Source organism: Artemia sp. Qi Xiang Cuo, chromosome 5 (genome assembly GCF_049724085.1).
Source record: "Artemia sp. Qi Xiang Cuo chromosome 5, ASM4972408v1, whole genome shotgun sequence".
Classification (NCBI taxonomy): domain Eukaryota; kingdom Metazoa; phylum Arthropoda; class Branchiopoda; order Anostraca; family Artemiidae; genus Artemia; species Artemia sp. Qi Xiang Cuo.
This window is the reverse complement of record NC_142798.1, coordinates 76,250,369-76,394,547: the sequence shown is the minus strand read 5'-3', so window position 1 is coordinate 76,394,547 and position 144,179 is coordinate 76,250,369. Positions and strand designations below refer to the sequence as shown.

The window sequence follows — 144,179 nt, the reverse complement described above, 5'->3', positions numbered from 1 at the left end:
CATGCCAATCAATCATGACATCAGCTGTCATGTATGATCTAAACTTTGCCTCGGAAACATTCTCTTTGGAAATACATCAAAGACATTAATTAACTTGACGTCATCTGTCAGACACTAATTAACTTTGCCTGGAAACAATTTGATTAATGACTCAATAATCCATGAAAGTGAGAAAGTTCCTGTTTTTCCATTCTCACTGACAAAATCCATAAAAACAGACATAAATGTGAGAGAGTTCCTGTTTTTTTATTCTCACTGACAAAATCCATAAAAACAGACATAAATGTGGGAGAGTTCCTGTTTTTTCATTCTCACTGACAAAATCCATAAAACAGACATAAATGTAAGAAAATTCCTGTTTTTCAAGTGAGAAAAATACTGTTTTTTCATTCTCACTGGCAAAAACCATAAAACACGCATAACCATCCAAGAAAACAGACATAAATGTGACAAAGTTCCTGTTTTTTCATTCTCACTGACAACAAACAGACATAAATTATGTAAAAAAAGTTATAGGTGGCAGCAGGGGTGGGTGACACGAGCTCATGAGGCCTCTCTACTCTTCCCAATAACCAATAAATAATGCTGACAAGTCCGGCGCCCCCTTCATGGCAATTTCCCTTCCCCCATGAAAACTTCCTTCATGAACAGATCCTCCAACATAACCCCCAACCCACCCACCCCCCCCCACTACCAGAAAAAAAACCTCCTGAAAACTTCTGTATACTTCCCAATAACCAATGCTACATGTTAATATTGGGTAAAGTTCATGACTTTTGGCCCTCCCCTGGGGACTTTGGGGGATTAAATCATCCTAAAAGACATATTTATCACATTATCGACCATGCTGAACAAAATGGCTATCTCAAAATTTTGATCGGGTGACTTTGGGGAAACAATAAGCATGGGAGGGGGCCTAATTGCCCTCCATTTTTTTGGTCACTTAAAAAGGGCCCTAGAACTTTTAATTTCCGTTCCAATGAACCCTCCCACGATATTCTAGGACCACTGGGTCGATACGATCACCCCTGGGGAAAAAAATAAATAAATTAACACGCATCCGTGATATTTCTTCTGGCAAAAAATGCAAAATTCCACATTTTTGTAGATAGGAGCTTGGAATACCTACAGTAGGGTTCTCTGATACGCTGAATATGATGGTGTGATTTTCATTAAGGCTCTATAACATTTAGGGCGTATTTCTCCCTTTTTTTGAAAATCAGCCAAATTTTCTCAGGCACGTAACTTTTGATGGATAGCACTAAACTTGATAAAAGTCATATATTTGAAATCAGCATTGAAATCTGATTCTATTGATGTATCTATTGGTATCAAAAACTCGTTTTCTAGAGTTTCGGTTACCATTGAGCCGGGTCGCTCCTTACTTACAGTTCGTTACCACGAACTGTTTGAAAACTAAAGCATTAAAGTCAAATAATTAAAATTAAAATTTGATCGTGATCGAACATGTACATGTCATTGAAGTATCCATACTTTTGTATCTCTTTTTATTGTCTAATAAATAGACTTATCCCGATTAAAGTAATTTTTTATGACACCAATTTTTGGTTGGCAGCTTTAAACTCAGTTGTGTTTCAATATTAGAAATCACCACATACATTACATTCTTTCGATGGATGTATTGCTATCACTTATGCTATTGCTACATTATGCTAAATATAAGCATATATTGCTATCATTACTTGCTAGTCAATATCGTGGACAGTTTATTGTCAAAAATCCATTACTATTGGGCTTATTATACTATGAAAGCAAAGATCAGTGAAAAGGCATTACCCTAGAGAGGTATTGTTTTTTAATACTCCCCTTCCTCTTCCTAGTTAACACGCGACGATGTAAAAGAAAATTTATGCTCTCAAATATGTAATAACTGGAACAGCAATAGGGTTCATGCTCCATAATAACATCCTTTCTAAAATAGATTACCCCCCTCTCTTAAAAAAGTCCAGGATTAGGGCTAGCAAACCTTACTTTTCCGTCATTTTATCCAAAAGTGGACGATAGGGATAATTACTGATACTGATGGGTGTATCAAGAATTCTCTTTTGGGACAGAGGGTGCTTCTCTATTGTTTCTAAGTTGTTTTTGTCATGGAAAGGCAGTGTGGTCTTCATCGTTATTTATATGTGATTGCTGTTGTCAAGTTTTCGTTTTAATCAGTATCGAGGAAGTATGTCTCTCGAAAAAGGAATTCCCACCAGTCAATGAATTTCGTTTTTTTGACGAAGCACCTTAAACTAAGTATTCTTTTCTTAGACCACACTGCCGTTCTATGGCGAACCAGTAAATTTTCAAATGGGAATAAATCCATTTATTTAGACAGTGAAAAAAAACAGGTACAAAAGTCCAGATATTTCTATCACATCAGTAGTATTACTAAATTAATATAATTGAACTAGGATTTTATGCACAAAAAATAAATAACTTTTCGGGTCATTTACAAAATAATGAGCTTCCGGATTATTCACTAGGTTATTTTCAGAGAGAGTGATCCAAAAAGTTGAGAATGATCAGAAAAGTTATTTATTTTCTGTGTATAAAAATGATAGTTTCAATAACATAAATTTAATAATACTACTGATGACGGTTGCTGTATTTGTGATCGAAATATCTGAACTTTTGTAACTTTTTTTTCATTGTCTAAATAAATGGATTTATCCCAATTTGAAAATTTACTTGTTCATAATGACTTTCGTTCCTAATTTACAATAGTAACACCTTTTCCTTAGTTAATTATAATCCTTGGCTAGAACGTCCTTACATCTTAGATAAAATTTTCTCAGTAAATTTCTCCTAAAAAGGTTTTCTCAGTAAATTCCTCTAGATCTAGGAATCTTAAGCAGAATCTAGTTAGTGTTTTCAGGGACTTGATTTCACAACAATGTAGGGGGAGGGAGTATTTTTATAAATCTAGGGCAGAGGGTAATTTTTTTATTGATTTTTTCACTGAAAATACCAAAAAAAGGTATTTACAATACAATACAAAAAAAAATATATTTTTCAAAATCTAAGAGGGAAGGGTTCTGGAAGGGGGGGGGGGCAATTACCTCCTTTGGTCTGTCCTAATTCTCAACCCATAATTGACGTGCCTGGTTGTTTTTCTCATTTTTCTAATAATGTATCTATTGTTCTTTTTTCTAGTATATTCTGCTATACTTCCTTAATTGCTTGTGCTGAAAAGCTAAAGGCTTATAACTTAAACAATAGATCATAACAGCTTAATTCTATTATTTTTGCCTTGTTTCTGTGCGAAAATTGTTTTCTATATTTTTTTATTTTGCTATAGTTCCTGGTTATGGTATTTTTTTTTATTATTTTTAAAATCAGTGAAGCAAAAAATAATTTTTACAGAAAGAAACCAGAGGCACGTTTGCTCGAAAATTTCTAGGAAATTGAGGCATGACTAATTAGTATGCGTGTCATGGAATTAATCATTTTAATATTCTGGTGTATATAAAGCTAGATTATCAGAATAAATTGTACAGTTTACTTGTAGTCACAATGAAGGCAGTTTCCATTTATTGCATAGCTTCTGTTATTTTGAGTAAGTCTCTTTTCTAAACCCATTCATGATCTTGAGGTCTTACGTGTCTACTTTTACAGCTATCGAAGTTTATTTATAAGTTGCTTTTTGGGCATATCTAGGCTATTTTGTCTGCTAATATTAGCATGTTTAGGAAAATTCTTCCATTCAATAGAACCCCCCCCCCCCCAATGGCTCAAAGAAATCCCTTCTCTAAAGAACATTTCAGACATTTTGGAATGAGACACACGTTTCATCTATACATTTTTATTCCTCTATAGTAGAGAGGTGTCCTTAATAACATTTATCTTATTTTTTTGACGCTCGTCAATGAATCTGACGAAAAATTGACCTAATCTATAGTTTGAATTTTTTTATTCTGAAGTTTATATGTTACTTCTAAAGTAATGCTACGGTAAGCAGCGCTAAGATATGTTTATTTGCAACAGTAGCGCGGTTCCCAAAACAGCCTTAAAGTTTATTTCCATAATACGTTTTTTTCAAAGTATTTTTTCAAGGCCTTAAGTAACGAGTCTGATCAGAAAATACAGTGAAATTTCATGTTTGAATATTCAGACTGTAAATTTTAAACGCTTTTTTCAAAAAATATTTTTAAAAAATAAGGTTTCTGAAAATGTTTGAAAATAATTCCATATTGGCACTGACTTAATTTTAAAACAGTAAAATTACAGAAAGTGTTATATTCGGAAAATTAACTTAGATTTATATTTTTAATTAGTTAAATATAGGCCCAGTACCTAAGATTTATTTCTCTGACAATGTTTCTTTTCTTGTGCCAATAGTGATGAATCTGTTGAAAAAAGATTAAATTTACCGTTTAGAATGTCGGAGTCGGAATTTTAAACTTTTTTCCAAAAACAATATTAAGGTATCAAGGCAAAAGCTAATTTAGAAAAAAACTTATTCGTCTTGAAATGAAACGTTTGTCGTCACATTTTTCAGTTTTAAAACTTAATTAGTAGTAATAGGGAGTTACACTTTCATCATTTTGGAAGTGTTGTTACGAAGTCGGACCAATTTACTCTAAAGTGATGCTATTTTTGAAACCTATCTCAATCTAACTAGGTTTTTCATGTGACCATGTATGGCCTTATATTTAACGTGGCACTAATATTAACCCTAACTATAAGACAAAGACAAGTTTTCAAACAAATGTTAAAACATATATACAAATAAATTTAAGTACCAGGGCACTGAATTTTGTTCTGTAAAAAAACGACAGTTATACTCAAAAATGAAGATAAACAAATGTTTTATGCATTTTTTAAAGTTTTTTTTTTAATAGCCACACTTACTGTCGACTCTCGACAATTTGAAACTCAAAGGGCCAGAGGAAAAGTTCAAATTACCGAGATGTTCAAAATCACAACTGTTCAAATTATCAAGAAGGAACAATAGAAAAATATAAATAAACAAGTGATTTAGTGAAAATACATAACATAAATATGTACATAAATGCATATAAACTCTTTTATTTAACTTCTTAATCACATGTGTATATGGAGTATGTTAAAACCATGGGGGCGAAAACAAATTTGCAAAGTAATTTATAATTTTTCTTTGATGAAGCTAGTATTTTCTTCTTACATTGTCCAATTAACGTTCAATGGTGAAGAGAACTGTAAAGAAATTATCACTTGTTTCTGCTCCTGTGCTGAGTGCCAGTAACATCAGGTGCTGATGGATAATCTTGACTAGCTTAATATAACTAGAATAAGTGCTGCTCCCTTTTTATCCTCCTCCTTATTTTGAAAAGTCAACAATTTGACATCGGTTATTGTAAAATGAACATGAAGTCCACCCTCCATATGAAAAAAATCCTCAAAGGTAAACTCATATGCACAGGGGGACCAATCCCTTAAAATCTCGGGACTCTAATAACCGTGTGGGTTTTCTGTTTCCTGAGCAAATCCAATTTTGAAGCAGTTATGTAGCAGTTTTGGAAGCAGTTAAGTAGGGTGGTAGAACTAAAATTATTCCAGACCTTATCAATCATAATTAAAGGGTTAAAACTGTTATTTTCACAATCTCACTTTTATCAATAATATCCAGCTGAATTTAAATATCTTTATAGAGTATTACTAAGCAAGATACCCTCGTTGCAAATTCAAATTATCGAGGTGTTTCTTTTTCAATTTATCAAAATCTTTTTCATTGAACCGTGAAAAAAAGTTTTTGTTTTCGAGAAATTCAAATATCGTCAGATTATTTAGGGTCGACTATATTAGTCCTGAACTATAGGACGAATATAGTTAAAAAAAGCTATTAGACTTATAAAGTTCCAAAAAGCTCTTGGTTTTACTATAACAATAGCCCTCTTCCCTTAATATGCTAATCAATATACAGCCGAAAATTTATACATTCCATGTATTTTCTGTTTTTGATTTGGTCGAAATTGCTTCTTTGCTCTGAAATCTGTTTGAAGAAAATAATATGTATTGCTCTATATGTATTTGCACATTGGGAAGTTGGAGGGGGTTTAAGTAAAGTTAAACGCTTTCAGGATTAAAATAGGAGATGATTTTAAATGTTGGTTTACATAGAAAACAATTGTAATATAGCTACGACCAAAAACGTATTTACTCACTAAATTTACAGACAAATCATCACCTGACCGAGCTACATGACGTCAGTACAACTTCACAGTAAAATTTCCCTTGAATTCTTTTTTGTGACCACTTCTGACTCCACAATATTTCGCTACATATAAGCTAAACAGATGACTTAACTTTCTAACATTGCCTCCGTTATAGCAATAGATTAAATAACAAAAAAAAATTATTTTCCCCCTCCTCAACACCTCACTCTTTACGCTAAAGTTTTTTAGTACTTTTAAAAAAGCTTATTATTGTTCTAATGAAATGACACTTGTGTTTCATGAGTTGTGCTTAAAGGATTTGGGGCAATATTTAAACTTTAGCGGAAAGAGCGATTTGTTGAGAAGGGGGCAATCCCCTTCGTATGCGTAATAATTTCTGTTTGTTTTAAGTTTTAATATTGCTCCTTACTTTCAGCTGGAAAAAATTGTTTTTCTTATTTCATTTCTGATTGTTTTTTAAATAATGCTAGGAAATCTGGCCCCACCTCCGCGAAAAAATTCCTCTCCCCGTGGATGTATCCTTAGAAAATTCAATCCTGGTGAAAATTTACCCCTGATAATAACCCTTAACAACTCCACGCGTAAAATTGAGACGGAAAAGAGAAAGCAAGAAATAAAAAAGGAATTTTGCTTAGGAGTTCTGGTAAATTCCCCCAGTCTATAAATTCCCCTGATAAGTTCATTCCGTGGAAACCTACCTCTTTATGAAGAATTCTCCCGTGAATAAACCCAAGCAGAAAATTCATCCCCCTCCTCATGCGAAAATGTATACATGCTTCCAAATAACAAATACTATGCTTAAACAATGGGTAAATTTCATCGCTTAAAGACCTTTCCCTTGGGGCTGTGTGGGTGAGGAGGGGGGGGGGGTTAAGTTTTATAATAGGCATAGCTATTCTGCCTTTAAATCATGAAGAATAGAAGAGCTATCTCAAAACTTCGATCAGATAATTTTTGGGAAAAAGGGTGGAGAAGGGGGCCAAGTTGCCCTCCAATGTCTTTAGTCAGTTAAAAAGAGCACTAGAACTTATAATTTTCGTTTGAATTAACCATCTTACGATATTATAGGACTACTGGGTCGGCACGATAACCTTTGGCGAAAAAACAACAACAAGAACAAAAGAACAAATAAACACTTGATAATCTTTCTTCTGGCACAAAATGCAAAATTCCACATTATTGTAGACAGAGGCTTGAAACCTCTACCATAGGATTTTCTGATACGTTGAATCCGATGGTATGATTTTCTTTAAGATTCTATTACTTTTAAGGGGGGTTCCCCCTTCTTTTTCGAAAATCGGGCAAATATTTTAAGGTTCACTGCCTTAAATGGCTAAAATTAAACTTTATAAGACTTATACATTTGAAATCAGCATAATAAGTCAATTCTTTTGATATTAATAAAACTTTTTCCACAAAATAAGTTTTTCAAAGAAAATTAAAGAACTCCATTAAACAAAAAATGAGCAAAAATAAAATCAAATAATCTACCAAGCGTGAAACTACCACAAATCAGCATCGATAAATAAATAAAACCCAAAACGAACAGAAATTACAATAAATAACCGAGTCAAACTCAAAACGAGCCGAAATTAAAATAAGTTTGGCTCTAAACTCTTATGTCTTCCCAAGGCCAGAACATAATTTGCGCTTTACTGAAAAAATATAAATGTTTTTACTTTTATAACTTTAATAAATCAAACAATATTAACATTTTGATTACTAAATATCAGTATATGTATATTAAACTGACAATGCACATTCATTTGTATATTTTTCAGTAAAGTGCAAATTCCAGACAGAAAATATGGTTTTGAGGAGGACACTCCCCCACAGCCCTCAGGGCAAGGGTTTTAAGTTATGCCATGGGGGCATATGAGGTTTTAATAGAAGGCGCTGTCGTAGAAACTTCAAAACAGGCTCATTCGATTGGAAATTCGAAGGGCTAGTACCCTTTTTAATAGTCAAAAGTGAAAAGAGGGCAAGTAGCCCCCCCCCCAGCCCATCATTCCCCCAAACACATCCAATTAAAATTTTGAGATAGCCCTTTTGTTCAGCATAATTGATTTTCAGATAGAAAATATGTTTTTGAGGAGGAGGCTCCCCCACAACCCTCAGGGCAAGGGTTTTAAGTTATGCCCAGGGGCCTATAAGGTTTTTGGAAATTCAAATGGCTAGTGCCCTTTTTGATAGTCGGAAGTGATTGGAGGGAAACTAGCCCCCCCCCCCCAAGCCCATCATATCCCCAAATACATCCAATCAAAATTTTGAGATAGCCATTTTGTTCAGCGTAGTTGATTTCCAGATAAAAAATATTTTTTTGAGGAGGACCATCCCCCACAACCCTCGGGACACGGGTTGTAAGTTATGCCCTGGGGGCATATGAGGTTTTTATAGAAAGCGTTGTCGCAGAAACTTCAAAAAATGCTCATTCGATAGGAAATTCCGAGGGCTAGTGCCCTTTGTCATAGTCGAAAGTTATTGGAGGGCAACCAACCCCCCTCTCATGCCCACCTTTTCCCCAAACACATCCAATCAAAGTTTTGAGATAGCCATTTTATTCAACGTAGTTTTAAGTTTTGTAAATTAGCTCTTTGAGGATGACAACCCCCTCGCAGCCCTCAGGACAAGGGTTGTAAGTTATGCCCTGGGGGCATATAAAGTTTTTGTAGAAACTTCAAAAAGGGCTCATTCGATTAGAAATCGAAATGGCTAGTGCCCTTTTTAATATTCGAAAGTAATTGGAAGGCAACTAACACCCCTTCCGATTCCACCATTTCCCCAAACACATCCAATCAAAATTTTGAGATAGCCCTTTGTTTCACGCAGTTAAAGTTCAGGAAATTTTACCTTAGAGCAGGATATTCCCCCCACAGTCTTCAGGGCAAGGGTTATTAGTTAAGCCCTGGGGGCATATAAGTTTTTATTGAAATCTTTGTCGTAGAAACTTGAAAAAGGGCTCTGCTCATTCGATTGGAAATTCAAAGGTCTAATGCACTTTTTAATAGTTGAAAGTGATTTGAGGGCAACTAGCCCGCCTCTCTCGCCCACCTTTTCCTCAAACACATCCAATCAAAATTTTTAGATAGCCATTTTTTTCAGTGTTGTGGATTTCCAGATAGAAAATATGTTTTTGAGGAGGACACTCCCCCACAGCCCTCAGGGCAAGGGTTGTAACTTATGCCCTGGGGGCATATAAAGTTTTTATATAACGCGTCACCGTAGAAACTTCAAAAAGAGCTCATTCGATTGGAAATTGAAATGGCTAGTGCCCTTTTCAATAGTCGAAAGTGATTGGAAGGCAACTAACACCCCTTCCACGCCCACCATTTCCCCGAACATATCCAATCAAAATTTTTAGATAGCCATTTTGTTCCATGCAGCTTAATGCTCATATAATTATAACTTTGAGCAGAACACTCCCCCCACAGTCTTCAGGGCAAGGGTTTTAAGTTATGCCCTTGGGGGCATATGGGGTCCTTATTGAAATCTTTGTCGTAAAAAACTTGAAAAAGGGCTCATTCGATTGGAAGTTCAAAGGGCTAGTGGACTTGTTAATAGTCGAAAGTCATTTAAGGGTAACTATCCTCCCTCTCACACCCACCTTTCCCCCAAATACATCCCATCAAAATTTTTAGTCATTTATTCAACGTAGGTGAAAATTTTGGAAATTAGGTCTTTAAGAGTGACATCCCCCCCCACACACAAACCTCAGGGCAAGGGTGGTAAGTTTTTTCCCTGGGAGCATGTAAGGTTTTTATAGAAAGCGATGTTTTAAAAACATCAAAAAGGGCTCATTTAATTGAAAATTGAAAGGGCTAGTGCCCTTTTAATAGTCGAAAGTGATTGAAGGGCAAATAACCCCCCTCTCACCTCCACCATTTCCCCAAACACATCCAATCAAAATCTTTGAGATAACCATTTTGTTCAACGTAGTCAAAAGTTCTGGAAATTATGTCTTTTAGGATGAATACCCCATCAGAGCCCTCATTGCAAGGGTTGTAAGTTACGCCCTGGGGATATATAAGGCTTACATTGCAAGTTGTTTTTGCAATTTCGAAAAGGGCTCATTTGAGTGGAAATTGAAATTGCCCTTTTCAATAGTCGAAAGTGAGTGGAGAGTAATTAACCCCCCTCTCACGCCCACCATTTCCCCAAACATATTCAATCAAAGTTTAGAGATAGCCATTTTTGGAAATTATATATTTCAGGATGATGAACCCCCCTGAGTCCCCAGGACAAAGGTTGTAAGTTATGCGCTGGGGGCATATAAGGTTCTTAATGATAGAGTTGTCGTAAAAACTTCAAAAGGGGCTCATTTAATTGGAAATTGAGAGGGCTACTGCTTTTTTAATAGTCTAAAATGATTGGAGGGAAACAATCGCTTCTCTCACGCCCACTATTCCCCCAAACACATCCAATGAAAATTCTTCGATAACCATTTTGTTCAAGGTAGCAAAAAGTTCTGTAAATTAGATATGTGAGGATGGCAACCCCCTCACATCGCTCAGGACAAGGGGAGTTTCCTCCCGAAAAAGATATTTTCTGTATGGAAATCAACTACGCTGAACAAAATGGCTATCTCAAAATTTTTATTGGATGTGTTTGAGGAATGATGGGCGGGGGGGGGGGCTAGTTGCCCTCCAATCACTTTCGAATATTAAACAGGGCTCTAGCCACTCCCATTTCCAATCGAATGAGCTCTTTTTGAAGTTTCTACGACAACTCCTACAGTACGAAGTGCCTGGGTATGGAGAAGAAAAAAGAAAAAAAAATATTACATTTTGCCCACACCGTTCTTTACTTATGATATCTTTTAGTATCAAAATTGTGGTTTTTAGAGATTCGGTTAGTAATGAGCCTGGCCGCCCGTTTCTTCCACTTCGTAACCAGGAACAGTCTGAAAATTGGACTTGATCAAATCCTTTACAAAACAAATCCTTAGATAACATCATCTTTGATGCACCCAAGTTTCAATGACATATAGACCACATTTTACGAAGTATTTTGTAGTTACTTAAGTAGCGTAGCGTTGTCGATTAAATAATTCTAAAGCACCTTATAGAAAAACGGCTTAAAACAGGCAAATAAAATAAAATTTATCGAGAATTTTGGGCGTAAATAATAAAACTATGAAGATATCAGAGAGACATGGGGTAAGGGAGGGACCTCTGGTAAGTTTTCTATGATTCACTCAGAGTGAAGGCCCTCCTTAGTATAAGACAAATTAAAAAACTACACTAAAAGGTGCGCATAGTTATGCTACACTAAAGGGTTTAAAGTTATGCCCTGGCGGCATATAAGGTTTTTATAGAAGGCGTTGTCGTAGAAACTTCAAAACAGGCTCATTCGATTGGAAATTCGACGGGCTAGTGCTCTTTTTAATAGTCGAAAGTGATTGGAGGGCAACTAGCCCCCCCCCCTCCACACCCATCATTGCCCCAAACACACCCAATCAAAATTTTGAGATAGCCATTTTGTTCAGCATAATTGATTTTCATATAGAAAATCAATTATGCTGAACAAAATGTTTTTGTTCAGGAGGACACTATAAGGTTTTTGAGGAGGACACTCCCCCAGAGCCCTCAGGGCTAGGGTTTTAAGTTATGCCCTGGGGGCATATAAGGTTTTTAAAAAAGGTGTTGTCGTAGAAACTTCAAAAAAAGCTCATTCTATTGGAAATAGTCGAAGGTGATTGGAGGCTAACTATGCCCCCCCCCCAAGCCCACCGTTCCCCAAAACACATCCAATAAAAATTTTGAGATAGCCATTTTGTTCAGCGTAATATATTTTTGAGGAGTACACTCCCTCACAACCCTCATGGCAAGGATTATAAGTTATGCCCTGGAGGCATATAAGATTTTTTTATTGAAATCTTCGATTTGAAATTCAAAGAGCTCATTCGATTTGAAATTCAAAGGGCTAGTACCCTTTTTAATAGTCGAAAATGGTTTGAGAGCCACTAACCACCCTCTCACGCCCGCCTTGTCCCCAAACACATCAAATCAAAATTTTAGATCGCCATTTTTTTCAACATAGTTGAAAGTTTTGGAAATTAGGTCTTTAAGGATGACAACCCCTCCCCCTACAGCCCTCAGGGCAAGGGTTGTAAGTTATGCCCTGGGGGCATATAAAGTTTTTGATGAAAGACAACTAGCCCCGCCCCCACCCATCATTCCCCCAAACACATCCAATCAAAATTTTGAGATAGTAGTTTTGTTCAGCGTAGTTGATTTTCAGATAGAAAATATGTTTTTGAGGAGGAAACTCCACCACAACCCTCAGGGCAAGGGTTTTTAGTTATGCCCTGGGGGCATATAAGGTTTTCAAAGAAGGCGTTGGTATAAAAACTTCACAGGGGGCTCATTTGATTGAAAATTGAAAGGGCTAGTGCCCTTTTTAAAAGTCGAAAGTAATTGGAGGGCAACTAGCCCCCCCCCCTCCCGCGCCCATCATTCTCCCAAACACATCCAATCCAAATTTTGAGATAGCCATTTTGTTTAGCGTAGTTGATTTCCAGATAGAAAATATGTTTTTATGGAGGACACTCCCCCACAACCCTCAGAGCAAGGGTTTTAAGTTATGCTCTGGCGGCATATAAGGGTTTTACAGAAGGCGTTGTCGTAGAAACTTCAAAACAGGCTCATGCGACTGGAAATTCAAAGGACTAGTGACCTTTTTAATAGTCAAAAATGATTGGAGGGCACCTCCCCCCACGCCCATCATTCCCCCAGACACATCCAATCAAAATTTTGAGATAGCCATTTTGTTCAGCGTAGGCTAGTTGATTTCCAGATAGAAAATATGTTTTTGAGGAGGACACTCCCCCACAACCCTCAGGGCAGGGGTTTTAAGTCATGCCCTGGGGGCATATAAGGTTTTCATAGAAGGCATTGTCGTAAAAACTTCAAAAGGGGCTCATTCGATTGGAAATTCAAAGGGCTAGTGCCCTTTTTAATAGTCGAAAGTGATTGGAGGGCAACTAGCCCCCCTCCTCCGTGCCCATCATTCCCCCTAACACATTCAATCAAAATTTTGAGATAGCCATTTTGTTCAGTGTAGTTAATTTCCAGATAGAAAATATGTTTTTGAGGAGGACACTCCCCCACAACCCTCAGGGCAAGGGTTTTAAATTATGGCCTGGGGACATGTAAGGTTTTTATAGAAGGCGTTATCGTAGAAATTTCAAAAAGGCTCATTCGATTCGAAATTCAAAGGGCTAGTACCCTTTTTAACAGTCAAAAGTGATTGGAGGGCAACTATCCCCCCCACGCCCATCATTACCCCAAACAAAGCCAGTCAAAATTTTGAGATAGCCTTTTTGTTAAGCGTAGTTTATTTCCAGATAGAAAATATGTTTTTGAGGAAAACAATCCCCCACAACCCTCAAAGTAAGGGTTTTAAGTTATGCCCTGGGGGTATATAAGGTTTTTATAGAAGGCGTTGTCGTAAAAACTTTAAAAAAAGCTCATTCAATTGGAAATCTAAAGGGCTAGTGCCCTTTTTAATAGTCGAAAGTGATTGGAGGGCAACTAGCCCCCCCCCATGCCCATCATTCCCCCAAAAACATCCAATAAAATTTTGAGATAGCCATTTTGTTCAGCGTAGCTGATTTCCAGATAGAAAATATGTTTTTGAGGAGGATACTCCCCCACAGCCCTCAGGGCATGGGTTTTAAGTTATTCCCTGGGGGCATATAAGGTTTTTATAGAAGGCTTTGTCTTAGAAACTTCAAAAAAGGGCTCATTCGATTTGAAATTCAAAGGGATAGTGCCCTTTTTAATAGTCGAAAGTGATTAGTGATATTTTTTGTTGTTGTTGTCGTTTATACCAGGGTACTTTGCATCGAAGGAGTTGTCGTGGGAACTTCGAAAGGGGCTCATTCGATTGAAAATAGAAAGGGCTGATGCCCTTTTTAATTGTCGAAAGTGATTGGAGGGCAACTAATTAAAAAAAAACGTTTGCCTCAAAACAGGCTATTCAACTAATAGTAAAGAACTCCACCTAGCCAAATGATAGAAAGAATAAAGTAAAATAATCTAACAAGTCTAGAACAGCCACACGCCACCATCGATCAAAACATGGAATCAAAAACGAGCATAAATAACAATGAATAAGCGAGTCAAAATCAAAACGAGCAGAAATTAACATAAGTTAGCGCAAAACCCATGTGCCTTCCCAAGGCCAGAACTAAATTTGTACTTTACTGAAAAAACACAAATGAATCAGCATTGTCAGTTTAATATACATATACTGATATTTAGTAATCAAAATGTTAATATTATTTGATTTATTAAAGTTGTAAAAGTAAAAACATTTATATTTTTTTCTGTAAAGTTTAAATTTTGTTCTGGCCTGGGGAAGGCATAGGGGTTTTGCGCCCAACTTATGTTAATTTCTGCTCGTTTTGAGTTTGACTCGGTTATTTACTGTAATTTCTGTTCGTTTTAGGTTTCATTTATTTATCGATGCTGATTTGTGGATGTTTCACGCTTAGTAGATTATTTCATTTTATTTTTGCTCATTTTTTTTTAATGGAGTTCTTTACTTTTCTTTGAAAAACTTATTTTATGGAAAAAGTTTTTTTAATTAATTCATAGTTAAAACACATACGGCTAAAGGATTTAAAAAATGAAATTAAAAACAGGATAAGACTAAGCCTATTATGAGCAACTTGTCATACTTTTATAGCTTTCAACAGCCCCCAAAAATAGTATAATAGCCCTAAAATTTATCTTTTTGTTTTTAATTGTTTGTTATTCAATTGCAAAAAAATCAAGTCTCGGTTACTCTGCTCTTTATATCGTCAAAGCTTACACTATCCATACGAATAATGCAATCAGGAAAAGCTATTAACAGGGTCAATTTTCATCTTACTAAGCAGCCTCGTCATGCTCATCTCTTCTTGACTAGTCTTCATAATATGCTGAAATACAAAACTGACAATTCGTCAAACAAGAACATACTATATATCTGATATAATTTTCTCCAGTTCAATGATGTAAATGAACTGAAGAAATCGCTATAATAAATTAACGAATTCCAAGTGTAATGTAAAATAGATAATCTTGATTTTTTTTTGGAAAATAAATCAAAATAAATACAAGAAATTAATAATCAAATCCAAAATCTTCATTTTATTTAAATAAAATACACAAATGTCAATTCGGTTTAAAATAAACGTTTTGGATCAAATAATGAGGACTCGCAAATTTGTTATATGCCCAGTATTTATTGTGTAATACATTATAAAATAAGTGACGTTTTTACAATTGTTGAAGTATATGAATAACTTCTGTTCGACAGGGCTCAGTGTTCGCAATAAGTTCAGATAAGAGCTAAATAATTTCAGTGTTCGGAAACTTTCTACAAGGCCCTTAATGTTTAAGCTAGAGGCAAAAAACTTCAAGCGGAATCGAAAAATTTAACTGCAACAATTGTGGCTCATAATAAATTGAAAAACTTTTTTTTTCATTATTGGTCACAAGATAGCACTACATTAAAATACTTTTTTTTTACAGCTACAATAAGCTTAAGCTATGGATTACGTGTAAATGGAGTCCATTGGGAAGAATCCGAAGATTTTGGAAACTGTGATTACAATCCCGGGAAGTGGTCACTATGGTGTGGTCATGACGAGTCTTGCAAGAACCGCAAGTGTTATAAAAGAGCAAAATTACCAACAAATTTTCAACAAAGAGGAGCTGATATTGATCCAGTAACAGAGGGGGTAGGAGAGAGGGCGTACCACAAATTACCAACAGCGATGATTATAGATAAAGGTGTAGACTGGAATAGAGGTCGTTGGACAGCATTAGAAGATATATGTACTTACACTGAGGAATGTCCCCTTGGGAGGTTTTGCAAATATGGGATGTGTCTGGAGAGGGGAGAATTAGTCAAACACAATACCCCAGTATCAAGGAAAAATGCCTATATTGATCCAGAAAAACCTAAATAAGTAGAGGAGACACAAAGGAGCACGTACAAGGAAATGCCAGCACTGATGATTAAGGATAATGGCTGGAAAGGGGGCCAGAGAGAAGCAAGAGGGGAAGAGTGTACTTACACCGAAGAATGTCCACGTGGAAGGTTTTGCAACTATGGGATGTGTCTGGAAAGGGGAGAATTAGTCAAACACAATACCCCGGTATCTAGGGAAAATGCTTATATTGATCCAGAAAAACCTAAACAAGCAGAGGAGACACAAAGGAGCACGTACAAGGAAATGCCAGACCTGATAATTAAGGATAAAGACTGGAAAGGGAGCCAGAGGGAAGCAAGACAGGAAGAGTGCACTTACACTGAGGAATGTCCCCTTGGAATGTTTTGCAAATATGGAATGTGTCTGGAGAGGGGAGAACTAGTCAAACACAATACCCCCGTATCAAGGAAAAATGCCTATATTGATCCAGAAAAATCTAAACAAGCAAAGGAGAAACAAAGGAGCTCGTATAAGAAAATGCCAGCACTGATGATTAAGGATAAAGGCTGGAAAGGGGGCCAGAGAGAAGCAAGAGGGGAAGAGTGTACTTACACCGAAGAATGTCCACGCGGAATGTATTGCAAATATGGAATATGTTGGAGATGTGAATTTGGAAGGAAGTGTCAATATGGGAGGAGAGATGGAGATATGGGAGGAAAGTTTGTTGGACCAAATATTCCAGCATCAGGACTAAATACTTATACTGATGAATTAAATCCTGAAGGAGCAGAAGAGATGCAAGGGAGTCCGTATCAGCAATGGCCAACACCGAGGATTATGGATAAAGGTTTGACTAGACCTTATGAAACTTCGTATGTCCCGGATTCTGAACGAATGAAGAATAGTGACTTTGCAGCAGAGTCAAACGGTCCAAACGATATGACAGAAGCATAGAACTAATGCATTCATTTGATTGTACTCTATTTTTTTTCAGTTTTCACTCGGGGCAGTTTTTTTAGTAGTTTTGTTTTGTTGGATGTGATTGAATAAAGATAAAAAACAGATGAGCTGAGTTTTTTCTGTTTTTATTTATAATTAGTTACAATAGAACAAATTCAGATTCAGTACAACTGTTTTTCAGTTATTTTCATGCTTTAAAAATTTCATTGCGAAGTTGTTTATTAGGGAACATCATCTTTGTACATGGCTCAGGAAATTTAAGGAATTCGAGTCATGTCATTCATATATAAAGTAAAATAATAAAGTTCATATATATATATATATATATATACATATATATATATATATATATATATATATATATATATATATATATATATATATATATATATATATATATATATATATATATATATATATATATATATATATATATATATATATATATATATATATATATATATATATATATATATATATATATATATATATATATATATATATATATATATATATATATATATTTGTTGCCGCTTATTATTAAAATGAGAAAAAAACCAAGTACTAAATAAAGAAAAAGAAACCAAATATAGCTAACGCTAAAACTTAGTTCACATAATCGCATAAACACAATCATACAAATAATCGAGTCAGCGTTGAAACAGCCATAAATAGTTGATTCAGCGATCGAAACATGGGTGGTATCATCTTCTAGTCAAGTTAGATCTAAAGTTGCGACTAGCAGCAGGCTCTAGGAGAAAATCTCCATAAAGATTTGACACCTATCGCTTCGATGATCCTAATATACAACAAGCATACCGCTTAGAGATGTCTAATCACTTTGAAGCTCTCCAAGTGCAAGCGACCGCAGAACTGCAGAAGCAGTTCTGCGTGACTGCGAGTGAACGAGACTGCAGAAGATTTGATAGGATATCACAAAAGACTATCCAAACAATGGATGTCAACACGCACAATTCATCTGGCTGAGCACATGCAACAGATATCAGACAAAAAAATTGGAGTTTCAAGTGCCTGAGAATAGAATGCCACCAGTCGTCTAAGAATAATAAGAACCAGTACTGGTAAAAAATTGCTAAGGACATGGAAGCCGCTGCCTCCTAATACAACACCAGGGAGATGTACCGGCTCCTAAAATCAATCAGGAGTAAAACACATAAGCCTAGTAGCACGTCCGTCGAAGATGAAACAGCAAGTTACTAATAATTCCAAGCAAATAATTCCAAGATAAAAAAACAAAAAATCGCTGGAAAGAGCACTTTGAAAAACTACTTAACCAGCACCAAATCTCCACAGCAATAGATCATAATCATCTTTGTCATAATCGAAGTCGTAACCCTGATAACCTACAGGAATCAAACTTACCCAGCAGTATTTACAATGACGTGGATGTGGCTCCCCCCACGTTAAATGCAGTCCAACAAGTAATCAATTGCCTAAAAAGCAATAAAGCCCCTGGTCCTGATGTCATTCCTGCTAAACTTTACAAGTATGGAGGGACAACACTGGTAAGCAGGCTGCATAGACTAACCTATCGTATAGGGGAAAAAGAGATGGTTCTACAGGATTGGGGAGACTCTGTCATCCTTCCGGTCTTCAAAAAAGTGTTTAAGATGAAATGCAGCAATTATCGTGGGACCTTTTTCACCTCCATTGCTGCCAAATATTTGGCGTAATGCTACATAATCGTTTTTGCATCCAGCGCAACATGAAGACAAGGCCCAATCAAGCCGGATTTCGTGCAGGCAGGGGAACAATCGACCTGCAATTCGTCTTAGGACAAACCCTTGAGCACAGGGCAAATACCAGAAACCGACAGTGTCTTTATTCATAGATTTTATTAAAGTTTTTGATTCTTTTCAAAGGGATGGACTCTGGAAGGCCTTGAAAGAGGATGGAGTACCAGGCGAGATAGTTAGACTTATCCAAGCGTACTACCAGCATACATGAGCTCAAATTCAGATCGTCGGGGAGCTCTCATCGATATTCTAAATTGATTTTGGTGTCCGACAGGGATGTATATTGTCTCCCATCTTATTTAATTTCGTAATCGACAAGATTGTGACAAGAGCAATGACAAACTTTTCTGGCGTTGAAGTAAGTCCTAATTTTATGATCCCCGATCTGGACTACGCCAACGATATTTGCTTATTAGCTGAATCACGTACTGAAGCCCAATCCATGCTGTCGAAGGTAGCTAAGGAATTCTCTCTGGTCGGTCTGAAGACAAGCTCCTCGAAGGCAAAAGTCATGGTGTCTGGTATATCACCTCAAAACCCTCAATTTTACTAGAACAGTCGCCCATAGACGAGATACCTGAATTCAAGTACCTAGGCTCTCTGGTAGACCCAATCGGAGAATGCACATCAGATATTCAATCGAGAATTGATTCAGTAACTGGAGCCTTCGCCCAGCAGAATCACTCTTTATGTTCACCTGAAGACAGAAATAAGGATATATCAGGCCCTTGTTTGGTCTTTCTTACTATACAGCTGTGAGATATGGACTCTGAAAGCATCTGAAATTCAAGCCCTCAGTGTATTTGACCATTCATTTCTAAGAAGAATCATTGACATTGAACTCCATGATCAGGTCAGCAATGACGAACTCTACAAAATCTGCCATCAGCGTTTTGATTTGGCCACTAAAATTAAACGAAGAAGACTCTGATGGTTCAGCCATACACTTTGCCACCTAGGCTACATCTTTGTCAATAAAGACCTCAGATGTAAACCAATTCCAGGATGGACAAAGCGACATGGAGGACAGAAGAAAACATGGCTTGTCTGGATCAAGGCCAACCTAGACCCAATCGGTGGCTTCAAGAAGTATGTACGAAGATGGGAAAAGTTCTGGCTCGAATTGATAGAGCCAATCGTGAACGACTGAGACTCTTGGCCTATTGCAATGACGAAGCTACTGGATACCAGGGAGAGCTGAAATGCTTACATCCTTCTACAAGTACACGTAAAAGTAAGTTCACCATGTTGGTTGCACCACTTCCAATGTGAATCTGATTATGCTTTGACAGTTTAGAATCGAGGTAAAACGATTTTGTCCAAATTTTACAGGCATGTGACTTTTCTGCAGTATGCAGCTCATAATGGCTGTATAAGTCAGTGCGGTTATAAAAAGGTTTTGCATATATCTTGCAGATATATGTTTTTCTCCAGTATGACTCTTCATGCGCTTCAATAATGTATACACATGAGCAAACGGTTTCGCACATATTTTCAAGGTATGCAATTTTTCTTTTGCATGACGATTCTTGTGCTTCGATAAAATGGACAGATAAGGATATGGTTTCGTACATAAATTTCAGGTATACGATTTTTCTCCTGTGTAAACACTCAAATTGGTATCATAAGTCTTGACTTCGGGAAGTGAAAAGTGGTTGCTTCAAATTTCACATTTGAATAGCTTTCTGCCGGTGTGAAATCTTTAATGAGTAGATAAAGTGCAAGTCTATGAAAATGATTCCATGCAGATGTTGCACTGACAAGATTTTTTCTCAGGTATGAATTCTCGAATGTGTGTAAAAGCTATTCTCGTGATAAAATCTTTAATGTATAAGCTGCATTTGCATGGCTTTTCTTCACTATTGGCCATACCTGGTTTTACAAAAAAGGGAATAATATCGACAGTCATTTCATTTTCCCTATTGTTTTTGCATAGTCCTCAATGGAGTAATAGAGTCATGTAGCAACTCTTCAATTTTCTTATCTGGAACTTCTTCTGCTTGGGTGCAAATGTTGTCAGTCAGTTCCTTTGATAAAATAGTATGTGAAAAAGCATCATTTATTGTGTGTTTGGTCTCCATTGGATATAGTTTATCCGAAACTTATAGGTTGAATGTACATTATAAAGTTTGGAACGGAAAAAAATCCATATTTTTGTGACTTTTATATAATTCGGAGTGAAGGAGAGGCCTGGAAAGTGACCAATAGGGAGATTTCATTCTTTACTTTTCCTCATTTTTTGGGTTTTACCGTAGTGCGGTGTGTGAACTAACGTTTGATACGGTTTTAAAAATCTCAAGCAAGTGTGTGTACATAATAATGTTATCATAGCATTAAATGGCCTCAAAGATGAAAATCTGAAGTACGAAATAAGCAGCAATGGAGGCCGGATTGAAAATTTAGGTGTGCATTATCTTGAAGGTTGGAAACTAAATTTATTTTGAGTGTCCAAGAATTTACACCGCCAGAATGGTGGATATGCAAGAGCAACGCTTCCAGAGAGGCTTGTGCTCAAAAGAAAATTTAATAAAATGTAAAAAATAATGATTAAGATTTGTAAAAGAAAAAAAATATTGGTCATTAACATTGAAAAGGCTTTTGGCACATATAGCTCGGTTTAGGAGCGTAAGCAAAGCTGAGAACTGGTTAAACATCTGTTAGAGAACCTGTTCTGAAATTATATTATGAATCCTTTTGAAAAATATAGGCTGGTGTTGGGATTTGTCAAAAAGAAAGATTGTGAGTAAAAAAAATGCGTACTTCCACTTTAAAAAAAATGGGTTAAAAGGAATATAATTAAAAGAACCTGTTCTGAAACTATATTATAAAACCTTTTAAAAAGTATTGCTTGGAGTGGGGTATAGATAAACCCAAGAAAATGATAAAAGGTAAAACAAATATTAAAATAGAGAAAAAATCGAATAAAACCTTCAACATACGAAGCAAAAGGCTTAATTCAAAGAAAGCCGAACTTAAAAGTCTTTTGAAATTGAGTAACGGCGAATAGCTCACAAAAAAACATGAAATACCCTGTGTGAGACATGCATAAGCCCGAGAAAATAGTAAAAATATGAAAGAAAATTTTTTGTGAATAAAAACAAAACTTTTTTTATTCACATTTTCTGTTTTGTGAACACAGAAAAAACTTGTTAAAATCCTCAAAATACAAATATAAAAAGTTTAATTCAAAGAGAGTCAAACTTAAAAAGCCTTCTGAAATTGAGTGATAGCGAAGGGCTCTCGGTGAATTTCCGTGAAATACCATATGTGGAATATACATAAACCCAATAAAATAATAAAAATATGAGACAAATCTTCAAATACAGAAAAAACGATTAAAACCATCAAAATATTAAGCTATAAGGCTTAATTCAAAGAAAACCAAACTTAAAAGCCTTCAGAAATTGAGTGACAGCGAAGAGCTCGCGAGGAAAAAACATGAAATACCCTGTCTGGTATATGCATAAGCCCAAGAAGATACTAAAAATATGAAACAAATCTTAAAATAGAGAAATAAATCCTTTAAAACCTCCAAATATAAAGCAAAAGTTCAAAGAAAACTGAACTTAAAAGCCTTCTGAAATTGAGTGACAGTGAAAAGCTCTCTCAAATCAACCCCGTGAAATACCCTGTGTGGGATATGCATAAACCTGTGAAAATAAACAAAAATATGAAACAAATTTAAAGATACAGAAAAAAATATGTTATAACCTTCAAATTACAAATCATAAAAGCTTGACTCAAAGAAAGCCGAACTTAAAAAGCCTTCTAAAATTGAGCAACAGCGAAGAACTCTTGAAAACACCCAGACATTTCTTAAAATAAAGAAAATATATCAGTTAAAACCTTCAAAATGTAAAGCAGAAAGGCTTAATTCAAAGAAAGTCGAACTTAAAAGCCTTCTGAAATTGAGTGACAGCGAAGAGCTCATGAAAAAAAAACCGTGAGATACCCTGTGTGGGATATCCATAAACCCAAGAAAATGATAAAAATATGACACAAATCTTAAGATACAGAAAATATAATCGGTTAAAACCCTCAAAATACAAATCAAAAAAGCTTATTTCAAAGAAAGCTGAACTTAAAAATCCTTCTGAAATTGAGTGACAGCGAGGGGCTCTCGAAAAAAAAACAGTGAAATACCCTGTATGGAACATGCATAAACCCATGAGTTAATAAAAATATGAAAAAAATCTATAAATACACAAAAAATCGGCTAAACCCCTCAAAATATAAAGCATAAAGGCCTAATTCAAAGAAAGCCAAATATAAAATCTTTCTAAAATTGAGTGACAGCGAAAGCCTCTAAAAAAAACCGTGAAATACCCTGTATCGAATATGCATGCACAAACCCAGGAGTTAATAAAAATATGATACAAATCTTCAAATACACAACAAATCGGCTAAAACCCTTAAAATATAAAGCATAAAGGCCTAATTCAAAGAAAGCCAAATTTAAAAGCCTTCTGAAATTGAGTGACAGCGAAGGCCTCTCGAAAGAACCTCGTGAAATACTCTGTGTTGGTTATGCATAAACCCGACAAAATAACAAAATATGAAACAAATCTTGAAATACTTGAAATATACCTTCAAAGTATAAATCATACACGCTTAATTCAAAGAAAGCCGAACTTAAAAGCCTTCTGAAATTGAGCGACAGCGAGGGGCTCATGAAAAAAAAAACGTAAAATACCCTGTGTGGGATATGCATAAACCCAAGAAAATGATAAAAATATGACACAAATCTTAAAATACAGAAAAGATAATCGGTTAAAACCCTCAAAATACAAATAAAAAAGGCTTAATTCAAAGAAAGCTGAATTTAAAAGCCTTCTGAAGTTGAGTAACAGCGAAGGCCTCTAGAAAAAACCTCATGAAATATTCTGTGTGGGATATGCATAAACCTAACAAAATAACAAAATATGAAACAAATCTTGAAATACAGAAAAAAACGGTTAAAACCATCAAATTATATATCATACACGCTTAATTCAAAGGAAGCCGAACTTAAAAGCCTTCTGGAATTGAGTGACAGCGTAAAGCTGACAAAGTTAAAATCTCCTGAAATTGAGTGACATCCAAGGGCCCTCGAAAAAAAACCCCTTGAATTGCCCTGTGAGGGAAGGACCTTGCTGGAATAGAAAGTTTTAGGTTTAAGACTTCAAAAACAATAAAAATAGGAAAAAAGCATTATATTTAAGCAATAAAAACGCAGAATCTAAGATTGATCATCCAAAAATATTAAAGTTCGGAAAAGCTCTACCCCATGCCTCTTTACGCAAGATCTCTGAAAGACCTCCCATGCTCAAATTCAATGCCGTCACGACTCCACTATATCCCAACACATTTTCATTTAAAACAACCTCTTACTAAAATTAAGTTCTAAGTCTTGTCCTAACGCAAACTTTAAAAAGGAAAATCGAAAGAAAGTTTTGAATACTGTTAGTTTTGGGTAAAACCTTACTCCATGTATATCCCTCCAGCCTCAACTCATGTCACCCTGACAAAAGAAGTTAGGTGTAAATTGTTTACGACATGTGTTTGAGAGGGTCGAAAAGTAGAAGTTCTGTCTGTGAAAAGAAGAAAATATTAGTGTCTAGTCTTCGAAAAAAAACGGTATCGCTGTCGATCGCTGTGACATTCTGTTCTCGAGGTTGAATTTTTTTTATGCCCTGGATCTATTAAGCGTAAAAAATACTAAAAATATGAAATAAATGTTAAAACACGCAGAATAATTGACTAAAATCCTCAAAAGCTAGTATGACCTTAGTCAAAATAACCCTAAGATGTGCCTGAAAATGTAAACAAATGTTTTCAAATCCGAGAAAGTGTTACAGTCCTAATAAGAAATTCAAATAGACTGTCTCTGACTGAATTGGGTGCCCGGGTACTGGACTTTAATGCCTGTTCTTATATTTTGCCAGATGTTTCTAATTCTCTATGGGGATCGTTGTAACATGTATGGATTTGAACTAGTTCGTATTGATTCTGTTGCATGCGAGTTATGAACTAAAAAAACTGGATGTTTTTCTTAAAATGTTTGTCCCTCCGTGAATAATATTAAGTACTTACTTTTGGAAAATAATGGTATTACATTGGGATGAAAAAGATATTTTGACATGCTATTCTGTTTGTTGGTGGTGTGTTTCCCAGATAGAAATTGACCATCTAGCTGGGAGAGCTGGGGATTTAAAACCAGGTTAAGGTTTGCCTCTCTGGAACACATATATTCGCAGTTAGGGAGGGGGTATGCCTCCTAGCCAGAAAATAATGTCTTGAAATCGTTGCGTGGGTCTTCAACTAGGTTAAAGGATTGTCTCTCTGGAGCACATATGATTACAGACAAGACAAAGGGTGTAAGAAATAGACTACACTTTATCGTGAGAAAGGTCCCATACAATGTGGTGAGAAAGACCCCATCCATTGTCATAGAAATAGTCTACACAATGTCATGAGGACTAGTCTATAGGATTTAGTGTATAAACTCTTGGCCACAGCCACTAAAAAGTGACTGAACCTGCTCCATAGGATTTGGGTTCAGGAAAAAATGAATTGGACCTGCTGGATAGGTTTTGGGGCCAGAAAAATAGGAATGGCAGGTTTTTTTTATAGGAAATACCCCAGGAAAGGGCTTGCCAAAAAAGGAATCGCAGATTCTACCTAGGATATGCCGCAGGAAGTAACCTACCAAAAAGGAATGGCAGGTGCTCCACAAGATTTGCCACAGTAAATGACCCCACATACTCTGCTTATAAATCAAATATAGTATAGTATTCATGTGGTAAGAGTCAAACTTTATGTAATTGTAAACCAAAGACTGTTTGGATCCGTACAAGATACTAAGGTACACAGGAGCACTGCTATTGATGTTAAGACTAACAAACACCATCAAGTAGTGTCTAGGGTTAATTTAAAGCTGAAATTTTGAATGGGCAAGTATCTCCCCAGGAAGTTATGTTGTTGATAAACTCCAGACGAAAATTTGAGAGAAACTTTCCAGGAAAAATTTAATACTAAGCTTGAGAGTTTAAAATTTTACATTGTGGATGATTGATGGAATAATTTTAGGAAAACAGTTTGTGAAGTTGTTGATGATGTCTTAGGGAAGAAAGTTATGAGCGCAGCTAGGAATATTAGCGAAAAAGCTTTATGTTTAATATACAGGAGAAGGGGACTGTACAAGAGTTATCTTAGTGATAGATCATATGAAAACAAAAAGAATGTAACGAAAGTGGAGAAAGGATTAGAATATGAACTAAGGAGGTGTGAAGTGCAGACCACGGATGAAATTGCTGAGGATCTGGATGATGCAGCTAGATGACATAATAGTAATATATTGTACTAGCGTTTTAATAAATTCAGAAGGAGTAGTCAATCCGTACTTGTCCCTGTTAAAGATAGGAACGGGACCAATATTAGTTATAAGGAAAGAGTTAAAGAGAGGTGGGCAGAACATTTTGAGCTAGTGCTAAACCGAGATAAAGTTACAGGAAAAGATATAGAGGAAAATGAAAAAATTGGTGATACCTTGGATGTGAAGTAAGTTTTACTTTGTCAGGAAGAATTAGCGACAGTATTAAAAGGATTGAAAAATAATAAGGCTCCAGGTGCTGATACTGCGGTAAATGAGTTTTTTAGCAATTTGGTGGCTCTGAGGTTAGAAATAAGCTACTGAAGATTATGAATACAATTTTTAAAAAACGGGAAGTACCTAACGACTTTAGGAAAACCTTAATTAAACCACTGTATAAGAAAGGTGATAATAGTGAGTGTTGTAATTATTGAGGCATTAGTCTGGTCTCAGTGGGTAGCAAAAAACTTAGCAATATGGTACTTTTTAGACTGAGAGATGCTGTAAACAAAGTTATAAGAGAAGATAAGCGCGGATTAAGAAAAGAAAGGGGATGTGACGACCAAATTTTTACTCTTAGGTTAATAATTGGGAAATGCCTGAGCTATCAAACACCTTTCGTCCTTAGTTTTATTGATAATGAGCAGGAGTTTGATTCTGTTGATAGAAGAGCTTTAGCGAAGATCTTATCCTTGCATGATGTACCAGACAAATACATTAAAGTGATCATTGCTATTTACGAGAATAACACTGCTGCGGTCAAGGTAGGAAATGAGGGTAGCAGCTAGTTTCATATTAAATCAGGAGTTAAGCAGGGTTGTGTTCCATCCCCTTTAAATGAATTATTTTGATGGGTTTTGTCTTGAGGAGCAGAGGAAAGGCAATGTGAGATCACGGAATCAAATAGGAAGGAAAAAATCTCCCGGACTTATATCATGCTGATGAACTTTTAGAGGTTTTGCGAGTTCACGGAGCTAGAATAGGTTTAAAAATTAAAATTAAGAAGACTAAGTTAAGAACACTAAGGCTAGGAATAAGTGAAGATGAAAAGGTGATGCTGGTTAAGAAAAATTTGATCACGTGGACAGCTTCATTTACCTTGGTAGAATCATTAGTAAAGACGGCGGGAGCAGTGAATATAGTTAAAAATAGAAAAGCCAAGTTTCAGGGTACTCTTTCATTGTTAAAAAAAACTTTGGAATAATAAGAAAAGAAGTCTGCAAACCAAGACTAGAATTTTAGAAGCTACTGTGATGAAAGTGGCCAGATATGGCTCTGAAGCAGGGGCGATTCAAAAACTAGATGAAGATTTACTAGATGTTTTCCAGATAAATTTCCTATGACTGACCATATTTCAAAAACTAGGCTGTACGAAAACTATGGCTCAATTCCGCTTTCCAGGGCTAAAACGAGAGAAACGTTCAGATGGCTAGGGCACGTTTTGCGGACAAAGGACGACAGATTGCCAAAAATTGTTCTTTTTTGCCAACCGTCTAGGGATAGACGGAAAGCAGGTCGTCTGCGGTTCGGGTGGGAAGATGTCGTAAAGAAAGATTTAAAGGAAATGAGAACTTCCTGGGAGGGTGTAAAGAGGGAAGCTTTGAATAGATTGGGATGGAGGATTAGCGTGCGTAGCTGTGTTGGCCTCAGGTGGTTTGGTTCTCTGGTGAGTTGGTAGTAGTAGTAGTAGTAGTTAAAATGAGTGAAACTTAAATAGAATATGCAAATCATGATTGAACGTAAAAAATCCCTACAAGGAAAAGTTTGAGCTTCCATCACTGTAAAAGTTTAAAAACTACTGCGTCATTGGCGCTTTACTGAGAACAAATTATAATACAATTTTTTTTTTGTACTTATTATAATATTGAAAATAAACATAAAATTGCATTAAAATTTAATTTCCAACAGATGAGCTTTCAGCAAATAACATCATTATATATCAAATATTCAGTTTAATTTTATTAGATTCACTTTAATTTTATAGTTTCACTAAAAAATAAGAGTTTGACTACTGTCCCCTGGCCTAATTGTAAAAGTCTAAAGTATGCTGCCTCATTGGTGCTTCACTAAAAACGAATTATATACAAATATTTTCTCTTCCAGTTATTGCAGCATTAAAAATAAAAATTACAGGGAAATAAAATCTAGAACTGAGGATCTTTCATCAATTAATATCCTTATATATTAATATCAAATATCCAGTTTAATTTTTACTTTCAAAGACTGTTCATTGAATCGAATTTACTAAATTGAATTGAACTAATTGCAAAACAACGAGAAAAATATAACTAATTAACAAAATCTACAGTATTTTACATACAACAAAAACAACAAACAATCTAACTTCGTCTCCCCTGTAAGGCTCTATAACCAGGAAAGAAATATGGTAGAAACCAGAAACTAAGAAATACATCAATTATATTTTTTGATATAATTGATGTATATATTATATGTTTTAATATAATCGCAACACAAGCTCAAATAATCCCCCACCCCCATCCCTATCCTCCCCAAAAAAAATCCAAGCTAGACAGGGGATAGTATTTCATTCAACCTTCACAAATAAGCAATAGACCCAATCCGAAGACATCAATTCCTCAGAAAACCGGGGAAATCTTAATTATTGGAAAAAAAATCTCTAACATACTTTTTGAAGATCCCAAATGAGTGGCAGACCCGTACAGACTCTGATGGAGTTTTTTAAACACATATAGCTTTCAGTAAAGCACCAATGACACAGTAGGTTTTAGACTTTGACAGTGAGGGAAGAAGGCGGTGCCCAAACTCTTGTTTGCAGTAATTTTTATTTGTTTCAAGCTTTATTTGCATAATCAATTTAAGTTTTACTTCTTTAAGATTTATTTATTCATTTATATTAGTACCTGTTGTATGTTTTTTTGCTATGATTGTTTATTTAATTTCTGTTAGTTTTGGGTTTTATTTATACTTCAATAGCAAAGTATTTTTGTTCTTTTTAAGCTTGATTTGCATATTCATTGTAAGCTTTATTCGTTTGAAGACCTATTTATTCATTTATATTAGTGCCGGTAGTATGTTTTTTGCTATGATTGCTTATTTAATATGTGTTGGTTTGGTGTATCATTTATTCTTTAATAGTAATTTCTGGTCACTTTGAGGTTGAGTTATTGTAGATTTAATATCTTTTGATCTTAAGTTTCACATAGAGTTTACTTTTTTCTGAAAAACTTCTTTAACAAAAAGTTTTTTTTTCAATTAATTTATTAGTAAAGACGGTGGGAGAAGTGAAGATGTTGAAAATAGAATAGCTTAGGCCCAGGGTGCGATTTCGTAGTTAAAAAAAGTTTAGAAGAATAGGAAGAAAAGTCTGCAAACCAAGAATAGAATATTGAAAGCTGCAGCGATGACAGTGGTCCAGTATGGTTCTGAAGCATAGGCACTACAAAAAATGGATGAAGTTTTTCTAGATGCTTTCCAGAAAAAAAATGACTACGGATTGTTTTGAGTGCCCGACTGACAGACCGTATTTTAGCAGTAGGCTCTACAAAATGTGAAGTTCACTTCACTTTCTAGAACTATAGTGAAAGGAAAGCTGAAATGGCTAGGGCCCACTCTGCAGATGAAAGATGACAGACTACCAAATATTCGCCATTTTAGCCAACCGTCTAGGGCTAAATAAACAGCAGATCGCTCTCAATTGGGGTGGGAGGATGTCGGAAGGGAAATGAAAACTCCCTGGGAAGGTGTAAAGAGGAAGGCTTTGAATAAATTGGGATAGAGGAGGAGTGTTCGTGCGTGTTGGCCTCAGGTGGCTCGGTGCTATGGTGAGTTTTTAGTAGTAATATTATACAGGGATTCAGGATCCACATTTGAGAGGTACTTTGAACTGTTCTTTGTTGACTGTGACCTTTACTACAGTAAAGGTTAAAATAAGATCTTGATCTAATTTATGTAAGTATTTTGCATCGTCACAAGAACTCGTGTTCCTTTATTTGGGACGAATTTTTCAACTGAATTGAAAATCATCTTTACTGGATTGTAATTACTTGACAAAAATTGAGGTAACTGATAATTGAATTCTATTTCTTTAAAAATACAAGTTTAATTGCTAAATTCCGAGGTACCTTTTATTGTCCTTCTCTGTGTAAAGTCAGAGTAACTCCTAGCGTCTTTCAAATTTGGATAGTATACTTTCACAAGATTGTTGATAAGTAAAACTCACAAATCGCAATTTATTATAAAAATAAAAATATATGTAAAATCATTGACAAATCATTGACAAGACATGGAACTCATATGATTCCTTTTTCAATCCATTTTCCTACCATGTAGCATCAGAACATGGTGGTAATAATACACTGCTACTACAAAGTTTAAATATTAAGCTAGTTAGGTAAAACAAGTATCTTAAACGTGTAGTGATTTTCAAAATAGAACTGATGGTTTTTCTTTTTCATATTGATCAATCTTGTTATCCGCAAGAGGCGTTCAAGTCCAATATTTTACTGATAGTGTTTGATATATGAAGTTTCTAATTGTCTTCATTAGGCGTTAATAAAATTCGGAGCTGCTGAATTTCATTTCACAGGATGCGGAACACAGGAAACCCTTTGCCATCTCGCGTCTCATTGGAAAATAAGGTGGCAATTCAGGCTAGAATGTTAAAGTTACAGAAGCATAAGTCTTACGGCAGAATGAGTCTCTTTAATATGCAAAAGTGTTCAAAGTACACCAACGAACTCTATTCATCCTTGTTAATCGCTGCTGCAAGTCGCGCTCTTGTCAGCTATACTCCTGTTGGCATTATACCTCAGGAAAGTTTCAATTTTTCTAGGCTAGAATGTTAAGCTGACACAGTAAAGTGTAGTTACAGGATAACAAATGTTTTGAATACTTCAAAAAACAACTAATGGCATCTGTTCATATTTTATAGTCTTAGTCACCGCATGACAAGCTAAAGCCAGCTATAATTTTAGCATTGCAGCATAGGAAGTTCTATATCTCTATACAACCGCCATCTTCTATTTATCAGTAAAGCGCCATCTAAAGTCTTATATGTATCTTCTCTTCGCTAAAAGTAAATAGTAAATTGACGGATACTTCTCCAGTGCTTCTGCTGTTTCGTAATATGGTAGTTTCCTTCCAGGCTTTAGAAAACCAAATATTTTTGGTTTGTCCAAAAAGTAGCGCCAAATTTGTCGAAATCCAAATTTGGAGTCTGCATTAACTCCAGCGTGCAACAAGATCACATAGTTCTGTAAAAGAAAGTAAGTGTATAAAAATCAGATCATGGTGATTAATTTTCAGTTTGCAATAGCTTGAATTAAAAACAAACTATTTTGTTCAATATCATTCGGTAGTGAAACTATTCGTTGTCCGTCACAAAAACCTTTGCCGTGTTTCATGGTCAAATACGAGATCATACGTCCGACCCCTTCTATTCCTCTTTAACATCTAGAAAAAATAAGTGATTATTCCAGGGGCAAGGGTGTCGTTACAATATTTTACAGGAGAGGGGGATACTACCAGGATTTAAATGGGAATATTTCTCATTTTTGTCTTTAAATTCATTTTTTAAACTTTTCTTTTTTCCCCTGGGGTGGCCATTGCCCTTTCTTTTTGACAGGATCCTTGGCTCGAAACCACATTGGAGATACCCATCCCACCCCAACTCCCCAGAAAGTTAAATAATATAGTAAAAGTTACTATTAACTTTTGGTGGATACATTTGAATTAATAAATATCCACATAGATTGTAGTAAGTTTGAAGCAAATACATGTGATTGAGCACTTTTAGTTCTAGAATAATTTGTTTTAAAAAATCGAATTTTGTGCAAAGAGCAGGGGTTCAGGGAGAGGCTGAACCAAACTGTATATGATTCAGGATAACACTGGATATGCTATTAAAACAAACAGAAATTAAATAAGCAGATTTGTATAAGAAAGTCAGTAATTCGAGCGAACAAGGGCGCTTGGCTTAGATTCAGTGGCGTAATTTCGTTAAAATCCCGGGGGGGGAGCAAGTTGGAGCCAATTTTTCAAAATCGGGTGAAAATGACAGTAGTCAAGGTGGTCCAGGTCCAACGGGGGCCCTATCCCTTCAAATCCCGATCCTGGCGCTTGTTTTAAACTTCTTCAAGATGCAGGTATTTGCAACGTTATAGGAATTGCTTGTTACATAATAGCCAATGTTTTTTCTTTGATTGCTATGTTCATTGCTTAAAAAAACCTAAGGATGTAGGAAAAATTTCTCAGGGCTCCTCAATCAAGTGGGGAACTTCCGGTTGTAACTGAGGATGGCGCTCACGTGGGTGTTACGTAATACTTTAGATGTTTTTTTTTTGTTCAACACGTTTTTTTCAATGCATCCTTTTTCAAGATTTCTTTTTTCTTCAGGATTTTTTTATTCTTCAAGATTTTCTCTTCGAGAAATTTTCTTCAAGAGTTTTCCCTCACAAAACCTTTATAATCCGATTACAACAAAGGTTTTTGTCCGTTGTAGGGATCGAGCGTAAGACCAGAGATTTCCCCAATGGAACGACATGCTAACCACCAGGGCCAGCAAATTATACCTAATGTTATGTTTTGGGAAATAAATTCTAAGTGATAAGCTGTTTCTCTGCTCGGAGAATTCTCTGTACAGTATTGAAATCGATAGGCTATAAATCGCGTGTTTCATGTCAATTGTGTTAGGGCACACAATTGTGTAAGCTAGAATCCAATATTGTTATTGATTATTGGTCTTTAAGGCACACTTGGCTGTTACTTTGTTATTAATTTTCTAACGTGAAGTAGACAAGATTCTGTCTTGATTTTCAAATGGTTTTGTAAGACAAAAGACTTTTATTGTACATACAATTTTTATTAATAAACAATCTTACAAACATTATTGAAAGACATTATTCTTAGGGCACTGAAATCAATATTATACAGCTAGGAAAGGGTTATTTTCCACCATAAAGTCGCTCAATCGAGGATTGTCTAAGTAAATGCTGAGAAATTTTCCGTAAGCATAGCCACCACATCAAAAATATAATACTGAATGAAAACCAATACTTTTAATAAATAAATTTTGCTTTTGCTTTCTAATTTGGTCTGAGAACCTTAGCCGATACCTTAACCGGTCTGAGACTATAACCGATATAATGTATTCAACATTTTCTTGAATGAGACTTTTCCTCATCCTCTTCAACTGTTGGTTTTATATATTTTCCCCTGTGAAATTCAAACATTCTAAAACATACAAAAATTACCTTCTAAAAACAGGGCAGCCCCCTCCCTGCATTTTAGATATGGCTCTTAAGTTTTAATATCACTCCTTACTTTTAGCAAAACACTTCATACATTTCCATATCTTTTCATCTTTAGTTTTATATTTCCTTAATGTTAAAAAGGACACAGAATTTAAAACATTTTCTTCAATGAGCCTTGCCTTCTCCTTATCAGTAATTTTGCAAAATTGGCTAGACGATGGCACCCTGTGGTACCCGTCATCATCACTTAAGCGCTTTCTGACGTTTGAATATGTTTTTTTTTTATTTGAACAGTGGGAACAAACATTTCTGATACTCTATGGTAATTCTCAGCCTGTGCCAATCTGTGGATGCCATTTTGCACCCTGTGGCACACATTATCATTCCCAGACTATTTCAAACCATTTTTCTACAAGAAATAACCACACAAACCATTTACACTGAAATCGGTCGTTTAAACACAAGGGAAAATTTACAATAGCAATTCTACTAAAGACTCTTGACAATTCGCACCAACATGGCACAACGTGACTTCCCGACGGCACCCTGTGGAGAACGTCATCATCACTTAAGCGTTTTCCGATGTTTGAATATTCCGATAGATATTTTTTATTTAAACAGTGAGAACATGCAATTTCATTTTTAGATCATGATACTCTGTGACAATTCCCACTCAGTGACACTCTTTGGCTGACCTGTGGTAACCTCTGGCACAAATTATTATCATAAAGCATTTTCAACCATTTCCTACAAGAAATAACCACACAAATTGCATAGACTAAAATAGATCATTTAAACTTAAAGAAAAACTCCCAGTAGCGTTTCTTCTGATGACTCTGGTCAATTCAGGTCAGCGTGGCACAATTTGGCTACAAGAAGGCACACTTTGGCACCCATCATCATCACTTAAGCGTTTTCTGACGTTTGAATATCCCTATTATATATATTTGTTTGAATATTGGGAACATACCATTTCTTTATTAGAACGTGATACTATATGGCAATTCCCATCCTCTGACACTCTCTAGCTGGCTAGTGGCAACCTCTGGCACATATTATTATTCCCAAGCCATATTTGGACTTTTTCTTGACAATTTTTTTTTTAACTCCATTGGTCCGTGGAAGCGTTGATTTGCATATCGTCTTAGATTTTCAAGCATCAGCACACTTCACAACTCACTGTGGTAGTATCTGGATGACATGTGGCACCCTGTGGCACAAACTATCATTCTTAAAGCATTTTAAGGCATTTTCCTACAGAAATACCAATCCTAAAGCGGAGACACAGACGCAAATAGTCAGACACAAAAAGACAGACACAAAGACAGACAAACATACAGTCAGATAAACAGGGATGGAGAGAGAAAGACAAAAAGACACAGACAAACACACAAAGTCAGACAAACAAACAAACAAAGACACACCGAGACAGGCAAACACAAAGTCAGACATACAGGCACGGAGAGACAGAGAAAACCCACACACACACATAAACACAGACACAGAGACAGGCGAATACAGTCAGACACACAGGTACGGAGAGCGGAGAAAAACACACACACAAACATGGAGTCAGACGCACAAACACAAAAAACAGACGTAGAAATAGGGAAACATAGTCAGACACAATGGCACGAAGAGAGAGACAAAATAGAGAGAGAAACACACACACAAAGACAGGCACAGAGACAGGCAAACACATGGTCAGACACTCAGGCGAGGAGACAGAGAGACAAAACCACACAAACAAACAAACAGAGTCAGACACACAAGCACACAAAGACAGACACAGAGACAGGCAAGCCCACAGACAGACACAGAGACAGCAAGCCCACAGTCAGACACACAGTTACAGAGAAAGAGAGAGAGAGAGAGAGAGAGAGAGAGAGAGAGAGAGAGAGAGAGAGAGAGAGAGAGAGAGAGAGAGAGAGAGAGAGAGAGAGAGAGAGAGAGAGAGAGAGAGAGAGAGAGAGAGAGAGAGAGAGAGAGAGAGAGAGAGAGAGAGAGAGAGAGAGAGAGAGAGAGAGAGAGAGAGAGAGAGAGAGAGAGAGAGAGAGAGAGAGAGAGAGAGAGAGAGAGAGAGAGAGAGAGAGAGAGAGAGAGAGAGAGAGAGAGAGAGAGAGAGAGAGAGAGAGAGAGAGAGAGAGAGAGAGAGAGAGAGAGAGAGAGAGAGAGAGAGAGAGAGAGAGAGAGAGAGAGAGAGAGAAAGAGAGAGAGAGAGAGAGAGAGAGAAAGAGAGAGACAGAGAGAGAGAGAAAGAGAGAGAGAAACATAAACAAACACACAGAGTCAGAAACACAAACACTGACATAGAGACAGGCAAGCACATGGTCAAACACATAGACACTGAGAGAGAGAAAAAGACACAATCACACACAAACACACAGAGTTAGACGCACAAACACACAAAGCCAGACACAGAGACAGACACAAACAGTCAGACACACGGGCACGAAGAGAGAGAGAGACAAAAACACACACAAACGCAAAGAGTCAGACACATTAACACACAAAGACAGACACAGAGACAGGCAAACACAAAGTAAGACACAAATTCATGGAGAGAGAGAGAGACAGAGACAAAACAAACAAACAAACAGAGTCAGACACATTAACATACAAAAACAGATACGATACAGGACAACACACAGTCAGACACACTGGCACGGAGAGAGAGACACACAAAAACACATACCAAAACACAAGAAGCCAGACACACAAAGACAGACACAGAGACAGGTAAACACACAGTCAGACACAAAAGCATAGAGAGAGGAAGACAAAAACATACACACACAGACAAACAGATTCAGACACACAAAAAGACAGACACAGAGACAGGTAAACACACAGTCAGACACACAGGCACAGAAAGAACAAACACACGAACACGCACAAAAAAAACACGAGTACACAAAGACAGTCCCAGAGACAGGCAAACACACAGTCGGACATACAGCCACGGAGCGAGAAATACAATAAACACACAAACACACAGAGTCAGACACATAAGCACACGAAGAAAGACACAGAGACAAGCAAACACACGGTCAAACACACAAGCATGGAGAGAGAGAAAAGACCAAAAAACATAAACACAAACACACAGAGTCAGAAACACAAGCACTCACATGCTTGTACTTGTAGCAAGGTACAGGCTGTTAAGCCCAACTCGGCACCATGCCACAAGTACCTTCTGGCAAGGGATTTGGGGCGGATGGGAGGATGATGTCCAACCACGATTTACTCCTATTTCGTCCATACTTCCTGAAACCTCCCAAAGGCTCGAGGTCCCTCTTCCATTGGGACATGCCAAGATTTAGTTTGGCCAACTTGCCATTTCTTCCAGCGGGTCTAGGGGCTTAAATTCAAGGGACTGAAGGGTCAGGTACTACCTTGGGAGCGGCATAACGTGCCCAAACCATCTGAGCCTTCTGCTCTTGGCGATAGCGGATAATGAATGCTTCTGATTGCACATTGGCATTAGTTGCTCGTTGCTTATCCTTCGGCTAAGTTTGAGGTTGCAAATGGCTCTTAGGCACTTCTGGTCCAAGATGTCGAGTGAGCATTCTTCTTCTGCCTTTAGCAGCCAGGTTTCGCATCCATACAGCAGGATAGATTGAATACACGCCATGTAGACTCGAAGTTTGGTCTTCAGCCTGATCTCTCTTCTGGACCATAACGGCTTACGCAGTTGGCCAAAGGTGCTCCATACCTTGCTTTTTCTGGCCTTGATCTCATATGAGGCCCCACCCTTGATATCAATCAGTGACCCTCGGTATCTGAATTCTTCTACCAGTTCAAGCTGTTTTCCGTTTATAGAGACTGACGAATTTCTATTTCTGGAAAATTGCTTGGTTTTGGGGATACTGACGGCCAGGCTTGTCAGGATAACGCTATTTGCCACTCAGTGCAACATGTCCATGGCTTTGACACTTGATTCAGCGAGGAGTGTGCCATCGTCTGCGTATTCAAGGTCCCCTAACTTCTCATCGCTGGTCAGCTCGATTCCGTCTTCCAAACTTATGGCATTTTTGAAGACCCTATCAATTATTTGGTTGAAGAGGATCAAGGAAGCTGGGCAGTCTTGTCGCACACCGTAGGTGATTTCGAAAATCTCAGTGAGCTCTCCGTACACACGGAAAATGCTACGCGTGTTCTCATAGTAAGCTTTTATCAGGCTCACCAGCTTCGGTGTAACTCCGTCTTCCAGCATGATTTCCCATAGTAGCGGGCGGAGCACCGAGTCGATCACCGCTATAAATCCAAAAAGATTGCAGTTGTTTCTCGGTTGTTGATAGAGCACTGGTGTTGGAGGATCTGAAGTGAGAAAATATGGTCCACGCATCCCATTCCTGGGGGGAAGCCAGATTGATTTTTTCTAGTTCTACGCTCTCTTTTGGCTCTAAATTTGTTTACGACGACGAGGGCGAAAATCTTTCCGTCATGACCATGATTGAGATGCATCCATAGTTTTTCAGTCGCTCCTGTCACCCTTCTTGAATACTGGAATGATAGTTGCATCCCTTTAATCTTGGGGGACGTACTCGCTCTTCCAGATCTTCTTGAGGAGGTCCACGAGTGTGCTGACAAAAGAAGGGCTTGCTTTACAGAGCTTTGGTAGTAGCCCATCCTCTCCTGGCGCTTTATGGCTCTTGAGCTATTTTGCTGCTTTCATTACTTCTCCAAACATAGGTAGGGAGATATCGGCGGGATACCAATTTTACGGTTTGGAGGGTTCGGTTCCACTGTCCGGTGGTAGGGGAAGCGAGTGAGCTGCTTAGGTCTATTTAGAAGATCTCGGAAGCGTTCTGCCCATCGATTCATTCTTTCTCGTCTGTCTGCTAGTATTATACCCTCCGTCCTCTTTACGTTTTCAGCTGTTAGATTTCCCGTTCTCTTGAGGTCGTTAAGGATCTGGTATTGCTTAAGGGTATCATTCTTCTGGTCACTTCTTCTAGTTCTGTTGCATCATTCGCCCAGTATCTGTTCTTCTCCCTCCTAGCTAGCCTGTGAGTTTTCTTCCGAAGACGTTTGAATGCTTCACAATCTTGGGAGGCTTTCAACTTGTCCGAGAGTGCCTGAAGTGTCTCTGCTGTGCACCACTTCATGTGGTTTCCTCGTTTTCTGAGTATTTTTAAGGCTGCTTCTTGTGCGCTGCTTTGATTTTTTGCCACGACCGTTCTATATTTTTGGCATCTGAATCGTCATTCGATATTGGAGGACGCAAGGGCTTCGAACCTGTTGCTTAGCTCGAGATTGAACTCACCCTTAATTGCTTGGATTTCTAGCTTCTTTGTATCATATTTATGCGTGGGGCGTGTTCATCTTCTGGCTAAAAGTTTCTGTAGTAGTGAGGCTACGACAAGGTAATGGTCGGACCCATTTTTATAGCAAGTATCTGCCCCTCTGTATGCCCTGCAGTCAAGGACAGAGGATCGCCATCTTTGTTTTATCATTAGATAATCAAGTAGTGGAAGTATGTGGCTATCTCGGGATCTCCACGTGAACGAATGAGCATTTTTTTGTTCTACAAAAGTGTTCATAAGTTTACACATACACTCCAAGACAGACACAGAGACAGGTACCCAAACAGTCAGACACACAGGCACGGAAATAGAGAGAAACAAAAAAACACACAGAGTCAGACACACAAACACACAAAGACAAACACAAAGACAGACAAACACACAGCAAGAGACACAGGCACGGAGAAAGAGAGACAGAGAGGCAAAAAACACACACAGAGTCAGATACACAAAGACATACAAAGATAGACACAGAGACAGGCAAACACACAGTCAGAATCACAGGCACGGAGAGAGAGGGAGAGAGAGAGAGAGACGAAACAACACACACAAACATAGAGTCAGAACACACAAACACCCAAAGATACGGGAGGAGGTAGGCAAACTAACAGTCAAGCACGAAGTTTCGGAGATAGAGATAGAGAGAGAGAGAGAGAGAGAGAGAGAGAGAGAGAGAGAGAGATAGAGAGAGAGAGAGAGAGAGAGAGAGGGGGAGGGAGAGAGAGGGAGAGAGAGAGGGAGAGAGAGAGAGAGGGAGAGAGAGAGCGAGAGCGAGAGAGAGAGAGAGAGAGAGAGACAAAACACACAAAGAGTGAAAGACAGACACAGAGACAGGCAAACACACAGTCTGAAACACATCCACGGAGAGAGACAGACAAAAAACACACACAGAGTCAGACACACAAACACTCAAAAATAGACACAGAGACAGGCAAACATACAGTCAGACATAAAACACACAGAGTCAGACATACTAATCCAAAAAGACAGACAAAGAGACTAACTAATAGGCACGGAAAGAGACAGATAAATCAAAAACACTAGACTACAGTGTCAGACACACAAACACATAAAGACAAACACAGCGACAGGCAAACATACAGTCGTACACAAAGGCACGGAGAGAGAGGGAGAAAAACAAAAACAAACACAGAGACAGGCAAACACAAATTCAGACAAACAAGCACGAAGAGAGAGACAAAACACACATAGGAACATGCATACAAGGACAGGCAGAGAGACAGGCAAACACTTGGTCAGACACGCAGGCATTAAGAGGAAGAGAGAGAAAAAAACACAAACACACAGAGTCAGACACACAACCACACAAAGACAGAAACATATATAGGCAAACCCCCCGTCAGACACACATGGATGGAGAGAGAGAGACACAAACACACAAAAACACAATGTCAGACACACAAGTACAGACAAAAAGACAGACAGACCCACAGTCAGATACACAGGCACGAAGAGAGACAGACAAAAAACACACACAAACATACAGAGTCAGACACACAAACACTCAAAGACAGACAAAGAGACAGGCAAACACAAAATCAGGAGTCAGACACACACACGGAGTCAGACTCACAAAGACAAACACAGAGACAGGCAAATAAAGTCAGACACACAGGTACGGAGAGAAGTAAAAGAACACATACAAACAGACAGAGTCAGACACACAACATTCCAAATCTTTTTTACAGGATCAGGAATGGTAACTAATATTTCTATTAACCTTAAGGTTGACACTTTTTACTATAGGATATAATACAAAAATAACCTGCCTGGGTCATATCCAGATATAAAATAATATCAAAGATAATAAAACATTATTAACTGACAGTTACTGCAGCGCAGCGGCTAGGAACAAATGGCAAGCAGCTACTCTCTCCCCGTCAATACGGGTTTCTACGTTATCATTCAACTTTGCATGCCTCAGTTGATTCAGTTGAATACATATTAAATAGCCAGGATGCTAGAGAAAAGGTACTAGGGATTTTTCTGGATTTCACTAAAGCTTTTGACACAGTATGTCATTCAATCCTCCTCACAAAATTACATTCATTTGGAATATATGATGTTGCTCACGAGTGGTTTTCATCGTACCTGACTGATCGTAAGCAGTGTGCAATTGTGGAGGGTAGTGTGTCGCCAGAATTACCGGTAAAATCTGGTGTACCTCAGGGGTCGGTACTTGGACCGCTCTTGTTTATTTTGTATATCAATGACCTGACAACATGTGTTACTACAAATGCACACCCAGTACTATTCGCTGATGACTCAAATGTTCTTCATTGCTCCTGAATCATCAGAGTCTGCTGCAAAAAAGGCCCAAAAACTCTTGACGAAATATCTTACTGGAGTTTTCGTAACGAAATTCAGGTAAATGCTACAAAAAGCTGCATCACAGTCTTCACTTCTGCTCCTTCAAAATCCTCATTGTCTCACAATGTCGCACTGTCAATCAATGGAAATCCCATTTCTCAGACCACAGTCACAAACTTCCTTGGCGTATTTGTAGATTCCTCTCTTTCGTTCCAACATCACATATCCCAGCTGTCTTCAACAGTCTCACGGCAAACATCAATATTGCATAGAGCTAGCCTGCTTCTAAGTGCTGACATGATGAAAATGCTTTATAATGCTTTTGTCTTCCCCTACTTGAACTACTGCTGTTCTGTCTAGGGCAATACATTCAAATCTCATCTAAAATCATTAAAGAGATCACGAAACCGTGCAGTCAAGGCCACATATTGCCTCCCCAGGCTATACCCCTCAACAGACCTATACATAGACACTGGAACAATAGATATAACAGAGATAATCAACGTTATTAATCTGCGTTTAGCACACTAGGCAATATCCACTAAAATTTCTCAATGTCTTTCCAGGTACTTCGAACTCTGCAGAACAGTTCATTAGAGATTATGTCTCTTCTGCATACAGTACAATTTCATGCTACCGAAAAGAAGGTTTACAAGGTCTCAACACTCTCTAGTATATAGAAGTATTTCTCTGTCGAACTCGATTAATTAATCTATTTAATCCGTAAAATCATATATTACACTCAAAAAAGATACCTCTCTTACACAGTATTGAATACTGCATGAGTTAATGTTTCAATTTTTCTTTTGTATCATATCCTCTCTCTCTCCTTCTTTGACTCCACCTCGTCTCCATTTTTTCCTTTCTAATTCTTTATCCCTCTCTTATGTTATCAGCTCTTCTCTTTTAATTTCATAGTGTGATATTAATTTGTTTACCAATATCGGGTGTGACTCGTACAAGCATTGCTTTGAGTCAAAATGTTCATGTTAATTGTTTCGTTTGTTCATTTATTTAAAAATAAAAGGTTGATTGATTGATTGATTGATTGAACTCTCCCCTGAATAAGAAGAGTTTCCATTCTGGTTCTAACTTCCAAATTAAATTTCTCGTGTAAAATATTTGAGGTTGGTGTTGCAATGCATTTTATAGCGTATTTCCTTCATTACTTTTTACTATTCACTTTATAATAGATATTAGAAGGAAATTTGCTGATTTGTACAAAACAATCTGTAGTAATTTGTACAAAACAAATCTGAAGTCAAAACTTGAAGAATTTAAACCCCAAAATCAAACAGCATCGAGAAAAACAGTTACAAATTAAATCAGAATTAACAGTATTAAAATTTCTTACAGCGAAAAAACCGAATGTCAAAGCATGTGGAAAGTTTTGGCTTGTTCAGCATGTTTGGGGCCTCCGTTTCGTCATGACTCCTTCCTCCGTCAATTCTACATGACTCAAAAATCTTTGTTTTTGTTTAATTGTATTAGCGTGTTTTTACCTGACCTAATAAAATAGAAGATTTCATAGATCAAATACTTTCCATTAGAGTGCTAGACGTTTTTCTAGCTACAGACAAGTAATGACAAAGACCACAATGCCTTCCTTTCATACAAACAACAAAATGTGAAACAATGAGGGACTGATGTAAGACAGGAAAATTTTGTATTCTTAAATGAATATTTTGGCTCTATATCCAAAGGCCATCATCAGCAAACACATGTAAAATATCAAATAAGACTTATAATAAAATGCACAGTACTTATATGTACACCTTCGTCTACGATATTTTTGCTTTTCTGTTAGATGCTACTTTTTTAGGCGATTTAAGCCATGCTTTATACTGGATAAGAGGGCACCAACTTTAATATTTAAGGAATAGCCCGATTCCTAAGTCACAGGCTAAGTTGTAGATTTTCCTCCAATCAAGCTAATGATAGTGAGAAGAATTTTAAGAAAGGAATCTCTAAATTCATCTCCGTAGGTAGTTAGAAAAAACTGTACAATTATTTATATTTTTATTTTAGCTAGGATGTAACAAAAAAGCATATATTTTTTTCATGATTTTTAAATTTCTTGAGGATAATCTAAGTTGGAGTGAAATTTCCTATTGGGCAGGGGGAGGGGTAATTGCTCCTCCAACTAGACACCAGTTCTGCCGCCCCCCCCCCAACCCTAGACTGACCCCCTAGTGGATATTTAATTTGTTCAAAATCTTGTCAAACTAAGCATTATTCAAGCATCAACAGAAGCGGGTCAATTTTTTTTTAGTATTTCTTTGCCTTTATGGTACTATATGGTATAGTACCCTTTATTTTTGTCTTTATGGTATAGTACCCTTTATGGTAATTATCAAAATCTAGAATGGTTATATCAAAATCGTGTCTGTTACTATCAAAATATTATCAGGCATTACCAAAATCTCGTGTGATATTATCAAAATCTTGTCTGATATTATCAAACATCTTGCATTACATTATCAAAATCTTGCCTGATATAAAGTGAATTCTCTATTGCATTATCAAAACCTAAAGCGGTATTATCAAGATCATGCAAGTAGTTAACAATATCTTACATGGTATTATCAAAATCTTACCTGGCATTAACAAAATATTTTCTGACGTGTCTAATATTGTCAAAATATAAAGTGGTGTTATCAAAAACATGTCAGCTATTACCAAAATTTAACGTAGTACTATAAAATCATGTTTTCTATTATCAAAATTATTAAAATCTTGCCAAGTATTACCAAAGTCTTGTATGATTTTATATAAATTTTGTTTGATATTATGAAACATCTCGCACTAAATTATAAAAATCTCGACTGAAATGATGAGAATCCTCTATGGTATTATCAAAACCATACGCGGTACTATCAGAATAATGCTGGTTATTAGCAAAATGTTACATGAGTTTTATCATAATCTCACAAGCTATTAACGATACATCTTCAGCAAGAATCGAAACGTGACTACTATTACCAAAATGTAATATAATGCTATCAAAACAATGTCACCTATAATGAAACTTAACATAGTGCTAACAAAATTATGTGTGCTATTATCAAGACTATCAAAATCTGGTCAAGTATTATCAAAACCTTACATTATATTTTAGAAGTCTTGCATGATATTACTAAATCTTGCTAAAATATTAAAAAACCTTGTCTTGTATTATCAAAGTCTTTTCGGGTATCCTTTAAAAGACTCGTTACGAGAATCCTTTCGGGCATTACCAAAATCTCGTAAGTTATTATAAAAATCTAGAATGGTTCTAGCAAAATCGTGTCTGTTACTCAAAATATTATCACTTTACCAAAATCTTATTTGATATTATCAAAATCTTTTTTGATGTTATCAAACATCTTGAACTACAATATCAAAATCTCACTTTATACGGGAATCTTCTATTGCATTATAAAAACCTGAAGTGGTATTATTAAATCATGCAAGTTATTAGCTTGCATTATTAGTGTTATATCTTGCATGCTATTATTAACCTGACAAAAACTAACCTGACAAGTATGTGTTCAATAAGAGAGTCATGCGTACTCCTGCCATTTACCCGTGCCCCAGCCATTTAAACATTTGCCTCTCAATTACTTGGACTATCTGTCTTGGCTTTTCTCTGTCTACAATTACCCAGCGTCTTGATGCAACCTATGCAACCTATTGCTAAATACTTGATAATTTCAAAATCATATCTGGTATATGATATGATCCGTTGATTTTGAATTGTGTTTGGGGATTTGATTTTGTGTTTGGGGAAATGGGGGGGGGGGTGGGGGCTGATTGCCCTCCAATTACTTTCAACTATTAAAAAGGGCATTAGGACTTCTGATTTACAATCCAATGATCCCCTTCCGAAGTTTACGACCATGCTTTCCATAAAACCTTATATGCTCCTAGGGTATAACTTATAGCCCTTACCCTGAGGGCTATGAAGGGAGGGTTGTCATTTTCTATTGCATAATTACTGGACCTTTTAACTACGCTAAACAAAATGGCTATCTGAAAATTTTATTTTGTGTATTTGGGGAAATGATGAGCGTGGGAGGGGGGTGTGGACGCCCTCCGATCCCTTTCGAATATTAAAAAGGGCACCGGAACTTACGATTTCGAATCGAACGAGGCCCTTCCGATGTATCTACGGCAATATCTTCTATACGAAGTGCCTGGGTTGAAAAAAAAGTTTTCACATCGCTCTTTCCTTAGGCAGTGCTAGCACGCTGCCTATGATCAAAACAAAAAGCTTTTTTGAAGCTAGAAATCAAAGATCTTATAAGAGAAGAAGAAAAGGTAAATTGTCCTCCGTTTTGTTTAAACTAGTAATTTTTCTCATGTGCTTAATATATGATCTGTTTAATATACGGTGTAATATATGATGTTTAATACTTAATGGATTGATTTTAATCACTGGGTTCCAAGATCTCTGATCACAGGAATCAGTGAACACAGGAATCAGGCTTGCACTTTTTGTCACACTTTTGTGCGACAAAAGCCCGGCTTGTCGCAATTTTTAGGTAGAAAAAAAAAACAGTTTTTCGACCCTCTCTGTTGGACGTTGACAACGTCGTCAGTTGGTAACCCTGGCCAGTATTCATTCGGTTCGGACGTATGTCTACGTCAGAAGTGACTGCTGTATCATTTCAAGGTACTGGCTAGCTATTGTTTATTGTTTTATTGTTCTAAAGCGAGCCCCTCCGGATTTTTATTTCACAGAAGAAAGGGACCCCTGTGAGTAAGTTTCACTCGATTTTTTCTTAGAGGAGATTTATCACATTTGCAAGAAATTATTGTTGGTGACAAGGGATTTTGAAAATGACGTCTCTTACAAAGGATTATTTCGATCAGAGCCATCAAGAGCTTGTGCAGTAGATTGCTAGTCTGGAACAAGGAATTGATGCGGTCCACCATAAAAATTCCCAACTTCGGCAGGAAATTCCCAACTTTCGGTCAGGGCTTGCATCTAACGGTCAGAATATTCCACTTCACGGGATTCTCGTTGTGTCTGAGCAAAGTGCAGAAACTGTTGTTCGTGAGCTTTTTACAGATATCGGTTACTGCCACCATTCCATTTGTGAAATGGTATCGCTTAAACAGTTACAGACAGACAGGGGCTTCAGCTAGGTATTCTACTAGGAATAAGATTGATTCAATTATAGTCAAGATGATAAGCTTTGGTGATAAGGATAATATTGTGCAGAACAGCGGAAAGCTCAAATGCTCTTGTAAAAGTATCAGTTACGATTTACCTCGAGACAAAGCATGTCACCATGAAGAACTTTTAGCGTACGGATACAGCCTACACAATTCTGCTACTCCGTTAGTGAAAGTAGCTGAAACCAGAGTTATGCCAGAAGGAATTGACATTTGGCTTGAAGATAAGAAAAATTAGAAAGCAAATAACTGGACGCGTGTAGAGGATACTTGTTTTAGTCCATTTGAGAACTCTGTTAGCGCGTCCAATGCGATCATCCCTTCACGTGTGAATGAAAACTGATTTTTGTTATTTAGTTTCATTATATTATTTCGTCTGGTTCCTACCTTTGTTTTTCGTATGCTTTCGGTATATTTATACATATACTGTCATATTTATTATAATACGATTGTGTTCCTGCGTGTGCGTGTGTATGTGTGGGGGGATCTCCTAGATTTTTTATTTTGTTTTCTCTTTTGTTCCTTATTTTGGATTCAGTTCTTTTGGCTTTTTTCAGTTCCATGTGCGCACAAAAATGAGTCAAGTATTACTTCTGTATGGATGCCATTGCTCTGCTTTGATGTCGACAACTTGTGTTCTTTTGAATTTTGTCGCAGAGTAGATCTACCATCCACCGTAAGTAAAATGATTTCTTCTTTTGGTGACCAGGATGATATCAACTCTTTGGAGGACCATTTTGTTGAGTTTAAGCTTAATTAATAATTTAGTTGGAAATAGAACTCGGAATAATAATGATCCTAACTCGTTTATTGAAAGTATCCAAGTTCTGGACGACCCTGAAGTAGCCTGGAATTCTTTCAAAGATAATATACTCGATTCTGCTGGCAGTACTATTGGCCGCAGCAAACACGAGAAAAAACCCTGGATATCCCAGGAGACTCTGTCTATGATCGAGCTGCGCCGGAAGGCCCGTTTAGCAAAGAATATGCCAGAGTACAGACAACTAAATGGCCTGCGCAATAGCCTACGGCAAAGTGACAGAAAGACCTTCGTCGACAAGGAAGCCAGCGATCTTGAAGATGTCTCAAGAAACGAAGACACCTGCTCCCTGTACAAACACCTCCGCGAGCTGACGGAAGGGAAGACTTCCACCGTGAGCCGTGTTTTGTCTGCTGACGGAAGCATGCCGGATGACGATGCAGGCCAACTCTCTTCTTGGAGCAGTCACTTCTCAACGCTTCTGAATACCGAGGCAGCTGCTCATCCCGACCCTGATCTGATTCAAGCAGCAATGACCACACCCGAGGCTACTTCCGACCTCGTATCGCAACCGTTTACCACCTTTGGGATCCAAAATGTTGTAAAACGGTTATATAATAATCGAGCCCCTGGCGTCTGTGGTATTTCTGCAGAACTCCTCAAGTACAGGGGTGCAGCGATGATTCTGTGGCTCCAGCTAATCTTCTCAGCTGTGTTGGCGACGGAAAGCATACCGAATGACTGGCATGCTGACATCATACTGCCGCTCTGGAAACGCAAGGGCAGCCGTCAAATCTGCTCCAACTATCGTGGGATCACGCTTCTCTCCGTTCCTGGTAAACTCTTCGCCATGTCACTCCTGGACAGGTCCACCTTTTTGCGTAGAAAGAGAAGAGTCCAGCAAGCCGGATTCATGCCCTGTTAGGTCGATGATGGAGCAAATGTTTACTATGCGCCATTTGATCGAGAAGACGCGAGATTTCCACCAAAAAGCGTACATCGCATTCGTAGAATTTAAGGCTGCCTTCGATTCTGTTGATCGCCGTTCACTTTGGCTGATACTAAGAACTACGGGTCTACCTAAGAAATATTGCTCACTCTTTTAAAAGCTGTATGAGGATACGGAAAGCTGCGTGCAAGTCAATGGAAGACGCAGTCCCACATTCGCGGTGAAGACTGGCGTCCGGCAAGGTTGCCCCGCCGCTCCCGAGCTTTTCAACTGCGTCATATACCATTTTATGACCAGCACGACGAATCACCTTCAGTTCGGTCTTCAGTTGGGAGACCGGCTACTCTCTGATGCTGACGTCGCCGACGACAAAGCACTAGTTGCGAGCACCGTCAAAAAGATCACCAAAGCTCCCCAGGTGCTCTCAGAAGAAGCCTCGAAAGTTGGACAGAAGATCAACTGGCAGAAAACCAAAGTTATGCTCCTTGAGCCTCCCACGTCTCGTTCTACTGTAAAGGAAGTCAACATTGGAAGCAACCGAGTAGATGTGGTTGAAGACTTCACTTACCTGGGATCTATTCTGTTGAATGATGGCTTGATCACAAAAGAGCTTACATCTTGAATTGCCAAAGCTTCAGCACTTGTTGGGAGGCTTAGCAGCATCTGGCGAAAGCCAAACATAAGCTGCTTTACCAAAATGCGCATTTACAATGCGTCAGTCAGCACAGTCCTGCAGTATGGAGCGGAGACGTGTCCAGCTGCAAAATCTATCCTCAGCGCCGTCGATGTCGCTCAGACGAAACTTCTCCGAAGAATCGAAGGACTTCACTGGTCTGACTTCCTTAGCAACCAGACCATTCTGTCAAGTACGGCTCAAACTCCTTTCTCGACGCAGCTTGCCCAGCGTACTGTCCGGTGGTACAGCCACATCTTTCGCATACCACGCGACGCCCCAGCATGGGTCGCATTCGACTTCGACCCCACCCTACATGGATGGAAGCGACCCAGAGGAAACCCACCCACTAGGTGGAAAGACAAAGCCGATGAATTCCTCACCCAAGCCCACATCCCGGTGGAAGAAGCTGCGATCCTGGCAAGCGATAGGTCAACCTGGAGGCGCCTAGTCTCATCGTTATCTACGCTGAACCCTCGGAAGGAGCCTTAAGTCAAGTAAGTCAGCCTCTTCTAACCTAGATGGTATTTTCTATTTGCTTCACCTCAAAATTCAGGGACTTTGCTCGTCTTTTGATGACCTGAAACAGATCATCAGTCGTGGAACGTCGGATGCTATTGTCTTCTGTAAAAATTTTCTGGATCCAAAGAAAGATATGCTTTTAGATATTCCAAGAATTAGAATGGAGAGAGGCTGAATCGGAAACAGATGGCGAGAGGTGGCCTTGTCCTTTATATTAATTAAAAATAACTTTCCGTAAAAGAAGTTTTTCAAAGAATAGTAAAGGCCATTTTAAACTTAATATGAGCAGATACAAATACCCATTAAATTTCAAACCCAACACGACCAGAAATTACTATTAAAGAATAAATGAAACCCAAAACGAACAGAGATTAAATAAACAATCATAGCAAAAAAACATACAACAAGTAATAATATATATGAATAAATAATTCTAAAAGCGAGTAATAATTAAATGAAGAAAATGCAACTTAAATATGCAAACCAAGCTTTAAATGAAAAAAAAAATATTTTGCTATTGAAGTATAAATGAAACCAAAAAAGGACAGTAATTAAATAAACAATCATAGCAAGCAAACATACACTAGATACTAATATAAATGAATAAATAAATCTTAAAACGAGTGAAACTTAAATTGAACATGCAAGTCAATCTTGAAACGAACAAAAATAATTACAAACAAGAGTTTGGGTATCGCCTCCTTTCTCTCACTTTAAAAGTCTAAAACATGCTCATCTTAACCCTTTGATGGCTGGTGGCTCTTATAAGGCACACCAAGATTTTTGCCTATAGCTCCTTTTTGATTGGTTTAAACGAGAAATTATCTACATAGCCAGAAACAAGAGAACGAGAGCTATCGAATGGTATATTACAGTACCGAGCGAACGATGTTCGCACGGCACTAAAGTTGACATAGTGAAATTTTTCGGATTTTGTGGAATGAAATAAATCTGACTCGGGTAATATTGAAACTTATGTTGCTTGGTCAAGGACAAAAATCTTGTAATGTTCGTTACTGTCTGACGGTTCCATCTGACCTATAAACAGCTAATTTATAAAAATTGATCCTGGTTGATTTATAAACAACTAATTTATAATAATTGATCCTGGTTGACCTATAAATCGCTAATTTGCAGATATAAACATCAGTTTAAATGAATGGATTTGTCTAGAGCCACAAGGTAATCTACATATAGCCCATGTATTAGCATTGTCCACCCAGTTCGTCAGTTTACGGTCAACTGTCAGCAGTTGAAGAGCCATTGAGATTAAGGAGTCCTCAACATCGTCATTAGTCGATGAACTAATATTAAGTAGTGAAGAAAGTCTACAAGACCCACTGAGGAGGCGACATGAAGGACAACTAAGAAGAGTGGACCTCAGCACCGCTTTTTTCTATGTCTTAGAGTCGGATGGCGATCTCTCTGACCTGAATCTGTAGGATTCTGAAGACGACAATGACGCTCTCTTTTGTGAATCAGCTGAAGACGAGCACGATAGTAGTTGGGATGACAGCGACGAATAATACGATCTACCACTCAGTAGAAGAGCAAAGTCTCATCTAAAGTCTGCAAAATCCCTCCGCTATGAAGCCGAAGTAGACGTGGTTCCTAAATCTTCGGCTGAAAAGAGACGAATCTGGAAGAAAACCCCTGTGCCAGAGAATGACGTGGACTGGAAAGGACAAATACCAAGTCGCGACTTGTCTCTGGTTACTCCAATTGCATTCTTCCAAAAGTTCTTTGACTCTAAAACTATAAGCATCTTGGTAGAAGAGACGAGTCGGTATTCTCTGCAGGAAAAAGGTTTGGAGCTGAAATGTACTATCATAGAAATGGAACAATTCCTTGGAATGCTTTTGTTTATGGGAATCGTGAAACTTCCCCACATGTCTATGTACTGCGAAACGGCTACACGTTATCCTCCAGTGGCTAACGCTATGTCACGCGACCGCTTCAAAAGAATAAGACAGTTCTTCCACGCAAATGATAGATTCAAAGCAATCAAAAAGGGGAATCTGGGATACGACCCCCTCTTCAAGGTTCGACCCTTGTACGATAGGCTTCGGAAGAATATGCAAGAGTCCCAAACGAAGAACGACAATCTGTGGATGAACAAATGGCCCCGTTCAGGAGCCGGCTTGGGTTGAAGCAGTACATAAAAGACAAGCAACACAAGTAGGGCATAAAAGTATTTACAAGAGCTGGAGCCAGTGGAATAGTTTATGACTTTTTCGGTTCAGACCTTGGTGTTGGTGCTTATGTGGTGCTCCGCCTAGTCGAATATCTCCCGAAAAACCAGAACTTCAAAGTGTTTTTTGACAATTTTTACAGCAGTTTTCATTTAGTAGAAACACTGCAGGAAACGGGAAACCAGTCAGTAGGCACAGTCCGAATAGACAGAATCCGGTAAGTGAAACTTCCGCTCTTGGAAGCTGACGACAAGCTCAAGAGCTCCGGAAGAAGATCGTTTGATTGGCGGGTTGAGCAACATTCCGGAATAGTGGTGACCAAATGGTAAAACAATAAACCGGTCCATCTTATTTCTTCATATGTTGGGCCTGACCCACTTGATTAATGCGAATGGAAGAATAAAACGGAGACGGTTTAAATCCATGTAGCCAGACCTCATGTTACCAAACAGTATATCACATTCATGGGTAGGGTGGACTTGGGCAACAGGTCGATCAAGTTATATTGTAGTGACATCAAGGAGAAGAAGTAGTACATGCATCTAATCAATTACTTCCTTCACATCAGCATAGCCAATGCTTGGTTAGTGTAGAGGCGCAATCATCACTCTGAGGCTGAGAAGCCCCTCTCCCTTGTTCGGTTTCGTGTGGATATTTCTGACTGTCTGCTCACAGGTGCAGTCATCCCTGCAACAAGGACATGTAGACCACCAAGCGAGTCTTCAGTTACTACCAGACCGCAAAAGAACACTAGGAGTGACAGCATCCCTATTTCCTGCGTTCGCTTTGACAACACGGCCCAATGGTCTGAGAGGGTGGACGAAAGACAAAGATGCAAGTCCTGTGCAAAACACGCCCACACGTTTGTCAAGTTCCTGAAGTGTAATGTGCACCTTTGTTTAAACAAAGACAAGAATTGTTTCAAAGCATACCACTCAAGTTTATAAGTAGACTGTTTCACTATTTAGCTGATGTGCCTTATAAGATCCATATTCCATGTGAAATGAATATTTGAAATAAATGATTTTCCTGAGTTGCCCATATGTCACGGACCCCTAGGAAACTAGTAAAAAGCAAAACCGAATTTTTCTAATCACAGTTTCATAATTCAGCCAGGGTTAAGTTTATAATGGACTTTATTTTTCTTTGAAAACTTCTTTTACGGAAAGTTTTTTTTGAATTAGTTTTTGTTCGTTTTTGATTGCAAAAAATATCAAGTTTTTAATAGTTCCTTATTTCGAAATCAAACTTATTTTTCAACAACAAATTTTCATCGAACTATTAAAACAAGTATCAAAGTAACTTGTTTGATACTAGTATCCTCTTGGGGAGTCAGATTTAGGGGGTGTTTTATTTGAGTACCCTCCAAAGTTTACGACCACCTCTTCCATTAAAATCTTACATGCCCCCGCATTATAAGTTAAAGCCCCTTTCCCTGGGCTCGGGGGGGGGGGGGTATGTTAACCCCGAAGTTTTTGTTATCTTATCGTTGGACTACTTCAAACAAACTGGCAATCTCAAAATTTTGATCGGATGCATTTGGAAAAAAACTGTGTGTGGGGGGGGGGAGATGCCCTCCGATCCCTTTTGGCTCATGAAGATGAAAAAAGAACTTTCAACTTTTAATCAAATGAGCCACTTCTGAAGTTTATACGACCTCTCCTATATAAAATTATCTTATTTTATAAATTATCTTAAATTGTTATCTGATGTTTGAACTATTTCTTACAAAATGGCTATATCTCAAAACTTTTATCGGATGGGTTTCAAGAAAAATGGCGTGGGAGGGGGGGGGCTAATTGCCCTTCTATCTCTTTTGACTCTATAAAAGTGAACTAGAACTTTTAATCTCCAATCAAATGACCCCTCTCTGAAGTTTATGTGCCCATCCCTTTTATAAGAACCATATTTGCCCCCATGGCATAACTTAAAACGCCTTCACCCGAGCCCTGGGGGGTTGTGTCGACGCCGGATTTTTGTTATCTCAAAAATTTTTGAAAAAATTATTATATCGAAATTTTGATCTGATGCATTTGGGGGAAAAGTGCGTGGGGGAGAAGGCGAACTGCCCTCCGACCAGTTTTGACTCTTAAAAAGTGAATTAGAACTTTCAATTTCCAATCAAATGAGCACTTTGAAGTTTATACAAGCATCCCTTCCATAAGAACCATATAGAACTTTTAATCTCCAATCAAATGATCCCTCTCTGAAGTTTATGTGCCCATCCCTTTTATAAGAACCATATTTGCTCCCACGGCATAACTTAAAACGCCTGCCCCCGAGCCCTGGGGGTTTGTGTTGAAACCAGAAAAAATGGCCATCTCAAAATTTTTATAAGATGGGTTTGGAGAGAAAAGGGCGTGGGGGACGGGGTGGGCTATTTGCCCTTGTATCTCTTTAATTCTTAAAAATTGAACTATAAATTTCAATTTCCAATCAAATGAGCCCTCTCTGAAACTTATACGAGCATCCCTTCCATAAGAGTCATATATACCCCCAGGGTATAACTTACAACGACTGCCCTGGGCCCTGGGGGGTTATGTCAAAACCAAAGTTTTTGTCATCTGACCTTTGAACTATTTTTTACAAAATAGCTATCTAAAAATTTTTACCCGATGCATTTGGGAAAAAAGCGCGTGGGGGGAGGGGCTAGTTGCCCTCCAATCTCTTTTTGCTCTTAAAAAGTGAACAAAAGTTATAACTCTCCAAACAGATTAGCCGTCTCTGAAATATATAAGAGCATCCCTTCCATAAGAACCATATATGCCCCCAGGGTATAACTTACAACGCCTGCCCCCCGGCTCTGGGGGTTTTGTCGACACCAGAGTTTTTGTTATCCAACCTTTTAACTATTTTAAAGAAAGTGACTATCTCAAAACTTTTATCTGATGCACTTGGAAGAAAAGGGGGGGGGGCTAGCTCCCCTCCGATCACTTTTGATTTATAAAAAGTGAACTAGAACTTTCAATTTCTAATCAAATGAGCCCTCTTTGAAGTCTATACGAACATCCCTTCCATAAGATCCTTATATGCCCCCAGGGCATAACTTAGGGGTAGGGGGGGGATCGACATCGGAGTTTTGTTATTAGACCTTTGAACTATTTTTAACAAAATGGTTATCTCAAAATTTTTATCTGATGCAATTGGAGAAAAAGGGCATGAGGGGGAGCTAATTGCCCTCCATCTCTTTTGACTCCAAAAAAGCGAACTAAAACTTTCAATTTCCAATCAAATGAGCCCTCTCTGAAGTTTTTAAGAGTATCCCTTCTATAAGAACCATATTTGCCCCCAGATCATAACTTACAACGCCTGTCCCAGGTCCCTGGGGGCTTGTATTGACCCCAGAATTTTTTTATATGATTTTTAACTTTTTTTTAACAAAATGGCTATCTCAAAATTTATCGGTTGTATTTGGGGAAAAGAGGGCGTGGGGGCTAGTTGCCCTCTGATCACTTTTGACTCTTAAAAGGGGCACTAAAACTCTCAATTTCCAATCGAATAAGCTCTCATTGAAGTCTATACGACGGTCCCCTTCCATATGAATTGCCTCTGGAGAAAAAATAATAATAAAACATTGGAGGCGTATGGCCTTTACTATAGGCAACGCTATAGCGTTGCCTCTGATATATTGCCGATTATCTTGTATACAATGTCCGAAGTGATTTGAGTGGAAATGAGGAAGGAGTTTTCGACTCCCTTTTATTAAAATTAAGTCAGGTTGTAAGATTTTAGCTGTCGGTTTAGTTTACAGGTCCCCTAGTGGATCTATTCCTTCGTTTGTGAAAATTCTGGAAGAGCTTTTAGACTTAGTCTAAAAGCATCCCTGTGAACTAATCCTTGTGGGGGACTTCAACCTTAACCTACTGGATCAACTTCTGCTTCGGCAGCAGATAGTTCGTCGATGATGCCTTATGGGGGAGCTCTACCTTCAGTTTGTATATCAACCTGAGTTACTGGGAAGCTTGTGTCAACTATTGACAATGTATTTTCGTCAGTAGATGTTTTAGATAATTCAGTGTTGGTTAGTGTTATTTTTGTTCATTTTCCACTATTTCACGATACAACAGTGCTGATTGAGCAAAGCAGAAGGTGTTGCCATCTAATCTCCCATTTTTGTGTTTTACCAATAATGAGATCAGTCTCTTTAATTTTCGTCTGACTAATCAGCCATGAGATAGTTTGGATTCTGAATCTGTTTTTAACAGCTCTTTTGATTTCTTTTCTAATTTAGTGAAAGAAAGTATACTAGAAGTTTGCCACCAGAATGCAGCGCCTCATACTTTGAAAAAAATAGTACCGCTGAATGAGTGGATGACTCCAGGTCTTCATAAGAGCTGGAAGAAAAAAAATAATTTGTGGAAGCTTTACAATGCTTCGTCACTTGCATCTCATAATCAACGATTCAAGGCCTATAGGAGTATATTTTATTCTCTGTGTTAGAAAGCAAAGTCTCAGCATTATCACTGGAAATTTCCTGAGTGTGGAAAGGATCTTAGGAAGACATAAAATATTACTAAATCTATTCTTAGACCTACTCCCCCCTGTCTTCAGTTCCAGCAACGCTGATAGTTAATGGTAAAACTGTCCAAGGAGATGAAGATGTTCAGCTAGAGCTTATTTTGATGTCTTCTAACTAGATATGTCTTATTTTGCTAATATAGGAAAGACGGCTGCTTCCTCTGCGAGCTTTACAACTCCCCGTTACGATTTCAGAGCCTACATGGGACCTTATGTTTAAAGTCAATGGTCTTGAACTCTGTTTCTGAGTTTGAGGTAGCTATGATCATGAATGCTTTTAAAGGACCATCCTCTTCTGGGCCAGACAGAATTCCTACAAGGGTTATCCTTGCATTTCTGCCTGCTATTCTTTCAGTGGTTCAAAGTCAACTCAGGCGTTCGACAGGGGTGCATTCTCTCCCCAGTACTGTTTGCAATGTTCATTGATTTTATCCTGTGGACTTGCAACTTCATAGGTGGCACCCAGTTGAATGAAAATCGCACTTTATTTGATGCTGACTTCGCAGACGATATTAGGCTCCTTTCGGAGACAGCGCGATAGCGCTGCTTAAGTAAAGAACGATGTGGGCACAATGTATTATTTATCTTATTTCTCCATACCCGAGCACTTCGTATTGAAGGAGTTGTCGTAGAAACTTCGAAAAGGGCTCATTCGATTGGAAATTGGAGTGGCTAATGCCCTTTTTAATAGTCGAAAGTGACTGGAGGGCAACTAGCGCCCCCCCCCCAAGCCGATCATTTCCCCCAAACACATCCAATCAAAATTTTGAGATAGCCATTTTGTTCAGCGTAGTTAATTCCCAGATTGAAAATATGTTTTTGAGAAGGACACTCCCCCACAACCCTCGGGGCAAGGGTTTTAAGTTATTCCCTGAGGGCATATAAAAATAATGTTGGCACAATGTATCATTTATTATTTTTGTCCTTTAGAGCAGGGCACTTCGAATCGAAGAAGTTGCCGTAGAAACTTAGAAAAGGGCTCATTCAATTGAAAATTGGAGTGGCTTGTGCCCTTTTCAATAGTCGAAAGTGATTGGAAGGCAACTAACGCCTCTTCCACGCCCACCATTCCCGAAACACATCATGTTGGAACCCTTGGTCCCAGTTTGTTTCAGATAAATGCCCTTCCCAGATTCTTTTCTTTTGGTCCCTTGATTATTCTCTTCCCCCCAAGTAATAATTACTAATTTTCCTTTAATTTTGGCGGCGCCATTTTCTGTCCTTTTTAATTGCGTAGTTGGTTACACAGACCACGAGGCATTAAGTCCGCTGTTAGGGATGATTGACCAGTAATTAGTAAGCCTTTGGATTGGCTGGAAAAATCCACACACCACCCACCTCAGGCACGCGGTGAGCGAAAATTGGAAGTTCGATGGTTTAGTTCCGTTTGAATTCCTTTTGTAGCGTGACTGAATACAGTAAGATTTTTTATACTATATAATCTTTAACTTTTTAGCCTAGGTAGAGTCCAAGGAGATAGTTAGAAATATTACCTGTAACCCTTGGCCTTAAAGTGGCCCCTGGGACCATTCGATCACGCTATCGTACCCTAAGGCAGGGTATATTGTAAATCGGGCACTGACATACCCGATAGATACGGAACCGTTGGGGTAAGTGTGGGAATCCCACTAACATTTGGGCCGACAAGGGGTTTTCCCCCTCGAGTAAGTGGCATAGCAACCTTTTTGCGCCATTTTTGCACCAATAAGTGGTGACCCTCGTACTTTACACCCTAAATAAGTGGTGGCAGCAAGAAAAGGTCCTATCAGTAAACCTGAAAATAAAAGAATTCCGCGTTTTCGAAGACACAAGTTGAGTTAGCCTAAAGACTAGCCTATTGTGATTACACAAATAAAATTATATTAATTATCTGGGCTGTGCCTAGTTAAATAATATTAAATAATAAAATTGAAGAATCAATATACCACGCAAATAATTAACTTGTAAGACAAAGGAGGCTGCGGTGCCCACGTAAAATCGGCAAATTAAAACGCGTAAAATTTTCATGAAAGGATAAAAAGAAACATTGGTAAAAGAATATGTTAAATTAACCTTAAGTGAAGTGGCGGACTTAGATATAATCTTCAGTGACGAAGGTTATAAGAGTATTGAGGACGGCAAATTAGGAGAATTTGTCAGTTTGTGCGTACATTGGACAAGGAAGGTGGGAGGCACCTGTCCTATTGAGTAATCTGCCCAGGAGGAGATTATATTTGGAGTACGAATATCCAGAAGGGTTACGTAATTTGTTTTACAGGGTAGTTCCCCTGTTTTGAGTTTAGTCCAGCTAATTCACTAGTGGAATATTCGCGCAGTTTTTCAGTTTATTTTCTCGTCCAATCCCTGTTAATTCGTTTTTCGGAGAAATATTTCACTCGCGTAAGACTGCTTGTTGTGAAAGAAGTCGTTAATCACTAATGAAGTCTAATAAGAGATAATATAATCGGAAAGAAGTATACGCGGTAAAATGAGGGGGTACGAAATAAAGAAGGAAGAAATAATATGTGAAAAAACAAAACAAACTCACCCCTCAGAGGCAGTGCCAAATGAAGGGGAGTTGCGGGATAGAGATAGTACAGATATAGAACAAATGAATTCAGAAAATGAATTAAGAAGAAATAATGACACATGGAATTTTGAAGTAATGTCGGACAGAGATAAGATTAACTCAAGACCGAGAAGGGCGAGTGAAGCCCACAGAAAAAGTAGGAAAATAGAAAGAAAGGCAAATGTGGAGGCTTTTGAGATAGAGCACCGAGAATATAAGAAAAAAATGCAGGCTGAGAAAGATGAAATTAGAAAGAATAGAAAAGGGGACGATAGGGCTAGAGTAGCCTATAAAGAAAGAGACAGGAGAAAAAAGAAACGTAGAAATGAAGCAGAAAGAGGTTAAAAGGCCCATGTGGAGGCTTTTGAGAGAGATCAACCGAAAAATTTCTGGTTTCCGGATATATGGAGACCAACTAACCTTAAAAACGCTAGCTCTAGATTAAATAGTTGTTCTAAGATATTTAGCAACCAATAGTTTCTAAAAAGAATCTTGTCTAAAGACATTAACCGTAGCAATATGGAGTTTTTTATAAGAGTAGCAGAATTCAACGGAGCCAGCAAGGCAGAAGATATTGCTTTCAAAATTCTTACGGTGGCCGATAAAAAGCACTTACAAATATATGAAGAAATTGTTAAGGAAAACGAAAAAGTACGGTCGGCAAAAAATTGTTGAAATAATGCAGAATCATATTGACGTTTTAAGAGAAGGGATAGAGGATAAAAAGATTGTTCTTAAACGTCAACTCATTATTGAGGATCTGTATAAGGAATTGGATAGGGTTTTTTACGTGGCGTACATCGCTTACGAGGCGTACAAAACACCACTTAGAGAAAATTTTCAACCCTACGAAGAGTTAAATAAGAGGTTTGACAAATTTCAGATGGAAATTATTGGGTGGGTTCTACTATTAATTAAGAAAAATTCTAGACCGCGAAAAGCATACACCTCTACCTTACACAAAATAGTAGAAGAGAAAATAGAGGAGGAAAGACAAGAACGTATAAAGGCTGAAAGAAAAGCCAGAGAGCAAAAAGAGGAGGACGATAGGAAACAAACAGAGAAAGATAAAAGAGAAAGAAAGGAAGAAAGACAGGCCCGTAGGGAGGTCGATAAAAAATATCACCATGATGTTGCAAAAACAATTGACAGACTAATGAAAACTCGTTGGGGAAATTCGCAAAGTGACGTTTTATCACAAGTTACTTATAGGCCGTCGGATAGCCATAATAATTTGTCTAAGGATCAATTGCGAGAAAATGGAAATTACCAAACATTAAACACTTTTACGAGAAAATATACAACTTCAGTGACTACGGGGGGAGGTGGACCGGCCCATAAAACAAATTGGGAGGCTGTGCCGCCCTGTCGGAAAAACGAAATACTTGATACTCGTGTTCAAAATGTTGATAATCCACAACGAGTGCGAGACGCCGAAAAAAATTTGCCAACAGGGAAGAAAGAAGAACAAAATAAGCATAAAATAAACAATAAAATAATCCTTACCCTATAATTCACTAATAACTTTATAAACCACAGGGCGTAAGAAACCAAAATGCAACACACAAATCTTCAAAATAATGTAAATCTGACCCGCACAGGGTAAACCCCAGCCGACAACCCCCATCCCCATCCTCATCCTCCAAAACATAATTATAATAATATAAATACACCACAACCGAAGTCTATTTTTTAGTCAGCGAAAAGACGAAAAACAAGGCAGATAATTTAGCAAAAGCCTCCGCTAAACCGTCCTAAGTGCAAAAAATTATAAAGAATACACTTTTAGTATAAAAGTAAAAACTAACCTTTTCATGGAACTTGCTCAGATTATAAATAGAGACCGAAAAAACAAACAATATATAGATTGTTCTGTTGATTTTTTTTTTCTTATGATAGAAACGCAGAACAGTACCATTGTGTTCAACTTAACAGCAAAATTTTTCAAATAGCTTTCATAGCTTCCAAAACAGTATTCAGTCAATATATAAAACACTCGCGGATACTGAAAGTCCGGGCTTTATAGTAACCTTTTCCAGTGTTTGTCATGGCATTAGCAAAGTAAAAAAAAAAGTACGGTACTTCCTTGCTTACTAGTACACACTCAAAAATTGAAGTTAGGTTAATCATAAAGAAATATACCAAAATTTGATAAAAATATAATAGTTTAGCAACAAAAGTATGGAAACTACAACAAAGAATTATGGAAGGGGGCTGCCAGGACCGCATTATATCAAATACGCAACCCGAACTAACTTAACCTAATCTAACCAAAATAACAACTAAATATTTAATTAAAGTATACCTAAAATCTAGTTTCCCACCGAGCCGAAGCTAATTGTCTGATTTGGAAACTGGTTATTGGCTCATGTTTGCGATATAAATTCTCGAGTGTGTGCTATATAACAAGGAAAAACAATACTCAAAGAGAGTTGATTATGTTTTTGGCTTGTACATAGTGAATGGTATTCCGTTGATGTTATAGCCCTTAACTTTAATATAGCAAATGATATTCTCGTGTGGCTTAGTGCCGATTATTTTGGTATCGGTATCATCACTCCAGTTATCAAAAAGAGGAAATACCCATCTCAGTGCAATTCGCATAGGCCAAATAATAGGGCAGTAGTAAAGAACATGTGCACCATCTTATGTGTAAAATCCTTCTGGCGTGTGATTGAATGTATTAATCTATTGTTATTGCACGTTTAGATGTAAGTTAGCCTTCCTAAGACCATAGGAGGGGGGGCCTTGTTTGCCTCTCATTTCAGGCAATCTAACGGTCCTATGTCAATTTTAAATTCTTGATCAACCTGCCTGAGACTCTAGCCAGGCGTGTTTTTCCAAAAACTAACACACAAGTATTTGTCCAATAAGGGAGTCATACTTACTCCCTCCATTTACCCGTGCCATTTAAACATTTGCCTCTCAATTACTTAGTGTTGGAGGGTATTTGATATTGACATTGATGTATCGATATATCGGACCAAATATCGATATTGAATATGAAAACGTATTATTGAAACTGATATTTTTTAGGGGTCTCTAACCCCCTTTATTCCCCCACAAAAATTCACCACTTGAAAATTCTGCAAATTTTCAGCATAAATTTTTAAGATTCTTTGCAGGTTCGAATTCTTTCATCTATAATTTATTTTATTTATCCTTATCTTACATCTTACCCTGGCATCTTTTTCGAAAGGATTCACTTCCGGCTCCCGAGTCAGGTACGTGTGCATTATTATCAACTGAGAATGAAAAGTTCGCAACAAATGAGGTTATAATGAAATGTTTGGATTTAGAATGTTACCAAAGCTAAACTGACCGATCAGACAGGGTGAAATTTCTCAGTCTGAAAAATTCTGTCAATGAAAAGGAGCTATCTATCACAGATAAATTAAAATAACTTAATCTAGCTTAATTGTAACTATACATGTATATATATATATATATATATATATATATATATATATATATATATATATATATATATATATATATATATATATATATATATATATATATATATATATATATATATATATATATATATATATATATATACTGCTGATGCTATTAAGGCTCACCTTATGAAAATTGCCACTGAGTTGGGGATCAGGGAAAAGGTTGTTGCTGTAGTGACTAATAATGGAGCAAATGTAGTTCGGGCTATAAAGGATGCTGCATCCCAAGTAGGTACAGGATGGACACAAGTTTCGTACTTCGCACAAACTCTAAATTTGACGCAGGGGTGCTATTAATGATACTGCTGAACTGTTGCCTCTTGTCCAAAAGTCTAGAAATATTGTCAGATTTTCCAGACGCAGTGTTGTAGCTACCGACAAGCTGTGCCAGGTTCAAACCTGTATTGACAACGTTTGCACCAAAAAATTAAAACCTGATGTGACCACTAGATGGAATTCGCTTCTAGCTATGTTGCGTAGTCTACAAGATTTAAAAGAGTCGGTAACAAGCTCTCTTGCGCTTCTCGGTAAAGTGGACCTCATACTCACTGATAGTGAATGGGTTGTTATTTCAAACGTGATTGCTGTTATTTCAAACGTGATTGCGGCGCTTACACCCTTTGAAGAGACAACTATTGAGCTCTCTTCTAAAAGCTATCCCCCATCTTGAAAGTCCTGCCTTTGTCTAAGATTTTGAGACGCCACCTTGTACAGGTAGATTTTGGTGAATTCTCAGATGTGGCTAATGAGCTTCGAAAGGCTTTGCTGAATAAAATGCATTGTAGGTTTATAAGCCTTGGTCTAGTCACACCCGTTGCAATTGTATCTTGACCCGCGTTTCAAGAAAATGTATATTTCACCTGACGATGTTTAACAAGTTGAGAACAAAATTGCAAACGAGATAGATTTGGGCTTGCTGGCTGCTGAATCTCGATCAGATGATACAAGTACCATCGCAGTCCTTGCGATGCAGTCATATTAGAATCAAGCCAGTTTGTAGGGTCCACCCGATTAAGTCCTTATAGTCAATGTAGGACATGTTTCGATTGCAGCCGAATATATCATGGCTCTGCAAACTTTCAATAGGGAGCCAATACTTTCAAGAGAAACTTGTTCACTCAAGTGGTGGAAATCTCGTGCTATTGGGTCCCGAAAACCTGTACGAAGTTGCAATGAAATTCATGTCTGTGCCCGCTACCAGTGTCCCTTCTGAAAAAGTGTTTTCCAAGCCTGGTCAGATAATTATGAACGGGGGAACCGACTCTCAGGGAGAAACATTGACATGCTGCTGTTTTTGAATAGCCAGTAGTTTATTTTTCTCTTTTCCTGAGCCCAAAGAATTCCAAATCTGGGTTTTTATTATATTCATTTATGTAATCGAAGTTTATTTTTATTGTTTGATTTTATATTATTTGAATTGAAAAAAAGTTATAAAAAATACCCTTTATTTACCATTTGCGTTACCAAACTTAGGCAAATCCATGAGATAGCAAAATATTAATCTGAAATACCAATATCGATATATCGAATATCGAAAGTAAAAATATCGATATATCGATTAATCAAAATATTGCCCAACACTACGAATTACTTTGAGTATCTGTCTTGGCTTTTTCTACACTTAGCCATGCCCTGACGTCTACTGCAAAATACTTGATTTTCAATTCAAAATTAGCGGACTCCGGTCTTCATAGCCAACTGCTGTTGAGCGCACACAACCGCGGTATTGATAAGTCGGCTGTACTTACTTTCCGTAATTTGTATCGGAAGCTTAGAGTAAAGATTAAGATTAGTCTACCAAGTCGGATAAAAAACTTCTATTATTATCCCAATCCGAAAAGGGATTCGTAAAGCACCTATATCCTACAGATTTGTATCCGGCTGACTGACCGTATTTCAAACAGTAGGCTGTACGAAAAATGTGGTTCAATCCCACTTTCTAGAGCTATGATGAAAGAAATATTAAGATGGCTAGGGCAAGTTCTGCTGATGAAGGATGACAAATTAATGAATATTTTCCTTTTCGGCCAACGATCTAGGGATAATTAGAAAGCAGGTCGTCCTACTCTGGGGCAGGGGGCTGTCATAAAGAAAGATTTAAATGAAATGGTAACTTCCTGGGAGGGTGTAAAGAGTGGTGCTTTGAACAGATTGGGATGCAGGAGGAGCGTGCGTAGCTGTGTTGGCCTCAGGCGGCTTGGTGCTGCGGTGAGTTGTTAGTAGTAGTAGCAGTACTATTTTTTCGCCACCTCTTTACAATAACAGTGTAGTTGGGGCTCAGCATATGGTTAAACCGAGCTTTCTGTATCTTGATCAAGATCTGTCTGTATTGAACTGTGCCGACGATATTTTGTATTAAAGTCGTTGTTTCTCCCGTTTTGAACTGAGTTTTGTAGTGTTAAAAAGCTCATATAAGAAAATTGGTCCCTCTTTTAACGAGGCTAAAACAGAGTTTATCTCCTTTAATCGTGAATTGAGTGATCCTGCCCCAGAAGTAAAAACTTTGTGACAAGATAACAAAATCTTCTTCAAATATAGTGCATCTTGGTCTACCTGTGGGTTGTAACGTTAAGTTGACACATCTTTTATTAATAGATGATTTTACTAGTAAAGTCCGAAAATCTTACAGTATGATTGTATCGTCGAAAGCTTCATATAGTCGACGGGTTTGGACCCAGCTATTTTCGGTAATTGTAATATTACATATGTTGGCACTCTCTTCTTTTTGGGTTCTCTCATCTGATAAGAATAAACATGCGGTGCGTTCTTGTTACTACCGCATTTGTTTTGAGTTGAATGTGCCTCCTTGAAGGCACACGTACATGGTTGTTCAGAAAAGACTAGAGAAGTTTTACAACGCGTTCAACGGAAAATGAACTGTGTCATGCTTTGCGATATTAATGACCATTTGTTTTTCTGCTTGTATATATTTGTGCGTTTCTTATTTGATGTTTTTTTTATTTTAGCTTTCCTTTTATAAATCCACTAATGACATTATGTCTTTTTAGTGGAAAATAAAGTTCATTCATTCATTCATTAACAGTTCAATAATTAATTTGACCGTTACGCATAATAGTTACTATGCGTTAAACTAATGGATTAGTAACTACGTTCAATTTTTAAAATTTTCCTAGAGTTCATTTTCGGGGATTTTTCAGGAATGCTTTGAAAGTATGCATGGAGATCTCTTTCAATATTAAATAAAAAAAACAAGTTTTTTCAACTGAAAGTAAGGAGCAACATCAAAGCTTAAGACTAACAGAAATTATTACGTAAATGAGGGGTTCGCCCCCTAGTCAATACCTCGCTTTTTACACTAAAATTAGAATTTTGTTCGAACCACAAATCCCTGAATCACAAAGGCCGTTTAATTAGAATAGATAGCTCTTTTGAAAGTACTAGACTTTTTTTTAGCATTAACTAGATTAGCATTAACTAGAAGAAATTTTGTTCGAATCACAAATTCCTGAATCACAAAGGCCGTTTAATTAGAATAGATAGATCTTTTGAAAGTACTAAAAAAACTTTAGCGTAAAGAGCGAATATTGACTAGGGGGCGAACCCCCTCACATACGTAATAATTTCTGTTCGTTTTAAGCTTTAATGTTGCTCCTTACTTTCAGTTGAATAAAACTTTTTTTTTAATTTAATTTTTGATCTTCTTTAAATAATGATGGGAAATCCGGCACCCCTTCATAGAAATGTCCCTTCCCCCAAGGAAACAACCTCCATGAAAAAATCCTCCGACGTAACCCCCTCCTCCGAACCCCCCCTCCACCAGAAAAAATACCTCCTGAAAACGTCTGTATACTTCCCAATAACCAATACTATATGTAAACAATGGGCAAAGTTCATAACTTGCAGCCCTTCCCCTGGGAACTGTGGGGGACTAAGTCATCCCCCAAGACATATTTGTTAGAACAAAAGGGCTATCTCAAAATTTTGATTGGGTGACTTTGAGAAAAAAGGAGTGTGGGAGGGGGCCAAGTTGTACTCCAATTTTTTTGGTCACTTAAAAAACGCACTATAACTTTTAGTTTCCGTTCAAATGAGCCCTCTCACGATATTCTAGGACTACTGGATCATTACGATCACCCCTGGAAAAAAAAAAAAAAATCAGACAAAAAAAACAAATAAACCTGCATCCGTGATCTTTCTTCTGGCAAAAATACAAAATTCCACATTTTTGCAGATAGGAGCTTGGAACATCTACAGTAGGGTTTTCTGTTACGCTGTATCTGATGGTTTTATTTTGATTAAGATTCTATCACTTTTAGGGGCGTTTCCTCCTTTTTTCGAAAATAAGGCAATTTTTTCAGGCTCGTAACTTTTGATGGGTTTGACCAAATTTGATGAAATCTATATATTTCAAGTCAGCATAAAATCCGATTCTTTTGATGTATCTCCTGGTATCAAAATTCCGTTTTTTAGAGTTTTGGTTACTATGGAGCTGGGTCGCTCCTTACTTATAATTCGTTACCACGAACTGTTTGAAACAGTGTTTTAAGGTTGACTTTAAGGTCGACAAGTTTCAAGGTTGACAAAGTCGATGACCGTTGATTATATGTTAAATCTTCATTACCTAGAGCATAGTTTAAGAAACTCCTTTCCCAGCTTTCACAACTACAAGGTCAAAGTAATATCTAAAATCGGAGGTAGAGCCAGCACCTACTCAGGTGCGCACCCACGGGGGGTGCATGCCTTTTTCTTGAGGGTGAGGACTCAAGGGGATGTATCCCCCTCCCCCTCAAGAAAAAAATTACATTCTGTTTTTAAATCTTATTTAGTCTGCTCGGTTTTTCTCATTCATTCCTTAGTTCCTACTCAAAACTTGCATTCGAAGAGCTAAAATAAGCTTAAAGTAATGCCTTAAAATATCGTTTCTCGAAGGAATTTTTAAAGTTTTCCGTTGGTTGGCCTAGGGAGCCTCGTTCAGCCCCCCATATTTATTTTCTGAGTGCGCCACTACATCTACATGCTCCAAAAGGGTAAGAAGATATGGCCTAACGCCCTAATAAAGTTTCAAGTATTGGACTGTTTAGTAACTATTACATTGTAAATAGGGTTTTTGGTCAATCCCCTTTTTGAAAGATTAATTTAAAAAAATAAAGTTTTTCGGAGGGAAGCAGAGAGCGAAGTTGAAACCTAAAACGAGTAAAAATTTTTACTTCACAGCCTATCTCTTTTAACAGCGATATTTAGTTAAGCATCCTTCTAAACGCCCTAAAAGTTCATTTCAATACTTTCAGCCCTTCCTAAGACATTGCAAGTATGCCCTTTTGACAGAGTTCAAAGTTTTTCACCAATAAATACAATTTGAAATCACAATACTCAACTCCACAGAGAAAAAAACAAAAAACTATTCTATTTGATTTTTAACTAAATAGTCCTTAAGAATCCTTGTACTGAAGAAGGTAGGAAATTCCAAACCTGATGATAAGCAATAAGGGGATTGAAATCTAACTGTACAGTAGGGGTAGAAGGAATGTAGATGTTATTTGAAAAACGAAGGCTATATGGAGCAGATTCAGAAGTAAACTGAGGAATTTTTTTGAAGAGATTTTGGAAGGTTGCCATGAAACTGACAAAAGACAGAAAAAGCACAAGATAGAATGTAGATAGACTGTAGGATTAGGAGTGGTTTTGGTGAGGAACGATTGGTGTCTATAACCAGAAGCCATGGTTTTTCATGCATGACAAAAAGCAACCAAGGTGTAGAAGGAATAGTACAGCTCCATACAATACGGTAATAAGAAACATATGACTGGACAAGGTAAAAAAGAAGCTTCAGAATAGATCCAGGAAAGGTGTGTTTGAGTTTTCGAATGCCATCTTAACTCTGTGAGATCTTAACCCTAATCTTGGCTATATGGAGTCTAAACTAAAGGTTCTCATCAAACAGCAGGATACCAATAAACCAGACCAACCGATGTTCTGCTCTACACAAGGAGCCTTATGAGACCTAAAGCTTGTAAGCTGAAGGAAAGCTACATCGATTCGAGAAAACATAAGAAAATGTGACTTGGAAACATTCAATGCCAAGTAATTTGCACCAAACCTTGAAATTACTCAAATATTGCCACCAGGTTATACCTGATATCACATTCCGTCTTCCCAAGAGTCGCAAAAGTGCTGTCGTCAGCAAAATTAACAAGGCAATCTTCAATAAGAACATCCGGCTGATACAGCGTGCAGCATACTAGAGGTCTGGTGTTCTTGACTACCGAAGTCAGATAATTGACGTAAATTGGAAATAAAATGGGACCAAGAACAGGTCCTTAAGGGACGCCATAATCTACTTCAGAAGAGCTCCGGAAAAGCGGATCAATTGAAATAACTCTACCAGAAAGATATAATTCAATCCAAGAGAAAGCATTTGATCGTATACCAATATGTGGTAGTTTCCAAAGAAGAATCTGATGGGTCAAAGAATCAAAAGCTTTCTAAACGTCCAAAAATAAAGCTGTTGGGATACGACCAGAACCTATTACCAAATGTATGAAATTCAAGAGTGTTGTGCAAGCATGCTATGCAGAGTGATTTGCTCGGAATCCGAACTGGAAATCATATGAAAAATTCATTGGCATCCAGAAAACCAAGAAGCCCGTATAGCATAGTCTTTTCAAAAAATTTGATGAAAACAGATAGCCTATAATTAGCAAGATTACTCCATGATTCACCTTTCTACAGCACTATAACATTAGCTCACTTGAGAGATTAAGGGAAAATTCCTTTCCTGAAAGATAGATTTACAACTTTAGTCAATGGTGACAGAATTACTTACTTAGACTAAGGACTTCCCACGCAGGTCAGCGCATAAGGCGGTAAAGATGCCTTTCCATGATGACCTCTCCGGCGTCTTTGGCCAAAATTCATCAAAGATTGTTCTTGAGAGCGCTGCGTCTTTTTCTAGACATCGTCAAAGTTTTCGTCCGAGCCGTCAAACTCCTGGAGGAGTCCAACACCAAACATCATGAGGCAGACGATTGCTGCCCATTCTAACCATGTGTCCCCAATATCGCCATCGACTGCTTATGACTTTATCAATAACTAGTGGTTGTTTAGTCTTCTCTCTAGTGAATGAGTTGGTAATTTGGTCCGTCGAGTTGATTCCGAGAATCCGTCGAAGACAAACCTGCGCACGCGATACGTGTGGCAACTTCATGCTTGGGGCTTCCATCGGTCACTAGACTCCCTAGTGACCGATGGAAGATATCTAAACATCTCCACCTCTTCAATTTTCTTTCTTTAACTGTCAGTGGCTCATCAGATAGTTGATTCACATTATTGCGCATGATTTTCGTCTTTTGCGTGCTGATTCAATTATTTGAATCAGCTAAATCAATGATTTCACCTAATTTCGAGAGCTCATTTATGTCGTACTGAAGCTCCTCTCTTAAGTGAGATTAATTAAAAAGCTTTTCCTACAAAATAAGTTTTTCAAAGAAAAGTAAAGAACTCCATTAAACAAAAAATAAGCAAAAATAAAATCAAATGATCTACCAAGCGTGAAACTACCACAAATCAGCATCGATAAATAAATGAAGCCCAAAATGAACAGAAATTACAATAAATACCCGAGTCAAACTCAAAACGACCAGAAACTAACATAAGTTGAGCGCAAAACCCCTATGCCTTCCCAAGGCCAGAACAAAATTTGCATTTTACTGAAAAAAATATAAATGTTTTTACATTTATAACTTTAATAAATCAAATAAATTAACATTTTGATTACTAAATATCAGTATATGTACATTAAACTGACAATGCACATTCATTTCTAGTTTTTTAGTAAAGTGCAGATTTTGTTCTGGCCTTGGAAAGGCATAGGGGTTTCGCACCCAACTTAAGTTAATTTCTGCTCGTTTTGAGTTTGACTCGGTTATTTATTTTAATTTCTGTTTGTTTTGGGTTTCATTTATTTATCAATGCTGATTTGTGATAGTTTCACGCTCGGTAGATTATTTGATTTTATATTTGCTCATTTTTTGTTTAATGGAGCTCTTTACTTTCCTTTGGAAAACTTTTTTTGAGGAAAAAGTTTTTTAAATTAATTTCTGTTCAATTTATAATGACATAGTTTTTTCAAGAGAAAATAATACTTTAAATGTTTTCGTTTTTTAAGACTTCATAGTTTGTCCTGCTATTTGTATGCTGGAGAAAAATTTTCAGCAATTTTTAACAACATACACCCTTTTAAAAATCTGGACATAAATAGTACTGTTTAATTTAGTTTCATACCTCCTCTAGTTGACCTGAGATGGAAAACTTTACACCATTCACAAAAAAATCTTTTTACTTTCTTTGATAGCTTGCATACACTTACGCTATTTTGATTTGGTTAAATTTTAAGAGCAGAAGCAGCCCCGAAAGTTTGAATATAATACCCTCAATCGTTCTTGGGATACTTCTGAGATGCCTTATTGGGAATTAGTATTATCACAGTGCATTTTGATTTAATCTTAAGGCAACAGTTAGCTTTTAAACATAATGGGCAAATGGGAGGGTGGGCCTGAGAGGGTGGGCGTGAGAGGGGGGGACTGGAAGGGGGATTAGTTGCCCTCCAATAACTTTCGACTATTAAAAGGGCATCAGCCCTTTCTGTTTTCAATCGAATGAGCCCTTTTCGAAGTTCCCACGACAACTCATTCGATACGAAGTGCCCTGGCCTAAACAACAACAACAAAAAAAATAATACATTATACCCACATCGATCTTTACTATAAAAATGTCAAGTCTTCCAATCACTTTCGACTATTAAAAAGGGCACTAGGCCTTTCGATTTCCAATCGAATAAGCACTTTTGGAAACGACAAAGCTTTCTATAAACACCTTATATGCCCCCAGGGCATAAATTACAACCCTTACCCTAAGGTCTGCTAGGATGGTTGTCATCCTCTAAGACCAAATTTAAAGAACTTTCTACTAAGTTGAACAAAATAGCTATCTGAAAATTCTGATTGGATGTGTTTGGAGGAATGGTGGGCGTGAGAGGAGGGTTAGTTACCCTCCAGCCCTCTCAATTTGCAATTGAATGAGCCCCTTTTGATGTTTTACGACAACTCTCTCGATAAAAACCTTATATACCCCCAGGGCAGAACTTACAACCTTTGCCCTTGGGGCTGTGGGGGATTTGTCATCCTTTAAGACATAATTTCCAGAACTTTCAACTACGTTGAACAAAATGGCTATCTCTAAACTTTAACTAAATGCTTTCGGTGAAATGGTGGGCGTAAGAGGGGGGTTAAACACTCTCCATTCACTTTCTAATAGTAAAAAGGGCAAACGCAATACGCAGTCAAATGAGCGCATTGTTAAATTTCTATAACAACTTTCTATATAAATTTTATATGCCCCCAGGGCATAACTTACAACCGTTGCACTGAGGGCTCTGAGGGGGGTTATCATTCTAAAAGACCTAATTTCAAGAACTCTCAACTACGCTGAACAAAATGGATATCTCAAAATTAAGATTGGATGTGTTTGGGCAAATGGTGGGCGTGAGAGGGGCGTTAGTCGCTCTCCTATCACTTTTAAATATTAAAAAAGGCACTAGCCCTTTCAATTTCCAATTGAATGAGCCCTTTTTAAGTTTTCAATAAAACTTCAACTACGCTTTCAATAAAAACCTCATATTGCCCCAGGGCATAACTTACAACCCTTGCCCTGAGGGCCGTGGGGCAGAGGGGGGAGGAGGGGTTGTCATCCTCAAAGACCTAGTTTCCAAAACTTTCAACTACATTGAATAAAATGGCTATCTAAAATATTAATTGGATGTGTTTGGGGAAAAGATTGGCGGGAGAGGGGGGTTAGATGCCCTTAAATCACTTTCGACTAATAAAAAGGGCACTAGCCCTTTGCATTTCCAATCGAATGAGCTCTTTTTAAAGTTTCTACGACAAAGATTTCAATAAAAACCTTATATGCCCCAAGGGCATAACTTAAAATTCTTGCCCTGAAGACTTTGGGGGGAGTGTCCAGCTCAAAGGCATAATTTCCCGAAATTTTAACTGCGTTGAACAAAATGGCTATCTCAAAATCTTTATTTGATGTGGTTGGGGAAATAGTGGGCGTGGAAGGGGTGTTAGTTGCTTTCCAATCACTTTCTACTATTAAAAAGGCACGAGCCATTTCAATTTCCAATCGAATGAGCCTTTTTAAAGTTTCTACGACGACGCGTTATATAAAAACCTTATATGCGCCCTGGGCATAATGTACAACCCTTGCCCTGAGGGCTGTGGTATGGGGGGGGGGGTCTTCATCCTCAAAGACCTAATTTCCAGAACTTAAAACTACGTTGAATAAAATGGTTATCTCAAAGTTTTGATTAGATATGTTTGGGGATAGGTGGGCTTGAAAGGCTAGTTAGTTACCCTCTAATCACTTTCGACTATTAAAAAGGGCACTAGCCCTCTGAATTTCCAATCGAATGAGCCTTTTTTGAAGTTTCTACGACAACGCCTTCTATAAAAAACCTTATATGCCCCAAGGGCATAACCTACAACCCTTGCCCTAAGGGCTGTGGGGGACTGTCCTCCTCGAAAACATAATTTCTATCTGGAAATCAACTACGCTGAACAAAATGGCTATGTCAAAATTTTCATTGGATGTGTTTCGGGAAATGGTGGGCGTGGAAGGGGTGTTAGTCACCTTCCAATCACTTTCGGCTTTTGAAAAGGGCAGAAGCAACTCCAGTATGCAATTGAATGAGCCCTTGTCAAAGTTTCTATTACAACCTATTCGATAAGAAGTGCCCTGCTCTAAAGGAAAAAATTAATAAATAATACATTGTGCCAACATCGTTCTTATATGCCCCCAGGGAATAACTTAAAAACCTTGCCCTGAGGGTTGTGGGGGATTGTCCTCTTCTTTACTTAGTCCCTGTTTCTTGTCTTGTTCTCGAGTGTCCTCGTTCTTTACTAAGGCAGCGCGATCGCGCTGCCTATGATTTATACAATTACTTTCTATATAAACCTTATATGCCCCCAGGGCATAACTGACAACCCTTGCACTGAGGGCACTGACGGGGTTATCATCCTAAAAGACCTAATTTCCAGAACGTTTAACTACGTTGAAGAAAATGGATATCTCAAAATTTTGATTGGATGTGTTTTGGAAAATAGTAGGCTTGAGAGGGACGTTAGTCGCTATCCAATCACTTTCAACTATTAAAAAAGGCACTAGCCCTTTCAATTTCTAATTGAATCAGCCCTTTTGAAGTTTCTAAGAAAATGCTTTCAATAAAAACCTTATATGCCATTAGGGCATAACTTACAACCCCTGCACTGAGGGCTCTGAGGGGGTTATCATCCTAAAAGACCAAATTTCCAGAACTTTCAACTACGTTGAACAAAATGGATATCTCAAAATTTGGATTGGATGTGTTTGGGGAAATGGAGGGCGGAGAGGGGCGTTAGTCGCTATCCAATCACTTTCAACTATTAAAAAAGGCACTAGCCCTTTCAATTTCCAATTGAATGAGCCCTTTTGAAGTTTCTACGACAACGCTTTCAATAAAAACTTTATATGCCCCCAGGGCATAACTTACAACCCTTGCCCTAAGGGCTGTGGGGAGGGGTTTTCATCCTTAAACACCTAATTTCCAAAACTTTAAACTACGTTGAATAAAATGGCTATCTAAAAATTTTAATTGAGTGTGTTTGAGGAAAAGATCGGCTTGAGAGGGGGGTTAGTTGCCCTCAAATCACTTTCGACTATTAAAAAGGGTACTAGCCCTTTGAATTTCAAATCAAATTACCCTTTTTTCAAGTTTCTACAAAAAAGATTTCAATAAAAACGTTATATGCTCCCAGGGCATAACTTATAACCATTGCCCTCAAGACTGTCGGGGGAGTGTCCTGCTCAAAGGTATAATTTCCTGAAGTTTTGAACGTCGTGGGACGAATTGGTTATCTCAAAATGTTTATTGAACGTGTTTGGGAAAATAGTGGGCGTGGAAGGGGTGTTAGTTACTCTCCAATCACTTTTGACTATGTAAAACGGCACAAGCCATTTCAATTTCCAATCGAATGAGCCCTTTTTGAAGTTTATGCGACAACGCTTTCTATAAAAAACCTTATATGTCACCAGGCCATACCTTACAGCCCTTGCCCTGAGGGCTGTGGAGGAGTGTCCTCCTCAAAAACTTATTTTCTATCTGGAAATCAGCTACGCTGAATAAAATAGATATCTCAAAATTTTCATTGGATTGTTTGGGGGAATGATGGGCGGGGGAGGGGCTAGTTGCCCTCCAATCAATTTTGACTATTAAAACGGGCACTAGCCCATTGAATTTCCAATCGAATGAGCATTTTTTGAAGTTTCTGCGGCAACGGCTTCTACAAGAACCTTATATGCCCCCAGGACATAACTTACAACCCTTGCCCCAAGGGTTGTGGGGGAGTGTCCTCCTCAAAAACATATTTTCCTATCTGGAAATCAACAACGCTGAACAACATGGTTTTCTCAACCTTTGGATGGGATGTGGTGGTAGAAATGAGGGGCATGGGGGGGGGCTAGTTACCGACCAGTCACTTTTGACTATTAAAAAGGGCACTAGCCCTTTGAATTTCCAATCGAATGATCCTTTTTTGAAGTTTCTACAACAACGCCTTCTATAAAAATCTTTTATGCCCCCAGACCATAACTTACAACACTTACCCTGAAGGCTGTGGGGGAGTGTCCTCCTCAAAAACATAATTTCTATCTGGAAATCAACTACGCTGAACAAAATGACTATCTCAAAATTTTGACTGGATGTATTGGGGGTGTAAAGTACGGGGTTCACCACTTATTAGTGCAAAAATGGCATAAAAAGGTTGCTATGCCACTTATTCGAGGGGGAGAACCCCTTGTCAACCCGAATGTTAGTGGGATTCCCGCGCTTACCCCAACGGTTCCGTATCTATAGGGTATGTCAGTGCCCGATTTACAATATACCCTGCCTTATAGTACGATAGCGTGATCGAATGGTCCCAGGGGCCACTTTAAGGCCAAGGGTTACCGATAATATTTCTAACTATCTCCTTGGACTCTACCTAGGCTAAAAAGTCAATCATTATATAGTATAAAAAATCTTACTGTATTCAGTCACGCTACAAAAGGAGCTCAAACGGAACTAAACAATCACACTTCCAATTTTCGCTCACCGCGTGCCTGCGGTGGGTGGTGAGTGGATTTTTCCGGCCAATCCAAAGGCTTACTAATTACTGGTCAATCATCCCTAACTGCGCAATTAATGCCTCGTGGTCTGTGTAACCAACTACGCAATTAAAGAACGACAGAAAATGGCGCCACCAAAATTAAAGGAAAATTAATAATTATTACTTGGGGGAAAAGAATAATTAAGGGACCAAAAGAAAAGAATATGGGAAGGACTTTATCTGAAACAAACTGGGACCAAGGGTTCCAACACCTCCCTCCTAAGATAAATGGCCTGCATCCCCGGTAGATGGCTGGAAACTCAGACATAAAATAAATAACATTAAACTCAAAATCACCAAACTTGTATCTTCTCTTCTTTCTTCCACCAATGCCTGCACTTCAACCGCTTGGCTCAGGATTCGTCGTCATCCACACGTCTCTACCGTAGAACCACCATCGTCTAGATCGTATAGCATCCGCATTATGTTTTGAAAGTTAAAGTCCCCAAGATTCGTAGAAATTCATTGTGCGCAGCACAATCGAAATTAAAAATTTTCTTGCTCTCACGAATTTAGATTTGAGAGGAGCCGAGAATCAGTTTCTGGCACATTTGATGATGCCAGCCATCATGAAAAATTGGCTGCATTAGCCTCTTAATTTCCATCTGTGGAAACAACCCCACATCTCAATAAAAAAGTCCATCTCAATAAAAATTATGCCCCTTGGCATAATTTGAAATAGTCCCAGGCCAAACATACACAGGTCTCTGAATACGACAAGGATACTGGGAATGAAGTAAAATCTTGAGCAAACCATGAATCGCCTTTTTTTTCTGGGTTTCCTCCCCGGGGATAATCAAATGAAGAATATGCGTTGATGCTAATTGAAGATGAAATTTGGGTACATCCAAAGTATGAATTGACTGGGAGAGAGTATCCCCCAAGGACTCCAGATCAGAGAGGTGAAACCCCGGTAAAGGGATCACAACTTGTCCGCCAGTTGTGCATTGAGGAAAACGGCTATCTTTCGCAACTTCCCGCAGGGGATCTTCCCCAAGGGATTCCTTCCCCTCATAAAGGATCGACATATCTTTTGAGTTGATAATCCTAATCTCAGATTCCTTTCCAAGTTTTTCCAATCCGACTCGACATTCAATATCTCATAACTTTCCCCCAACCCGTTGTAGTTCTTTCATCTCTATTTTGTAATCATCTTCTTTTATTCCCCATGGATCTTGGACCTCTTTTCCCCCCTTTTATTTATGTTATCAAGGCACAGCCCATTCAACATTTCTTTACTATTCGCCACTGCAGGCTGAATCTCAAAAATTTGTCTTTTTTTTACACTTCTCTTTTCATCTCTACTTTTCTCAATTTTGTCATTCGCGCAAAATAATAAATCATCGTTAAATCTGATTTGGACTCCAGTGTCCACCATCTTTGATTGCATTACTTCATTGTAACTCCGTTTAATATCTCTTTTCTCCCTCTTAGTTTTCTTTTCTTTTGTAGTCGCATTAAATAAATCGTCATAAAATCTTAATTGGACTCCTGTGTCCACTATCTTTGACTGCATTTCTTTATTGTAGTTCCGTCTTGCAGCTTTTTTCTCTCTTTTACTTCTCTTTACTTTTACTGCAGAAACAAATATTTCGTTATCAAATGGGAACTGAATTCCAACATTTGGTTTTTCATATTGTACTAAAATTTCTCGAACTTTGCAAGAAAAAGCGCGTACAATAAACTTCGTTTCCTTTTTCTCTGGTACAATACGTGTTTCATTTCTCTTAGCTATGAAGCATTTCGTCATTGCAAAAGGATAATTCTACAAATTACCGTCAAAAAGAATAAATATATAGTATAGACTTACACGGAGTAAATTTCGTCGAAACTTTACGAAAGTAGCTGAGTAGGGTAGATGAAACTCTCACAGGTCTTAAAGATTTGAAAATCAGTATCTTTAATAAATAGAAACCCTATGGCTTAAATCCTGTCGAAACAATAAAAATTACAGTTTTAAAAACTAGAACCAAATAAAAATTTACCCACATATTTTAAATTTTTGGATCTACTCACTAATGAGATAGCTAAGAAATAGTCACAACTTTAGAATCAGAATTTCATCCTGAAGCCAAAATATAAGATTCATTTCCGTCGGAGATGAACTTCATCCCTCTAATGTGCAAATATATACCCTGTTTTGTAAATTAAGTCGGGGGGGGGGGGGGTGAGTAAGGATAAAGTCCATCTCCAACGCAAATGAATGTTATATTTGGATTCAGAATAAAATTCTGATTCTAAAGGTATGTCGTTTTTTCAGCTGAATCCTTAGTGAGTTAATTGGAAAGGTATCAAACAGTTCGTGGAAACGAACTGTAAGCAAGGAGCGACCCGGCTCAATAGTAATCGAAATCTAGAAAACGGAATTTTGATACCAATAGATGCATCAAAAATAGATACATCAAATAGATACATCAATCAGCTTTTTATGCAGATTTTAAATATACAAGTTTCGTCAAGTTTAGTCTTACCTATCAAACGTTACGCGCCTGAAAAAATTTGCTTTATTTTCAAAAAAAGGGGAAACACACCCAAAAATGCACAGAACCTTAATGGAAATCCCACTATGAGATTCAATGCACCAGAAAAACCCCACTGTAGAGCTTTCAAGCTCCTATCTACAAAAATGTGGAATTTTGTATTAGAATATTGCGAGAGGGGTCATTCAAACAGAAATTAAAATTTCTAGTGCCCTTTTCAAGTGACCAAAAAATGGAGGGTAACTAGGCCCCCTCCCACGCTTATTTTTTCCCGAAGTCACCAGATCAAAATTTTGAGATAGCCATTTTGTTCAGCATGGTCAAAATATATAGTAACTATGTCTTTGAGAAAGACTTAATCCACCACAGTCCCCGAGGGAAGGTCTGCAAGTTATGAACTTTGCCAAATGTTTACATACAGCATTAGTTATTTGGAAATGTACAGAAGTTTTCAGGGGGCATTTTTTCTGGCAGTGGGGGGGGGGATGAGCCGGGGGTAACGTGGGACAATCTTTCCATAGAGGAGGTTTTCATGGGGTAAGGGATATTGCTATGAAGGGGGCGCTGGATTTCCCAGCATAATTTAAAAAAAGATGAGAAATTAATTTAAAAAACATCAAGTTTTTCAACTGAAAGTAGGGAGCAACATCAAAACTTAAAGAGAACGAAATTATTACGTATATGATTGGGTTCAACCCCTACGCAATACCCCGCTCTTTACGCTGAAAGGCCCATTATTTATTTTCAATACCTCCCTAGAACTTAAACTCAGCCTTCCTAAATCCCATTTTACCCTGTACAAATTTCTAACGGAGCTAAGCTGCGGTCAAAAAACCCCTGTAATGAAAGTGAAATTTAACGAGATCCCGTATAACAATGGTACTTACGATAATCAAAGTAATCAAAACTAGTTTCATTCTTTCACTTTTACTAACAGGAAGAATCTAAGCTGACTGAGATATTTCGCGTAATTGGACTAATATCTGAGGCCTCTCATGGTCACTATGTCCATATATCAATCACTGTGAAAAACAAGCTCCGTGGTCAAAGAGATTGACCTTTAGGTTGTGACAAGGCTGATTATTTTCCTGCAGGCTTTACAACAAAAGGGTGAAAAGACCAAAGCAGGGGTGAAAAGTACCAGTGTCAGGGATGGGCCAAAACCCACCTCTAGCACTAAAAAGGTCACATAACTGATTGCTAGATAGTAGAGACATGGAGTCAAAATATCTTCTTGTTAAAAAAATAAAAAAATCAGAAACCTTCTAAACTTCTAATCTCACCATTTTGTTTAATGTTCTAATGCGAGGTTTTCTATTTTTTCTGTGTCTGATTATCACTATTATTACTATTATTTTTTCGTTTTTAAGTTTTTTTTTATCGCAATCTATTGTATATTCTGCTTTTTCTTCATTTTGTGTAATTTTGTATTTATTTTTTGCATTTATTATTTATTTCGTTCTCTTTATTTGTATTTCGTGAATTACCGTGAACATTTGTAGGTACTCTTGCATTATATGGGCCTTTACAAGGAAACCAGTCACAAAAAAACCGTTTTTGAGGGGTTAATTCAAGACACCGCTATAAAGTAATGGAATGCACAGCGTGGTTTTCATCGCGTATACGATATCCAAACTGTTGTTTTTGGGGGTTTAGGGGGGGAGTACCTAGGTTAGGTTACGTATTTAATGTATGTGATGCTTTACCCTCCAGCCACCCATCCCCCCCCCTAATGTGCAAATATATAGGCCAAATTTGTTTCTAAACTATTATATATTCATCCTATTTTATTTTATTTCATTAGCATTAACCAAAGTTGACTTTTTAGAAAGGCCCATATAATGCAAGAGTACCTATTTGCATTTCAAGGATTTTGATTACAGTTCCTTCAGCATTTTATTATTGTATTGTATGGCCCGCAATAAGCCAAGCCTATTTGGCCAAATGACCGTTGTATGTTTGTAACAGGGTTTTAGTACGAACAAAATTATTGATGATTGTATGATTGAAAGGAATATTATGTACTTTTGAGCCCGCCCCCTCCTCTTTGCATTAAAGATATCGAATCTTTCCCCCTTCCCTCGAAAACTAATTGTGCTTTTAGATTCGTTAAGTTTGAGAGCTGTATTGAAACGAGGCAGTGTTTGAGCTGTCGACTTGAATAGACCTTCCAACTATCAGAGCTACTTTCTGTAAAATCTTGAAAATGTCACAAGAAAAAAGAAACGCCTCAGTCAAAATTTAAATTGAAATATTCATGGTTGCAGCAGTAGCTGCAACATAGTAAAGAGCGAACCACAGCCCATAGCAACTAAAAGTTAAAAAACGCGTTTTGAAAAAAGATGTCTAGTGAAAAAAATCTCTATCTGAAACTGATTCAGGAATGGTAACTATTATTTCGGTTCCCCTGAAAAGTAAAATTTTATTGCGAAAAAGAAATTTATGGTGATTTCGAAAAAAAAAAACCTGTAATTGGCGTCAGATCAAAATGAAAAATGTACCATTGGAATCAGCATGGTCAAAAAATTTTCACAGGGAAATTACAGTTCCCCTCCTTGAATAACGAGGAAAATCACTTTTTTGCATCGGTAGCACTTATCTGTCTCCATTTTTTTTTCCGAGGCGTAATGGGTTATCAGAACATCATAAAGAGATGCTTAATGGTTCATTAAAAAGCTATTTCTCATATCTGCGGGCTTTTTATAAATTTCGCCATCTGTAAGTGCCACATAGCACCGAAATGGCACTTTTTTTGCCGTCTCTCAAGGGGTGGCACTAGCGGGCTGCCAGAACATCGTAGACAGATCTTTTATGACTCATTTAAAGATATTGCTCATATCTACGTTCTTTTACAAATTCCACCATCTGCAAGTTCCAAATGGCACTAAAAACGACACTCTTGTGCCATGTCTCAAGTGGAAAAGCTGGCACTATCGGGCTAGTAGAACTTTTAAGAGCTATGCTTAATGGCTCAATTGAAAGCTATTGCTCATATCTACGTGTTTTTTTACACCTGAGTTTGTCATATCTGACTTTTGAGTAATTTTAACTTAATGGCTATCTCAAAATTTTTATTGGATGCATTTGGGGAAAAAGGGGCATGGGGGGCTAGTTGCCCTCCATTTTTTTTGGTCACTTAAAAAGGGCACTAGAAATTTTAATTTCCGTTCCAATGATCCCTCCCACGATATTCTAGGACCACTGGTTCAATACGATCACCCCTGGGAAAAAAAAACAAAAAACAAACAAACAAACAAACAAACAAACAAACAAATAAACACGCATCCGTGATCTTTCTTCTGGCAAAAAATGCAAAATTCCACATTTTTGTAGATAGGAGCTTGAAACCTCTACAGTAGGGTTCTCTGATACGCTGAATATGATGGTGTGATTTTCATTAAGGTTCTATAACTTTTAGGGGTCTTTCCCCCTTTTTTTGAAAATCAGCCAAATTTTCTCAGGCGCGTAACTTTTGATGGGTAGCTCTAAACTTGATGAAAGTTATATATTTGAAATCAGCATTGAAATTTGATTCTTTTGATGTATCTATTTGTATCAAAATACCGTTTTCTAGAGTTTCGGTTACCATTGAGCCGGGTCGCTCCTTACTTACAGTTCGTTACCACGAACTGTTTGATATGAAGTACAATGAAAATCACTCCTTATATTTGAATCCGATTACTAATCAAGTTATCGTATATGGAGTACCCTATGCATCCGCTCTCTCTGATTGGCCCAGAAAATAGGTGTTGCCTCAGAAACCAGTCTGGTTGCATTACACAATCTCGTCCCTGAATATCTAGTTCCAAATATAATATGCTTGGTAACTCTATAGGTCCATTATATATAGGGTTCGGTCGTTTTATACAACCCCGTTAGAATTGCGGACATGCTTACTACTGATGCAGCGGACAACCTTTTCCCCAGGGACTATGAAGGGTCATATCATCACCAAAACCATAGATTACCTTTGGACTATATTGAACAAAATAGCTTTCTCAAAATTTGATTCGATAACTCTGAAGGGTGGGGGCCCTTAGGGAGGGGGTGGGCTAGTTGCCCTCCAATCTTTTTGGTCACTTAAAAGGGGAACTAGAGAATTTAATTTCCGTTCAAATGAGAATTTAAACATTTTTCTATGAGGTTCTGCACTAGGATAACAGACTATCAAGATGTGAATATAATCATTTTTATAAAACTCTGAGAAATGTATGCCAGCTTTCCCTCTCACGGAGACTATCTAGCTCTCAGCGCTTTCAGCCCTTTTACAGTTTATGGTAACGAACTGTAAGTAAGGAGCGACCCGGCTCAATGGTAACCGAAACTGTAGAAAACGGAATTTTGATACCAATAGATACATCAAATGAATCTGATTTTAATGCTGATGTCAGATATATAAGTTTCATCAAGTTTAATCCTACCTATCAAAAGTTGCGCGCCTGAGAATATTTGGCTGATTTTCGAAAAAAGAGGGAAAGACCCCCTAAAAGTTATAGAACCTTAATGAAAATCACACAATCATATTCAGCGAATCAGAGAACCCTACTGCACTCATTGCAATAATTGTTAGCCTTCCTTTCGAGTTTAGCTCCCTGTTGGCTTAATTTAATTATTTGTGTTGTTTATATTTGTAAGAAATACAATTTATTTAATTTATCTATCTATCTATTATCTATCTATCAGAGGTTTCAAGCTCCTATCTGCAAAAATGTGGAATTTATATTTTTTGCTAGAAGAAAGATCATGGATTCGTGTTTATTTGTTGTTGTTTTTTTCCCAGGGGTGATCGTACCAACCCAGTGGTCCCAGAATGTCGTGAGAGGGCTTATTCGAACGGAAATTAAAAGTTCTAGTGCTTTTTAAGTGACCAAAAAAATGGAGGGCAACTAGACCCCCTCCCACGCTCATTTTTCCCCAAAGTCACCCGATCAAAATTTCGAGATAGCCATTTTGTTCAGCATGGTCGAAAATATAATAACTTTGTCTTTTACGATGATTTATCCTCTGAACTCCTTGGGGGGGGGGCTGATAGTTATCAACTTCACCCAATGTTAACATATAGTATTGGTTATTGGGAAGTATACAGACTTTTTCAGGGGAGATTTTTTCTGGTAGTGGGGGGAGGGGATGGGTCGGGGTTTATGTGGGAGGATCTTTCCATGAAGGAAGTTTTCACGGGGAAAAGGACATTGCTATGAAGGGGACGCTGGATTTCCTAGCATTATTTAAAAAAAGATCAGAAATTATATATAAAAAACAAGTTTTTCAACTGAAAGTAAGGAGCAACATCAAAACTTAAAACGACAGAAAGCATTACGTATATGATTGGGTTCACCCTCTAGTCAATACCTTGCTCTTTAAGCCAAAGATTATTTAGTACTTTCATAAGAGCTATTTATTAACAGCATTTGTGATTAAGGGGTCATTTTTAAAGAATTGGAACAAAATTCGAACTTTAGCTTAAAGAGCAAGGTATTGACTAGGGGGCGAACCCCCTAATATACGTATTAAGTATCTATGAATACAGAAGTTCGTTACGTAAGTTATTCGTAAGTTACGTATATTTATTACTAATAAAAACGTTCGTAAATAAAATTAAACAAGTTTCGAGAAAGCCATTTAACCAAATAACAGTAACATTAATATTCAAATTTTGTTTTAATTATTCATGTACGGTGAGCCAAAATCAAAACCTGCATTAATTCAAAAACGTCCAAAAATTAAATAAGAAAAACAAGTTTTTTAACTGAAAGTAAGGAACGACGTTAAAACTTACAACGAACAGAAATTATTCCGTATATTAAAGGGGCTGTCCACTCCTCAACGCCTCACTCTTTACGCTAAAATTTGACTTTCTCACAACTATATTTTTTTTAAACAATAAAAAAATTTTAGCGTAAAGAGCGAGGCGTTGAGTAGGGTACAGCCCTTTTCATATACGGAATAATTTCTGTTCGTTTTAAGTTTTAACGTCGTTCCTTACTTTCAGTTAAAAAAAACTTGTTTTTTTTATTTAATCTCTATTAAAATGAGCTACGAACTAAAAATTAACTTCTAAGATTGGTATCACGCATCGATTTCTTAGGTATTCTAGAAGTAAATATTTTTCTAGAAAATATTCTCATGGTTTTCAAAATCTAACCATAGTTTCCGTATCTATCATAAAGTTTCGTAAAGTTATATCATATACCCTGACTTCGAAAAAAAGCAGTTTCTGTTATTTATTTTTAAGACACTGCAAATACAGCTTTGCAATTCTGACTCCTGGGTCCAAATTTACCTTCCCGGTCCGACAAAATACAATAATACTAGGGTCATTCAAAAATTACGTGAAATTTTCGTTAACAAGGTATTGGCAACTGTTTTCTATGACTGTGAAGGAGTTGTACTTACGAACCTTTCAGAAGGTTGAAGAGATATCTAGATTTCTCTAAAAATAGTTTAAAACGATGGAAGTAATTTGATATTGAAGGAGGTTATGTTAAAAAATCTATTGTAGTGATGAATGCTGTAAATCCATTGTATGTTGAAAGATCCATTGTAATAAAAAAATCAATAAATAACAAAAAAATTTTGCTTATTTTTTTTTAATGTCCTTGTACTATCACAAATATGAACCATATTTATATGGAACTAGCTGAGTATTGCTGCAAATCGTTAAATTTACAACAAAAATTTTATTATCCATAATTTACAAAACAATACATAATTAGGCACAGAGAACAGGAATATAGTATGGAACTAGCTGGTTATTCTAACATTGGAACCAACATTGGTTTGGGTTTAAGGTTTTAAATAGGTTTAATGTTATGCACAGCAAAAGAGAAAACATGGGCTCTTCTATATTAAAGATGAACTGCACACTAAGAAATAATTTCTAAGATTTTTATCTCACATCGATTTTCTTGGCGTTTTATAAGTAACTATTTTTCTGAAGAAAATTTTAAGGTTTTCAAAACAAAAGCAACATTTTAGTATCTCTGATATATTTCACTAAACACCCCCCCCCTGCTAAACACCAAAAACTTTAGAGATACAGGCGTGGAATAGCAATAAACAAAATAAAATTTGGAATCGAACCTGACAACTAAAAAATGCCACAGAAAAAAATGCAAATAGATTTTTTAACACTATGATTTCTCTATAGACAATGCATTGCAAATAATTTTATCCTGTCTATTAAAAAGTAAGAATAAGTAAATAATTTAAATAAGTAAATATAACAATAAGTAATCTTTCTTTTAATATAAAACTTTGAGTGGTTCCAGAACCACATGCCTTAACTTCTTCAACCCCTATGCGACAAAGGGTTGGGGACTGGGGCGTAGTTTTCTATGCGGCAGAGGGGGGAACTGCCCGTCTCAGACCTCAGCCCCCCTCCCAGACCCCCGTTTGCCCCCCAGCTGAAATTTAGTTTCTCCAAATATTTTGTCAAAACTAAGATAAGCCTACATAATCCGAGCATCCACAGAAACGGGTCAGTTTTCTCTAGTACATCTTCACCTTTTTTTGTTCACCTATATGGCTCATTTTTCAGTTTTTCTGTCATTTCCACTTGTTTGGAAAAATTGGCTCAAACTTTGCCCCCATCCCCTGAATTTTACGAAATTACGCCACTGGGTGGAGTATGGATTTAGTGATCTACTAGGACTGTAGTTGCAAACCATGAACTTTATGAACTCTATTCCATCTTGAATGAAAATGCTTGACAATTTAAAGAAATAACTTCACCAGATTTACTACAATAGTGAAATATCTGAAAAAATATGATTACGTTTTTAGACTTAGAGATGCTGTAGATATTTTTAGAGAAAAACAGTGTAGTTTTAGGAAGAGGAGAGGATGCGCCGACTAAATGTTCACTCTTAAATTAATAATTGAGAAGCGCCGGTACAGTTGTGTTTAATGATACACAGCGCTATAGACTGTCAAAGGAATGCAGTTATGGAGATCCGTAAAGCGGGTAATTGCTATCTAAGTTGATCGAGGAGCGGTGTTTCTCATTGACTCTAAATATTTAAACTGTTGTTTTTTGGGGTTTACGGGGGGGAAAGGTACCTAGGTTAGGTTACGTATTTTATGTATTCTATGCTTTACCCCCCCCCCCATCTTCTTAATGTGCAAATATATAGCCCAAATTTGTTTCTAAACTATTTTATATTCATCCTATTTAATTTTTTTAATTAGCATTAACCAAACTTCACTTATTTCGTGTGTACCAAAAAGCGCAACAGTACCGAAGTGCCTGAGTCATCATATCCCTTTAGTCCTCAGTTTTAAAGAATTTGAGTAAGTACTTGACTCAGCCGATAGAAGAGCTTTAGTAAAGGTTTTATCCTTGTATAGTGTACCATATAAATACATTAAAGTGATTAGTGCCATGTTCGAGCATAATATTTCTGTGGTCAAAGTAAGAAATGAGGTTAGTAGGTGGTTGTGTTTTGAATCAGGAGTCAATCAGGGTTGCGTCTATCCCCATTTATACGGATCATTTTGATAGAATTTGTCCTAAGAAACACAACAAAGGCTAAGGGTGAGCGCAGAATCAAATGGGGAAATAGAACTTTCCTAGAGTTGGATTATGCTAATGATTTGAGTATCCTAGATGAAAATGTTAGAAAAATAAATTATGTTTGGAGTTTCTCGGAGTTCAGGGTGCAAGAATAGGTTTAAAAAACAACGTCAAGAAGACTTTTCGCAGGTAAAAAGGGTGAAGAGGTTAATAAGTGAAGGTGACGAGGTCATTTTGGGTAATGAGAAGATAGATCAAGTGGACAGCCTCACCCACCTATTTAGTATATTATTAGTAAAGACGATGAACATAGGGAAGATGTTAAAAGTAGAACAACAAAGGCCAAGGGTATTTTTTCACAGTTTAAAAAAGTTTGGAAGAATAGGAAGAAAAGTCTGAGCTGCATAATTAGAGCATTTGAATCTACAGTAAGGGCAGTGGTATGGCTCTGAAACTAGGGCGCTCCTAAAGCCGGAAGAAGATTTACTAGATTTTTTCCAGAGATATTGTCTACTGTTTGTTTTTGGTGCCCGTCTGACTGACCGTATTTCAAACAGTGACCTTTGCGACTAATGTGGTCCTATCTGCTTATCTAGGGATGTAATGAGAGAAAGGTAGAGATGGCACGTTCTGCAGATGAAGGATGACATATTCCCAACGATCATCCTTTTTGGCCAGCCATCTAGGGCCAAAAGAAAATCAGGCTGTGCCTGAATGGGTGGGAGGAGGCTGGAAGGAAAAATTTAAGGGAAATTAGAAATTTTTAGGAGGGTGTAATGAGGTAGGCTTTGAAAACGATGGTAAGGAGGAAGGGCTTACGTAGCTGTATGGGCCTTTGATGGCAAGGTTCTGCAGTAATTCTTCAGGACTAGTAGTAGCAGTATCCTAAAAAAGCCTTTGGACCCTTATAAAAATAATTATCTTTGAGCCTGGCCTACGAAAAGCAGCAGAGCCAGGGGTGAATATATGTCCGTTCCCCTGGGCCGGTCTGTCTCTGCTTTGAATTATATTATGTGGCATTGTGATTACTGGTCCAATCAAATTGTGTATTCTATGGTGTTAATGATCCGAATCGCAAATTACTTTCGTCCGGCAAAATTGACCAACAACTTAAAAGAAAGAAGATGAAATTTTATTTCGAGCGTTATGGAATGAACTAATTTCAACAGAAGAATTTAAAATTACTTCTCTTAAACGTAGGCCTACACGGCAATCCTTAAAATTCGCAATTTGGCTTATTCCTTTAATTTTTAACAAGCGTGCCAAAGCATTGCATGCTCATCTACTGCGTCAAAACCTGTTTTTATAGCTTCGTGAAAAACTGAAGATAATTAATTTTTTTTTTTCTTTGCTGGAAAAATAATCAAACAAGGAAAGACTAATCAATTCCAAGATCATGTTCAACTGTATATTATTCCATACAACTGTATATTATTCCGTATACTCGTACATACTAATCTTTGTTGCAACAATGGCCGTAAACCCAGCTCAAAGTAACCAAAAGTTTGAAAACATGTTGTACAAAAAACTGTCGGGCGAGAAAACTTGTCGTTTAAAAATTATTGAGGAACTGTAACAAGTAATTAGGCTTGTTGGGGTTTCACCCCTGTTTCTTTTCTTTTCAGATAAATGACCTGTTTTCTTTTCCGTAATTACATTTGCTTAGATTTGCCTATAGGATAATTTTCAATGATAAGTTAAACTCTATTTGCTAAGCTATAGTTCTTTTGCAATAAACCAAAGTATAATCACCTACGGAGCAAGTACTGACAAAGCTCTCCAAAAGTGATCCCACGTACCTCAGCGCCTCTAGACACAAAGTGCTGTACTACTTAATAACTCCGAGCCAAAGTACTTTGCTACGAGCCAATAAATTATGCTAGAGCGTGATTCAGGCGACGAGTGACCGGGAAAGTTGTATTGAATTGTGTAACTATGGTATTTAGTTGCCAGGTTCGCATAGGTATGGAATCGTCTCCGGAGACGCGGACAAAGGGTCACTTTTGAGAGGATAGGTTTTGTCAGTACTTGTTCCTTAGGTGATTATACTTTGCAATAAGCAAGCCTTCAAGCTAAATTCTATTTTTGACTTCTTGACCTGATCCATTAAAAGATAATATTATTCAAAAGAAGCCTGGGATCTGAACTTTGATTTAGCGGATTGGTCAGGGCCAATCTAAGGTCCACCCCCTACAGAAAGTACTTTATACAGAAGTGGTGATTTTGTTTTTAGTGTGCTTTGAGATCTCGTTTAGGGAGTCTGTCTTGAGAGTTTATAGATGTGTTTTTTGTGACCTTTTGGAAGAATACAAGTAAGCTATTCTCTGCAGCCGTGTGAGATTATTTTTCCAGGAACCCAGACAGGGTAGAAAAAAGAGTTTGCGAGAATATCGGATGAAATAGACATTTCTGACACGTACGAAGGGGGATCTACCCAACAAACACAAGAACAGAACGATCTCCGGTATGAACCATAGAGGGAGAAAAGAATCTACTACAGACGCAAAAGGAATTATTCATAGATAAGGAAGACCTAAAAAAAGAAACAGATATGGGAGTACAAAGAATAAAATCGGGAAGGAGCACACCCGGTAATAAGAGAAAACATGAAATAGAAACTGTGGTGGTAATACACGGAGAAAAATTATTATACGAAAATACAAGGAAAACAAAACCAACTCACCTCTCAGATGCTAGGACAAATGAAAGGCAGTTGCGGGTAAAAGAAAATACAGATAGAGAGTGAATAGACTCAGAAACCGAATTAAGAGGATATAATGACAGAAGGAATCAAAGTAGGCCAAGCAGCAGGAGTAGTAGAAGCAGTATGGAATCCAGATCAAGCAGGGGGTCACGAAATAGTAGTCACGCAAATATGACACAACGTATGTTAAATTTCATGGAGGGTGAAAGAATGGCTAGATAACGAAAAAAAGGAAGATAGAAAAGAAAGAGAGAAAGAAAGAAAATCCGGAGAACGAAAATAGGAGGAAGACATGAAACAAAAAGAGAAAGATAGAATAGACAAAGAAAAATAGGAGGAGGCAGATAGAGAGGAAAGAAAACACATAATGGAAATGATTGCAGGGAGAAATTCTCAATAGCCTCAAAGATCGTCTACAGTAGATCTAATGCAAGCAATAAACTTTCAATCAATGAAATAAAATGAGGATTTACATTTATACCAATAAAATTTTTAAAAAACGGTAGAATTAAATGGATGGCCGAGAGAAAACTAGGTGACAGTAATTCGGCCCTTTCTTAACTACAAAGCCCAAACTGCTTTTAAAGCATTGCCGATGCACTGCTCGAAAGACTTTGAAAATTAAAACAAGCCTTTTTTGAAATGTTTCAACCCTTCCCCAAGCCCTTTCAAAGAAGGTTTAGTAGCGAAAAAAAGCGAGACAACGAAATTTACAAAGAATACGGGTACAAATTGAAAGATATGTGTTTAAAATGCCTGGATAGGAAATTATAGAATGCTACAAGACCCAGAGGAGATAAAAGAAAATATAACGGAAGCAATAGAAAAAACAGTAATGAAGCAATTTTTAGAAAACACCCACAGAGAATTGAAAATATATTTGAAAAAAAAGAACCCGAAAACAAGCAAAGAAATGACGGAATTAGCGAATAGGTGGACCAAAACAAAAAAGGAATTTGCGGACACAGAGATATTTTAATATGAAGAGTATAATAATAATAGACACTATAACTCACAGCAAAAACATGCATTTCAGCACATGCAAAGAGAAGTAACTTGCTTTAACTGTGGTACTACAGGCAATTTTACAAGAAACTGCCCTAGTAATGAGGATCAAAACCGCAAAGCCTGGGCCATGGCCCATAGTAATGAAAAAAAATACACGTTTGCTGAGTCGCATAAAATATACGGAAAATAAAACGGGGAATTAGTTGAAATGGCAATTGAGTCTTGCAGTGACCAAACGTATGTCCGAACTGAGCTAATTAATAGAACGGAGATAGACCATCAAAATAAGATTACAATATTATGTCATTATGGAGATAAGCACCCATGCCCATCTGCAAGAAGGACGGTACAGTCCAGAGAAAAACGATAAAAGTAGGCTTGGTACCTACTCTTGCAGTGGATGTTTTATTAGAAGGAGATTTTGGGGATATCGGAAATCTCCTATCCTTAAAAGTGACTTCTATGAAGGTGGGAAATGTGAAAGTGGCTAAACCACATGATATTGAAAATAAGACGCCCCAAGTTAATTCTTTGGGAAAATTTTCAGAAAATAGAAAAATTCAGAACACTTTTACCGAATATGAGACGCCGACAAGTATATGCCAAAATGTGGCACTGACTGTACCCGAAAAAAAAGAGAATAAATTCATTGTACGTGCTTTTCCCCGTAGAGTTGGAGATATGTTAGTACAACATGAAAAACCAAATGTCGGAATTCAACTCCCATTTGATGACGATTTGTTTAATATTACGACAAAACAAAAGAAAACTAAAAAAGAGAAAAGAAATATTAAAAGGAACTGCAATAAAGAAATGCAGTCAAAGATGGTAAACTCTGGATTCCAATTCAAATTTAATGATGATTTAGTTTGCGCGATTGGAAAATTTAGAAAAGTTGAAATGAAAAGATAAATGCAAAAAAAGAGACAAAAACTGCGGATTCAGCCTGCAGTGGCGAAAGATAAAAAATTGGGAGGATGAAAAAATTACGAGAAGAAAAAAGAGCTTAAAGGGGGGGGGGCAAAGAGGCCCAACACCCATTTGGTATAAAACAAGACTATAGCAGAACAATGAACTCTATGAAAAAAGACAGTATGGTCCAATTAAAAGTCGAAGATGATCTACTTCGTGGAACAAAGAAATGGGACAAAAGTAAGGAAGAAATAAGAGACACAAAAAAGGGATGTGATTTATAGATTCAGCCTGCGAGTGGGAAGAATAAGATTTTTGGTTAATAACGAATTTAGGAGAAGCAAAGAGGTCCAAGGCCCATTGGGAATAAAACAAAATGATCATAAAATAGAGTTGAACGACCTACGACGGGTTGAAGAAAAGTTGGGAGATATTGAATTTCGGGTTGGATTCAAAAAGCTTGGGAAGAAATCTGAGATTAGTCCTACCAGCTCTAAGGGAGATTTTATCTCTTGGGGGGGGGGTTGGAGGAGCCCTTTTGGGGAGCCATGAATGGTGGATGGTTCGCTCAACGGACAGCTGGTTAGACAGTTGTGACCCTGTTACCGAGATTTTGCTTCTCAAATCTGGAGTCCTTGGGGGAAGCTCTCTCCCAGTCACTTCATATTTCATCCAAACTTTTGTCCAGTAGGCCTTTTCATAGTTTTTACTCTTCATGGGAATCGACAACTATTTCCGGTAAAACTTACTCAGTGAGAGACGTATCCAAATTTCAACTTCAGTTAGTATCAACACCTATTCTTCATTTGATTATCCCAAGGGAGGAGACCCAAAACTAATTGATTAACGGTTCGCTCAAAAAAAGCTGATTTTCCTGTACGTCTATCGTTTTCACAGGCCTCTGTTTTTTCGGCAAAAAAAAACAACAGAGGATTAATTTCCACCCTGGATTATTTCAAATTATGCCAAGGGGCAACTAGCATTTTAGTTGGGATTTGGTCTTGTTTCCATCGATGGAAATTAAGAGACTAGGTCAGCCTATTTTTCATGATGAGTGGCATCACTGAATGTGCCAGAAACTGATTCTCAGCTTCTCTCAAATATAAAATTCGTGAGAGCGAGAAAATATGCATTTTAAATCATGCTAAGCACGAATTTTTTCTGCTAACCTCATGGACATCAATTTTTAAAACCTTCTACGGATGCCCATACGATCTAGACCATGGTGGTTTTGCAGTAGAGACGTGTGAATGGCGACAGATCCAGAGCCAAGCGGTGGAAGCAGTAGCACAGAAGCTGGTGAAGAAAGAAGACAAATGGATTTTATAAAGTTGAAGTTCCGTGTTTATGTTTGTAAGGGTGGATCAAGGTGCCGCGTGGGTGGTCATTTTTCTTACGGTGGGAGGTTTTGGGGTTTCACCCCTGTTTCTTTTCTTTTCAGATAAATGACCTGTTTTTTTCCGCAATAACATTTGCTTAGATTTGCCTATAGGATAATTTTCAATGATAAGTTAAACTCTCGCTTCTAAGCTATATTTGTTTTGCAATAAATAAGCTTTCAAGCTAAATTCTATTTTTGACTTCTTGACCAAGGCCATTGAAAGATAATATTTTTCAAAAAAAGTAGGGATTTGAACTTTGATTTAGCAGATTGGTCAGGGCAAATCTAATGTCCACCCCTACAGAAAGTGCTTTGTACAGAAGGGTGTTTTTGTTTTTAGTCTACTATGAAACCCCGTTTAGGGAGTCTGTATTGATTAGTCTACTTTGAGACCCCCGTTAAGGGAGTCTGTCTTGAGAGTTTATTGACGTGTTTGTTGTAACCTTTTGGAAGAATACAATTAAGCTAATTTCTACAGCCATGTGAGATTATTTTTCCAGGAACCCAGGAAGGGTAGGAAAATGAGTTTGCGAGAAGAACTGGCACTAGTATATCAACAGGGGGGCCGTTTACCCTCCAAAGAGATAGCTAGAGATATTAGGGGTTACACAAGTGGTGGTACCCTTGGTCTAGAGATTTGGCCGTTTGACCGTTGGATCACGTTACCATACCCTGGATCAGAGTATACCGTATTAGGGTGTTAACATACTCTATAGTTACGGTACAGTAGTGGTGACCGCGAGACATTCCATTACAATACTTGGCGCTAGCGAGGCTTTCCCCCTCCAAATAAGTGGTACACCACCATTTCCGCACCAATATCTGGTGGCAACTCTGGCTACGAGTACAATAAAGCTTATTTGAATAATTAAAGCTTAATTTGAAAACAAATGTTTAGGAATTTTGATAAAGAGTTCAAAATTTCTTGAGGTACATCAATTAAGGTACATCATTGAAACAACAAGCTCGAAAATAATTGCCCAGGGGTTTGGGGCCCTCCATTTCGCCTGGAGGCTCTTAGCCCCTTGCATTACTTCTGTAGCTCGAATAAGCCTAGACAGAGGTTTAAACAATATTACAGTAAGGTAAGTAGCAACTGGCCGACAGATCAATGCACTAATAAAATAATATAAACTTCTACAGTATCGTCATCAATTATTACTAGTGGACGAAGAAAAAGAATCGCAGCTCAAATCATAACCGCAAACCACTTTGATAAATTAATACACTCAACAAAAATTAAAACAACTCAATAAAATAATTTAATAATCTGCTTAAATGAATTAACATAAGAATTTAACTGAAGCAGAGCAAATTAAACACGACGCAAAGTAGTAAATGGATCAGGGTTTCCACTTCTGCAATTTTTCCAGAGATATATTGAATTCCTAATCCATCTCCCAACAAAAAAGCAACATGCGGAAACTACTAAAATTTTCCAGAATACTCACAGTCCCAAAAACGTTAATTTGTGGTCATTGTTTATTATTTGCATGAAAAAATGTGAAATTAAATGTGAAAAATTTAAATGTAAAACAAAAAAAAGTCCTAAGGAAAATTCAACTGGTTCCTGAGAGCCATCTAATGATTTTTTACAAAACATTGTTGCCGTTTTACAGATTGTCTGAAAAAGAATAAGGCGAGTAATGTTGAACACTTGTATTAAACCTATACTACTTGATAAGTGCACCACCAGAAAGAGCCTGCGTGGTGGGGATAGCCTTTGCTTCTCCCGGAGAAGCAAAGGCAAAGCCATTTATATCCTAATAAAAGCGAAAATCCTTCCCACAATTGTCTTCTCAAAGAAAATTTTCCAAGCGGCGCTCTTGCCTTGAAATCTTATCAGGTGTTTTTTCAGTCTCTTTTAAAAAAAGAATATACTTCGATGAATTAGGACTTGGGTCCGAAATACTTCCTGGATTCACCCTGTAAACGGATAACAGACGTTTTGAAGAAGCAACTTGGTTATTATAGCAGAGTGGTGAACTTGGTTAGTTAGTAAAGCATCTAATTGACATTACCTCTATTTCACTAAAATATTATTAGAAATTTTCAAAATAACACTATTTGACGAGCCTCCATCAAGAATAAAAAAAAACAGTTTCTGGCTGAAATCAATAAATTAAGTAGAAAAGGCAGAGAAAATAGGATCAACCCCTGAGATACCCCTACGTTTGGAGACTTGTGCAAACCTGAAGACAGGAAATAACCTACATCTATTTTTTTGGTTCTATTATCTAGATACAATTTAGTCAAGTTCAGTAAAACCTAAGAAACACCATAGTTTTCTTGCATAAGGAACGAATGTAATGATAAATCCTATCAAATATTTGTGTTTAATCTAAATAAATAGTTGGTAGAATTTTATTTCTATCCTAACCTTCATTGGCTTTTTGAATAAAAGCGAGTAGAGCTTGTTCAGCTTCATTCCCCGACCCGGAACCAAACTGTAATTTTGAAAGAAATTTCCGACGAGGTCAAGAAATGGTAAATTAGTTCATAAAATACTTTTTAAAGTGGTTTATAAACTGCTGATAAGGAAGAAATCAGCTGACGATTAGGCGTGTTTTCAGTGGAATTTCCCTTGTGAGGGAATCATCCTTTCTTCTTTAAAATCAGAGGAGAAACCCAGCTTTTAATTAGTGAATATATAGCATAATCTAAGGGTAAAATCGCTGAAGACAAGATTTCTTGAATCACTGAAGAATACGAGCAGTTTTGGAGATTCAATATTGAAAATAATTAGCTGAGCTGGGTTTCAGCTGCTTTTTCAAAATATAAAAAACTGTTCAAATGGCTGTAAATGATCATGCGTGGTCTGTATCATGTATTGACGAGAAACAATTATGTGTCAAGTGATATTGACTGGTCTTGTATTTGTTTATATTTAGTTTTTGGTTTCAAAGGACTTTATGTAACATTTGTTGTTTGATCAGGTCTCTCAATTTAGTCAAATCCGTCTTCTCGTATCTTATTTATTTTTGAATTGCTTAGAAACTTTGTTTTGTTCAAAATGCACTATGTCCCTTTTGTCTCAATTTTTGAAATTCCAATAGTTGGAAAACCAACCTTTCGGTATTAAATGATATTCGCTGCATGTTTGAAATTCTTTTTCTCGCTGACAACCAATTTAACCGGTTCCATTTCAACTGAACCTTCTTGTAACTGAAGCTCATACAACTGAACCCATGTATCTTAACCCTCGTGCATCTGACCCCAGGTGCAAATTAGCCCCTGTTTAACTGACCCCTTGTGCAATTGAACCCCCCTGTAATTGAACCCTTGTGTAACTAAAACCCTGTGCAGCTAAAACCCATTCAACTTAACCCTCACGCGACTCAAACCAGTATAACTTAACCCTTGTCTAACTGAACCCTGTGCAACTCAACCCTCGTGCAATTTAACCCCCGTTTAACTGAGCCTCATGCAAATCAACCCCATTCGACTGAATCCTCATTCACCTGAACCCCCGTTCAACTGAACCTCCGTTGACCTGCCTAATAAATTTAAGAAAAAAAACAAAGAAAAGATAGATCTACCTTGAATGCTTACCGGTCTCATCCACTTTTGTTTATAACTATGTGGATAGATCCTAGTGAACATATTGATATAAAGAAAATAAATAAATTAACTATATTTTTTTGTGATAATACCATCAGCATGCAATGGAAATTTTGGGTAAAGTATACATTTATTAAAAGACATATTTTTTTCATGATTTGGAAGCATTTGGATGTAGAGATTCAATTATTTTTTTTATTCTTCATATAGGTGCTTAAAACAATTAACACTTTCATTTAAATTAATTTGTAAATGCAAACGATAAGCGTTATTCTCTAAAGATAATCTATTTTAGTAGTTATTTTCTCTTGTACAAGTAAATCAAAATCGTCAAATTTATGAATGGCCATAAAGCTAAAAACATAAAGCGACCAAAAAATGTTAATGATTTGTTATATCCAAGAAAGAAAAAATCTATCAAGTTTTTTTTTAGAATTTGTAACACTGGGCATCCTAGTGTCATATCCTGGTTGATCTGATGGGAAACGACCCAGAAAGACTACTTTTACGTAACTTCAGAAGTTAAACTGAAAGAGCTTTGGGATCCGGGTATAAAACCAGAATTTTCACTTGGGTTTTGGCCAATTTTGACCGAGCACTAACTGAAAAGCTCATAGTTTACAAAAAACAAATAAAAAACAGTATCGGGCCATGATTTTGGCGATTAACCATTTGAAAGTTCGTTTCGATTTGGAAAAGTTCTGAAGTTACCTAAATAGTTGATATAAGTTTGAAACTGCGAACGGAGCAAAAAGCAAATTTTAAGCTTCTGATTAGCGTAGTTCAAATTAAATCTTAGGTCTTGGGTTGAGTCAAACAGGGCTTGATTAAAAAAGGGGGTTGATTGAAATAAGTGTTGAGTTAAGCGGGGATTGAGGTAAAAAAGTTCAGTCTAAATGGGGGTTTTGTAAGTATATTGCAATAAAGTTTGAAATAAAAACAACTTTGAATACATGAAAAATTCGCATAACATGCGACAAGATTTTGTAAACATAGTATTTTTTGCCGTTCAGTACGAAATTCGTATTTCGACATAGAATTTCAAATTAAATTAGAATTAAGAATTTACCAATAGCTTCGAAGGGAAAAGACAAATATAAGCGGAAATCTACTTATATTTTGTCAGGATAAGAAAATTTTAAATTGTAAAATTATTCAGAGGCGAAATGGAGAAAAAAAAAGTATTGTTAGGCCATTATATTTTAGTTCTTTTAGAAGCGGAGGATGTGCTTCAAACAAGCCTTCGAGGAGAATTTAATGTGATCCATAAGATTGTTAGAAAAAGTTTTCTAGGAGAAGAGTCAAATATACAAAAAAAAAAAAATTTTAGGCAACAATTCCAAGGAGTTGCCAGAAACAGCTTCTCTCTGGATACTCATTAACGTAATTTTGTTAAAAAAAAATATGATGACATTTTAGAAAAAATAGTCTCCTAGAAGGCGAATGAGTATCTTTAAGATACATTCGGCCTTTCAGAAAAAGTCACTGACACAGAAATTCAGATTTTTTTTCTTTCCCCAATTCTCCCTCGCATGCATTAAGCTAAAAATTATATGCCAATACTCATTTGCGACACTTAAGAGCTTTAAATTACTTTTGTGTTAAAACATTTTGAATTGAAGTAAAAAATTTCTTAATTTCCACCTTAAAAGTACCTAATCCTGAAAATGGGAAAGTATAATCCCTAATTGAAACCAAATTTGAAAAAAGGTTGTTACTAAGAATACAAGAATTTATCCTAACCGTTCATCCCAGAACCATGCCTTTTCAGCAAAAACGAAAACAAAAATGCCTTGGGAGGCATCCTCATTTGTCGTCACGAGCACGTGGATTTATGAATTGATTTATGCCACAAAATGGAAGGCAACGCAACTCTTCTGTATATAACTATGTAAATTACAAACAGAAAAAACTATTCCTTTCTTTTCTTTTATTACAGCCCTAGTAATGAAAAAGCTACAACCAGAAACTCCGACAGTTGTGCTTACCCAAAAAATAGCCGGAACTAGCAATAAAATAATCGAATGATATGTTACAATAATGACCTCATGTTTCCTTAGGAACATATGCATCACTTTGAAGAAATTTGACCTTTGAAACTAAATGTGTAGATTTTCGATTGGCTGTCTCTGAATTTCTAACCAATAGTATTTTGGTCCTCTTTGGGTTAAAATTGAACTTTATGCCATAAAATAGCAGAAAATACCGCTTTGCTCCTGGTCAATGGTGAATCTTACCGCAAAATCTATTACCCACCTTTTTGGCGTATCTAAAGTTTTCGTTACATAGATGGCACTAACATAATATTATATAGGCAGAGTGTTTTGAAAAACATTAACAAAGTAAGATGCTGAAATGAAAATTTCGTGAAACTAGAGGGATATTCATGCTCTAATAAGGAAATGGTTGATTGCACCAATGTTTCACGTCCTGTAATATAGAAATTTTGTAATAATTACCGGGGTAGAAGATAAAAAACACCAATGGGAGAGCCCAGTTTTGTTGATGTCCCCTTCCAAATAGGAACTTTCTGATTAGAAATGATGTCCTATTCCTAATGTGCAAATTTATATCCAAATTCTATATTTTCCGTGTTTTTATTAATTTTTTGGTTTTTTAACATTGATTTAGTACAGGGTTAGAGGTACACATGTTAAAACAAGAGTGACATGTGACAGAATGCATGGAGCCTAGAACAAAATATAATTTGAACTATATGTTTGCATATTGGGGAGGTAGAGTTTTGAATTATTGTGGAAATACCCTCAAAATGTTCAAAATAGAACTTTTCTATGTATTATGAAATAAAACTTTTTTTTCAACTCTGAAAAATGCCCTGATGATGATAGGCTGGGTATAAATGGTTAGAGCCATTTCAGTGCTGTGAGATGGTTAATTATAGTCTAGTAAACAACACAGAATTTACTCTAGATTCTGATTAATGAATAATTCTTCTGGGTTTAGTCTGTTTTGGTGGGCTTTTTTAGACTGAAAAAAGTTATTCCTTGCTAAGTTATCTATTAATTGGTATCAATACATCCCTAATAGCCTGGCTGATGAATTTTCTCACTAACCACAAGCAGAAAATCCATTTATTTGAGACAGGTAGCCAGCCAATCTACTCTGATGAGGCCATAGTAATGAGAGGGCTACTGTAGGGAACCTGTGTTGCCAGGTGGTGTGCATTTGTTCCATTTGGGTGCTTTTTTGAGTTGATTGCACATTGAATTTTCAAATTGGTGCATTGTGCCGATTTTGCACATGTCAAAAAAATTTGGTGCAAAGTGGGCACATTTTGCCTTCACAATAACAGTGACAAAACTCAAAATCTTTTAAGAGTTTTGTTTACTGACAGATTCAGGAATCTGTCTATTAACACAGATAAATTTTTCAGAAGCCCATAGGGATTCTCATATTACATTTCAGGCTCCATGACAACCTAAATTTTAAATTATCAAAGTGTACATTATCCTTAGGATGAAAAACCAGATATGGGAAAGTGGTCATATTTTGAAAAAAAAATATAGAAAAGAGTGGGAAAAGCTGACCTTTCTTTGACATAGCTCAAGCAGCTCTTTCTGTCTTAAGCTTACCCATCAGCAACCTCTTTGTCAAGAAAGTGTTTTCTGTTATGAATCTTGTCAAGTAAAAAATTTAAAACAGGATGCAGCTTAAAATGCTTCACTCTACTTTGACCATCCAACTTTGGCTAAATTGCCAAGGAAAGTGCTGCATGGATTTTTATCCTACACCCCCTATGCTGAATAGATTTACCATTGACATGTATGACATCAAAAAACCATTCAATGACAACAAAAATGAACATGAAACTCTTGAAGAAATTTTGGGCAATATAGAAGGAGGGTTTGTTAGATCTTCTTTAATCCTTGCTTTTATTTAATTCTCTGACATACCAGAGAACTGAGGAAAATATCTTTCTTGTCAAGCCAGAGACTGAGAACAGAAAATTTTTACCACAAAAGTGCATGTAATCAGTCAAAAAAATGCTTCACTGTTTCAGATTTTGGAATATAGTTCTTAAATCTGGCAATAAAGACTGAATCCTACCAATTTTGAGTTCTAGTATTCTGAAAAGCAAAATTCACACAATTTGCCCCTATCTGGTAACATTGTCAATGAATTTTTTTTTTTTTTGCACTCATTCCTGTAAGATCTAATTTACCCTGAATCTTGAACTCCACCCAAAAAATATATAGCAAAAATGTGCTGATGGTGCAGTTTTGCTTCCCTTGGTACGCTATCTAATGTCAGGCACCTGCCATCACTACAGGGAACTGTATTAGGCCCAACACTTTTCCGGATGAATATCAACAATATTTCCAATCATGTGGATAACAATATGCATTTGTCTGCTGATGATGCCAAACTTTTTGGAATTGCTAACCCACATAAAATCCAACAAGATTCAGACAGGTTACAAATTGGACTCAAGACTGGCTTCTCCAATTAAATACAAGCAAATGCTGCATTTTGCACCTTGGACCTAATAACCCAATGGCTACATATTCAATTTTAAATCCAATCACTAATACAAAGGACCATCGAGTGAAAAGAGAAGAAGAAAGGGACCTTAGTGTGATTATTGATAAAGGGTTGAGACTCCACAGCCATGTCCAGCATGTTGTCTCCCAAGCAAACTCCATCCTTGGCCTATTAAAAAGGACCATCAGTAGCCGAGAGGCAACAATATCCATAAAACTTTTTAAGGCTCTTGCTAAACCCCATCTTGATTTTGGCATGTGCCTGGCTGGTCCATCTTACCTTAAATTACCTTAAATCGCATTGTCCAGCGAAATAAGGAAAGATCCTGTAGAGTCACTGGTCAGTGACAATGGGGAGTCACTGGTTCGGCAGCGTCCCACTCTGTTTTCCATGGTTTGGTGGACCAATTCTTATCAATGGCAATCTTGAATGCATTAACAGAGGGAGCGGTGACAGCTGCATTGGGAAGACTGTTCCGGGGGCCCACCACTCTATTTGAGAAGTAGTGGTTGCGGAGTCTGCTGTGAGCTCTCTTCCTGAGCAGCTTCTTACTATGCCCTCTTATCCTGAATGATTCGTCAAGTTGTAAAGGACTCTGAGAAGACGAATCAGCATGCAGTAGCTTGTAAGCCATAATGACATTGCCCCTCCGCCCTCTGTAGACGAGTGTTGGGAGCTGTAGTTTGTTCAGGTGAGATGGATAGTCAAGGTTCTTGCATCCATCAACAGCTTTGGTTGTGCGCCTTTGGACAGACTCTATTTTCTGTTGGTCACTCTTATTCAGAGGCATAGCAACACACATCCCAAACTCCAGCAATGGTCGCACGAGACCCTTGTACAGCTTTGTCATGACTTTAGATGATCTGCTATGCACTGTACGCTTAATTATTCTAAGGGTCTGAGATGCTTTGACAATTGCTTTTTGGGTGTGTTTGTTGAATTTTAATTCTTCATTGACAACTATTCCCAAATCTCTTTCAGCTGCCAAGGAACCAATTGAGTGTCTAGAGCCATCCCCCCCACTCATATGGTACTGCCACTTCTCATTCTTTTTCCTGAAATATACCGCCTTGCACTTCTGGATGTTAAACTCAAGCTTCCATTGGCAGGCCCAAAGGGAAAGTGCATCCAGGTCTTCCTGTATGGTGGCTCTAGTCGCTGACAACTCCAAGGGCCCAATAAGCTTTGCATCATCATCATAGAAGCTCATCTTATTTCTTATAGCCTGTGGAGCATCATAAATGTAAATATTGAAAAGTGGTGGGCCCAAGATTGTTCCCTGGGGCATGCCACTATCAACTCCAGCAACTTCTGAGAAAAACTCTTGCCCATTATCCCCAAACACTCTAACTCTCTGCTTTCTTCCTGAGAGGAACTGCATCACCCATTCAACAACCTCCACATGTATCCCGGTAGCTAAAAGTTTAGCCTTCAAACGACGATGGCAAACTTTGTCAAAAGCCTTTGCAAAGTCTAATAAAATCATATCAACAGGGATATCCTGGTCTAGCAGTTTGGTGACACATTCATATGCGTCAATAAGATTTGTCTTGACCGAGCGTCCAGATCTAAATCCATGTTGGCTATTGGTAAGTAGTTTAGTGTCAATCAGGTGTTTCATAACAGCAGTGTTTGTAATTCCTTCAAGGATTTTACTGAATGTTGAGGTGATGCTAATTGGTTAGTTATTGGCAGCACAGTTCCTGCTTCCACCCTTGTGCAAGATGTTAGGCTTGAGCCTAACATCTTACCAGCAAGATGTTAGGCTCATCAAAAATGTCTAGAGGCAAGCAACAAAGTGCATGAAAAGCCTAACGTCAGCTTCATATGAGGAACGTCTCATGCATCTCAAGCTACCTATCTTTGTCTACAGATGCATGCATTGTGATATGATACTGACTTATAAACTCCAAAAGGAAAACTCCACCATCTTCAAGGGCAACCACGGTGCCAGCCATCATCTCACAAGAGGATATTCAAAGAAGCTACCAAAATTAAACTCCAGATCAAGAATCTGTCAAGTGTATTTTTCAAGAATTAACCAGTGATTAACCAGTGGAATGAATTGAAGGACTCTACTGTCACCACTCCTTCCATCCAGTCTTTCAAACATCAACTTGACAAGGAGTGGGAGAAGAAGCAGTTGAGCTTCAACTGGGAGTCATTAACTCAAGAGCACTACAAGTCCAGAGGACCCTAAAGCTCTCAAATAGATTAAGTTAATGTGATTATGGGCTGTCTCCATGTAGTAGTATAATATTTGTTGACATGAATAATTAATGAGTCATAGGTAATAGGCTTGAGGGTGTCTGTAATTGATTTTGAGTTTTGTTGATAGAAGAGCATTTCCAAGCATAAGAAACCATGTTGTGACCAAGATGGGCTCAGGATTGCTAGAAGTCTCAATTCACAGTGGAGGTCCCATGGAGTTCTTGCTGTCAGTTCCTAAGCCAGATTAAGTCCTTTAGACTTTAGGAGATGTTTTAGTCCCTGTTTCTAGGACCATTACCGTACCTTAAAAATTTACCTTAAACTCCTTTTTGAATATATCTGCGGTTTGGGACTGGATGGGGGCTTCAGAGAGGCTGTTCCAGTGAGGGACAGTATGTACAGAGAAGAAGTGCCAACACTCATGTCAATGGCAATGGGGGACTTACTGGTTCTATGTGTGACAAGGGATGAGGAGAAAACTTGACTTGAGAGGTTGTTTTCTAGCAGTTTACGAGTAGCAATTTAGTCTCCTCTCTTTCTTTGATAGACTAGGCCGGGTAGTTTGCAGAACACAAGGCATTCATTGTACAGCTTGTCTTGCAAAGCGGGTATGAACTTTGTTGCTTGTTTTTGGACCCTCTTGAGTGCTTATAATCCATTTTATAATGGGGAGATTCTAGGGTCATTCCAAATTCCAGGTGTGGACAAACAATAGCTTTGTACAGCTTCTTGAGTACACATGGCTTCCTGGTGGTAAACGTTCTTTTTATGAGCCATAGGGCTTGGTTTACTTTAGTGACTTGAACTCATGTGTTGCTGTGGAACTTGAGTTTGTCATCAACAATAACCCTCAGGTCCTTCTCCTCACTTAAAGCTTCAAGTGGGTCATCTCCAATATGGTAAGGTTGTCTAGGGTTGTCATGTCAAAGATGCAGGACTTTGCATTTTGACACATTGAACTGCAAACCCTGCTCAAATGACCACCTAGATAGTTCATCTAAATCTTCTTGCATTGTTGAGTGATTAGGGCTAATTTTGGCCTGTCCTAAGAGCTTGCAATCATTAGCATATAGTCAGCAGGTTTTTCAGGTGAGTTGTACAGTCATTAATATATATCATGAACAACATGGGCCCAGGATTGTGCCCTGTGGAACTCCACTAATGGCAGGAACTTCATCAGAAATCAACAGTTTTACCAATGGCATCATGAACTACTAGCCTCTGAGTTTTTCCAGTAAGAAAGGCTTCAGTAAAGGCAACTATATCCTCTTGCACCCTTTATGCTTCCAGTTTCAGGAGAAGAAGTTGATGCTGTACTTCATTAAAGGCTTTTGATTGATCAAGTAATATGACATCTACCAGAAGGCCATCTTCCAAGAGTTTGGTCACAAAGTCAAATGATTCAATGAGGTTTGTGTTAATTGAGTGACCTTTATGGAAACCATGCTGACTTGTTGAAATTGACTGATTTCTTTCAAGGTGAGAGACCAGTGCATCAGTTATGATGCTACCAATGATCTTGTGTACAACAGAGGTAAGACTTATAGGGCAATAATTACTGGCTTGGTCCTTTCTCCCTTTCTTGAAGATTGGCTGGATGTTACCATGCTTCCAGTCACTTGAGAGCACTTTGGTAGTGAGTGGCATCCTAATCATCAATGCTACTGGCTGATCAATTTGTTCAGCTGCTTCTTTTAATATTCTGGGTTGTAGGTTATCTGGCCCAGCAGCTTTATTTGCATCCAGTCTTTTAGGCCTTTTCAGAACATTCTCTAATTCAAAAACAAGACATAGCTCTTGTGGGCAAAGCCCAAATATGATATCTCTTAGTCATAAACAGCAAAATAAAGTTGTCTGATAAAATTTCGTCAGGACAAATAAACTAAAGGATAAAAACACTTGAGATTGAGAATAATATTGTCTGATAAAAACTTCGTCAGGATAAAATAAACTAAAGAATAAAAGCAATAGAGATCCTTGTAATATTTCATAAAGCTTGGCACAAAACTTTTACTGTAGTGCATGGTGTTGTGGACTGGGGTCAGTTTTGTAACCTTATCAGCCATTTCCCTGGGGGGACAAGAGGTGGGGGAAGGAACGATTGTTAGATGGGATGATTTAGGGAGTAGCCAAATCTTTGGCATAATTTTTCTTGGGGGAAGAAAGGGATTCAAGTTTGAATTCTTTGAGGTAAAAGGAGCAAGGCAGAAGGGAACCACCATAAATGATTTGCAGTGATCTTTTCTGAAATTGTTCTATTTTATCAGTTTCATCCTGGGTAAGGGCAAAGTGCCAAACCAGACAAGCATATTAAACTAAGGGCTGGATGAAAGTGCAAAACATTAGTTTCAGCTTGTCCTTAAGAACTCGAAATTTTTTAAGTGTTTTTAGCATTTGGATGGTGCTGTTAGCTTTTTTTACAATTGTCTTTGTATTCTCTCTCCATGAGAGGTCAGAAGAAATCACCACACCAAGTGAAGTTCTTTTATGACTTATAGCTTTGGAAGCGATAGGTGGTTCAAAAGACGGTTGAACATTCTGAAGAAAAGAAAATGTTGTGACTGAGCATTTGTCTTTATTCTTGACCATGTTTAGTTCAGCTGCCTTGGAGGTAACTTGGTCGATGAAACCAGCAGCATTGCTCTTTGAATCCTCAGATACGGAAGTCGCATCTGTCCTCCAGTTCAGCAGCAATTTCATTTATAATGAGGAGGAAGCCCAGCAGCCTTATCACAGTTCTTTGTGGAATTCCACTAAAAACTGGCAGAGAAGTGGAAAATTGGTCTTTATACTCTACAGTTTGCTCTCTATTTGTTAAGAAGCTCTTGATGATTAATAATAAAGCTGGGTATACTTTTTTTCAGCCATTTTTTCTAAAAGGATTTTGTGATCAACAAGGTCAAATGCTTTTCTGAAATCAATTGCAATTAAATTTATCCATTTTCCAGGTTCATCCAGGTGTTTTAAAATAAAATCAATTAAATTGACAAGGTAATGAACTGTTGAACGCTTACAGATGTTACCAAATTGCTTTTGATCAATTACTTTCAAAAGATATTTTTTCAGCCATGCGGCAACAAAGCTTTCATATATTCTGCTAAAAACTGACATAACTGTGATTGGCCAGACACCAGAGAAATCATTAGCTGCTCCTTTCTTTGGAATGGGGGTAATAAACCCTTTCTTCAATTTCTTTGGAAAATATCCTGTTTTTGTTATATTATTGAAAATTATCTGAAGGGGAAATGATAATTCTTTAGCAAATGCTTTAATGAGAGCAACTGGAATGTCAAAAGGGGGAACAGAAGTTCCTTTAACAAAGAGAGTTTATGAATTATAATTGCCAATGAAATATCAGCAATTAAATTATCATCTGAAGGAGTAGTTAAATTTACTGGAGGATTCTAAGGGGGAAGAGGGGGGTAAGACTGCACCATTGAAGCAAAATAGACATTTAAATCATTTGCAGTTTTCTCTAGAGGCTCCTCCTTCATGAAGTCAACTGGTTGAAAATTTTTACCAATCAGGCTTTTTACTTTACAGAAGAACTGCAAAGGCTTGGACTCCAAAAGATGGTCAACTTCATTTTCATAGTAATTTGCTTGTGCCTCTTTGATTTTTCTATTTTATTTGGTTTGCCAACTGTTTTGCTTGGTTCTCTTGACCTGTTTGTATTAGGTGCAATTTATGTTTTATCAGTCGATTTATTTTGAATTTACGTATTGTTTATCAGTAGAACAGAATTTAGTCTTATATGCAGGACAGCACTCAAGAAATTTTTAATTTACCTTATTATGGAATTCTTCTACTTGGGAATCCAAGTCTTTTGCTGAAGAGACTGCAATCCAGTTTTCTCCCGTTATCCAGTCACCAAATTGCAGCAGACCATGGTCAGTGATTGGCATTGAAGTAACTTTGGTTACTGAATATTTAGTTTTTACTTTTTCCAAGGGGTTCCACTGTAGCATATAATGATAACTTCCACCAAGTGGTGCTAGTTTACTTGGATTCTGGTAATATTGCGAAAGATTTGTCAGGATTACATCCAGAGAAGTACTCCCCTTAGGTGTTGGGAAATCGACTAGAGTTTTAAGGTTAAGTGACCTGGCCAGCGATTTGCTATCTAGTTTGTTAGTACCTCCTAACATTACTGCTCCAAAATATGGGGGAGTTCTCTGGATGTAATCTGTCGATTCCTGCAGCTTCTCCCAAAAAGCCTTTCTTGCTGCAGTGGGCTGACCAGGTGAATAATAGAAAGCGCACACTGCTACAGCAGAGCCTAGGGAGTTGCTTAGGTTGGGCTTTGGCCCGAATAATTTCACCATTATCTTCAAGCAGGGCAGGTCTCCAATTCCCAGTGGGAAGCATATACCGTCTTCTTAGAAAGGGCAACTATGCGGAGCCAGCTGGTGCAGGAGCACCCGTTTACCTTGCAGCAGTGATGGAGTATTTGGCTGCCGAGGTCCGTTAGCGTGCTGGTAATGCTGCACGGGACAATAAGAAAACAATTCGAAGTAATCGACGCATGCCTAGTTAAAGGTGAAATGATGAATAACTGACCTCTCCACACTCGGGGGTTACAATAGACCAAGTTTCAGTTGTTCCCAACATACACGCAATCATTCTCAAAAAGCCGAATGACATAGCGGCAAAGGCTTAAATAATTCTAACTTTGGACCTAGGCCCTACCCCAAATTAACCAATCTATACTTATAGTTGTCATGTGCATTGGTTCTTGGATTGATTGCTCTGGTAAAGTGGGTGGAGGGTTTACTATGGGCTTTGTGGTGAAATTTATACCAAAGCTAGAGTTGAGCAAATCCGCTTTTTCTTTAGCCTCTGAGGCCTTTGTCTCATCCTCTTTCATGAGGTTTGGGATATCATGTCTAGAGAGGTTAGCTGCTGAGACATGGTGCCAGAACCCCTTTGATTCTGCTTTGCATCAGCTGCAATTGCCTCCTTATGTTTTCCTGAGGCGATTATAATTTTCAGGATTTAAAGAACATGAATCTTGTAACTTTGAATGCTATAATGTTAAGCATTAGTATTTTGACTAGAAAATTCAGATGCTTCAAACTAGACTTGTTAGGAGTTTCAGACGCTCATATCCCAGCAATAAGAAACACGGAATTAGGTAATATAGAATTTTAATATAGATATAGAAATTCATGTAGATATAGAAATACATGTAAATATAGAAATACATATGTATATATATATATATATATATATATATATATATATATATATATATATATATATATATATATATATATATATATATATATATATATATATATATATATATATATATATATATATATACATATATATATATTTGATATAGATATGATATAGGAATTTAATTTGGGATTTTGATGAATAAAGAAGCTGCTAAGTTTTGTTTAGTTTAGAAGGTATTATTAATAGAATGTTAATTGTTTATTTTATGATTAAAATCATGGGATATGGTATCAGTTATTGTTGTATATGCCCCTGTAGACCAACTGATGGAGATAGTAGTTACTCAGATCAGTTTTACTTAAAGATATAGGAACAAATAGAAAGGGTTCAAGGTAGAAATATGGTATTCTTATTAAGGGATTTTAATGCCCAGGCTGGTAGAACCAAGGACAGATGGTGTCTAAGCCTAGGTAAATTTGGTGTAGGAAAAGAAAACAGTAAGGGTTATACAGTGTTCCAATATTGTAGGCATAACAATCTAGCTATAACCAATGCAGTATTTGGTCATAAAATGGCCAACAGAAATTAACATGGTATTCAGATGATGATAAGACAGCTAACCTTATTGATTATGTTAATGTAAACTGAAGATTTACAGTATCAATACAAGATAATAGGGTATATAGTAGCATTGTTTTGATGTCAAAAGTAAACATTACCATCTACAGTGTCTAGGGTTAATCTAAAGCTGTAATTTAGGAAGGGTAACCTCTGTCCAGGAAGCTATCAATTTGAGAGAAACTTTCCTGGGACGGTTGAATACTAAACTAGAGAGTTTAATTTGACAATCTAAAAAATAGAATCTTATTTTTAGAAAATAGTTTAGGAAAATAGTTTTTGAAGTTGCTGATATTCCAATTCAGAGTGCTGAGAAAGAATACATGCATACATACATGAGTGCATTTAAAAACCAGTGGCCATATACACAAAAACAAATAAACAAAAAACAATAAGGAAAGAACAATAACACTCAACAAATTTAAACTACTGCTTCTTTCCACGCCATCAGACTATTTTCTATGAAATAACCAAACGCAATAATTAGGTCCTTTGAAGTAGTCCCCAAAACACCCAGTAGCAGCAGTACATCCCCATGAAAGCTGTATCCCTAAAATTCGCCAAACTTTAGCATCTACTCAGAAAATGGTCCACCCCATCCCCAAACTCCCCACAGAGGGGGCAGGCACGCCTACTTCCTGAGTCATCCTCATCATAAGACTCCTAGTATCCTTTACGCAGTGGTATGCAATTTGCCCGCGCCTGCAACCAATACTTAAGAGTTCTCCACGGTAGGTTCAGCTTCAAATAAAACTCCTCCCCATACGTGTCTTTAATATGTCTATGAATATGATCTTGGTTTAATCATTAATGATAAGCTCAAGTTTCACATTCACTTTTGGATGGAAATTGTAAAGGCAAATTTTGTTCTTTGTTTAATCAAGTATTCAGTGACAAGTTAGAACCTAGAGCCATGAAGAAGCTCTAAACAGCCCTTGTTTTTCCTCATCTCGAGTTTACTTTGTTCATTGCAAGCCTGCACTTCTAGTGTAGTATAGAAGGTCCAGTGCAAAGCATCCAAGCTTCTGTTTTTCCAAACAACAGAACTCTATGAACAACAACTAGAAAAGGTTGGCCTTTCTACACTAACTTATCACTAACTAGTCATAACTGATTTACTGGGGAACCTAGTTATTAGAGTGTAGTCAGTGATTGTGAAAAATAGTTGTCCTTTTTCATAAGGTTAGAAACATGGAAGCTGAAAGTACAGTCAATACTAACAGTCGCACCATGAATAATTGCAGTTGAAGTGGTAGGGAATCAGGGTTTGGGAAAAGGGCTACGTCCCTTTTAAGCAGATTAAAATGCATCATTTTTGTTTTATTGACGTTAATTTGAAGTCCATTATTCCTGCACTGGTAACTGAAACTGTCTTTCAATTCAACTTGGAATTGGGTATTGCTTGGGATTTATCGACGATAAATTTGAGCAAGGTGGACAGATCATTGACGTATTTAAAGCGTTCATCAAAGTCAACAAGAACGTTGTTGATCAAAGCCAGGAACAGTAGGGCAGCCAGCTTGGTACCTTGATGAGCACCACATGTTATTTCAGCCCATTCAGAGTTGAGATATCTGGCAAAAAGCGCGTAGACACACTGGTGATGGCTTCTGAAATGTAATTTAATTTATTACGCTACACAGGAACACATATTAAAACAGGAGCAGATATTATTCTTTTTGTCGAAGACACAACATACATGTTACCAAAGCTAAAATGGGATTTTCCTTTCTTTAACAAGAGACTAGATAAACATCAGTCAATGGTTTTAGACTTTTCCCATCCTACCATTTCTATTTTCTAATCCTTTCTATTGGTTTAAAAATCTTATTAATGGCTTCAAACTTTGGTTGGTTATAGACAATTCTTCATTTTCATATAAGTAATCGGATTAACGACGCTTCTTAACTAACTAAGTCCCTCCCTTGGCCCTGCAGTGTGTTGCTATACCTAGGTTCGATCTCTGGGTACCCTATTACCAAGATAAGGTCAAACCCACTTTGCCACCAAAGGAATGTCTAGTTTCAATTGCCGGTCTTTCGATTTTACAAATCAGTAGCAAAGAAGTAACACCTTTGATGGTTTTATTTACTGGCTATTCTTGTCACGAATTACTTCTTTTTAATCTATCTCTTAGTTCCTCAATCATTCGGTCCTGATTTTTTCCTTGCTTGGCATCAATTGATTGAATTCGTAGAATCTTTTTATTTTTTGTTTCCGGCCGTGATTCCCTATTGAGAGTTGGGGGTGGTGGTAGTGGTGGTGGAATGGATATATTTTCAATTAGAGTATCATCAGTCTGTGTGCTGGCATGTATAAGAACACATATCATTTTTGTCTCTTTTATTTGTGTTCCTACATCCACTAGTGCAGGTTGTGATGTCTGCATTAGAAGATGACGTAGGAGTGGCGGAATAGATACATTTTCTGTGAGGGCGCCATCAGTTTGTGTACCTGTATGTACCTGCACACATACACTTCTGGTATTTTCTATTTGTGTTCCAACATTCACTGATGCAGTTTTTTTCTCCTTGCTAATATTATTCCTCTTGCTGAATGGCAATTTAGGTATTGCTATTTTTATATCCATTTTTGAGTTTTCAAATTTGCCGTTCTCGTCTTCTAACTTTTCAGGAGGAATATCTACAATACTCACAAGAAAACATATTGTCAAGCTTGACCTACCTTTGCATTTATTTTGAGAGATATGCATCACTTCAGATTTAGCAAGAGTTTGAGGTCTAGGACCTATTATTGAAGATACATACTCTTTTACGTTTGTTTTAGTAGCTTCTTGCACGTCTCCGGTATCACTTTTATTAGGAGTACTGACAGGAATACCAACTTTGTCATTTGTTTTCTCAGGCTCCGTAGTTTCTATTTTGTTTTCAGTTTTCTTGCTTTTATGTGCTTCAAACCCTTTTTCTGTATCTGATCCATTGGGCTTACTATTTTTCTTCTTTTGCATAAGGATACCTGGTGTGTCGTTAGCTTCAGTTTTTTTTTTAGTGACAGGAATAACTTCTTTGTCAATTTCTTTCACAGGCTCCGTAGTTTCTCATCTATTTTCAGTTTTCTTTCCTTTATGTGCATCAGACCCTTTTTTGGTATCTGCTACATCAGGCTTGCTATTTTTCTTGTTTTGCATAAAGGCACCTGGTTTGTCTTCGGCATCATTTTTTTTTGGAGTAGTGACAGGAATAAACTTTATGCTATTTCTTTTCTCAAGCTCTGCAGCGTTTTCTCTACTTTCAGTTTTCTTGTCTGTATGTGCTTCAAACCCTTTTTCTGTATCTGCTGTATTGGGCTTACTATTTTTCTTCTTTTGATTAAAGACACCTGGTATGTCTTCGGCAATTCTTATTTTTTGAGTAGCGACAGAAATAACATTTATGTCGTTTCTTTTCTCAGGCTCCTTAGTAATTTCTCTGTTTTCAATTTTCATGCTTTTATGCACTTCAGACCCCTTTTCTGTATCAGCTGTATCGGTCTTACAATTTTTCTTCTTTTGCTCAAAAACACCGGGTATGTCTCTGGCATCAGTTTTTTTGGAGTAGTGACAGGAATAACCTTTATGTCGTTCCTTTTCTCAGGCTCCGTAGTTTTTCCTTTATTTTCTGTTTTCTTGCTTTCATGTAATTCAAACCCATTTTTCTTCTTTTGCATAAAGACACCAGGTATGTCTTTAGCTTCAGTTTTTTTTGTAGTGACAGGAATAACTTCTTTGTAAATTCTTTTCACAGGCTCAGTAGTTTCTTCTCTGTTTTCATTTTTCATTCCTTTATGTGCTTCAGACCCTTTTTCTAAATCTGCTGCATCAGGCTTACTATTTTTCTTCTTTTGCATAAAGGTACCTGATTTGTCTCCGGCATCAACTTTTTTTGGAGAAGTGACATCAATAACTTTTACATCATGTCTTTTTTCAAGCTCAACAGCTCTTTCTCTGCTTTCAGTTTTCTTGTCTGTATGTGCTTCAGACCCTTTTTCTGTATCTGCTGTATTGGGCTTACTATTTTTCTTCTTTTGCTTAAAGACACCTGGTATGTCTTCGGCATTTCTTATTCTTTGAGTAGCGACAGAAATAAGATTTAAGTCATTTCTTTTCTCAGGCTCCTTAGGAATTCTTCTGTTTTCTATTTTCATGCTTTTACGCACTTCAGACCCCTTTTCTGTATCCACTGTATTGGACTTACAATTTTCCTTCTTTTGCACAAAGACACTGGGTATGTCTCTGGCATCAGTTTTTTTTTTTAGTAGTGACAGGAATAACATTTATGTCATTTCTTTTCTCAGGTTCCGTAGTTTTTCCTCTGTTTTCAGTTTTCTCGCTTTTATGTGCTTCAAACGTTTTTTCTGTAACCGCTATATTGGGCTTTTTATTTTTCTTCTTTTCTTGAAGAAACCTTTAAATCTTTCCCAAAGGCTTTTTTTTTTATTCTTGCCTGTATTTAGTGTATCTTTGTTTCTAAACGGTGAGCTGTCACTTTTTGTGACTACTCCATGGACTTTTGCATCAGTATTCTTTTGAAGCCCGCCAATTATTGTGGCTTCAAATTTTGCACTTTCTTCTTTGCTATGATGACTGAGAGGAGTCTCTATTTTTGGCTTAGGATTGGAATTTATTTGACCCATTTTAATAGCTAAAAACATAAGTACTTGGATTGCCGTCAAACAAAAACGGCTACGGCGATGGGATTTTGATTAGTGAATCATAAAATGCAGACAATCGTCTAATATATACAATACCTTCTTAGGAGTGTTTTCTAATTTCAAATATTTTTTCGAATTTCCGAAAATTTCGAATTTATTCAGTAAAAGCTGCAGGAATAAAAACTGGGTAACACCATATCAAATAGCATACATTCATGATTGCTGCCTTAGGGGACTTCGGAATCAGCATAGCTGAAAACATTATTTAGAAAAATTGGAGTCTATCACCTTGTGCAACAATAAAAATAACTTTTTTACTTGGGATGCAGTGAGCTGTCTCCTTTGGTTTTTTCCTTCTATTTTGTCCCCGCTAGTGGGGCGCTGAGACATTATAGAGATGTTTAAGTCTCATTTGAAAGATCCAATGATCTGTAAATACGCTGTAATGACGTCACATCAAAGCTGCAATGATGTATGTAAAAAAGAGCTGCATATGTCAATCACCGTTATTTCCAGCCTACATTAATTTAGTTGCTGGGGAATCTGTTCATGATGATAAAAGGAAGACAGTTTAGCTTAATGAAATGTTTCAGCTTTTTTAAAAATCTAGCTTCCCATATACAGTATTATACTTTATTAGCAGCTTTTTTCCTGCAAAATGAGTCAGAGTATGATGACCCAGATCTGATTGTTCGAGCATGTGCTAACAATTCATGGATGAGGTCACTGTTGATGAAGACCTTGATTTTGATTGCGTTTTAAATGTTATTATACTTGAATCAGCTTCCTCTTACCCATTCCACTTGTTTTTCTTTTTAACCTTTGTTTAAGTTCTGGTAAATATCCTGCTACATGGAAGAACATAGGGATAAAACCACTTAATCATGGTGGATTGAATTCAAATTTTTGAAATTGTTGCTTTATTTTAACCACTTCAATTTTTTCAAGAATTACGGAAATTGTGGTCTAAAGGGCCCTATATCATTTTCGAAAAATAATCTAGCATACAGCCTAGCATGCTCCTCAAACAAATAGGTCTTTAAAAATGCAGTTAATGGAAATAATCAATGATAAAAAAAATGACTGACGAAATTCAAAAGTTAGGTTCTATTGATTTTTTTAGGTATTTGGCATGATTTCAATGCCTATGCTATTGAAAAACACCCCTGATTATGAAATTGGATGCAGAACTTGGATTGTGCATTACCAAGCAGATGTTACAAAATAATAGGGAAGACGAGGTGTTATCTGAGGAGTGTAGTTTTCAGTTGGGTCCCCTGCGTAGGGTAAAACCACCGATGATTCGACAGTGCAATTTTGGAACTACTGTCGAAATTTTCTTTCAAAACAGGATAACTCTGCTTAGTCGTGACTTGGAACACCATCTCTTGAAGCCTTCATTATATTTAAAAAATACGAAATGTGGACACTATATCCAATACACCCAGATAAGAAAAGAATATTCAATTCAAACAGTTTCCTGTTTTCGACACAAAATGAGCTCCCGACAATTTTTTAGTTATGTAATGTTCAAACTGTCATTAGCCTACTTGCTTAGCTTTTGGCAAAAGAAAGTTAGGATCAGCAATAATGCATCAAGCTACAGCTGATCTTCTGTAAAATGTAGCCACATTGGCCTTTTCTTGGTAAAATTAAGTTAAAATGGCAGCTAATATTATATTGATGAAACTATGTTCCAAGCATCGAAAATTTTTGTCCGATGTAGTGGAATACTAGACCGACTAAAAATGTTCGTTCAGCCGAATCCAAATGTAGATATTGGCTTCTATTGTGAGATTCATTTCTTTTGAGAATATCTTGTTATAACGTTTTCAAAATTTTCGACAGACAGCAACAGGCCATGTCAAAATATAGGTGACTCTGTCAAAACTTCACTGAACATGTAAAACAGATGAGAAACAATTGGTGTCGAAATTCAAGGGTCCTCTGACGAAAACATAGTTGTCGAATTTACGGGTACTTTCTCGACAACAAGAGATTTTGATTATTATTATTTGTAATAATATTTCACATGAAAAAAACATTAAAATATATTTTTTTTAATTGTAGTTTTACTGATTTGGTGCTAGATTTTTCCATCATATGAGGAACTGCCGCTTGGCCTCATGCCACGTACATATTTGTAAGCATTTGACTTGGTTGATCACAACACCCTATCATTTATCACAGAATAAATTTGACGTACACCCTCTCTTAATAAATTTTATTAATAATTTTTTTCATGTTTTCTTTCAAATAGATCCCAAGATGTAAAATACAACATATTTTCTCTAAACTCCTCCATAATTAGCGTGGAATTCCTATCCTACCCAAAATGCTAATGAAGCGTGGTAATCTCCTCGGTGTCACAAACTTCTAATAATCTTAAGTAGGACATGCATATTTCAAGAGTTCTAGACTTTCCAGATAAAGGATAGTCAAAACTAACATTTTTTAAAGTGAATTAACTTTGAAATGGCTAAATCTAGACAACACTTTAGCTGTGAACAATAAAGAAAGCTTTTCAGGACCATTAAAGGAGAGACAAAGTGGGCCAATCCAGATATCATTTATAAAGAGACCTATATAACACTTTTAAACCACACATTATATTATAGAGACCTAGGTCACACAATTAGAGTTCATATGATTATCCAATTTTGTCCCTATACTTGAGGCAATTTTTTCAGTTTTTTGCTTCCACTATCTGAATAGTATTTTATACATTTACATATTTAAAAAAGGTGAAGAGAAACGAAAAAATAAAGTAAAAGGAACAGGCATGTCAAATCCACCAGGATCCACCCACAAGTATTCCCTAAGTATTTCGACATGTGTCGAATTGGGTTCTGATTTACGTCAAAAACAGGTAACTTTTTTATTCGGTCAAATTTGTAGGTGAAAACACTTTTTACAAGAAAAAAAAACAAAGAAAGAAACTGAATATTTGATAAGTACAGTTCTTCTTGAAACTTGTATGAAGCAACAATAAACTTAAAATGAAGTAACGCTAAGCTTAATGTTCATCTTGAAACTTAACCTGTTAATGATAATGAAATAACCACAGGCTAAGGAACAGAATACCCCCCAAAAAAGACAAAGTTGTAGCTTGGTTCTTATATAATCCTATGACTATTTACTAGTTTGTTTTTTTGGGGGGGGGGGGTTGATTGTGGCTTTCTACAAGAAATAAAAGAAAAGAAAGAAACTGAATATTTGATAAATACAGTTCTTTTATAGCTGTTATTGTGCAACCCCTTCTAACCATTGAAATTCAACACTTTGATGAAGTTAATCAAGTTCATTCCTCATGAGAATATCCTAGATTTAATATTTTAAAGTAAAAAACACAAATAATCAAGTCTAAACTAACTCTAGGTTCATTCAACTACCCTTTTGCACTATTTTGATAAATCGTAGTGACTACTACTTCCTTCCAACAGGGGGAGGAACAGGGTTGAGAGTCCCACTCCATTTGTGACGCATATCTGTTTCAAAACGCTTCAATTTTTAGCCACAAAGTTCGTCCAAGTTCATCAAAGAACTCTCTGGAAAGGGAACTGTAGAGGCAGATAAATAAAAACACTTTCGTAGGACATCATTTAGCCTTCGGACCCATTCCTATAAATTTCACTCAGCTGTCTCAAAATGCATGAACTGTATTAAAATCATATACCATTAACTTAACAAACTATATATCTTCAATTCACCGTTTCATTAAGCATTTCATTTGTCCTAACAACTTCTTCTGTTTCCTGTTGCAGTTTTATTGCAAAGTTTAGTGCTCCAAAAAGTTACAAAAGAATTTAATGAAATGGTAGAACCATAAAATTTACAAATTGTCAGCATTTTGTCAGATTAGATAGGAACAAGTCTATGACTATACATACTCACAGACTATATGTATACATACTCATAGACTAAATGTATACATACTTATATACATAATATATGGATAATACACATGAAAAGTGTATTTTACCCCTCCCTCCTCCTACATTATTGTGAGTTGATGCCACTAATCAACTTAGCTTTGGATTCAGAATTGAATGGTAGGTTTCTAACACATTTCAACTAGCAAAAAAATAAGGAACAAGGTGTCACTCTTAGGTAAGGGCGCAAAGCGATATTTGCGATGGTACTGATTATGCGCATCAAGTAGTTTGCTAGTCTAATACCTTCCAAAGTAATACAAAAACTAAAAAATTGCTAAAATTTTATAGTTATACTGTTTTTTTAGTAGTTTGTTATTTAGCTTAGGGCTTTATCTAGCCTCATCAAACAGTTCGTGGTAACGAACTGTAAGTAAGGAGCGACCCGGCTCAATGGTAACCGAAACTCTAAAAAACGGAATTTTGATACCAATAGATACATCAAAAGAATCAGATTTTAATTCTGATTTCAAAAATATAAGTTTTATTAAGTCTAATCTTACCCATCAAAAGTTACACGCCTGAGGAAATTTGGCTGATTTTATAAAAAAGGGGGAAAGACCCCCTAAAAGTTATAGAACCTTAATGAAAATCACACAATCATATTCAGCGTATCAGAGAACCCTACTGTAGAGGTTTCAAGCTCCCATCTACAAAAATGTGGAATATATATAAATATGGACTCCAGTTTTTATTCCTGCAGCTTTTACTGAATAAATTCGAAATTTTTGGAAATTCGAAAAAATATTTGAAATTAGAAAACACTCCTAAGAAGGTATTGTATATATTAGACGATTGTCTGCATTTTATGATTCACTAATCAAAATCCCATCGCCGTAGCCGTTTTTGTTTGACGGCAATCCAAGTACTTATGTTTTTAGCTATTAAAATGGGTCAAATAAATTCCAATCCTAAGCCAAAAATAGAGACTCCTCTCAGTCATCATAGCAAAGAAGAAAGTGCAAAATTTGAAGCCACAATAATTGGCGGGCTTCAAAAGAATACTGATGCAAAAGTCCATGGAGTAGTCACAAAAAGTGACAGCTCACCGTTTAGAAACAAAGATACACTAAATACAGGCAAGAATAAAAAAAAAAGCCTTTGGGAAAGATTTAAAGGTTTCTTCAAGAAAAAGAAGAAAAATAAAAAGCCCGATATAACGGTGACAGAAAAAAGGTTTGAAGCACATAAAAGCGAGAAAATTGAAAACAGAGGAAAAACTACGGAACCTGAGAAAAGAAATGACATAAATGTTATTCCTGTCACTACTAAAAAAAAAACTGATGCCAGAGACATACCTGGTGTCTTTGTGCAAAAGAAGGAAAATTGTAAGTCCGATACAGTGGATACAGAAAAGGGGTCTGAAGTGCGTAAAAGCATGAAAATTGAAAACAGAGGAATTTCTAAGCAGCCTGAGAAAAGAAATGACTTAAATCTTATTTCTGTCGCTACTCAAAAAATAAGAAATGCTGAAGACATACCAGGTGTCTTTAACCAAAAGAAGAAAAATAGTAAGCCCAATACAGCAGATACAGAAAAAGGGTCTGAAGCACATACAGACAAGAAAACTGAAAGTAGAGAAAAAGCTGCGGAGCTTGAGAAAAGAAATAGCATAAAGTTTATTCCTGTCACTACTCCAAAAAAAAATTATGCCGAAGACAAACCAGGTGCCTTTATGCAAAAGAAGAAAAATAGCAAGCCTGATGCAGCAGATACCGAAAAAGGGTCTGAAGCACATAAAGGAAAGAAAACTGAAAATAGAGGAGAAACTACGGAGCCTGTGAAAGGAATTGACAAAGAAGTTATTCCTATCACTAAAAAAAAAACTGAAGCTAACGACATACCAGGTATCTTTATGCAAAAGAAGAAAAATAGTAAGCCCGATGGATCAGATATAGAAAAAGGGTTTGAAGCACATAAAAGCAAGAAAACTGAAAACAAAAGAGAAACTACGGAGCCTGAGAAAACAAATGACAAAGTTGGTATTCCTGTCAGTACTCCTAATAAAACTGATACCGGAGACGTGCAAGAAGCTACTAAAACAAATGTATCTTCAATAATAGGTCCTAGACCTCAAACTCTTGCTAAATCTGAAGTGATGCATATCTCTCAAAATAAATGCAAAGGTAGGTCAAGCTTGACAATATGTTTTCTTGTGAGCATTGTAGATATTCCTCCTGAAAAGTTAGAAGACGAGAACGGCAAATTTGAAACCTCAAAAATGGATGTAAAAATAGCAATACCTAAGTTGCCATTCAGCAAGAGGAATAATATTAGCAAGGAGAAAAAAACTGCATCAGTGAATGTTGGAACAAAAATAGAAAATACCAGAAGTGTATGTGTGCAGGTACATACAGGTACACAAACTGATGGTGCCCTCATAGAAAATGTATCTATTCCGCCACTCCTACGTCATCTTCCAATGCAGACATCACAACCTGCACTAGTGGATGTAGGAACACAAATAGAAGAGACAAAAATGATATGTGTTCTTATACATGCGAGCACACAGACTGATGATACTCTAATTGAAAATATATCCATTCCACCCCCACCACCACTACTACCACCACCCCCACCACCACTACCACCACCCCCAACTCTCAATCGGGAATCACGGCCGGAAACAAAAAATAAAAAGATTCTACGAATTCAATCAATTGATGCCAAGCAAGGAAAAAATCAGGACCGAATGATTGAGGAACTAAGAGATAGATTAAAAAGAAGTAATTCGGGACAAGAATAGCCAGTAAATAAAACCATCAAAGGTGCTACTTCTTTATTGCTACTGATTTGTAAAATCGAAAGGACGGCAATTGAAACTAGACATTCCTTTGGTGGCGAAGTGGGTTTGACCTTATCTTGGTAATAGGATACCCAGAGATCGAACCTGGATGTAGCAACACACTGCAGGGCCAAGGGAGGGACTTAGTTAGTCAAGAAGCGTCGTTAATCCGATTACTTATATGAAAATGAAGAATTGTCTATAACCAACCAAAGTTTGAAGCCATTAATAAGATTTTTAAACCAATAGAAAGGATTAGAAAATAGAAATGGTAGGATGGGAAAAGTCTAAAACCATTGACTGATGTTTATCTAGTCCCTTGTTAAAGAAAGGAAAATCCTATTTTAGCTTTGGTAACATGTATGTTGTGTCTTCGACAAAAAGAATAATATCTGCTCCTGTTTTAATATGTGTTCCTGTGTAGCGTAATAAATTAGATCACATGCCGTTTGAACTAGAGATGATGTAACGCATGTATCGTTTGAAAAGTTGTGTTTTTAAAACATGATGTCATGTTTTAGTGACTGTGTCCCCTCGCGACTCCAAACGAGTCCCGAGTCCCTATGGTTGCAGCAATAGCTGCAACCTAGTAAAGAACGAACTACAAATTTTCTTTCTAGTAACCAAAAATTTAAAAAGCATTTTAAAAAACAGGCTCGTGAGAAAAAAATTACGATTTGTTGGCGATTCATAGATGGCAACTAATATCTTCATTAATCTTAATAGCAAAATGTTATTTTGAAAACTAATTTAGAGAAACTTAAAAAAAAAACAGCCTTATAGACCTGGAAAATGGCGTCAGATCAAAACAAAAGGTACGCCATTGAAATTACCATTGACGACATCTCTGTATAGGAAAGTTACAGCTCTCTGGCTTGAACAAAAAGTATAATAGGTTTTTGCATGGGTAGATCTGACGTATCCTTTTATCTTTTTTGTTTAGTCACTGTTAGTAGGGGATTTAAACAACATGGAGCTGTTTAAGGGCTCATTTCAAAGAAAGTTCCAATATCTTTTGTTTTTTGTAGTTAACAGAAATAGTATCTAAATATAACACATTTTTTGATAAAAACTACAATTTATATGCACAATGATATAACACGTATCCATATGAAGGTACAATTTTTTTTTAAGATGTAGTTTTGTCATTTTTTTATTTTATTTGCAGTCAATGTATTTTATTTTTAATATTATGTTTTATTACTCAAAAAGCACTTAGCTATAGCAACTTTCCATTAAATGAGCCATTGACAGCTCTTTATAAACAACTCCTTGTGGTGGCCTTTATGCAGAGGTCCGTCTGGTGATTTTCAGATTAATGGTGGAATGTTCCTAAACTCCGGGTTGGACGTGGACTCTCAGAACATCTTGTTGTTGAGCTTCAAGGGTAAAAGGTTGCTTGTCGCTTTCTATCATATGCTTACAGAAGAAAAGTCATTGTAGTTCAGATATGGCGCTAATATCGATGTGTTTGGGGCTGCGCGATGTGATCTCTAGGATTCATGTGCACTGACAGAATATGCTAAAGTGACCAACATTGGTCCCTACTTTCTCTGTTGAAAGTATCTGCACAGATTTGAAATCATCTTTCATCATGAGATCATCTGATAACCTTCATCTATGCTTTCAGCCTGGTTATTTTGTCAATACCTGAGAATCTTCTAGTGTTATCAGCTCTAGTAACAGTATGGACGGCCGGTAAAGCCTTTTCTCTTTATTTTTCTATTTCCCTCCTTGTAAGCTCCATCTCCACTACTCCAAAGACTCTTGATATGGTTGTGTTCTCAAGCATCAAATCATATTCGGTTATGACTAACACTTCGACATCTTTGTCTGGGAAGAAGAAAACCATCTTTGCATGCGGTGGATTTTACTGTGATGCCACTGCAGCCTGGTGAATCAGCAGTGGGTCTGCTTCTTCATAAGTGTTGTCCAAAAAATTAAGTCTTTGTTGTTCTCTGTATGCCCTGAAGTACAAGTAACGACTAACCGACTCATTGAGAAGTCACGCTGCATTGGGACTATTTTTCGCATTCTTTTATCCCTGATAGCCTTCTTTAGAGTCATCCTTGTCTGTGTCAAATACATCAATAACTTAATCCCAATCTTATGTTAGGGTCAGCAGTCTGTTATTCAGACATTCACTGAGATTTTTGATGGTTACAATAGTTGCTGGTTTCTTTGCCAATTTCTGAAGAGGAAGCAAGCCAACCACCAGAGCTATTTTTCGACATGGACCGGCTGGTGTGTTGTTAATCCCATCCTCTTGCCGATATTTTTCTTGTGGATTCCCCGCCATTGTCAACTTGTTGAGTTGGTGGATCAACATAGAGTTGTCCAGGAATGGCAGTATTATGCCGTTTGGTGTAAAAGGGGCTCTTGGTATGGTCGTTTTCTGGTCGATGCCTCTTCTCGACTTGGCCAGGATCATCAGTCTGTCATTCAAATCCGTAGTCTCCTTGAGGTCCACTGTGATATTTTGAAACTTTATTGTGGTTTCCTTGTTTCAAACTTGAACTTCTTGTTGTTTTCTTTTTCTTTACTGGCGTCCATTGGCGGACGTCTCAATTATTTGGTTCTATATCATATTATTCATACACCTTATAACCTGTCATATCATTATTCAAAATTGATCATGCGTATTTATGAGAAATATAGGCATGAGTGATTTCCCTTGAGTAGCCAATTACCTTCAGAAGCAAATGGGCTTCTATGTTTCGGAAGGGCTGCCTTAATCTTGTCGATAGCAGAATGCTACTTTTTTACAACATTTGGCCTAAGGGAATGTTGCTCGCTAGTTTTGTCACGCTCCAGGTTAAGTTGACTCTTGATCTCCTCAGCTAAACTGGAGAGCTTTGAAGTAACCAGGAAAAACCTCTGTCGGATCATTGGTATTGTTTGAGATGTGAATATGTAATATGTGAATATGTACAGACTGAATTTCATCAGCTATTTCAGATTTTCGAATGCATGATTTGCTGTGGTAGTTACAAAGTTTATTTCATTCTTTATGACAGGAATATTGCCAGGGCGAGAATTTAAAAACTATGCTAATTGCCCTTTAATACATGCAGGATTTGTCATTGGGAAATGGGGGGATGTTTGATTATAGGTGTCTTCTAAAAAGCTAAGGGTATTAAGGTGATGCTTCGGGGAATGTTGAGGAGCATGTTAAAATAAATCTAAAGATACTATGCGCATCCTGTTTATCAAAAATGGGTATCTGCAATAACGCAAGAACAGCTGTCGGGATTAAATTTAACCTTTCAGGGCATGTTGAGTAGGATGTTATAATAATAACCATCTTGTTCAAAATAGTCCAAAAGTCAAATAACTATACCTCCAGGAATTATATATATCCCACAGCCCCGGGAGCAAGCGTTGTAAATTAAGTTGCTAGTTTTTTATATACATGATTGGTTATTGGGAAAAGGGGGCATGTTTGATCCTGATTCTCCAAAAAGGCCAAGAATGTTAAAGTAAAACTTTTAGAAAATTTTGGGAAGGATGCCAAACAAATTAAAGCACACCATATGCAGGAGGGTTGTCAAAAGAACACAACGACAATATCTAAGGACGGGTAAGGGTATTAAGTTGGAACTTTAATGGCTTGTTGAGAGGGATGTTGAAAAAGGAACGAAGGGCACCCCCCCCCCTCTTGCCCTTTTAGATACTCTTCTTAATACTGATAGAGATCTTTAAAAAAATCATTTGAAATAGTTACAAAGTCTAATAGCTCTTCCTCTGGGGATGTTATGCCCCCACAGCCCCTTGGGCAAGGAATGTAAATTTGTCCATTTTTTAGTGCAGAATGTATTATTCGGAATGGAGGGAATGTTTAATCCTAGGTGTGTCCGAAAAGGCTAAGGGTTTCGAGGCAACATTTTGAAAAATGTTTTGAAGTATGTGAGCTAAATCATAAGAAACTATCTGTCTCCAAGATATGTAATAGGCCTATCTGCAATATTTTAAGAAACAGGTAAGAGCGTTAACTCAAAACTTTTCGTGCCTCTGCTACTATTGCGGCTGCAAATAAGTATGGTTGCGACTGCGAACGTGACTGCTTGCAACTGCTATTACATCTACTTTTAACTGCTTTCAGGTAATGTTGAGGTGGGTGTTGAACTTTGAAACTTTAATTTTGAAAAAAGAAAATACTTAGATGTGTTGATACTCTCACGAAACTTTGATGTTGAATTGGGGAATTTTGAAAACTTGTAACTTAGGCAATCAAAAATGAATAGAAATTATTAAAAACGAACTTTTTGAAAAAGAAGTTTTTCAAAGAAAAGTAATGAGCCATATTAATTTTAAGACCTGCAAAAATAAATTTCTATAACAAACATAGGCAGCTCAATAGTGCTGCCTAAGGAAAGAGCAATGTGGGCACAGTGTATTATTTTTTTTTTTGACCAGGGCACTTTCTATAGAAGGGGCTGTCATAGAAACTTTGGTAGGGGCTCATTTGATTGGAAATTGCAACGTCTAGTGTCTTTTTTAGTATTCGAAAGGGATTAGAGGGCAGCCAGCCCCCCTCTCCTCCCCACGCTTATCATTTCCCGAAGCACATCCAATCAAAATTTTGAGACAGTGTAATTGGAAGGTCCGAAAATTATGTCTTTATGGATGACACCCCCCCCCCCCCACAGCTCTCAGGACAAGGGTTGTAAGTTATGCCGTGGGGGCATATAACGTTTTTATAGAAAGGCTGGTCGTAAAAACTTTGGAGGGAGGCTAATTGGACTGGTAATTAGAAGTTCCAGGGCACTTTTTAAGAGTCACAGTGATCGGGGGGCAGCTACCTTCCCTCCCCCTTTCTTTTGGTTTTAGATTAGGGCACTTCAATGTAGAAGGAGTTGTCGCAGCGATTTCGAAAGAAGCTCATTCGATTGGAAATTATATTTGTGGAAAAGGTTTTTTATGTTAATTCAAAATAAAAATGAAAAGAAATTAAAAAAACGACCATAGGAAACAAATATAGGCCTACAACAGGTACTGATATAAATGAATAAATAAATCTTAAAACGAGTAAAGCTTAATTTGAATATTCACATGAAACTTCAAACGAACAAAAATCACTGACAAATAAGAGTTTGGCAACTGCTGCGTCATTTGCGCTTAACTGAAAACGAATTGTGTAAAAAATATTTTCCTTTGTACATACAACATTGAAAATAAAAATTACATTGAAATATAATTTTGAATTGCTGAGCTTTCATCAATTAATATCATTATATATATCAAATATTCAGTATCATTTTATTAGTTCTTTCCAAGGACTGTTCAAAACATATGTAGGCCTAGTTTTCAAAAAACGCAAATGACATAGTAGGCTTTAAACTTTGGCATTTAGGGGGAAGGGGGCAGCTGCCAAACTCTTATTTGTGGTTATTTTTGTTCGTTAAAGTCTCATTTGAATTTTCAATTTACGTTTTACTTTTTTTAAGATTTATTGATTCATTTGTGTTAATACCTGTTGTATGATTGTTTGCTGAAATTATTTATTTAATTTCTGTTCATTTTGGTTTTCATTTATTCTTTAATAGTAATTTCTGGTCGTTTCATTTCGAATTATTATAAGAATTTGTTTCTCATGGTCTTAAAATTTATATGGCTCTTTATTTTTCATTGAAAAACTTCTTTTTCGGAAAGATTTTTCTTCAATGAATCAGAGGCAACACTATTGCGTCACCTATAGTAAAAGGTCATAAGGCTTCAATGTTTTATTATATATTATTGCCTCCCAGAGGCACTTCATACGGAAGGGGTGGTAGTATAAATTTCGGAAGGGGCTCAGTCGATTGAAAATTGCAAGTTTTGTTGCCTTTTTTCAGTCAAAAGTAATCGGAGGGCAGCTACCCCCCCCCCCCCCACGCCATTTTTCCCAAGATGTATCTGATCAAAATTTTGAGATAGCCATTTTGTTCAAAATAGTCCAAAGGTCAAATAACTATTCGCCGAGGGTTGACGAAACCCCCCACGGCCTGGAGGAGAGGGTTGTAAGTTATGCAAGTTGCCAATTATTAACACAAGACGTTTATGGAAGGGGTTGTCATATAAGCTTTGGAGGAAGCTCGTTTGGTTGGAAATATAAAGTTCTAGTTGCTTTTTTAAGAGTCAAAAGTGATCAGAGGAGAACCAGCCCCCCCTAACACCTTTTTTCCAAATGGATCTGATCAAAATTATGAAAAAGTTTTTTGTTGAAAATAGTCCAAAGGTCAAATGACTATTCCTCCGGGGTTGACAACCCCCACCCCAGATGTAAGGGCTGTAAGTTGTACAAGTTGCTCACTGATAACATACAAGGTCTTTTATCAAAGAAAGAGAACATGCTTGATCCTGGATCTCAAAAAAAGGCCTTGAGTATTACGGTGAAACTTTAAGGAAATGTTAAGAGATGTCAAACACAAACAAACGCATTTTCTCTGTGCTGGATGTGAAAAGATAATATCAGCAATATCTAAGGGACAGCTGAGTGTATTAGGTTGAAAATTTCAAGGTATGTTGACGGAATGTTAAAGAGAGATTAGAGGGCAACCAGCCCTCCCCCTGCTCTTCGCCCTTTTTATGTGCCCCTCCTCAAAAATGACCTAATTTTGTAACTATCATTTTGTTCAAACTGGTCAAAAGGTATAATAGCTAGGTCTCCAGGGATGAAAGTTTTGATTCTGGGTGTATTACGAAAACGCCAAGGGTGTTAAGGTAAAACTTTAGATAATGTTGAGGGTGTCTTAATCTTAATCAAAAGGGCACTATAAACATCCAGTTTAGCAAAAAAGGGATCTGCAACATCTTAAGAGCGGCTGAGGGCATTAAGCTGAAACTTTTAGGACATATTAAGGTGAATGTTTTAAAGTGGTTGGAGGGCTTCGAGCCCCCTCCCATGCTGTATTTAGCTGACCACTCTAAAAACATTTGAGCGAAATTTTGAAATAGCCATCTTGTTCAAAATAGTCTAAAGCTCAATATAATTATGCCTATGGGAATGACATGACCCTCCACAGCTTTGGAGAGGAATGCCGAACACAGTCAACACATTATGTGTATGCTGGTTGTCAAAGTGGCGTATCAGCAATATATAAGGAACGGCTAGGGGTATTAGGTTGAAACTTACGGGTCATGTTGAGGGGATGTCGGAAAGTGATTGGAGGACTGCAAGCTCCCTTGCCATTTTTAGTGCCCTCTCTCATTAACACTGATCAAAGTTTTGAAAAGGGATTTTTTTCAAAATAGGCAAAAAGTCTGACAGCTATGGATCCCCCCCCAAGCCTCCAGGTCAAGGATTGTAATTTATACAGTTTACTCTTTTTTAATTGTAGGACTTGTCGTTTGGAAAAGGGAGAATGTTTGATTCAGATTGTGTTCGAAAAGGTTATGTGTACTAAGGCGAACCTTCGGGGAATGTTGAGGGGTATAATTAACTAAATCAAAAGATACTATGTGTAGTTTCTCGAGAACGGCTGAAGGTATGAAGTTTAAACTTTCAGGACATTTTGAGGGGGATGTTGAAAAATGAGGGGAGGGCAACCAACACCACTGCCATGCCCTTCTAAGCAGCAATGTTCCCCAAGACATGTGATCAAAATTTGGAATAGCCTTCTTGTTGAAAATTGTCAAAAAGTCAAGTGACAATGCTTTCAGGGATGAAAAAACATCCCACGGCTCCCAGTGATAGTTTTGTACGTTACACAAGTTGCCATTTGTCTATATATAAGGGGGCAAGTTTATCCTGAGTCTCTAAAAAGGCTGATTTTAAGGTAAAACCTTTTGAAAGTTTTGAGGGGATGTCAAACAAAATCAAACACTATGCAGGAGGGCTGTCATAAGGGTACAATAGCAATATCTAAGGAATGGTTATGGGTATTAAGTTAGAACTTCAAAATCATGTTGAGAGGTAAAAGAAAAAGGACACTAAGAGCAACCAGCCTCCCTCCTCTTGCCTTTTTAGATGTTCCCCTTCATGGGCGTAGGGAGGGGGCAGGGGGGCAGATGCCCCCCCCCTAGACCGTCAAATTTACCTTAGCTATGGCTGCAAAAGCAGATGGTTTGGAAAAAGCAGTTGATAAAACTCCATCACACTATCGACTACCCCCCCCCCCCCTCTAGACAATATGCTGCCTAATGCTGCCTACGCCCATGTTCCCCTTTACACTCATAGAAATATTAAAAAGTTTTTTGTTGTTTTTTTCAAAGTAGTCAGAAGGTCTAAAAGCTTTGAGCGCGTGGATTCCATGCCTACAGAGCCAGGGGGTCAAGGATTGTAAATTATCCACTTTTTTAGCAGGCAGGATTTATCATTGGGAAAGGGGTGGGTGTTTGATCCTGGGTATGTCCGAAAATATTAAGGGGTATTGAGGTAAAATTTGGTAATATCGAGGGGTATATTGAGCTAAATCAAAAAATACTATCTGACTGTGACTGCGAATGATTGCAACTGATACTACGCTTGCGGCTACTTTCAGAGAATGTTAGGAAATGTTGAACAAAATCAAAACACACTATGTGCATGCTGATTGTTAAAAGAATGCAAAAACATTACTCAAGAAGAGGACATTAAGTTGAAATTTTCAGGGGATGTTTAACAGTGCATGAACCTTCAAGGATTGCCTAGGGAGATTTCAAACTAAATCAAAATACACTGTGCATCTAGGTCATCAACAGAATATATCTTCAATATCTTAGGAGCGGCTAAGGGTTAGAATATTCAATAGAACGATACTTTGTGCATCTAGGTTGTCAGAGGGGCGTATCTGGAATATCCGAGAAACGGATAATGATATTTAGTTGAAACTTTCAGGGAATGTTGAGAAGGTGTTGAAATAAATAAAAAACTGCTAATTAGAACTATTAAATTAGAATTATATATTGTAACTCATGCGCCAGAGACATGAAAACTGGAGAAATATTCATTATTTTAACCAGAACTTTGGCGACCAAAAAAAAAACAGAAATTAATAAAAAAAATTCGCGAAAGAGAACTTTTCTATAAAAAGTAAAAATCCATATTAAACTTAAAACCAGCAGAAATAAATTCTTGTAATAATACAAACTCAAAATGACCAAAAATTATTAGTAAACAATTAACGAAAAGCAAAACGAACAGAATTTAAAGTAAACGATCATAGAAAACAGAGATAGCAGGCACTAATATAGATGAATAAATGAATCTTAAAACGAGTAAAAATTATATTGATTGCTCAATTCAAACTTAAAACGAACACCAATTGCTACAAACAAGAATTTGGCTACTTCACTGTTTCCCCTTCCCTAACTGCAAAAGTCTAAAGCTTATTGCGCCATTTGTGCTTTACTAAAAACGAAATATATTACAAATATTTTCTTATATATTTACAATATTAAAAAGTGAAATAGGAATTGCAGCGCACTAAAATTCTGAGCTGCTGAGTTTCCAAAAACTAATTTCATTATATATCAAATATTCCATTTATTTTCAGTAGTTCTTTCTGGTCGTCTTGATTATTATAGTGACGTTATATTTATTATTCGTCGATTATTTGAAAAACAAAAGTGTAATGTTCAAGATACATTTAGTTTTCAACAAGGCCAGTTTTCAACAATTCAAAATAAGGTTCATGATTGGGAAAAAAGTAAGCTTTTCAAAGTTATATATCTCTCTATAAAGCTATATAAGTGTTATTTTGTCAGGGGACTGGCTCTGTAAAGAAAAAGGTTCTGTGGTTTCGCAAACATATCATGTAATAATTAATTAATTACTAGCACCTAAGGGGGGCGCCCATCGTATTTTTAGTGGTTGCCACTTACTAACAAAGTTTTACATTAATTAGACGAATATTTCTTCTTTGAAAATTCACTTTTCAAAAGTCTATATTCATATTGTAGAACCGGGACCTAAATGCATGAAAAAATAGGACACTCTGCAATCCTTGCAAAAAAAGTCATCAAAACTTCAGAGTGAAGCTTGGAACACATTAGGGGGAGGAGGAGCGTTTGCATCTGTTTTGGTTTCTTTCGGCTTAGTGATGTGATAAGTTATTCGTAGTAGTTTGTTAAGCTATGTGATGTTCGATGTTAATTTAGCGTGTACCACAAAAGAGTTCTTCATTAATATATTTCGTTAATTTCTAGTTTCAGCAATCAATATTCCGTGGGGATATAATTTACCAAATCATGGCGTCCAGAATTCCGTTAGTATTTAGCTGCCTTGGATCAAAAAATGTTCCTACATGCTTAGCTATGCCCTTTTTATCTAGGGTGAATCAGATGCGATATTACTCAAAAGAGAAAGAGGAAATAGCACAGCTTGGAGGCTTTGCAAAAGCATTTCAGGATCAGCAGGACTTGGCTCTTAAGGCAACAGAACAGGAAAAACCTATTGAAGCAAAACCAAAGACTTTTGATGAACTCATACGAAATTCAAAATTGATGCAGGTAATGAAAAGAAGGTTCTTGCTTGTTATAGTGCCTATGTCTAGAAGATAAGTAGAACCGGCTTTTATTGAGTTCGCGATATATATTGAATGGAATTTATTTAATTTGCGATATGTATAATGAAAATATAATACTTTAGAAACACATTTGAGCTATATATTTGCACATTAGGGGGGTTGGGGTAAAGTACAGTGGGTCTGCATGCAAAATGTGTTAGGTACAATTATTCTGCATATTATAAAGTAAGAATTGTTTTATAACTTCAAATTGTCCAAACACTTTACCCCCACCCCTAATGTGCAAATTTATAGTCCAAATTATATATCTTGGGATATTTCATTAGAAATGAGCGTCAGAGAAACAGGTTCTACTTAGCTTCTATATACATAGGTGCTATAACATAGGCGCTATGAAAAAAAGTACCGAAAAGAATTTGTTATTCACGATAGGTCCTATTAGTAGTTTAATGCACAAACGTTAGTGTAGTCACACAATTTAAAAAAAAAGATTTTCAGATGATGATTTTTTTTTTGTCAGTTTTAACGTAACACTTACACTCCAAGATGAGAATAAGACCGTCGCAAAGAAGGATATTTTCAGCCAGTGAAAACGATTTGCAATATTTGGGCCGAGACCTCCGCTTAACCGTCCTTGGTGCCAAAATAGAAAAATAAAGACACGCCCTAAAAAACAACCATTGAAATAAGAAAAGACCCTCTCAAAGCAACGGTGAAAGGGTGACGGTTGAGTGGACATCTCGGCTAAAATATTTGATTTTCATTTTAACTGGCTGGAAATATCCTCGTGTTTTCTTCTTGGCAAGATTAGCCAGTGTGGTCTTATAAATTACCAAGCACCTGTCTTATAGAAGCAGAAAGTGGAAATGACAAAAAATTGGTTTAAAAAGCTTCTCTCTTTTCAATTTCAGCAAATTATGTCTTGATTCGTCTCTCTTGTCGAGTAATCTTTAAGACTTACTCTTGAGATTTGAGTATTTCTGCGAACATAATGCGGCTATAAAGTTGTGCTGTACATGGTTATTCGCAAAAATTTTCAAATTGAACAAGTGTGTGAGCCCAGTTGCAATTCTGTAAAGGCTGTATTGGAACACCGATTTCCAAGAGATAAATTATCTGAAACATGATTAAAAAGTAAACAAAATGCTTCAGCCTTTGAAAATACTAGCTCTTTGCCAGTAGATTTTATGCATTCAATTTTATAATTATGCCGATCTTCATAATTAAGAATTCTTGAGATATAGAAAGCATGATTAAATGATTTAGAAGTAAAATACTGATTATTTCGACATGTTTGTGCATCGTTTGTTTACTACGAACAATCTCTAGATAAATCAGGAAAACTTAGAAATTATTGTTACGTTCACTCCACTTGTGGACTTCGCACTTTCATCACGGCGTGTATAAACAGGCCCAGAGTTACCATTATACCCGGGCCTAGGGATGCACAATGCGAGGGAGCGCAATAAATTATCACCCGGATTTTTTTCTTGACGAAAACTGGACTGACCTGATTTATCGTCAAAGTCCCAGGTGCACTCTGCCGCTGCACTGCCTAATCACAGAAGAGTGATTTTAAAACAGCACAGGAATTCCGTGGCCACTTATAAACTGGCAGATTTTCAACAAGAATGTTGGTTTTATTCAAAATTATGACATTTTTTGGGGCAGTGCCATGTTGACTTCGGTTTATTCAAAATTATGACATTTTTTTGGGCAGTGCCATATTGACACCAGAGTTGCCAGGTTGAATCGGTAAAACAAAAGAGGAAAAATTTCCTCATGTAAAATTTGGCAATGCTTTTTTCCGTAAAAATTTAAATATTAACAATATGACTATTCCCAAAGACAATTAAGCCTTCAGGAAAAAGCTACACCTTCTTACGCTATTTGGTTCCATGTGTCTTTTGTTTATTTTTGCCAATTTTTCAGCCATGTTTCTTTTTTTTAAACTTATTGCCCGTTACCACCAAAAACTGTAGAACTGCATACTCAACTTTTTTTTTCATTAAAAACTGAATTCTGAAAATTTAAATATTAACAATGTGACGATTCCCAAAGACAATTAAGCCTTCTGAGAAAAGCTGCACCTTCTCACGCTATTTGGTTCCATGTGTCTTTTGTTTATTTTTGCCAATTTTTCAGCCATGTTTCTTTTTTTTAAACTTAGTGCCCGTTACCACCAAAAACTGTAGAACTGCATATTCAACTTTTTTTTCATTAAAAACTGAATTCCCGTTTTTTTTATAATTTTTAAGATATGCATGATTATATAAGCTTGAACTTAACCAATTCAAACGATCAGATTTATTTCCAATGTCCTTGGTACATCAGTATTCTGAATTGTTTTAGATTCTGGATCTTTGGAGAACCCAAAAGATCATCTTCCGAAATCACAATCAGTCAAAGGAAAAAACACGCGATTTAGAATGCGGTAAACTGCAAAGAAACATTAACGAATATAGACAAGAAAAAAAGTTACACAAAAAAACCTCTAATAGAAGACAAATGTTTTTACTACAAGTATTTCTAGAAATATTGGCTCTAATGCTGTAATAATATTTTCTTCAAATTTCCAGTTATTCAAGACCAAATCTATCCTCAAGACATAATTTCGATTATTAGAAAATGTGGTAAATTTGATAATTTAGCAAAAACAAATTTTAAAATTGTTAATTTCATATTGATTAAATACTTACTGGAAAGAAAACATTCTTTTAACATATTTCGTGCTATAATAATACTTAAACTTTTAACTTATACTTTAAATTTAACTTTATTATAGCATCATTAATGAGCTGGATGACTTTGTTGACCAGGATTGACAGTTAAAGGTAAATTCAAAATTAACTGCACTAAATCACTGGGTATGTTCTGCTCAGTTAAAGTCTCGACCTGACCATTTTTTTGACATGAGTGTTTTCTTTTCCTAGCTTGGAGACCCAAATGGCAAAGTGGTTGAAGGGAAAATATATCATGTGGTAGATGATGATTTGTACATTGACTTTGGAGGAAAATTTCATTGTGTTTGCCAGCGTCCATTGCGTAATGGGAGGTAAGTCCGTTCTAACCTATTCGCGACCAGAGTGTGTAGGGCGTCTAATGGAATTTATAGAAAATGTATAGTCTACCGTATATGTTTATCCTATTTATTTATGTGTCTGGAAGGGGGTTTGCCTTAAGTTTTTAACCAGGGGGATTAGAAACCAGCAAAGACATTTTCAGGCCAAAATAATTTTAAATCATCTTTTATATGTAGTTCTCTTCAGGACCGTCCGCAAGAGTTTTTTCCGGGGAGGGGGGGGGGCAATAATAAAAATAATATTTGATAGTTTGAATAAAAAGGAATAAGAAATTTTGGAAAATAATTATTTCGGGGGAGAAGGGGCAGGCCTGGAGCCCCTCCCCCTCCTGTATACTTGACTGTTCTCGCTAAATGTTAAATTCATACTCAGAATGTGGTTTTCACACTTGTCGTCTTTGTGGAAATTAGTCGTACATTTTGCGAGTTTTCGCAAATGTACGAAAATTATCGGTTTGTATCATAAACCGTTCAATAGGCACTTCTGATACATTGGTTTGACAACCTATTTCTGCATAGAATTTTTCGATTTAGGTTAATACTGTTTTCCTATGTTTTTAGCCTTAATACCCTTAGCCTTATTGCCAGTAATAGCAGTGGTAGTATTAATCTAAGTAGAAGAAGTAGCATAAGGATAAAAATATTGTCTTTTGGTTAGTTCAACCTCCCAAGCAACAATCCCTGTGTAAGTTCCAACTTTATGCGCCAAACCGCTCCTAAAATATATCTGATTACCCCTTTTGACAACTTGCATACACAGGATTAACAATGTCACCAGATTAACAACGCTCCTTGACAACTAAGGTCCTGATATCAGCCTTCCAGTGTGTTGGTAAGTCTGAGTTTCAACAGTGAGTCCTGTATCAATAAGCTGAGGTTAAAACTGTTGCACTACCACACGAGATTAATTTCTGTTTGAAATTTCTGTTAATTTCTGTTTAATTTCTGTTTAATTTCTGTTAATTTCTGTTTCATTTCTGTTAATTTCTGTATCGATGTTTTACCACATCGATATTAAAAATATCGATGATATAAAAATACATCTTCAAAATGCTGTCAGTTTGTCAAGTTGTCATGGGAATACATTCTTAAAATACCATCAGAATGCAATGTCAAAGTCTGAAATTGCTATCTTGTGAATACTTCAATGTAGATGGCGTTTATTGTCCCTAATTATTATCATTGTATATTTAACCATTAACTATTTATAAAAGATGTGACTGCAAACTGATGTGATTTTAGTTTTTATACATAATATGAAGTAGGGATTCTCGGAAATCTGTCATCCTTCCCCGTGAAGCTGGATCGAACCACATTTTCGTCCCGCTTATTGTTTTATTTACGGTCTTCATTCCATGTTCACAAACGGACATGCAAAATCATAGGCAGCGCTCTAGCGCTGCCTAAGTAAAGAACGATGTGACCACAATGTGTTTTTTTTTTCATACAGGCACTTCGTATCGAAGGAGTTGTCGTAGAAACTTCGAAAAGGGCTCATTCGATTGGAGATTGTGGGGGCTAGTGTCCTTTTTAATAGTCGAAAGTGACTGGAGGGCAACTAACCCAACCCCCCCCCCCACCCCCATCATTCCCCCAAACACATCCAATCAAACTTTTGAGATAGACATTGTGTTCATCGCAGTTGATGTCCACATAAAAAATTTGATTTTGAGGACACTCCCCCACAACCCTCAGGGCAAGGGTTTTAAGTTATACACTGTGGGCCTGTATGGTTTTTATAGAAGGCGTTGTCGTAGAAACTTCAAAACAGGCTCATTCGATTGCAAATTCAAAGGGCTAGTGCCCATTTTAATATTCGAATGTGATTGGTGGGCAACTAGCCCCCCCCCCCCCCCACGCCCATCATTCCCCCAAACACATCCAATCAAAATTTTGAGATAGCCATTTTGTTCAGCGTACTTGATTTCCAGATAGAAATTATGTTTTTGAGGAGGACACTCCCCCACTACCCTCAGGGCAAGGGTTGTAAGTTATGCCCTGGGGGCAAATAAGGCTTTTATAGAAGGCGTAGTCGTAGAAACTTCAAAAAAGGCTCATTTGATTGGAAATTCAAAGGGCTAGTGCCCTTTTTAATAGTCGAAAGTGATTGGAGGGCAACTAGCACCCCCCCCCCCCCACGCCAATCATTTCCCAAAATACATGCAATCAAAATTTTGAGATAGCCATTTTGTTCAGCGTAGTTGATTTCCAGATAGAAAATATGTTTTTGAGGAGCACACTCCCCCACAACCCTCGGGGCAAGGGTTTTAAGTTATGCCCTGAGGGCATATAAGAACGATGTTGGCACAATGTACTATGTATTATTTTTTTTTTCTTTAGGGCTGGGCACTTCATATGGAATTTGTCGTCGTAGAAACTTCAAAAGGAGTTCATTCGATTGGAAATTGAGAGTTCTAGTACTCTTTTCAATAGTCGAAAGTGATTGGAGGGTAACTAGCCCCCCCCCCTCCATGCCCATCATTCCCCAAAGCACATCCAATCAAAATTTTGAGATAGCCATTTTTTTCAGCGTAGTTGATTTCCACATAGAAAATATGTTTTTTAGGAGGAAACTCCCACAACCAGGGCCAGGGTTTTAAGTTATGCCCTGGGGGCATATAAGGTTCTTATAGAAGGTGTCGTAGTAGAAACTTAAAAAAGGCTCATTCGATTGAAAATTCAAAGGTCTAGTGCCCTTTTTAATAGTCAAAAGTGATTGGTGTCAAACCCGGCCCCCCCCCCTCAGCCCATCATTTCCCATAACACATCCAATCAAAATTTTGAGACAGCCATTTTGTTCAGCGTAGTTGATTTCCCGATAGAAAATATATTTTTGAGGAGGACACTCCCCCACAGCCCTCAGGGCAAGGGTTTTAAGTTATGTCCTGGGGGCATATAAGGTTTTTAAAGAAGGCGTTGTTCTAGAAATTTCAAAAAAAGCTCATTCGACTGAAGATTCAAAGGGCTAGTGCCCTTTTTAATAGTCGAAAGTGATTAGAGGGCAACTCGCCCCCCCCCCCTCCACGCCCATCATTCCCCCAAACACATCTAATCAAAATTTTGAGATAGCCATTTTGTTCAGCGTAGTTGATTTTCAGATAGAAATTATGTATTTGAGGAGGACACTCCCCCACAACCCTCAGGGCAAGGATTATAAGCTATGCCCTGGGGGCTTATAAGGTTTTTATTGAAATCTTTGTGGTAGAAACTTGAAAAAGGGCTCATTCTATTTAAAATACTAAGGGATAGTACCCTTTTTAATAGTCGAAAGTGATTTGAAGGCAACTAAGCCCCTCTCATGCCCACCTTTTCCCCAAACACATCCAATCAAAAATTTTAGATATCCATTTTGTTCAACGTTATGGAAAGTTTTGGAAATTAGGTCTTTAAAGATGATAACCCCTCCCCCCACAGCCCTCAGGGTAAGGGTTGTAAGTTATGCCCTGGAGCATATAAAGTTTTTATTGAAAGCGTTGTCGTAGAAACTTCAAAAGGGCTCATTTAATTGGAAAATGAAAGGGCTAGTGCCTTTTTTAATAGTTGAAAGTGCTTGGATAGCGACTAACGCCCCTCTCACGCCCACCATTTTCCAAAACACATCAAATAAAAAGTTTTAGATATCCATTTTGTTCAATGTAGTTGAAAGTTTTATAAATTATGTTTTTTAGCATGATAACCCCCTCAGAGGCCTCAGTGCACGGGTTGTAATTAATGCCCTTGGGGCACATAAGGTTTATATAGAAAGTTGTTGCAAAAATTATAGGCAGCACGATCCCACGCCAACGAGCACCCTCCCACGCCAACCCTCCCATTTCTGCTCTTAAAATTTAACCAAATCAAAATAGCGTAAGTGTATCCAAGCTATCAAAGAAAGTAAACAGATTGTCTTGCGAATGGTATCAAGTTTTACATTTCAGGTCCACTAGAGGAGGTATGAAACTAAATTAAGCAGTACTATTTTTGTCCAGATTTTAAAACGGTGTATGTTGTTAAAATTTGCTGAAAATTTTTCTCCAGCACACAAATAGCATGCCAAACTATAAATTATTAAAAAAAAACCAGATTTAAACTATTATTTTATTTTTCCCTGAAAAGACTTTGTCAATATAAAACGAACAGAAATTAATTTAAAAAACTTTCTCCATAAAATCAGTTTTTCAAAGAAAAGTAAAGAGCTCCTCTAAGCAAAAAATGAGCAGAAATAAAATCAAATAATCTACCTAGCGTGAAACTACCACAAATCAGCATCGATAAATAAATGAAACCCAAAACGAACAGAAATTACAATAAATAACCGATTCAAACTCAAAACGAGCAGAAATTAACATAAGTTGGGTGCAAAAATCCTATGCCTTCCCAAGCCCAGAACAAAATTTGCTCTTTACTGAAAAAATGCAAATGAATGTGCATTGTCAGTTTAATATACATATACTGATATTTAGTAATCAAAATGTTAAAATTATCTGATTTATTAAAGTTATAAAAGCAGAAACATTTATATTTTTATCAGTAAAGTGCAAATTATGTTCTGGCCTTGGGAAGGCATGGGGGTTTTGCGCCCAACTTTAGTTAATTTCAGTTCGTTTTGGGTTTCATTTATTTATCGATGCTGATTTGTGGTAATTTCACGCTTGGTAGATTATTTGATTTTATTTCTGCTCATTTTTTATTTAATAGAGCTCTTTACTTTTCTTTGACAAACTTATTTCGTGGAAAAAGTTTTTTAATATTAATTAAACAAAAAAGAAACTCTTCCTTCTTGAAGCAAAAGTTTGTGTCTCATAGCCCATTTGGTAAACCAAACGTTAGTTAAACGAGTAGAAGAACTAAAACTATCCTTAAACAATTCCTTTGGAAAACATCTAGCATATCTTCCTCAACCTTTCAGAAAAATAACCTCTACTATGTTTTGGGTCCTCGCCTGACCAGTGTCATCACTCTGGCTTCTAGTATTCTAATCTTAGTCCGTCGACTTGTCTTCCTACTTTTGTAAACTTTTTTCAACCGAAAAAAAAGTAAAAAACACTTGCAACACTTTTTTTTAAGTTCTACTTTTTACATCTTCACTGCATCCATAATCTTTAGGAATTAGATTTGTGAAGTTAGCCACTTGACTGATAGTCTGTTTACCAAACATCACCTTGCAGTCCAAGTGACTCAATCTTCTTAATGAACGAAAAATTCCTCCATTTTTCAAATGTTTTGACCTATGAAACTCAAATCGCCTTCATAATCTAAGACTAGTTGTATTTTACCTTTGAAATTGATACCATGTTCTCCTATATCTTTTGCCGTGTTTCTTAAGACTATGTCTGTCAATTTAATTCATATAAACCTGGAAAGACACAATCCTACTTCAAACCTCACTTCCTACCCAAACTGCTGCACATGTACTATCCTCGTACATAGCGCCAATCGCTTTACTGTAATGATCTGGTGACATAGTTGCAACAATAGCCTTTAGTTAGTAGAGAGTTAACCATAGGCCATAGTAAACGGAACCTTAAAAATGCGTTTTAAATAAACTTTCAAATGAAAAATGATCAACATTTAACGCTGGTTCATGTATTTTAAATGTAATACGTCTCTGTCTTGAATGTCGACAGTAATGATAAAAAGAAGTTCTTTTGAATCTTGATGAAGAGGTTGAAACCCCCTGGAAACAGTGGGAGATTGAGATAAGAATTGTAATATCGAAATTCTCATGCCCGACAAACTTCCAGTACCAAGGACACTAAAAATGGAATCTAATTCTTTAAATTGATTAAGTGGAATCTTGCACAGTCATATACGTCTTAAAAATTAGGAAAACTTAATTTGAATGCAAAAGATGTTCAATGCAGGCGGGGAGTGGGAGTTTTAAACTAAGTGGGTGCCAAGTTTTAAAAACAAAGAACGTGTATGAAAAATCTACGGAAAATGAGTGAAAAAAATAAGCAGAAGAAAAACACAAATATTACTTGGATGACTGGGTAAAAATTTGGTGATTGGACGAGTAAAATTATTTTAAATTATAGGATAACCCTAAAATCGTGTTAAAAAATAGGAATGCGAAAGAAGTATATGTTGCATGGAATAGCTAAAACTCTAAGCTAGAGATTAATTTGTTTACTATTAAAATTATTCGACACTTAAAATTATTAGCGGTTGATTTACCTATAAGAACATCTTTTTGGAAAGACCAATTATTCTTTTTTTTTTATCCCTTCCAAATTTTGATTCCAAAAGTATCACTTTTATTACTTAACTTGTATCACACAAAGTACAAATATTAAATGTATTGTCTCACTTCAGGAACCAAGGAAACAAATACAGACATGACTCGTCCAATTGTAACAAAGGCATATTGAAATCACCCTAACCTATTTTGCCAGTGCTAGATGAAAAAAAAGGAATTAGACTACCCCATGGAGAATAAATATGAAATATTTTGTAATGAAAAACTCAAGACATATCCCCAAATAATTTATTTAGATATTTCTGCAATATCTTTCAATTTTTAAGTCCAAAAGGCGGTATCGAATTTACCGAATTAATTTCCGCATATTGTTTTTCATGGTTTGATTTGGAAACACTGAGTTCTGACCTGTAATACTTTGTAACAGCAAAAAGAAAAATCATAGAAAACCCTGGTTTTCAGGTATGGATAGGTCTAAGATAAAGCCACGTGGCAAAAAAAGTTTCCATTTTAATGTTCTTGGTACTTCCAACATAAGGGTGTTTTTTTCCCCAGTGCTATTGGGCCACTAGAATATCGTAGAGAGCTTTTTAAGGGCTCATTTAAAAGCTGACGTTTGTATCTTATTTTTTTTTATAAAGTGGTTTTGATATTAATAAATTAAAACATAATTTTTCCCAAACAAATGCAGTTTTGATTCCAGATCAAACAGTTCGTGGTAACGAACTGTAAGTAACGAGCGACCCGGCTCAATAGTAACTAAAACCCTAAAAATCGGAATTTTGATACCAATAGATGCATCAAAAGCATGATATTTTTATGTTTATTTCAAATATATAAGTTTCATCAAGTTTAATCTTACCCATCAAAAGTCACGCGCCTGAAAAAATGTGGCTGATTTTCGAAAAAATGGGGAAAGACCCCCTAAAAGTTACAGAAACTTAATGAAAATCACACCATCAAATTCAGTGTATCCGAGAACCCTACTGTAGAGGCTTCAAGCTCCTATTTACAAAAATGTGGAATTTTGCATTTTTTGCCAGAAGAAAGATCACGGGTGCGTGTTTATTTGTTTTTTGTTTTTTTTCTTTCTTTTTCCCAGGGGTGATCGTATTGACCCAGTGGTCCTAGAATATTGTAGGAGGGCTCATTGGAACGGAAATTAAAAGTTCTAGTGCCCTTTTTAAGTGACCAAAAAAAATGGAGGGCAACTAGGCCCCTTCCACGCTCATTTTTTCCCATAGTCACCGAATTAAAATTTCGAGATAGCCATTTTGTTCAGTATAGTCAAAAATCTAATAAATATGTCTTTTACGATGGCTTAATCCCCCACAGTTCCCAGGGGAATGGCTGCAAGTTATGAACTTTGCCCATTGCTTACATATTGTATTAGTTATTGGGAAGTATACAGACATTTTCAGGAAGAATTTTTTTCAGGTAGGGGGGGGGCTGAAAGAGGGGGTTACTCGTGAGAATCTTTCCGTGGAGGATGTTTCTTTGGGGTAAGGGACATTTCTATGAAGGGTTTCGCCGGATTTCCAAGCATTATTTAAAATACGATCAGAAATTAAATTTAAAAAAACAAGTTTTTTCAACTGAAAGTAAGAAGCAACATTAGAACTTAAAATGAACAGAAATTATTACGCATATAAGGTGGTTCTCCCCCAAGTCAATACATCGCTCTTTACGCTATAGTTTTTTTAGTGCTTTCAAAAGAGCTATCTATTCTAATTAACGGCCTTTGTGATTAAGGGGTCATTTTTAAAGAATTGGAACGAAATTCGAACTTTAGCTGAAAGAGCAAGGTATTGACTCGGGGGCTAACCCCCTAATATACGTATTAAAAATATATGAATATAGAAGTTTGTTACGTAAGTTAATTCGTAAGTTATGTATATTTATTACTAATTAAAACGATCGTGAATAAAATCAAACAAGTTTTGAGAGAGCCATTTAACCAAATAAAAGTACAATTAGTATGCAAATTTCGTAATTATTCATGCACGGTGAGCCAAAATCAAAACCTGCATTAATTAAAAAACGTTCACAAATTAAATGGAAAAAAACAAGTTTTTTTAAACTGAAAGTAAGGAGCGTCATTAAAACTTAAAACTAACAGAAATTATTCCGTATATGTAAGGGGCTTTCCCCTCCTCAACGCCTCGCTCTTTAAGCTAAAGTTTGACTCTGTCTCAAAAATTTATTTTTTAAAACAATAAAAAACTTTAGCGTAAAGAGCGAGGCGTTGAGGAGGGGAAAACCCCTTCCATATACAGAATAATTTCTGTTCGTTTTAAGTTTTAATGTCGCTCCTTACTTTCAGTTTAAAAAACTTTTTTTTTTTTATTTAATCATATAAAGAGAGGACCTTCATTAAAACTTTTCTATCAGCTGAGTCAAATGCCTGTTAATAAGCTATAAAACTGAGAATTAAATGGTTTCAGACACTTCTCGATTCTTAATCAAAGTGTAAAATCTTGGTCAACGTATCTTCCTCCCATCCTGAAATCACACTATTCTCCTCTTAAAACTTTACCTACAGAAAATCTCAGTCTAATAAATATTAACATGCCAAGGAAATTGCTTCCTACAAAAATCAAGCTAATGCGTCTGCAGGCATTAGTATTAGCAATTTTTGGCATTACTGTTATTATCCAACCATTCAAATAGCCAATCATTAACTGTGGAACCTGGTATTTGAAAGTACGCCGAGTGGACACAGAAACCAAAAAGTTATTTTAATGGAGATTTCTTAAGATTTCTACATAGTTCTAATAAAATTTTGCTGCTCTACATATTTGGATACCCCTTTACATACTTGGATCCCCCTTCCCCTAAAAAAAAAAGAAAATCATGAAAATACATTTACCTTTATATTCTTTTTATTAAAATGTTGATATGATTTTTGGTACTTACGTGTTATTCCGACAAAACTTAAGAAGTGAAGTTCGGTTAATCATAATGAAATATATGGTGAAAATATAATACTTTGGCAACAAAATTACGGAAACTACAACAGAGTATTAAGGAGAGCAGGCCGCTCAGAAAGCATTATATTAAATACCTTACCTAACCATCTCTATATATTAAATATTTAGTTAAAATATACCTGCATAGTAGTTTATCTCACTCTGGCTAAGCTGATTATCTGAGAGTGCATACAAAAAACCGGTTTTAAACAGATCGAACGTCTTGTGTTTGGTCGGTATGACACGTAAGTACCTAATTTTTACTAAAATTTCATCCTATAAAAAAATCGCAATCATAATCTTGATTATATTGGTAGTTGAGCAACAACAAGAGGCGTCGTTTCGGGGGGGGGGGGACATTTACCCCCCAATAATTTGGAGAAAAAATTATTATATAGCCCATGCCCATTGAATTTCTGGATGGAGACCCTTCTTGCCCCCAATAAAAATTCTGGAGATGCGCCCCTGGTAACCACCATAGTTCAAAAACTAAATTACGACATTATCAGCACCTAGTCAACAAGTACCTACTAACATTTATATTTCATCATTCGAATTCCTCTATATATACAGCTTAAAATCACTTTATCTAATATTTTAGCCTAAAGCCCCCTATCGAAGGGGGCTCTAAGAATGAATTTTTATCTTATTATTCTCCTTGTTTGGATTATTTTGGAGACTCTTTCGCATAACCTCATCACCTGAATCAAACTCTGGGTCCTGCGGCGGGTTGCTAAAGCTGAGTTCGAACTTTGAATCCCGTATTTCGAACCAGGGATCATTTCTACTGCCGCACCACAGGACCAAAATTTGTTTGCTTAATGCTTTGATCCAGCCCTATCTATTTATTTTGAAATAACATTTTACCATTAAGATTAATCAAAATTATTGTAACATTCATGAATCAGCTTCATGGTAACATTCAAATGCAATTTTTTTTCACTTGACAGTCTTATCAAAAAGCGTTTTTAAATTTTCGGTTACTATGGACGGAACTTCGTTCTTTACTTGGTTGCGTCTTACGCTGTAACCACACAGCGTTACAGCATCGTACGCTGTAACGCTGTAACCATGACTTCCTTTTACCTTCAGTATGTTTGTTTATTTGGTGAATGGTAAAATAAAGCACCTTAGGTTTAAATCAAGTTTTTTCTTATAGCGACTATGTCAGAGGAGCAAAAGTGCGACTGCGACTTAAAGAGCTCGAAATGTCAACCCGATTTCTTGGATCGTCGACAGATATGACGCTATTAGAGGCGGATGCAGTTTTACTCGGTTTAATAACAACTCCTTCTAGAAGAAGTAGAAATAGTCAATAATTTTACTTGTATTTATTTTGTATTAAAAATGATTAGATACATCTTATTTTAATAGGTTATAACTTTTCCTTCCGTGTGGTAAATCCAACATAGTTTTTGTTTTGTTTTTTATTGAAAATCATCGAAATATTTTCGGGGAATAAATATAAAATATTCGTTACTGTATAAGCAAGGGTGTATCCAGGATTTTTGTTCGGGGGGGGGGATATACATTTTTTTTCATCAAAAAAATTTGTTTAAATGCATTTTTGCTACATTTTTACGAGTCGGGCAAAAATTTCGGGAAGGGGGGGGGGTCAAAAGTAGAAAGGCCTCAGGAGGTCCGAACGGGACTCCTAATATGGGCATAGTGTCCCTAGGGAGAAAACGTGTTTAATGGGGTCAATGACCTAAAGTCAGTCATTAATCAAATTGTTTCCAGGCAAAGTTTAATAATATCTGATAGGTACTGTTAATCATTAATCAAATTGTTTTAAGGCGAAATCTAATAATATTTAACAGGTGATATCAAGACTAATTGATATGTCATGAAAGGGGAATTAATTTATTGTTTATAAGGTGAATTATTGATTCACGAAAGGGGAATTAATTGTTGTTTCTAAGGGGAATTATTGATTCAAGAAAGGGGAATTAATTTGATGTTTCTAAGGGGAAGGTGGGGAAGAGATATATTGATTGCGTAATCGAAGGGAGAGAATTCCCGAGAAATTGATTACATAATCAGTAGAACCCTATAAGGAACTCGTGAC

At 37.0% G+C, this 144,179-nt stretch overlaps 1 protein-coding gene and 1 long non-coding RNA gene across 2 annotated transcripts; one reads left to right on the top strand and one right to left on the bottom strand.

Annotated features, from left to right (window-relative positions):
- Window positions 1–30,346: 30,346 nt before the first annotated feature.
- On the bottom strand, window positions 30,347–78,496 carry LOC148952542 (uncharacterized). The gene is made up of 2 exons (XR_016141772.1): window positions 78,382–78,496; window positions 30,347–31,391 (listed from the first exon to the last, which is right to left on the bottom strand). It is a non-coding gene; the product is annotated as an uncharacterized LOC148952542 (long non-coding RNA).
- Window positions 78,497–97,900: 19,404 nt separating this feature from the next.
- Window positions 97,901–143,471, top strand: mRpS28 (mitochondrial ribosomal protein S28). Its single transcript, XM_089089007.1, has 4 exons — window positions 97,901–98,004; window positions 129,563–129,865; window positions 132,816–132,937; window positions 143,271–143,471. Exons 1-4 carry the CDS (start codon window positions 97,975–97,977, stop codon window positions 143,428–143,430), a joined length of 615 nt encoding a protein of 204 aa, XP_088945133.1. The 5' UTR covers window positions 97,901–97,974; the 3' UTR covers window positions 143,431–143,471.
- Window positions 143,472–144,179: the final 708 nt, after the last annotated feature.

Coding starts and splice junctions, on each gene's coding strand:
- mRpS28 (XM_089089007.1), top strand. CDS start 97,975: ATGGTTGATTGCACCAATGTTTCACGTCCT. Junction 98,005..129,562: donor GCACCAATGTTTCACGTCCT/GTAATATAGAAA, acceptor GTTAATTTCTAG/TTTCAGCAATCAATATTCCG. Junction 132,938..143,270: donor CGTCCATTGCGTAATGGGAG/GTAAGTCCGTTC, acceptor TTTTTCTTATAG/CGACTATGTCAGAGGAGCAA.